Here is a 144,179-nt window from a genome sequence, read left to right on the forward strand (position 1 = left end):
TCTGCAGCAAAGTATTTAGTAGCAAAGTAATATGGAAGTAACAGTAATGGTAGCAAAAGTAATATTTTTGGGTTTTGTAGTGATTGTAACAGTAGCAACGGAAAAGTAAATAAGCGAAGAACAATATGTGAAAAGCTCGTAGGCATTGGATCGGTGATGGAGAATTATGCCGGATGTGGTTCATCATGTAACAGTCATAACATAGGGTGACACAGAACTAGCTCCAATTCATCAATGTAATGTAGGCATGTATTCCGAATATATTCATACGTGCTTATGGAAAACAACTTGCATGACATCTTTTGTCCTACCCTCCCGTGGCGGTGGGGTCCTAGCGGAAACTAAGGGATATTAAGGCCTCCTTTTAATAGAGTACCGGACCAAAGCATTAACACATAGTGAATACATGAACTCCTCAAACTATGGTCATCACCGGGAGTGGTCCCGATTATTGTCAATTCGGGGTTGCCGGATCATAACACATAGTAGATGACTATAGACTTGCAAGATAGGATCAAGAACTCACATATATTCATGAAAACATAATAGGTTCAGATCTGAAATCATGGCACTCGGGCCCTAGTGACAAGCATTAAGCATAGCAAAGTCATAGCAACATCGATCTCAGAACATAGTGGATACTAGGGATCAAACCCTAACAAATCTAACTCGATTACATGATAAATCTCATCCAACCCATCACCGTCCAGCAAGCCTACGATGGGATTACTCATGCACGGCAGTGAGCATCATGAAATTGGTGATGGAGGATGGTTGATGATGACGACGGCGACGGATTCCCCTCTCCGGAGCCCCGAACGGACTCCAGATCAGCCCTCCCGAGAGAGCTTAGGGCTTGGCGGCGGCTCCGTATCGTAAAAGACGATAAATCTTTCTCTCTGATTTTTTTCTCCCCGAACGTGAATATATAGAGTTGGAGTTGAGGTCGGTGGAGCTCCAGGGGGCCCACAAGGCAGGGGGCGCGCCCAGGGGGGCAAGCGCACCCCCCACCCTCGTGGCAAGGGTGTGGGCCCCCTGGCCTTGATTCTTTCGCCAGTATTTTTTATTATTTCCAAAAATAATCTCCGCGGAGTTTCAGGTCATTCCGAGAACTTTTGTTTCTGCACATAAATAACACCATGGCAATTCTGCTGAAAACAGCGTCAGCCCGGGTTAGTTCCATTCAAATCATGCAAGTTAGAGTCCAAAACAAGGGCAAAAGTGTTTGGAAAAGTAGATACGATGGAGACGTATCAACTCCCCCAAGCTTAAACCTTTGCTTGTCCTCAAGCAATTTAGTTGATAAACTGAAAGTGATAAAGAAAAACTTTTACAAACTCTGTTTGCTCTTGTTGTTGTAAATATGTAAAGCCAGCATTCAAGTTTTCAGCAAAGATTATGAACTAACCATATTCACAATAACATTTAGGTCTCATGTTTACTCATCTCAATGGCATAATCAACTAGCGAGCAATAATAATAAATCTTGGATGACAACACTTTCTCAAAACAATCATGATATGATATAACAGGATGGTATCTCGCTAGCCCTTTCTGAGACCGCAAAACATAAATGCAGAGCACCTTTAAAGATCAAGGACTGACTAGACATTGTAATTCATGGTAAAAGAGATCCAATCATAGTCATACCCAATCTAAATTAATAGTAATGGATACAAATGACAGCGGTGCTCTCCAGCTGGTGCTTTTTAATAAGAGGGTGATGACTCAACATAAAAGTAAATAGATAGGCCCTTCGCAGAGGGAAGCAGGGATTTGTAGAGGTGCCAGAGCTCGATTTTGAAATAGAGATAAATAATATTTTGAGCGGCATACTTTCATTGTCAACATAACAACCAAGAGATGGCGATATCTTCCATGCTACACACATTATAGGCGGTTCCCAAACAGAATGTTAAAGTTTATACTCCCCCTCCACCAACAAGCATCAATCCATGGCTTGCTCGAAACAACGAGTGCCTCCAACTAACAACAGTCCCGGGGGAGTTTTGTTTACAATTATTTTGATTTGATTTGCATAAAGCATGGGACTGGGCATCCCGGTGACCAGCCATTTTCTCGTGAGTGAGGAGCGGAGTCCACTCCTCTTGAGAATAACCCGCCTAACATGGAAGATACGGACAGCCCTAGTTGATACATGAGCTATTCGAGCATACAAAACAGAATTTCATTTGAAGGTTTAGAGTTTGGCACATACAAATTTACTTGGAACGGCAGGTAGATACCGCATATAGGAAGGTATAGTGGACTCATATGGAATAACTTTGGGGTTTAAGAGATTGGATGCACAAGCAGTATTCCCGCTTAGTACAAGTGAAGGCTAGCAAAAGACTGGGAAGCGACCAACTAGAGAGCGACAACAGTCATGAACATGCATTAAAATTAATGAACATTGAGTGCAAGCATGAGTAGGATATAATCCACCATGAACATAAATATCATGAAGGCTATGTTGATTTGTTTCAACTACATGTGTGAACATGTGCCAAGTCAAGTCACTTGAATCATTCAAAGGAGGATACCACCCCATCATACCACATCACAACCATTTTAATAACATGTTGGCACGCAAGGTAAACCATTAATAGCTCCTAGCTAATTAAGCATGGCATAAGCAACTATAATCTCTAATTGTCATTGCAAACATGTTTATTCATAATAGGCTGAATCAGGAACAATGAACTAATCATATTTACAAAAACAAGAGAGGTCGAGTTCATACCAGCTTCTCTCATCTCAGTCAGTCCATCATATATCGTCATAATTGCCTTTCACTTGCACGACCGAACGATGTGAATAATAATAATAGTGCACGTGCATTGGACTAAGCTGGAATCTACGAGCATTCAATAAACAAGAGAAGACGAGGCAATATGGGCTCTTGGTTAAATCAACAATAATGCATATAAGAGCCACTTCAACATTTTCATTATGGTCTTCTCCTATCGACCCCCAAAGAAAAGAAAAAAATAAAAACTATTTACACGGGAAAGCTCCCAACAAGCAAAAGAAGAACAGAAAATATTTTTGGGTTTTCTTTTATTTATTACTACTACAGCAAGAAAAGTAAACTAGCTAAAGCTACAACTAATTTTTTTTGTTTTTCTTAAGGTTTAACAAACACACAAGAAGAAAGCATAAAAAGGTAAATAATCTAGCATGGATATTACAGTGAAAGAGTATGAGCATCGACAACTAGCAATGAGTGTGTGAACATGAATGTAATGTTGGTGAGAAATACGTACTCCCCCAAGCTTAGGCTTTTGGCCTAAGTTGGTCTATTGCCACGACTGGCCTGGCAGATATCCAAAGTTGTAGTTGGGGTCGTACTGAGATGCAGAAGTCATTGCATCGTGGGCTGCAGCTTGGAGGCGAGCTATCTCAGCCCTCCTTTTATACTCATCCGCCTCCTCTCTGGTTATAAAATATCTCCCTTTTGCATGAAAATCAAAGAAAGTAGAAGCAGGGAGAGCGACGTGATAGGTGCGTCGTCTGTCAAAAATTAGTCGATACTGGAGGAACTGATTGTTCCTCTCAACAAAACGATGATGAACCATAGCCTCATAATCTAAATAAGCAGGAGGTAATTCAATATCATCCTCACGTATGGTTACACCAAGAAAATTAGCTAAACGGGTTGCATAAATTCCACCAAAGAAGTCTCCATTAAATCTATTATGATGCAACCTACGTGCAACAGTGGCTCCCAAATTATAATGTTTATCTCCTAACACAGCACTCCTGAGAATACTGAGGTCAGGGACACACATGTGACATGCTTCATCCTTGCCATTTATGCACCTACCTATGAAGAGAGCAAAATAATGTATAGCAGGAAAATGAATGCTCCCTATGGTAGCTTGTGCTATGTCTCTAGATTCCCCCACAGTTATACTAGCAAGAAAATCTCTAAATTCAGATTTGCGAGGTTCAGTAGTACTACCCCATTGTGGAAGTTTGCAAGCAGTGGTAACATCCTCTAAGTCCATAGTGTAAGAATTTTCATAAAGATCAAACGGGACAGTTTGAGAATTGCGTGAAGATGAAAATTCAAACCTCCTCACAAAGGAACTAGTGAGATAGTGGTACTGACGGCACTTATCTGCCTCGAAGCTCACAAGAGCAGCATTACGCATATATGCGTTAAATTCTTTCTTGATTCCTGCTTGATCCATGAAGTCCTCGGAAGGCCATTCACAAGGCCGCACTGGAGCGTCCCTTGGTGGTTCTTCATCAGCATCACGCATTGCAAGCCTGGGTCCTTACTTCCTTGAAGGACCACCCTGGTACATTTTCCTAAACATATTTCTTCCACTGAAAAATTTCTGAAATTTTTAGTAACTTCAAATAAAAGTGAACCAAGCTCAACAAAATTGATAGCAACTACTCCTACAAGTGCCTAGAGCCTATATCATGCATTAGAACTACTTGGAACCATGTAAATTTGGCATGCAAGCTCAAGAACATGGTCACCTAGGCAGCACAAATTTGCAATGGATAAAGCACTAGAACAAAAACTAATTGGACCAATGGAGGAGTCACATACCAAGGAACAATCCCCCAAAGCAGTTTTGTGAGAGGTGCTTTGAGCAAGGAGATCGAAAATCGCAGCAAAATGAGCTAGAACTCGTGCTTGAGCTGGATGGTGATTTTTTTGGGAGGAAGAAGAAGTGTGTGGGTGCAGGAATAAGTGGAGGGAAGCCACCGTGGGCCCATGAGGCAGGGGGCGCGCCCAGGGGGTGGGCGCGCCCTGGACCCTCGTGGCCAGGTGCCAGCTCCCCCTGCTGTGTTCTCAGTGCCAAATATTCTCAAATATTCCAGAAAAAATCATATTAAATTGGCAGGGCATTTGGAGAACTTTTATTTTCGGGGTATTTTTATATTGCACGGATAATTCAGAAAACAGACAGGAAAATACTATTTTTACTTTATTTCAACTAAATAACAGAAAGTAGAGAGAGAAGGTACAGAAGGTTGTGCCTTCTAACTTCATCCATCTCATGCTCATCAAAAGGAATCCACTAACAAGGTTGATCAAGTCTTGTTAACAAACTCATTCTGAATAACATGGAACCGAAGAAATTTTGAATAACACTATGTTACCTCAGCGGGGATATGCACATCCCCAATAATAAGAATATCATATTTCTTCTTGACAGTAGGTAGAGGAAACTCAAAACCTCCAATAAGAATCGACGGAATTTTTCCAATAGAATTGATACTGTGGACTTGAGGTTGTTTCCTCAGAAAGTGTACCGTGTGCTCATTACCATTAACATGAAAAGTGACATTGCCTTTGTTGCAATCAATAACAGCCTCTGCAGTATTCAAAAAGGGCCTTCCAAGAATAATAGACATACTATCGTCCTCGGGAATATCAAGAATAACAAAGTATGTTAAAATAGTAACATTTGCAACCACAGCAGGCACATCCTCACAAATACCGACAGGTATAGCAGTTGATTTATCAGCCATTTGCAGAGATATTTCAGTAGTTGTCAACTTATTCAAGTCAAGTCTACGATATAAAGAGAGAGGCATAACACTAACACCGGCTCCAAGATCACATAAAGTAGTTCTAACATAATTTCTTTTAATGGAGCATGGTATAGTGGGTACTCCTGGATCTCCTAGTTTCTTAGGTATTCCACCCTTGATAGTATAATTAACAAGCATGGTGGAAATTTCAGCTTCCGGTATCTTTCTTTTATTAGTAACAATTTCTTTCATGTACTTAGCATAAGGATTCATTTTGAGCATATCAGTCAAACGCATACGCAAGAAGATAGGTCTAATCATTTCAGCAAAGCGCTCAAAATCCTCATCATCCTTTTTCTTAGATGGCTTAGGAGGAAAGGGCATGGGTTTCTGAACCCAAGGTTCTCTTTCCTTACCGTGTTTCCTAGCAACAAAGTCTCTCTTATGATAACGTTGATTCTTTGATTGTGGGTTATCAAGATCAACAGCAGGTTCAGCTTCTACATCATTATCATTGCTAGGTTGAGCATCAACATGAACATTATCATTAGCATTATCACTAGGTTCATGTTCATTACCAGATTGTGTTTCAGCATCAGAGATAGAAATATCATCGGGATTCTCGGGTGTGTCTACAACAGGTTCACTAGAAGCATGCAAAGTCCTATCATTTTTCTTTTTCATCTTCTTAGAAGGACTAGGTGCATCAATATTATTTCTCTGAGAATCCTGCTCAATTCTCTTAGGATGGCCTTCAGGATACAGAGGTTCCTGAGTCATTTTACCAGTTTTAGTAGCCACTCTAACAGCAAAATCATTATTCTTACTATTTAATTCACTGAGCAAATCATTCTGAGCTTTAAGTACTTATTCTACTTGAGTGGTAACCATAGAAGCATGTTTACTAATGAGTTTAAGTTCACCTTTAACTCTAGACATATAATCACCCAAGTGTTCAATCATATAAGCATTGTGTTTTAATTGTCTACCAACATAAGCATTGAAGTTTTCTTGTTTGACAATAAAATTATCAAACTCATCTAAGCATTGGCTAGCAGACTTATAACGAGGAATATCACCTTCATCAAATCTATAGAGAGAATTTACCTTTACTACCTGTGTCGGGTTACCAAGACTGTGTACTTCTTCAAATAGGTAATGGATTAAAATCATGTATTTCTTCAACAGGCGGTAAATTAAGACCATGTATTTCTTCAACAGGAGGTAAATTCTTAACATCTTCAGCTTTTATACCTTTTTCTTTCATAGATTTCTTTGCCTCTTGCATATCTTCAGGACTGAGAAATAGAACACCCCTTTTCTTCGGAGTTGGCTTAGGAGTTGGTTCAAGAAGTGTCCAATTATTTTCATTTTTCAACATATTATTCAATAGAACTTCAGCTTCATCTGGTGTTCTTTCCCTAAAAACACAACCAGCACAACTATCCAGGTGGTCTCTGGAAGCATCGGTTAGTCCATTATAAAAGATATCAAGTATTTCATTTTTCTTAAGAGGATGATCAGGCAAACCATTAAGTAATTGGAGAAGCCTCCCCCAATCTTGTGGGAGACTCTCTTCTTCAATTTGCACAAAATTATATATTTCCCTTAAAGCAGCTTGTTTCTTATGAGCAGGGAAATATTTAGCAGAGAAGTAATAAATCATATCCTGGGGACTACGCACACAACCAGGATCAAGAGAATTAAACCATATCTTAGCATCACCCTTTAATGAGAATGAAAATATTTTAAGGATATAGTAATAGCGAGTTTTCTCATCATTAGTGAACAGGGTGGCTATATCATTTAATTTAGTAAGATGTGCCACAACAGTTTCAGATTCATAGCCATAGAAGGGATCAGATTCAACCAAAGTAATTATATCAGGGTCGACAGAGAATTCATAATCCTTATCAGTAACAAAGATAGGTGAAGTAGCATAAGCAGGATCATATTACATTCTAGCATTCAGAGTTTTTTGTTTCAGCTTAGCTAATAATTTCTTAAGATCACTTCTATCATTGCAAGCAAGAAAGTCTCTAGCAGTTTCTTCATCCATAACATAGCCCTCAGGCACAACAGGCAATTCATATCTAGGGGGGAATCTTCATCATCACTTTCATCAATATTATCAATTTCAATAATTTCATTCTCTCTAGCCCTAGCAAGTTGTTCATCAAGAAATTCACCAAGTGGCACAGTAGTATCAAGCATAGAAGTAGTTTCATCGTAAGTATCATGCATAGTAGAAGTGGCATCATCAATAACATGCGACATATCAGAATTAATAGCAGAAGCAGGTTTAGGTGTCGCAAGCTTACTCAAAACATAAGGTGAATCAAGTGCAGAGCTAGATGGCAGTTCCTTACCTCCCCTCGTAGTTGAGGGATAAATTTTTGTTTTTGTGTCTTTCAAGTTCTTCATAGTGACCAGCAGATATAAATCCCAAGTGACTCAAAGAATAGAGCTATGCTCCTCGGCAATGGCGCCAGAAAATAGTCTTGATAACCCACAAGTATAGGGGATCGCAACAGTTTTCGAGGGTAGAGTATTCAACCCAAATTTATTGATTCGACACAAGGGGAGCCAAAGAATATTCTCAAGTATTAGCAGTTGAGTTGTCAATTCAACCACACCTGGATAACTTAGTATCTGCAGCAAAGTATTTAGTAGCAAAGTAATATGGAAGTAACGGTAATGGTAGCAAAAGTAATATTTTTGGGTTTTGTAGTGATTGTAACAGTAGCAACGGAAAAGTAAATAAGCGAAGAACAATATGTGAAAAGCTCATAGGCATTGGATCGGTGATGGAGAATTATGCCGGATGTGGTTCATCATGTAACAGTCATAACATAGGGTGACACAGAACTAGCTCCAATTCATCAATGTAATGTAGGCATGTATTCCGAATATAGTCATACGTGCTTATGGAAAAGAACTTGCATGACATCTTTTGTCCTACCCTCCCGTGGCAGTGGGGTCCTAGCGGAAACTAAGGGATATTAAGGCCTCTTTTTAATAGAGTACCGGACCAAAGCATTAACACATAGTGAATACATGAACTCCTCAAACTATGGTCATCACCAGGAGTGGTCCCGATTATTGTCACTTCGGGGTTGCTGGATCATAACACATAGTAGGTGACTATAGACTTGCAAGATAGGATCAAGAACTCACATATATTCATGAAAACATAATAGGTTCAGATCTGAAATCATGGCACCCGGGCCCTAGTGACAAGCATTAAGCCTAGCAAAGTCATAGCAACATCGATCTCAGAACATAGTGGATACTAGGGATCAAACCCTAACAAATCTAACTCGATTACATGATAAATCTCATCCAACCCATCACCGTCCAGCAAGCCTACTATGGAATTACTCACGCACGGCGGTGAGCATCATGAAATTGGTGATGGAGGATTGTTGATGATGACGACGGCGACGGATTCCCCTCTCCGGAGCCCCGAACGGACTCCAGATCAGCCCTCCCGAGAGAGTTTAGGGCTTGGCGGCGGCTCTGTATCATAAAACGTGATGAATCTTTCTCTCTGATTTTTTTCTCCCCGAACGTGAATATATAGAGTTGGGGTTGAGGTCGGTGGAGCTCCAGGGGGCCCACGAGGCAGGGGGTGCGCCCGGGGGGGCAGGCGTGCCCCCCACCCTCGTGGAAAGGGTGTGGGCCCCCTGGCCTTGATTCTTTCGCGAGTATTTTTTATTATTTCCAAAAATAATCTCCGTGGAGTTTCAGGTCATTCCGAGAACTTTTGTTTCTGCACATAAATAACACCATGGCAATTCTGCTGAAAACAGCGTCAGTTCGGGTTAGTTCCATTCAAATCATGCAAGTTAGAGTCCAAAACAAGGGCAAAAGTGTTTGGAAAAGTAGATACAACGGAGACGTATCAAGGACCTTGAGCTCCTGCATGTGCTTGTCCATCTTGGTGTCGATGACATCGAACTTGTCGTCGTTGTTGTAGACCGGAGATGATGTGCTTTGCCTATCCATCACAAGACTCGAGCAAAGGTGAGTAGGAAATGAGATAAACAATACCAAGCTACCTTTTCCCAAAGTTGAGGATGTATCTCGTATCGCTCAATGTGAAATGAAAGAATAGTGGAATTGGTACCGTACTTGTTCACTCACACCTACAAAGTAAAGCTTATCCAGGGGCTTGGTTAGGACAAGTGGCACAAATTTCATGCAAATTGAAGTCCAAGATATTGTAAATGTTGAGATAAATCCAAAGGACTCAAAATTCAAAGCAAGTGATCACAAATATAGAGGAGGGCAATAAAGAAACACACACGGTGGGATAATGGGGCTTGTGCAACTATAGGGATGAACAATACAAAATTGCCTAATGAAGACGAAGCTCGTGTTGCACAAACACTAGGAGAGCACTAGCTTGATTGCACACTTGGGCACGATTCACCACTTGGCACCAACCTATATGTATGCAAGCTAAATGTTTCCTATTCCATGTATCCTCATGCACAAGTATCTCTTTTCATGCTCAACACTCTTTTGCTTATAAGCTTATGATCATTCTTTTCTTGCTTAAAAGCTTTTTTTTGCTCTTCTCTTCCTTTCCACTTTTCTTATTGAGCCTCAACCACAAACATGAGATAAGTATCACAAGATATGCACGGGAGCAAGCAATTGCACTATATGATATATCCAATGATGCAACAATATGATATCATATCACTATGGTGCACAAGTTTTCGCGAGCCCAGCAATACTCGGATAGCTAGTCTCAATAGGTATGAAGGTATTCGCAAAGATGGTGGGGCTACCAAGATGTAATGGCAAGGAAGGAAAAATTTATGACTGAATGGATACCTTCGTCACACTTAACCTTTCACGAAGTCGGGGGTAACCGGCCTTGCTTCCGGTTGAAGATGGTCTCGAAGGATGGATGGTCGTCGTCGATGTGCAAGCTCGTGGTGGATGTAGTCGATGGACCGATACAAGTCACCGGTGGTGGATGAAGATGTAACCATCCCTAAGTAGCCGAAACACCTTAGGAGACTCAAATCACAACTCAAACAACCACAAATACCAAAGGAACCAAAATGGGTTAGTTGCGGAAGTTTTATGTGGTGGTGCGGAAGTTATGGCATAGGGCCTATGCAAAAGATGCAAAAAAAGGAGGAAATTTGATGGGGTCAAATGGTGGTAAAACCAAGATGAGCAGCTCGGGCACGTCGCTAGCTTTTCAACGAGCCAATGAACACCCAAATCGGAGTTCGGGAGTGGAAGTTATGACCGAAAACATAAAGTACACGCGGCTGATTCTGGGAGGGCCGTGCGCAGGGGGTCAAAGGCCGTGGGCACGGGGTCCCGTGCGCACGGTACAGGTCCGTGGGCACGGGCTGTCCAGAGACTTTTCGGGGGCCCGTGGGCATGGGGTCTGGGGCCCGTGGGCACGGGGTAGGCGGAAATTTCGCGATTTTCTTGTCAAGTTCAAGGGGGAAAAGAAAAATTAGGGTATGGGGACGCAAGAGAAGTTAGATCAACTTGCTAGACACCAGATCCACGGATAAAAATCAACAAAAACTCACAAAAACTTCAAATCACAAAAAATTTGGTATGGCTCTTTTTGTGGGGAATTTTCGAAATTGGGCAAGAACAAGCAAAATTAGGCTAGAAAAACAAAGAGGGGGCTCCAATTTCATGATCAACGTGGCTCTAGATACCAAGATGTTGTAGGACGGAACCCTAAGATGGATATTTCACGAATTGGAGGGGAAATCCTCAAGAACAAGAAGACAAAGGGGAAAACACAAGAGGAACACTCAAGAACAAGTCCAATCACACATCCTCTAGACCAACAAACACACAAGATCCACAAGGTACATGATCAATCAATGGGAAACAAAATACATGGTAGAGTTCATCCCAAATCCTATGAAGGAGATGAGGGCTTGATGATTCACTTGGGGAATCCTTCTCCCTTATGAGGGCTTGATGATCCTAGGGATCCTTCTCCATTAGGAGGCCTTCTACTCCAATGGAGTCTTCTCTCTCTCAAGAGGAATCCCACAAGGGGAGATACATGAGCTAAACTCTATGATTTGTGTCTATTCTTAGCTAAGTCTAAATGGAGGAGGGAGAGGAGTATATATAGGTCCAAGGGATGAAGGGGTAAGCAGGGGCGAAATGGGGATTACTGTTGGAAATATGCCCTAGAGGCAATAATAAATGGTTATTATTATATTTCTTTGTTCATGGTAATTGTCTACTATTCATGCTATAATTGTATTGTCCGGAAATCGTAATACATGTGTGAATGCATAGACCACAACGTGTCCCTAGTAAGCCTCTAGTTGACTAGCTCGTTGATCAACAGATAGTCAAGGTTTCCTGACTATGGACATTCGATGTCATTGATAACGGGATCACATCATTAGGAGAATGATGTGATGGACAGGACCCAATCCTAAGCATAGCATAAAAGATCGTGTAGTTTCGTTTGCTAGAGCTTTTCCAATGTCAAGTATCTTTTCCTTAGACCATGAGATCGTGCAACTCCCGGATACCGTAGGAGTGCTTTGGGTGTGCCAAACGTCACAACGTAACTGGGTGACTATAAAGGTGCACTACGGGTATCTCCGAAAGTGTCTGTTGGGTTGGCACGGATCGAGACTGGGATTTGTCACTCCGTGTGACGGAGAGGTACCTCTGGGCCCACTCGGTAATGCATCATCATAATGAGCTCTATGTGACTAAGGCGTTAGTCACGGGATCATGCATTGCGGTTCGAGTAAAGAGACTTGCCGGTAACGAGATTGAACAAGGTATTGGGATACCGACGATCGAATCTCGGGCAAGTAACATACCGATTGACAAAGGGAATTGCATACGGGATTGATTGAATCCTCGACACCGTGGTTCATCCGATGAGATCATCGTGGAACATGTGGGAGCCAACATGGGTATCCAGATCCCGCTGTTGGTTATTGACCGGAGAAGCGTCTCGGTCATGTCTGCATGTCTCCCGAACCCGTAGGGTCTACACACTTAAGGTTCGGTGACGCTAGGGTTGTAGAGATATATGTATGCGGAAACCCGAAAGTTGTTCGGAGTCCCGGATGAGATCCCGGACGTCACGAGGAGTTCCGGAATGGTCCGGAGGTGAAGAATTATATATAGGAAGTCAAGTTTCGGCCACCGGGAAAGTTTCGGGGGTTACCGGTATTGCACCGGGACCACCGGAAGGGTCCCGGGGGTCCACCGGGTGGGGCCACCTATCCCGGAGGGCCCCATGGGCTGAAGTGGGAGGGTAACCAGCCCCTAGTGGGCTGGGGCGCCCCCCATGGGCCTCCCCCCTACGCCTAGGGTTGGAAACCCTAGGGTGGGGGGCGCCCCACTTGCCTTGGGGGGCAAGTTCCCCCCCTTGGCCGCCGCCCCTTGCCCTAGATGGGTTGTGGCCGGTGCCCCCCCCCCCCTCCCAGGGGGCCTATATAAAGGGGGGGAGGGAGGGCAGCAACATCTCAGCCTTGGGCGCCTCCCTCCTCCCCTGCAACACCTCTCTCTCTCGTATAAGCTCGGCGAAGCCCTGCCGACATCCCACTGCATCCACCACCACGCCGTCGTGCTGCTGGATCTCCATCAACCTCTCCTTCCCCCTTGCTGGATCAAGAAGGAGGAGACGTCGCTGCACCGTACGTGTGTTGAACGTGGAGGTGCCGTCCGTTCGGCACTCGGTCATCGGTGATTTGGATCACGGCGAGTACGACTCCGTCATCCACGTTCATTGGAACGCTTCCGCTCGCGATCTACAAGGGTATGTAGATGCACTCCTTTCCCCTCGTTGCTAGTATACTCCATAGATGCATCTTGGTGAGCGTAGGAAAATTTTAAAATTATGCTACGATTCCCAACAGTGGCGTCATGAGCCAGGCCTATGCGTAGTTACTATGCACGAGTAGAACACAAAGCAGTTGTGGGCGTTGAGTTTGCCAATTCTTCTTGCCGCTACTAGTCGTTTCTTGTTTCGGTGGCATTGTAGGATGAAGCGGCCCGGACCAACCTTACACGTACGCTTACGTGAGACAGGTTCCACCGACTGACATGCACTAGTTGCATAAGGTGGCTAGCGGGTGTCTGTCTCTCCTACTTTAGTCGGAACGGATTCGATAAGGGTCCTTATGAAGGGTAAATAGAAATTGGCAAATAACGTTGTGGTCATACGTAGGTAAGAAACGTTCTTGCTAGAAACCTACAAACCACGTAAAAAAAACTTGCAACAACAATTAGAGGACGTCTAACTTGTTTTTGCAGCAAGTGCTATGTGATGTGATATGGCCAGAAGATGTGATGAATGATATATGTGATGTATGAGATTGATCATATTCTTGTAATAGGAATCACGACTTGCATGTTGATGAGTATGACAACCGGCAGGAGCCATAGGAGTTGTCTTTATTATTTTGCATGACCTGTGTGTCATTGAATAACGCCATGTAATTTACTTTACTTTGTTGCTAAACGCGTTAGCCATAGAAGTAGAAGTAATCGTTGGCGTGACGACTTCATGAAGACACAATGATGGAGATCATGTGATGGAGATCATGGTGTCATGCCGGTGACGAAGATGATCATGGTGCCCCGAAGATGGAGATCAAAGGAGCATAATGATGTTGACCATATCATGTCACTATTTGATTGCATGTGATGTTTATCATGTTTTTGCATCTTATTTGCTTAGAACGACGGTAGTAAGTAAGATGATCCCTTATGATAATTTCAAGAAAAGTGTTCCCCCTAACTGTGCACCATTGCGAAGGTTCGTTGTTTCGAAGCACCACGTGATGATCGGGTGTGATAGATTCTAACGTTCGAATACAACGGGTGTTGACGAGCCTAGCATGTACAGACATGGCCTCGGAACACACGCAATACACTTAGGTTGACTTGACGAGCCTAGCATGTACAGACATGGCCTCGGAACACGGAGGGCCGAAAGGTCGAGCATGAGTCGTATAGAAGATACGATCAACATGGAGATGTTCACCGATCTTGACTAGTCCGTCTCACGTGATGATCGGACACGGCCTAGTTAAATTCGGATCATGTATCACTTAGATGACTAGAGGGATGTCTATCTGAGTGGGAGTTCGTTAAATAATTTGATTAGATGAACTTAATTATCATGAACTTAGTCTAAAATCTTTACACTATGTCTTGTAGATCAAATGGCCAACGTTGTCCTCAATTTCAACGCGTTCCTAGAGAAAACCAAGCTGAAAGATGATGGCAGCAACTATACGGACTGGGTCCGGAATCTGAGGATCATTCTCATAGTAGACAAGAAAGATTATGTCTTAGAAGCACCGCTAGGTGAAGCACCAATCCCTGAGAACCAAGACGTTATGAACGCTTGGCAGCAGCGTGCTGATGATTACTCCCTCGTTCAGTGCGGCATGCTTTACAGCTTAGAACCGGGTCTCCAAAAGCGTTTTGAGAAACATGGAGCATATGAGATGTTCGAGGAGCTGAAATTGGTTTTCCAAGCTCATGCCCGGGTCCAGAGATATGATGTCTCCGACAAGTTCTTCAGCTGTAAAATGGAGGAGAATAGTTCTGTTAGTGAGCACATACTCAGAATGTCTGGGTTGCACAACCGCTTGTCTCAGCTGGGAGTTAATCTCCCGGATGACGCGGTCATTGACAGAATCCTTCTGTCGCTTCCACCAAGCTACAAGAGCTTTGTGATGAACTTCAATATGCAAGGGATGGAAAAGACCATTCCTGAGGTATATTCGATGCTGAAATCAGCGGAGGTGGAGATCAAAAAAGAACATCAAGTGTTGATGGTGAATAAAACCACTAAGTTCAAGAAGGGCAAGGGTAAGAAAAACTTCAAGAAGGACGACAAGGGAGTTGCCGCGCCCGGTAAGCCAGTTGCCGGGAAGAAGTCGAAGAATGGACCCAAGCCTGAAACTGAGTGCTTTTATTGCAAGGGAAGTGGTCACTGGAAGCGGAACTGCCCCAAATACTTAGCGGAAAAGAAGGCCGGCAACACCAAAGGTATATGTGATGTACATGTAATTGACGTGTACCTTACCAGTACTCGTAGTAGCTCCTGGGTATTTGATACCGGTGCGGTTGCTCATATTTGTAACTCAAAACAGGAACTACGGAATAAACGGAGACTGGCGAAGGACGAGGTGACGATGCGCGTCGGGAATGGTTCCAAGGTCGATGTGATCGCCGTCGGCACGCTACCTCTGCATCTACCCACGGGATTAGTTTTAAACATCAATAATTGTTATTTAGTGCCAGCTTTGAGCATGAACATTGTATCTGGATCTCGTTTAATTCGAGATGGCTACTCATTTAAATCCTAGAATAATGGTTGTTCTATTTATTTGAGAGATATGTTTTATGGTCATGCCCCGCTGGTCAATGGTTTATTTTTGATGAATCTCGAACGTGATGTTACACATGTTCATAGAGTGAATACCAAAAGATGTAAAGTTGATAACGATAGTCCCACATACTTGTGGCACTGCCGCCTTGGTCACATTGGTGTCAAGCGCATGAAGAAGCTCCATGCAGATGGACTTTTGGAGTCTCTTGATTACGAATCATTTGACACATGCGAACCATGCCTCATGGGTAAGATGACCAAGACTCCGTTCTCCGGAACAATGGAGCGAGCAACCAACTTATTGGAAATCATACATACCGATGTGTGCGGTCCAATGAGTGTTGAGGCTCGCGGAGGATATCGTTATGTTCTCACTCTCACTGATGACTTAAGTAGATATGGGTATGTCTACCTAATGAAACACAAGTCTGAAACCTTTGACAAGTTCAAGGAATTTCAGAGTGAAGTTGAGAATCAACGTGACAGGAAAATAAAATTCTTACGATCAGATCATGGTGGAGAATATTTAAGTCACGAGTTTGGTGCACACTTAAGGAAATGTGGAATAGTTTCACAACTCACGCCGCCTGGAACACCTCAGAGAAACGGTGTGTCTGAACATCGTAATCGCACTCTATTAGATATGGTGCGATCTACGATGTCCCTTACCGATTTACCGCTCTCATTTTGGGGCTATGCTTTAGAGACTGCCGCATTCACTTTAAATAGGGCTCCGTCGAAATCCGTTGAGACGACACCGTATGAATTATGGTTTGGGAAGAAACCTAAGCTGTCGTTTCTAAAAGTTTGGGGATGCGATGCTTATGTCAAGAAACTTCAACCTGAAAAGCTCGAACCCAAGTCGGAAAAATGCGTCTTCATAGGATACCCTAAGGAAACTATTGGGTATACCTTCTACCTCAGATCCGAAGGCAAGATCTTCGTTGCCAAGAACGGGTCCTTTCTGGAGAAGGAGTTTCTCTCGAAAGAATTGAGTGGGAGGAAAGTGGAACTTGATGAGGTGATAGTCACCCCTTCCGAACCGGAAAGTAGCGCAGCGCGGGAAAATGTTCCTGTGGTGCCTACACCGACTGGGGAGGAAGTTAATGATGATGATCATGAAGCTTCAGATCAAGTTACTGAACTTCGTAGGTCCACAAGGACACGTTCCGCACCAGAGTGGTACGGCAACCCTGTCCTGGAAATCATGTTGTTAGACAACGGTGAACCTTCGAACTATGAAGAAGCGATGGCGGGCCCGGATTCCGACAAATGGCTAGAAGCCATGAAATCCGAGATAGGATCCATGTATGAAAACGAAGTATGGACTTTGACTGACTTGCCCGATGATCGGCGAGCCATAGAAAACAAATGGATCTTTAAGAAGAAGACGGACGCGGATGGTAATGTGACCATCTATAAGGCTCGACTTGTCGCTAAGGGTTATCGACAAGTTCAAGGGGTTGACTACGATGAGACTTTCTCACCCGTAGCGAAGCTGAAGTCCATCCGAATCATGTTAGCAATTGCCGCATACTATGATTATGAGATATGGCAGATGGACGTCAGAACGGCATTCCTTAACGGCTTCCTTAAGGAAGAGTTGTATATGATGTAGCCGGAAGGTTTTGTCGATCCTAAGAATGCTAACAAAGTATGCAAGCTCCAGCGCTCAATCTATGGGCTGGTGCAAGCATCTCGGAGTTGAAACATTCGCTTTGATGAGATGATCAAAGCGTTTGGGTTTACACAGACTTATGGAGAAGCCTGTGTTTACAAGAAAGTGAGTGGGAGCTCTGTAGCATTTCTCATATTATATGTGGATGACATATTATTGATGGGAAATGATATAGAATTCTTGGAAAGTATAAAGGCCTATTTGAATAAGTGTTTTTCAATGAAGGACCTTGGAGAAGCTGCTTATATATTAGGCATCAAGATCTATAGAGATAGATCAAGACGCCTCATTGGTCTTTCACAGAGTACATACCTTGACAAGATATTGAAGAAGTTCAATATGGATCAGTCCAAGAAGGGGTTCTTGCCTGTATTGCAAGGTGTGCAATTGAGCACGGCTCAATGCCCGACCACGACAGAAGATATAGAAAAGATGAGTGTCATCCCCTATGCCTCGGCCATAGGGTCTATTATGTATGCCATGCTGTGTACCAGACCTGATGTAAACCTTGCCGTAAGTTTGGTAGGAAGGTACCAAAGTAATCCCGGCATGGAACACTGGACAGCGGTCAAGAATATCCTGAAGTACCTGAAGAGGACTAAGGATATGTTTCTCGTTTATGGAGGTGACGAAGAGCTCGTCGTAAAGGGTTACGTCGACGCTAGCTTCGACACAGATCTAGATGACTCAAAGTCACAGACCGGATACGTGTATATTGTGAATGGAGGAGCAGTAAGCTGGTGCAGTTGCAAGCAAAGCGTCGTGGCGGGATCTACATGTGAAGCGGAGTACATGGCAGCCTCGGAGGCAGCACAGGAAGCAGTCTGGATGAAGGAGTTCATTACCGACCTAGGGGTGATTCCCAATGCGTCGGGCCCGATGACTCTCTTTTGTGACAACACTGGAGCTATTGCCCTTGCGAAGGAGCCCAGGTTTCACAGGAAGACCAGGCATATCAAGCGTCGCTTCAACTCCATTCGTGAAAGTGTTCAAAATGGAGACATAGATATTTGTAAAGTACATACGGACCTGAATGTAGCAGATCCGTTGACTAAACCTCTCCCTAGAGCAAAACATGATCAACACCGTTCGATTCATCACAATGTAACTAGATTATTGACTCTAGTGCAAGTGGGAGACTGTTGGAAATATGCCCTAGAGGCAATAATAAATGGTTATTATTATATTTCTTTGTTCATGGTAATTGTCTACTATTCATGCTATAATTGTATTGTCCGGAAATCGTAATACATGTGTGAATGCATAGACCACAACGTGTCCCTAGTAAGCCTCTAGTTGACTAGCTCGTTGATCAACAGATAGTCAAGGTTTCCTGACTATGGACATTGGATGTCATTGATAACGGGATCACATCATTAGGAGAATGATGTGATGGACAGGACCCAATCCTAAGCATAGCATAAAAGATCGTGTAGTTTCGTTTGCTAGAGCTTTTCCAATGTCAAGTATCTTTTCCTTAGACCATGAGATCGTGCAACTCCCGGATACCGTAGGAGTGCTTTGGGTGTGCCAAACGTCACAACGTAACTGGGTGACTATAAAGGTGCACTACGGGTATCTCCGAAAGTGTCTGTTGGGTTGGCACGGATCGAGACTGGGATTTGTCACTCCGTGTGACGGAGAGGTATCTCTGGGCCCACTCGGTAATGCATCATCATAATGAGCTCTATGTGACTAAGGCGTTAGTCACGGGATCATGCATTGCGGTTTGAGTAAAGAGACTTGCCGGTAACGAGATTGAACAAGGTATTGGGATACCGACGATCGAATCTCGGGCAAGTAACATACCGATTGACAAAGGGAATTGCATACGGGATTGATTGAATCCTCGACACCGTGGTTCATCCGATGAGATCATCGTGGAACATGTGGGAGCCAACATGGGTATCCAGATCCCGCTGTTGGTTATTGACCGGAGAAGCGTCTCGGTCATGTCTGCATGTCTCCCGAACCCGTAGGGTCTACACACTTAAGGTTCGGTGACGCTAGGGTTGTAGAGATATATGTATGCGGAAACCCGAAAGTTGTTCGGAGTCCCGGATGAGATCCCGGACGTCACGAGGAGTTCCGGAATGGTCCGGAGGTGAAGAATTATATATAGGAAGTCAAGTTTCGGCCACCGGGAAAGTTTCGGGGGTTACCGGTATTGTACCGGGACCACCGGAAGGGTCCCGGGGGTCCACCGGGTGGGGCCACCTATCCCGGAGGGCCCCATGGGCTGAAGTGGGAGGGTAACCAGCCCCTAGTGGGCTGGGGCGCCCCCCATGGGCCTCCCCCTGCGCCTAGGGTTGGAAACCCTAGGGTGGGGGGCGCCCCACTTGCCTTGGGGGGCAAGTTCCCCCCCTTGGCCGCCGCCCCTTGCCCTAGATGGGTTGTGGCCGGTGCCCCCCCCCCCCTCCCAGGGGGCCTATATAAAGGGGGGAGGGAGGGCAGCAACATCTCAGCCTTGGGCGCCTCCCTCCTCCCCTGCAACACCTCTCTCTCTCGTATAAGCTCGGCGAAGCCCTGCCGACATCCCACTGCATCCACCACCACGCCGTCGTGCTGCTGGATCTCCATCAACCTCTCCTTCCCCCTTGCTGGATCAAGAAGGAGGAGACGTCGCTGCACCGTACGTGTGTTGAACGTGGAGGTGCCGTCCGTTCGGCACTCGGTCATCGGTGATTTGGATCACGGCGAGTACGACTCCGTCATCCACGTTCATTGGAACGCTTCCGCTCGCGATCTACAAGGGTATGTAGATGCACTCCTTTCCCCTCGTTGCTAGTATACTCCATAGATGCATCTTGGTGAGCGTAGGAAAATTTTAAAATTATGCTACGATTCCCAACAATTACATGGGCAAAGCCCGCAGCAACATTCAGAGGGCCCCGTGTGCACGGGGTAAGTGGAGCCCGTGCGCACGGGGTATCCAGAGACCTGGCGCATGAGCCCGTGCGCATGGGGTCCGTGAGGCCCGTGGACACGGGGGTCCCGTGGGCACGGTACACGCCCGTGCGCACGGGGTCGCCTAGGAGCTGCTGCCTTCTTCTTGGCGCTTCCTTCTCCGCTTCCAGGCTTCCCTCTTGGATGGTGTAGATGTTCTCTTCTTCTTGGACTCCTCCTCGATGAATGTGTACGCTCACACCTATGTAGGCACAGGAGAGAGGGGTCAAGTAGTATACCATCCTCGAGAGGTACAAGTGGACACGTGTAAAGGAGATGATTCACCTTTGTATGTATGAAGTAGATGTCGCACGTGTCACTTGCCAAATGGACTCTTGACATGGTGATGTCCATAGGATGCTCCACATCAACCACGAGGACCTCGGTAACCACCTCTCTGCCGGTAATCTGGGCCAGATGCCCCCTCAACAAAACCTCCCGGGGGCGTAAAAAGGCTGTTATGTCGTTCCATCACTCTGCCATGCATATCCACGCCAGCCGCCCGCCGACGACGAGCCACGATGTTGGCCATCACCATAAGCATTGTAACCATCATCACCCCATTGTCCCCGAGGCGGTCCATTACCACCGCGGTTTGCCGGGAAGCGAATATGTCCCGCACCTCCATCACCCACACGCTTCGGTGGCCCACTCTGAGGCGTGGAAGGCAGCCCCGCACTCTGAGGCGTCGGTGTGTGCGTCGTCTGCACCGGCCCAGCCTGTTTCTACGGCGGCCGCGCGACGAAGTGAGGCGGCCGCGAAGCCCGAGGCTGCTGCGCACGCGCCTGCAGCTGCTGCTTCCGGGACGCCACCACGACTGTCCCGGGCGCTGAAGGCCTCGGCCCCTGCACTCCCACGCCGCGACCTGCAGAGGCTGGTGCGGGCACCACAACTGCCGGCCCCGGTGCCGGCGGCCTAGGCCCCTGCGCACCGCCGCCGCGACCCACAGCGGCCGGCACGGGCACCGGAGGCCTCGGTCCCGGCGGACCACCTCCACGCCCAGCCATGGCCGCGAGAGGGGGAATACGAGCGGCGCGACCAGGTCCACACGTAGGGAACCCGGGAATGGCGTGGCGTGGATGAACCCTAGGCGGCGGCAGCATAGGACTACGATCACGACGACAGGGCGAAACCGTGCATGCGGCTACATGATTGCCCCTAGATGAAACCGGTTTTGCCTGGGCCTCATACCTAGCTACTTCCGGTCCGATCCGCCAAGATACGTCGATCAGCGACTCACGACTCGCATGCTGGGCCACATACCCAGTCATGCATGATCCCATGTCGGCCCGCTCAGCCTCAGGCCCAGCTTGGCCCAAAAGGTGATACAAACGAGATGCCCTGGCCGCCCGGATCTCAGCCGCCGTGCTGGCCACCGGCGCCGGCGCCGCCGCCACCGCCCGAACCTTCCTCTTCTTCTTTCTAGTTACTCTAGTGCAAGAATCCGGCAAAAAGAAATCTGACAACGTAATTGGCTTGATACATACCTTGGGTATAGGACCTTTCCATGGCCGGATCGTGGAGGCCGCCGTCCTCCGGTGAAAAAACTTGATAATGTGGAGTGCTCTCACTCCCCATATCTAAAATAGATGTCGTCCCTGATCCATTCATATAACGTATCGGAACCAACAACCGGTGCAGCAGACCTAAAGCGTAAATCACATGCACACGTTTTAGAAGCCGCCATCATCATCGAACCATTGTCCCACCATCTTAAGGAGAGAGAACCGCATCATCCTTGCCAGTCCGACCATCCGTCGAGGCCACCTTGGTGCCCAACTACGCCACCGCCCTGTGCTCGTCCATCCCGACGCGGAGACTCTGAAAGATCTGTTGTGCGTAGCACCTACCGAACAGGCATGACATAGCGTAGCACCTGTCGGCTAGGCATGACTTGACATCTCCACTGAAGCTCCGTTCAAGACGAAGCCGCTCCACCTCCTGCCTCTGTCTTCCAGCACTGCTCCACAAACGATGCTCCTAAGAGAGAGACGACACCGTAGTGCCGCCATTGTCTGATCTCGAAAACCAGATCCTAGAGTTTCCCCCGGAGCAGCATGAGTGGGTCGACAGTATTTACACAACGATGTCTTCATCAAGGTAACGGCACAGAACGCCGCCATCGTCTGTCGTCGGCTCGGTTTTCACCGGCAACCATGTCTCCCCGACTCGCACTCGGGACTAGATGACGGATCTCGAGATCCAACCACCCAGCCTCAGGCTGACCACCTTCGACGGAGGAGCTGACCACCACTACCGGCTGCGCTGGCTAGAATAGATATGACCGAAGGTGCCGCCGAGCAGTCCACCAGGCCCTTCACGCCACCACCCATCCGAAGCCAAATGGCGCGCCGCCGCAGCATAGCCAGCCGTCGCTGCCGACCGCCTCGCGCCGCCACCCGGACCGGGCCAGCCGCCGCACGCCGCCACCCATGACCGGGCTGCCCGACGCGCCTGCAGCCGTCGTCGCCCGAGGCAGGACCGGCCACCGCCATCGTTGCCGCAGCCATTGTCGCCGCTCCGCGGGATTGGACGTGCCTCCACACGTGTAGGGGCCCCCGTACCACCCCCGAGACGCGGGAGAGAGGGAGTCCCTCGCCACCGTCGTCGGTCCCCTGGCATAGCCCGGCGGCGTCCCCCGGTGGTGACGGAGGGAGGGGAGGCGGGAGTGCTCGCCACCGTTCCTCTACTTCATCTACGTCCATGTCACCTTTATCATCACCATGTCCACCGCCACCGAAGCCGATCGATTCGCTGACGAGAAGGCCGCTGCTGACAAGAAGGCCGCCAAGGAGACCATTGCCGCTGCGGCTTCTGGCAGGCCTACTGGAGGGTATAACACATTTATCCCGCTCCTATTTATTTTCGTGTGGGTGCAGTACTAGCTATTTGCGTAAATGTTTCTACTATCTGCCTAGTATATGATTATCTGGTTAGAAATCAGTATGCGCTTCGTGCTGTCAGCGCTATGCTCATGATTTATACGTGGATTGATTTAATAAAAAATCCGCTCATATACTCAACACGTACAAGACGTGAGTCAGGATCAAGATATTGTGGCTCCTTGTGGGTCAGGGTCAGGATGAAGATACACCGATCACGATGTACAAGTGAGTCAGGATCAAGATATAGTGATATATACTTTCCAGAAAAATTATGCGTCAAATATATTGGCAAAATGACACTAGTTAATGTTACACGCATGCATGCATTGCACATCATATCCATGGGTGGTTGACCAATCGAATAAGGATGTTGCATGCTCAAACAAGTACTGCAGAGATAATACGGTCGTGCATTTTAATTTAAAGGAACATCATCGAGGAGGCTATGGTGCTAAAGCTGCAACTTTAGCTGGCAACGACCACCAGATTAGTTGACACGCGCGAACCAACATGTGGTTGGATGGTTAGTGGGACTGTGGTATTCCAGCCCATCAGGGTTCAAATCCTGGTGCTTGCAATTATCCTTGGATTTATTTCAAGATTTCCGGCGATGCGCATTCAGTGGGAGAAGACGTTCTTGTCAACAACGAGGCGCCTACGGTGACTTCGTAAATCTCAAGATGATATGCCGGCTCGGTCTTTCGGAGGTGCTCATAGGGGTAGGATGTGTGTGTGCGCGTTTATAGGGATGGATGTATGCGCGTGTATATGAACGTTTGTGTCTGTACTGATGTTAAAAAAAATTAGTTGACACGCAAGTGGGACAAGTTTTCAACGTGGACAAGCATGTCTCTCCTTCGCAAAAAAGAAATAAGAAAGCATGTCTCTGCACGAGATTGGATAGGGCCCGCCGGAGGAGACGTGCGACCAGTCAAATTGATAAATACTAGGACTAGGAAAAAAATGTCAAGATATAGAAGGCAAGTTTTGCAAATCAAGGAGAAAGCTTTGTTCGGTCGATTTATTAGGCATGTTTGAGTCAGCTAGCTATACTAGTATCAAACACAATATGGCCGAATGCAAGGGCACCTTCTCAATATGATCACATTGGCACAGGCGCATTGTGCGGTGCAGCGAATGGCGAGAGAGGTACATTGTGTGTGCAGTGAACATGTGTCTTTGTGCGTGTGTGTCTGCGCGCGCGTGTTTGTGTGTGTGAGCGAGAGAGAATCCACGTGTTTTGTCCTTCCTGATTGGCCAGCCCCTCGTGTTCTCCCCACGCGTATCCTCGTCTCTTTCCGCACGCCAACATAGCCGATCTCAGCGTCGGCAGATCTGGTGAGCGTCGGGAGGAGAAGAACGAGCCTGCGAGGCGACGACCGTGGGGGAATCGACCAGATCCGCCGCGTGCCCGTCTGGAGGACGGGAACACGGTGACGGGGGCTGGTTCGACGCGCACCTCCGCCACCGAGCCTTGCATCGCCGGCCACCATCCCCTCCCCTCACACGCCGCCACTGTCAAGATATATCGGTGCGCCCCTCCTCACCGTCAGGCCGCAGGTCAAGTTCTTCCGCAGAAACCCCCTCCCTGCGCTCCCTCTTTCCAGCCCGCGCCACCTCTCCGGCTCCTTCCTCCTTCCTCGCCGCCGCTCCCTCTCTTCACCTGCAGCTCTAGCTTCTCACCATAGCCGCTGCCCCCTCCCCCCTCCCGTGTCGATCTTGGTCGTACGCATCGCCGGGAAGAGCGAGGGCTTCCGCTCCTGCAACTGCTCAACCCGGAGAAGCTCGCCGTCGTAATTGCCATATGTCTTCCTCGCATCGTCCAGGCTATTCTTGTATAGCCGAAAATTGCTCTGACCCAACGATCCCCTCCCCATGCTATTTTTTGAAATCTTATTGGCCGATAATGTTCGTCTTAAGAGAGGAGCCACACCATATGTGCTCAATCAATCAAAAGAAATATTCATCCTTTCCATAAATTAGTTTCAGATGCGTAGGTGGTGTTTAGGCCAATGTTTTCATGTGATCCATTCACTCTGCTTTAACTTGAAGAACTAACTTTTGTATCAGGAGACGCGTGTGATCCTTTAGTGAAGAAACGTGCTTTGGAATGCCAAGATATGGAAATGTCTGAAGAGTCAGGTTCAGATAAACCTACCCAAGCCTGCTTATTTTTCATATGTTGTTAACTGGTCTTCCCAAGTTTTTACTCTATGTGTTCCAAAATTTTCTTTGAAGGTGCCACGAGTAAGTACAACGATGATGGCCAGATAGATGATTCACTGCAATCAATTCAGAAAATACGGGATGAAATTGTATGTTATATGTTTTTTCTCTTATTCAGGAAAAAGTATGCTTGTTTCCTATAACTATCTTCTAGAATCTGATGTGAACTCTCCTATTCTCTCTTCATTCAGCTTCGCAAGGAAAGCATACTTCAAGAACGAAGTGCTCAGTGTGATATGGACATCCAGACACTCTTGAGTGGTATTCTACCCATCTCACATTTTAAACATGCTTACATTTACAATCACGCTGTAGAACTATTACAGTTTTGCGGTCAACACTGTCGGCAAGTTTTCCTGGGAGCCATATGTTTTCAAAAGTTCTGCACTAAACTGTGGTGTATCACACTTTTCAATGTGGACAAATCGTCCACCGCACTTTGTGATGTACAAATCGTCCGTCAAAACTGTGGCCAATTTTGGCAAGATGTTTTTTTGGAAAAAAAATTAATGTTTTGGCAAGAAGTTGCTTCTATATTAGTACCGCATTTCTTGTACTCATCATGTTTTAAAACTTATGCAGAAGGAAAGATGACACCTAAAGCTGTATCAATAATAAGAAAATACAAGGAAACTTGCTCAGATATGACGGAAGCTACCAATTCATCTTGCTCTAGAGATGGTGGCCAATCGATCACTAAGAGGAAGAAATTGAAGGAGGCACTCCTCCGACAATGCAAGGTAAGAAACCTCAAGCTGAACCTATGTATTACAATTTTAAATGCCACTAGTACCCTTGACACTTGTCAATGCAGGAGCTTGATGAGATCTGTCGTGGGGCCCATTGGATACTCCCAAGATACACAGTACTACCTTCAGTGTCAGACGGTATGTACAAATGTTTACTTTTATCTCTTAGATATTCTAGATAGGCAAGTATTAGGTCCTTGGACCATGTAGGCATAACAATTAGGAATATCATATGAATGAGTCCTGTGCCACGTACTTCCTGATTCTCATTTATCGAATTCAATCCCTATAGGTCCTGGTTAGTTTTGTGCATTGAGATGATAACATACATAGTGTGCTACGCTAACCATGCTTAGGCAAAAAGAGTTTTCAAGGTGTCAGATCAATAGGCAGGGTTTGCTGCTCTCTTGATGTCAAAGTAGCAATCCAAATAAGCCGCTTGTTTATTTATCACATGTTATGCTCCGTTGAAGTGTTAGGTTTGTTAAACATTCGATCAGTGGTTATCTTAGATCAGACTGATTAGGTCCCTAGTTAGCACTAACCAGAATTGATGTTTGATTGACTATCATGTGTGTGTGTGTGTTGACTTTTGAGCACTTCTTCACCGGTCCTTTTCCTATATTTTCAGGAATGTACCATGCCAGTGTACGTTTGAGATGCCCTGATTTTGAGATGAGCCTCACTGGTGGTCTTCGTCCTACCCCACACGAGGCGAAGTGCTCGGCAGCTGCCAATATGATACTGGAGCTTCACAAGAAGGCGGAAGAGCAAGAACAGTAGGGTACCTGATGCAAAATCACCTTGTTAAACTCCTGAATCTGGGAAAGTGCGGGTGGCTGGAACCAGTTGCTTAGTCATTACAACTTTAAATAAGACTTATTGAGAAAATTAATTGTGTTGCTACCTTGTTATTAGCTATTTTACCTTCCGGAGGTTGACTCCTTGTGTTGTTGTTGCTGTTATTATGGTTGTTTATTAAGGTCGCGATAAACCCTAGACTGTTATTTTAAAACTCTATGATGCTTCAGTTGCACTGGAAAGCCCTGGTGGAAAATGATCTGTTCACTGTAAAAGCCTTAGCAAGTGTGTGGATTTAGCATGCTACTCCCTCCATTCCGAATTATAAGATGTTTTGGACATTTCAATATGGACTATATACGGACTAAAATGAGTGAACAAATACAATAAAACACGTCTATATACATCTGATTCAAAAAAAAGTTAGAACAACTTATAATAGTGAATGGATTAAGTCATGATCATTTGAGCGAAAAGGAAACCAAACATAGACTCGGGAACAAAAAGGTTGCACAAGCTTTAGAATTTATCATAAAATGATTAAAGGTAAGCAAATCGTCCCCTCTGAAATCAAACCAAAAAAATAACAATATTGCTGACTGGGATGTTGTATTCTGTCGTATGATAATGGAATCTCGGTTTAACCCTCTTCCAGAGGGGAAAAATATATATTCAGGAGTCTGGTCATAAATGGAATCACAGAAGCAAGAAATCTAAATGGCAAACACATGAGGGAGAAATGAGACAGACAGACTATCATACTATGGAGGCAATATTTTGCAGACATGGGAATGGATTAGGTTACATTAAGGCTTGACCAGAGTTGAGACCAAGGTTCCAAGTTTAAGCCATGGGAAGTGTATCTATATAAGAGAAATACCTTAGCCTGATAATTCATGTATCCTAGATTGGATCACCTCTTACCTTGTGCTGCTCAACGATGAGCGTCAGTTAACCACTCCAGCCATTTGGTATCGTTAAGGCGTCTATGTCTAACAGCTAAGAACAGTATCTACATTCGGATCCCATTGAAGTTATTTTCACCAGCTGACTGAACTGGTGCAAGGAATTTGCAGTTTGGATAACCATTGATAGTTTAACACAGTTCATCAAATAACCCCTGGTTCCGAGAAACATAAAGACTAATGTTGCAACGGATGCAGCCTGCACAGATGCAAGACAGCAAGAGTACTCCTGCTATCCGTTCTGTATGCTACTTACTACTCCCTCCGAAAAGAAATATAAAAGCGTTTAGATCACTACTTTAGTGATCTAAACGCTCTGTAGTGATCTAAACGCTCTTATATTTCTTTACAGATGGAGTACTTGCTATAAATGGTGTATAAGACGGATGCTGAAATTCGATTCATCTTTATCCTTAATTTCGGATTAATTTAACAGGCAGTGCCGTGGTGCCAATTAATGGCAGGAAAATTATTCCACAGTTCTGTTCCCCGTCTTAGGGGATTGGTGCCAATAGCACTTACAAATGACAACAGCTATGGCCATCCTTATATTGTGAAAGTTGTGTGTGGAGCTTCAACTACTGACTGCATTGGTGAGCTGGAACCTTCTCTGATGCTGGTCGTGTATGAAACCAATTGTGGGCGACATATTACATATCGCTGCGTAGATCAGACAGCACAGGCATTGGGCTCCCAGCCAAGAATGATTTGATGAGCGTAAGAGCCTGCTTGGGACGATGGAGAGGAACCTCATGACCCGCACCCCTTACAGTCACAAAGTTGAGACCCTTGTACCCTTGGGTCCAGCCACCAACCTGTTTAAACACGGAAGAGTTCAGAAGCTAGGAACAGAATGGAAGACGAATATCCTAAATAGCTAAACATACTGGAGCAAGTAGCAAAAAAAATAAAGGAGAACACAAAGGTTGCATTGTAAAGGCACATAGAACACAACTTATACTAGTTGAAAAGGGAACAAAAGTACTACGATCCATGTATATAGCAAGGTACCGTCATGGCAAGCTAGAAATCAAAATGAAAGCGTATCATGCCTGTGGCCTATGGGTATCACAGATTGCAAGACTTATCAGACTATAAGGACAGAGGTTCCACATAGACACATAACTAAGGCCAAAACATATGATAGTCTGAGGATGTACAAATTATGCACAAAAAAAACCACAAAGCTTCAGGGTACTGAACATTCATGGAATCATGGGCGTTTTGATCAAGAACAAGCCTTTACCTCGCCATCATCATCATACCAAGCATGCCACGGAGTCACTGTTGGAAGCTTGAGGGCATCAATGCTGTATCTAGTGGATGTTACTGGAATCACTGCATCTGTGTCTCCACTGGGCAAAGTAAAGAAAAGATTAAAACAGAAGATACTTATGTATCATATCATTTATACAAGCCATTCTCACATGATGTTTAAAGTACACAGAGTGGGAAAAGTAACAAAGGTTTTACCAGCATCTTATGGTAGGTCAAAATTCCACAACCATGTTAAATGTGAACAGAGACTGACAAGAACTAATTGACATCGAACTAGGTTATACACAACGATCTTATCAACTAGGTGACGATATGTTAACAGTCTTGGGGAAATAAACTAGAATCCTAAGTCATGGACTAGGTTTTACACAACCATCTTATCGAACTATTGTATGGAGCATAGTTTAGTATAGAGCCATCATTGAGTGCCTGAGTTGGTAAAGACTTCAGAGAGTAAGGAATAACCTGAACATCCATATACGAAGCCCGTATTGAATAAGTTCATGATAGATATGCAGTACAGATCTGTCACAGTCCTTCCAGTTGGTGTTAATAACTTCACTGCAAAGAATGTCAGTAGTACCAACATGTTAAAAGAGTAAACGAAAACAGGAAACATGTTGGCGGACCTGCTTATTGGGATTACATGTCACTGGCGTTCACGTTTTCCAGTTACAGTTACTAAGAATAACCTCTAGATGCCATCTCTTAGTCACATATTTTTAATTAAAATTTAATCACCGCATAAATTTAGAGACATGCGAACATTGATGGCTAAAGATAATACTGAGAGATAACTGATGGTATAACATTTTTATTGTCTTCCCTAGATGACGGGAGGGGAAGAGAATGTTGCCTTCTCAACCACTATACACGCCCTTAATACTGCAAAACATAAGCATAACAATATAATTTTAAAAAGTCTAATCATAATTTTCTAGGCTAAGAATTCAGAACAACCCTACGTTATGGAGCATGGAATTAAAATAATTACTGATCGTTTGAGTAATATTACTACAGTTGTGAAAAAACGATTTTCCCACAAACTTATGATAGCAATGCAATGGACAAACTTACGTCGTAAGGATGGTAAAATCAATTCAGCCGCTAAAAAGGTGCTCAATACATTACCTGCAGGTCTCCCATTTAGATTTGCCAATGACCGGATTAACGTGAAGTGCCTTCTGCACCTCATGCAGATTGAAATATACAATTGAATGTTGTTCAGTGCATGGATCATATTGCTCTCCCATTTTTCCAGCAGACTATCAAAACACATCATGATATGAATCAGATGTACAGAAAACATGTGAATTCGTGAGCAAGTGTGCGGTACATGGCATGAAATATGGTATAAGTATTTCTCATTCACGGTTCTGTTGATGAATTTTGTGATGAGGACCCTTATCTTTGAAAAAAAGAAAGAATTGAAATATGGTATGCACTTATATGGACAGTACAGATCAAGGCAACAGTCCCCGCTTAGTACATACAAGTCAATTTTCATGCTAAAGTACATAACTCCTAAGATTTTCTTGAAAAGTGATGCATAAAACTTAGCAACTCCTCAGATAGGAAGGCACGGTTGAGTCAATTATATAACAATTAAAGTATCAGGTAAAATGCTACACTGTTTGTTTGGCATGACTTGAGTTGCAGGAGCTTCAAAACATACCCGGAGCCTTTTCACCACTTTGTTCCTTGAGGAGGCAAAAGATGAATGACAAGTAGGTGTGAAGATGCTATATGAATCGATGTTCCCAGCTTCAGTGCTAGCAATGTCAAGAATCTTATCACACTGTGGAGATGTATGCACAAAGGACTCGAAGTCACAGAAAATGTTCAGTAGCTTGTATGTTTGATCAGAAATCAAGCCAGTGGTCCACATATATTGAAATATTCCATAGTGGTCATGGAAATCATCAGTCAGGGCATTTCCTACCTGTAAGAAATGACAATAGATACAAAAAAAAAGAGTTGAGTGAACTTATTGGTTATCTGATTGCTGTCCCTACGAATTTTATAACTCAACTAAAGAAAACATAGTAAGATACAAAAGCTTAAACAAACTAACCAAATCAAAAGGCAAGCTACAAAGTAGTTGAAGAAACGCTATTGGACTTGGTTGAGAATCTTTTCATTAAGTGTCATAGATAATTCGTAAGGACAATGGTATGCAACAAGCCGACAACAGAACACCAAAGGCATTTTAGTCTGTGGCCCGCCAGCAGAAATATAGTTCGATCTTAAACAATCAAAAGAAAATACATGATGGACTTCAATAATCAAAATGCAGAAGTGCCAAAGCCATACCATATAACCCTTGAGATTGATTGTTTTGTCTCCAGTGGCCTCGTGGTGCCTCTTTATGGCTTGAGCCAACTGAGGAACGTAGTGTCCTAACCCCAGAGTCATAAATGAGTTTCAGAAACTTTCCATAAAGGAAAAGGAAAGAAAGAAGCAGTAGACTGCATATAAAGAAACAAAAGCTTGTAAAGATTCTACAGACCAGCATAACTCTCTCCAGTTAAATAAAATTCACGCTCCTTGTATTGAGGAAATCGTTTAAGCCACTTTGTTAGGAACACCAACGAATCCTTGGCTACAATATGTTGAGAATAACAATGAGTGAAATCCAACAATAATATATCATTATTTTGGAGGATGTGGATTTTGTGTAAACCAAATGATTAAGACAGAGTGAATGGGGTTGCAGTACCAGTCCTCTCATCCCCATTGCTTAAAATATCAGCAGAGGTGTTTGAATATGAATAACCAACACCAACCGGTGAATCAACGAACAAGATATTTGCAACTGCAAATATTAAGAAACTGTTAAAGTACATATCTTCCAAACCAAGCTGGAGTACAAGGAACAGCACACTATCAGAAGTTTAGCAAGAGAAAATGGGTAGTGATATGAAACAAAAAAAAGGTTGTAAGGCTGAAAACAAAGGCTGTACTCCAATATGCGTGTAAGTAGCAGTTCAAGCATCAAATTCATCGAAATTAAAATACTACTCCCTCCGTCTGAAAATACTTGTTGGAGAAATGGGACGAAGGGAATAGAAGGTACTTGTTTTGCACAAGTGCGGTACATTCAAGCTTTGTCAAATCTAATCTGGCACTTTCCATCCACCAGTTGATCAAATTTCATGGTCAATTGCAAGCAACGATTTGTGCCAAGAAAGCTGAGCTTCCAGTTTAACAACCAATCAGCTTTCAGTACTCTAGCAAAATATGGGGCAGACTCAGCCGTCAGCTCCTTAGCTTGCAATTCTTTAGAAGAAGAAAAACATAATTTCCATGGATGAATACAACACTGTGAAACCTCAGCTTCTAATACAGGAAACATGGGAAAGCTCTTTCAGAACTCAATTGCAATGATGATACATATGGATAAAAGCAAAGCAGTTCACTTATCACAAATGCTGTGATCCATTAACAAACCTATCATTAGAGTTGGCTAGTTTAGGAACTTCTGGTCAAGATATTTCTTAAGGGTTTCTTTCCCAATAAAAGGCTTAGCAATTTCCAGCTAACATCGTTCATTGTGGAAACCAGAGATAGAAGGTTGGAATAAGAAAGTAGCAGCATTTTAAATTTGAAATTAATTAAAGTGGTGATATTCATCTTCAATAGAGTTAGTTTCTGTCTGAATGTTACCTTGGTTCCAAGAGTAAGGATTCATATGCACGCCCTTTCCATCTGCATTGACATGGAAAGGCCCCACTTCTTCCCCGACTCCAAAAGCAATTGATGAGCAACCAGGCCCTGACAAATGAAACGCAGAAAGCCACCATTATACTCTCAAGCTATTTACATTATTGTTAGAAAATGAACTTTAATGAATGAAGGAGAAGTCAATATCCCAGATAAATTTATGAATACATGAACAATTAGCTAACGCCGTAAGGCAGCACTATAATAAGTTAACTCATTCCACAATTAGTTAATGCCATAAGGCAGCAGTATATAATTTAACTGATTTCACAATTAGTTAATGCCATAACCCATAAGGCAGCAGTAAGTTGACATTTCTTTCAATGGACAAGTTTAGGAGGTCGTCTTCTAGTCCTAGATAATAATATGCTTCAGTATGTGCTAGGCCCCCAAGCATTTTCCCCAGATAAAGAACCTGAATAGGCATGTAGTGCATATGAATGTATATATTGTAGCTATTTCTACTTCTGAAGCAATACCACAATCTTGTGCAGTGGTCAGATACGAGGCCTAGTACTCTAGTTGTATCACAGACAAAAGAAACCTTTCTGACGGCAGTTTCATGTGTTTGGCCCGGACAAAGAACTGGAGATCACGATGGTCGATCCCGGCTAACGCAGCACTAGTAACTTCAGCCGTAAAATCCCAACAGATTACTAGTACGAGATTGCAGGAGCGGATAGCAGAAGGAATGGGCGCCGGCGGTAAGGGGAGTACCTCCGTTGAGCCAGAGCACGAGCGGCTTGGAGGCCGGGTCGTGCGCGGCCTCGAAGAACCAGTAGAAGAGCGCGGCGCCGCGCTCCTCGCTGACGGTGACGTAGCCCGCGTAGTGCGCGAAGCTGGCGTTGAACGCCTGCCCCGGCACCCGCGGCACCCGGTCCCGCTCCTGCTCCGCCCGCCACGACCCCTCCGCCGACGCGGAGGCGGCCGCGACGAGGCCGAGGAGCAGGAGCAGGGCGGCCAGGAGGGGCCCGGAGGCGCCCGACATGGCGGGCTGGCGGCGGCGGCGGCGCCGGAGTGAGTGCAGCTGTGCAGGCTGTGGGTCTCGCGCGGCCGGCGACGTGGGGACTGGTGGTTGGCTTGGGTCAAGAACCAAAGCAGTGGTTAATAGTAGCGAGTGGTGTGGGGTGTGGGGTCGCGGTCGCGTGCACCTCGTGCGCGCCGTGGCAGCGAAGAAGCCCAGATCTCTCAAGCAACGAATAATCGTACGGGTATATTTCCGGTAGAGACGGAGTACGTATGCAAGTCAAGTACATGGTCCGTGGGGTCAGACCTGCTTGCATGAAAGAATCCTAGCCGGTTAGAATACACAGGAAGCGTTCCCTACCCTAGCCGCCGCCATTGGCGAGGCCACTAGGGAGGCGATCTTTTCCATCGGTGAGGGCGCTGGCCCCCTCTCTCTCCGGCTGCTGCTCCGGCGGCAGGAGGGAGGGGGGACCCCGTTCCTCCGCTCTGTAGTTAGGGTTTGGATTTGTAGGTCGTGGTGCGCCGTTGGGGTGGTGGGAGCGGCGTATGGACGAATAAATCTGCCTCAACTCCACTCCCACACTGGCGGTGTCCTTCATGGCGGCGTCTCGGAGTTGGTGGCATCGTGTGTTTGTCGATCCTTTAGATCGGCGATGTTAGGGTTCATGGATGGTGTCAGCGAGGCGGCGGCGGCGACTCCATCAGGTGTGTCTCTCCTTCTGCTCTGTCCCCGTTGCCGCGGCGTTGTCTCCGACGTCATGGTGGAGCAGGGAGGTTTTGTCGTCCGGGAGTACGCGCAGACGCTTGTGTACGCAAGTGACAGCTGGAAGATGGTGCATCTGTTGGGGATCGTAGCAGAAATCAAAAAATTTCTACGCATCACCAAGATCCATCTATGGAGTTTACTAGCAACGAGAAGGAAGGAGTTCATCTACATACCCTTGTAGATCGCGAGCGGAAGCATTCAAGTGAACAGGGTTGATGGAGTCGTACTCGTCGTGATCCAAATCACCGATGACCGAGCGCCGAACGGACGGCACCTCCGCGTTCAACACACGTACGGAGCAGCGACGTCTCCTCCTTCTTGATCCAGCAAGGGGGAAGGAGAGGTTGATGGAGATCCAGCAGCACGAAGGCGTGGTGGTGGAAGTAGCGGGGATCCCAGCAGGGCTTCGCCAAGCGCAAGCGAGAGGGAGAGGTGTCACGGGAGGGAGAGGGAGGCGCCAGGGGCTAGGGTGTTGCTGCCCTCCCCCCCCCCCCACTATTTATAGGGGCCCTGGGGGGCGCCGGGCCCCTGGAGATCCCATCTGAGGGGGAGCGGCGGCCAAGGGGGTGGCTTGCCCCCCAAGCCAAGTGGGGCGCCCCCCCCACCCCCAGGGTTTCCAACCCTAGGCGCAGGGGAGGCCCAAGGGGGGCGCACCAGCCCACCAGTGGCTGGTTCCCCTCCCCACTTCAGCCCATGGGGCCCTCCGGGATAGGTGGCCCCACCCGGTGGACCCCCGGGACCCTTCCGGTGGTCCCGGTACAATGCCGATAACCCCCGAAACTTTCCCGGTGGCCGAAACTGGACTTCCTATATATAATTCTTCACCTCCGGACCATTCCGGAACTCCTCGTGACGTCCGGGATCTCATCCGGGACTCCGAACAACTTTCGGGTTTCCGCATACTAATATCTCTACAACCCTAGCGTCACCGAACCTTAAGTGTGTAGACCCTACGGGTTCGGGAGACATGCAGACATGACCGAGACGCCTCTCCGGTCAATAACCAACAGCGGGATCTGGATACCCATGTTGGCTCCCACATGTTCCACAATGATCTCATCGGATGAACCACGATGTCGAGGATTCAATCAATCCCGTATACAATTCCCTTTGTCAATCGGTACGTTACTTGCCCGAGATTCGATCGTCGGTATCCCAATACCTTGTTCAATCTCGTTACCGGCAAGTCACTTTACTCGTACCGTAATGCATGATCCCATGACCAGACACTTGGTCACATTGAGCTCATTATGATGATGCATTACCGAGTGGGCCCAGAGATACCTCTCCGTCATACGGAGTGACAAATCCCAGTCTCGATCCGTGTCAACCCAACAGACACTTTCGGAGATACCCGTAGTGCACCTTTATAGTCACCCAGTTACGTTGTGACGTTTGGTACACCCAAAGCACTCCTACGGCATCCGGGAGTTACACGATCTCATGGTCTAAGGAAATGATACTTGACATTGGAAAAGCTCTAGCAAACGAACTACATGATCTTTGTGCTATGCTTAGGATTGGGTCTTGTCCATCACATCATTCTCCTAATGATGTGATCCCGTTATCAATGACATCCAATGTCCATAGTCAGGAAACCATGACTATCTGTTGATCAACGAGCTAGTCAACTAGAGGCTTACTAGGGACATGTTGTGGTCTATGTATTCACACATGTATTACGATTTCCGGATAACACAATTATAGCATGAACAATAGACAATTTATCATGAACAAGGAAATATAATAATAACCGTTTTATTATTGCCTCTAGGGCATATTTCCAACAGTCTCCCACTTGCACTAGAGTCAATAATCTAGTTACATTGTGATGAATCGAACACCCATAGAGTTCTGGTGTTGATCATGTTTTGCTCTAGGGAGAGGTTTAGTCAACGGATCTGCTACATTCAGGTCCGTATGTACTTTACAAATATCTATGTCTCCATTTTGAACACTTTCACGAATGGAGTTGAAGCGACGCTTGATATGCCTGGTCTTCCTGTGAAACCTGGGCTCCTTCGCAAGGGCAATAGCTCCAGTGTTGTCACAGAAGAGAGTCATCGGGCCCGATGCATTGGGAATCACCCCTAGGTCGGTAATGAACTCCTTCATTCAGATTGCTTCCTGCGCTGCCTCTGAGGCCGCCATGTACTCCGCTTCACATGTAGATCCCGCCACGACGCTTTGCTTGCAACTGCACCAGCTTACTGCCCCTCCATTCAAAATATACACGTATCCGGTTTGTGACTTCGAGTCATCCAGATCTGTGTCGAAGATAGCGTCGACGTAACCCTTTACGACGAGCTCTTCGTCACCTCCATATACGAGAAACATATCCTTAGTCCTTTTCAGGTACTTAGGATATTCTTGACCGCTGTCCAGTGTTCCATGCCGGGATTACTTTGGTACCTTCCTACCAAACTTACGGCAAGGTTTACATCAGGTCTGGTACACAGCATGGCATACATAATAGACCCTATGGCCGAGGCATAGGGGATGACACTCATCTTTTCTCTATCTTCTGCCGTGGTCGGGCATTGAGCCGTGCTCAATTGCACACCTTGCAATACAGGCAAGAACCCCTTCTTGGACTGATCCATATTGAACTTCTTCAATATCTTGTCAAGGTACGTACTCTGTGAAAGACCAATGAGGCGTCTTGATCTATCTCTATAGATCTTGATGCCTAATATATAAGCAGCTTCTCCAAGGTCCTTCATTGAAAAACACTTATTCAAGTAGGCCTTTATACTTTCCAAGAATTCTATATCATTTCCCATCAATAGTATGTCATCCACATATAATATGAGAAATGCTACAGAGCTCCCACTCACTTTCTTGTAAACACAGGCTTCTCCATAAGTCTGTGTAAACCCAAACGCTTTGATCATCTCATCAAATCGAATGTTCCAACTCCGAGATGCTTGCACCAGCCCATAGATGGAGCGCTGGAGCTTGCATACCTTGTTAGCATTCTTAGGATCGACAAAACCTTCCGGCTGCATCATATACAATTCTTCCTTAAGAAAGCCGTTAAGGAATGTCGTTTTGACGTCCATTTGCCATATCTCATAATCATAGAATGCGGCAATTGCTAACATGATTCGGACGGACTTCAGCTTCGCTACGGGTGAGAAAGTCTCATCGTAGTTAACCCCTTGAACTTGTCGATAACCCTTAGCGACAAGTCGAGCCTTATAGATGATTACATTACCATCCGCGTCCGTCTTCTTCTTAAAGATCCATTTATTTTCTATGGCTCGCCGATCATCGGGCAAGTCAGTCAAAGTCCATACTTCGTTTTCATACATGGATCGTATCTCGGATTTCATGGCTTCTAGCCATTTGTCGGAATTTGGGCCCGCCATTGCTTCTTCATAGTTCGAAGGTTCACCGTTGTCTAACAACATGATTTCCAGGACAGGGTTGCCGTACCACTCTGGTGCGGAACGTGTCCTTGTGGACCTACGAAGTTCAGCAGTAACTTGATCCGAAGCTTCATGATCATCATCATTAACTTCCTCCCCAGTCGGTGTAGGCACCACAGGAACATCTTCCCGCGCTGCGCTACTCTCCGGTTCGGAAGGGGTGACTATCACCTCATCAAGTTCCACTTTCCTCCCACTCACTTCTTTCGAGAGAAACTCTTTCTCCAGAAAGGACCCATTTTTGGCAACAAAGATCTTGCCTTCGGATCTGAGGTAGAAGGTATACCCAATGGTTTCCTTGGGGTATCCTATGAAGACGCATTTCTCCGACTTGGGTTCGAGCTTTTCAGGTTGAAGTTTCTTGACATAAGCATCGCATCCCCAAACTTTTAGAAACGACAGCTTAGGTTTCTTCCCAAACCATAATTCATACGGTGTCGTCTCAACGGATTTCGACGGAGCCCTATTTAAAGTGAATGCGGCAGTCTCTAAAGCATAGCCCCAAAATGAGAGCGGTAGATCGGTAAGAGACATCATAGATCGCACCATATCCAATAGAGTGCGATTACGACGTTCGGATACACCATTTCGCTGAGGTGTTCCAGGCGGCGTGAGTTGTGAAACTATTCCACATTTCCTTAAGTGTGTGCCAAATTCGTGACTCAAATATTCTCCTCCACGATCTGATCGTAAGAACTTTATTTTCCTGTCACGTTGATTCTCAACCTCACTCTGAAATTCCTTGAACCTTTCAAAGGTCTCAGACTTGTGTTTCATTAGGTAGACATACCCATATCTACTTAAGTCATCAGTGAGAGTGAGAACATAACGATAGCCACCGCGAGCCTCAACACTCATTGGACCGCACACATCGGTATGTATGATTTCCAATAAGTTGGTTGCTCGCTTCATTGTTCCGGAGAACGGAGTCTTGGTCATCTTACCCATGAGGCATGGTTCGCACGTGTCAAATGATTCGTAATCAAGAGACTCCAAAAGTCCATCTGCATGGAGCTTCTTCATGCATTTCATACCAATGTGACCAAGGCGGCAGTGCCACAAGTATGTGGGACTATCGTTATCAACTTTACATCTTTTGGTATTCACACTATGAATATGTGTAACATCACGTTCGAGATTCATTAAGAATAAACCATTGACCAGCGGGGCATGACCATAAAACATATCTCTCATATAAATAGAACAACCATTATTCTCGGATTTAAATGAGTAGCCATCTCGAATTAAACGAGATCCTGATACAATGTTCATGCTCAAAGCTGGCACTAAATAACAATTATTGAGGTTTAAAACTAATCCCGTAGGTAAATGCAGAGGTAGCGTGCCGACGGCGATCACATCAACCTTGGAACCATTCCCGACGCGCATCGTCACCTCGTCCTTCGCCAGTCTCCGCTTATTCCGCAGCTCCTGTTTTGAGTTACAAATATGAGCAACCACACCGGTATCAAATACCCAGGAGCTACTACGAGTACTGGTAAGTTACACATCAATTACATGTATATCACATATACCTTTGGTGTTGCCGGCCTTCTTGTCCGCTAAGTATTTGGGGCAGTTCCGCTTCCAGTGACCACTTCCCTTGCAATAAAAGCACTCTGTCTCAGGCTTGGGTCCATTCCTTGGCTTCCTCCCGGCAACTGGCTTACCGGGCGCGGCAACTCCCTTGCCGTCTTTCTTGAAGTTCTTCTTACCCTTGCCTTTCTTGAACTTAGTGGTTTTATTCACCATCAACACTTGATGTTCCTTTTTGATCTCCACCTCCGCTGATTTCAGCATTGAATATACCTCAGGAATGGTCTTTTCCATCCCCTGCATATTGAAGTTCATCACAAAGCTCTTGTAGCTCGGTGGAAGCGACTGAAGGATTATGTCAATGACCGCGTCATCCGGGAGATTAACTCCCAGCTGAGACAAGCGGTTGTGTAACCCAGACATTTTGAGTATGTGCTCACTGACAGAACTATTTTCCTCCATTTTACAACTGAAGAACTTGTCGGAGACTTCATATCTCTCGACCCGGGCATGAGCTTGGAAAACCATTTTCAGCTCTTCGAACATCGCATATGCTCCGTGTTTCTCAAAACGCTTTTGGAGCCCCGGTTCTAAGCTGTAAAGGATGCCGCACTGAACAAGGGAGTAATCATCAGCACGTGATTGCCAAGCGTTCATAGTGTCTTGGTTCTCTGGGATGGGTGCTTCACCTAGCGGTGCTTCTAGGACATAATCTTTCTTGGCAGCTATGAGGATGATCCTCAGGTTCCGGACCCAGTCCGTATAGTTGCTGCCATCATCTTTCAGCTTGATTTTCTCTAGGAACGCGTTGAAGTTGAGGGCAACGTGGGCCATTTGATCTACAAGACATATTGTAAAGATTTTAGACTAATTTCATGATAATTAAGTTCGTCTAATCAAATTATTCAATGAACTCCCACTCAGATAGACATCCCTCCAGTCATCTAAGTGAAACATGATCCGACTTAACTAGGCCGTGTCCAATCATCACGTGAGACGGACTAGTCAAGATCGGTGAACATCTTCATGTTGATCGTATCTTCTATACGACTCATGTTCGACCTTTCGGTCTTCCGTGTTGCGAGGCCATGTCTGTACATGCTAGGCTCGTCAAGTCAACCTAAGTGTATTGCGTGTGTTCCGAGGCCATGTCTGTACATGCTAGGCTCGTCAACACCCGTTGTATGCGAACGTTAGAATCTATCACACCCGATCATCACGTGGTGCTTCAAAACAACGAACCTTTGCAACGGTGCACAGTTAGGGGGAACACTTTCTTGAAATTATTATAAGGGATCATCTTACTTACTACCGTCGTTCTAAGAAAATAAGATGTAAAACATGATAAACATCACATGCAATCAAATAGTGACATGATATGGCCAATATCATTTTGCTCCTTTGATCTCCATCTTCGGGGCGCCATGATCATCTTTGTCACCGGCATGACACCATGATCTCCATCATCATGATCTCCATCATCGTGTCTTCGTGAAGTTGTCACGCCATCGATTACTTCTACTTCTATGGCTAACGTGTTTAGCAATAAAGTAAAGTAATTTACATGGCGTTATTCAATGACACGCAGGTCATACAAAAAATAAAGACAACTCCTATGGCTCCTGCCGGTTGTCATACTCATCGACATGCAAGTCGTGATTCCTATTACAAGAACATGATAAATCTCATACATCACATATATCTCATTCATTACATCCTTTTGGCCATATCACATCACAAGGCACATGCTGCAAAAACAAGTTAGACGTCCTCTAATTGTTGTTGCATGTTTTTACGTGGCTTCTATAGGTTTCTAGCAAGAACGTTTCTTACCTACGTAAAACCACAACGTGATATGCCAATTTCTATTTACCCTTCATAAGGACCCTTTTCATCGAAACCGTTTCGACTAAAGTGGGAGAGACAGACACCCGCTAGCCACCTTATGCAACTAGTGCATGTCAGTCGGTGGAACCTGTCTCACGTAAGCGTACGTGTAAGGTCGGTCCGGGCCGCTTCATCCCACAATACCGCCGAAACAAGATAAGACTAGTAGTGGCAAGAAAAATTGACAACATCTACGCCCACAACTGCTTTGTGTTCTACTCGTGCATAGTAACTACGCATAGGCCTGGCTCATGATACCACAGTTGGGGATTGTAGCAGAAATCAAAAAATTTCTACGCATCACCAAGATCCATCTATGGAGTTTACTAGCAACGAGAAGGAAGGAGTGCATCTACATACCCTTGTAGATCGCGAGCGGAAGCGTTCAAGTGAACAGGGTTGATGGAGTCGTACTCGTCGTGATCCAAATCACCGATGACCGAGCGCCGAACGGACGGCACCTCCGCGTTCAACACACGTACGGAGCAGCGACGTCTCCTCCTTCTTGATCCAGTAAGGGGGAAGGAGAGGTTGATGGAGATCCAGCAGCACGACGGCGTGGTGGTGGAAGTAGCGGGGATCCCGGCAGGGCTTCGCCATGCACAAGCGGGAGGGAGAGGTGTCACGGGAGGGAGAGGGAGGCGCCAGGGGCTAGGGTGTTGCTGCCCTCCCTCCCCCCCACTATTTATAGGGGCCCTGGGGGGACGCCGGGCCCCTGGAGATCCCATCTGAGGGGGGGGCGGCGGCCAAGGGGGTGGCTTGCCCCCCAAGCCAAGTGGGGCGCCCCCCCACCCCAGGGTTTCCAACCCTAGGCGCAGGGGAGGCCCAAGGGGGGCGCACCAGCCCACCAATGGCTGGTTCCCCTCCCCACTTCAGCCCATGGGGCCCTCCGGGATAGGTGGCCCCACCCGATGGACCCCCGGGACCCTTCCGGTGGTCCCGGTGCAATGCCGATAACCCCCAAAACTTTCCCGGTGGCCGAAACTGGACTTCCTATATATAATTCTTCACCTCCGGACCATTCTGGAACTCCTCGTGACGTCCGGGATCTCATCCGAGACTCTGAACAACTTTCGGGTTTCCGCATACTAATATCTCTACAACCCTAGCGTCACCGAACCTTAAGTGTGTAGACCCTACGGGTTCGGGAGACATGCAGACATGACCGAGACGACTCTCCGGTCAATAACCAACAGCGGGATCTGGATACCCATGTTGGCTCCCACATGTTCCACGATGATCTCATCGGATGAACCACGATGTCGAGGATTCAATCAATCCCGTATACAATTCCCTTTGTCAATCGGTACGTTACTTGCCCGAGATTCGATCATCGGTATCCGAATACCTTGTTCAATCTCGTTACCGGCAAGTCACTTTACTCGTACCGTAATGCATGATCCCGTGACCAGACACTTGGTCACATTGAGCTCATTATGATGATGCATTACCGAGTGGGCCCAGAGATACCTCTCCGTCATACAGAGTGACAAATCCCAGTCTCGATCCGTGTCAACCCAACAGACACTTTCAGAGATACCTGTAGTGTACCTTTATAGTCACCCAGTTACGTTGTGACGTTTGGTACACCCAAAGCACTCCTACGGCATCCGGGAGTTACACGATCTCATGGTCTAAGGAAATGATACTTGACATTGGAAAAGCTCTAGCAAACGAACTACACGATCTTTGTGCTATGCTTAGGATTGGGTCTTGTCCATCACATCATTCTCCTAATGATGTGTTCCCGTTATCAATGACATCCAATGTCCATAGTCAGGAAACCATGACTATCTGTTGATCAACGAGCTAGTCAACTAGAGGCTTACTAGGGACATGTTGTGGTCTATGTATTCACACATGTATTACGATTTCCGGATAACACAATTATAGCATGAACGATAGACAATTTATCATGAACAAGGAAATATAATAATAACCATTTTATTATTGCCTCTAGGGCATATTTCCAATAGCATCTTGTGCTGGGTTTGTGGTTGGAGGCTAACAGTTCTGGCTTCCTCCTCCGACGTCGTAGTCATGCGGGGGTGTCAGTTCTGGAGTTTGATGGCGTGTCCGGGGACACGTTGCCCCGGTCTGGTTCTTTCAACGACAATGGTTTTGCTTCAGGCAAACTACTTTGGAGGTCCATAAAGCTGCTGATAAGCGATGGAGCCGCGTCGAGCTCGGGTGAAGAGGTGATATGTCTTCTTTCCCTTAGTGGAGAGGGCCAGGCGCTGGTTTTTTTTGCATAGGATTATCCTATCTTTTCAATCATGTAATATCGATGTTTACGTGGCCTGTAACTGAATCTTTATGTTATTAATGAGACACGTATAACTATGCAAAAAGAAAAAAGAAAGAATCCTAGCCGCCGCCACGAGAGGTCAATCTTTCAGCACCGTCATCCGGCGGCTCCCCTCCGCTGGTGACCTCAGTTGTCGATGATGAGGGGGTCGCTGGATCCACGCGGTGGATCATTTTTACTCCTTCGTAGTCTAGGTTTTTAGGTTGTTCATCGTCTTGGCTTTGGCGGCAACGATGACGGCATCGAATAAAGATTCTTCACATCATGTTTGGCAATATTTAAGAAGGGGAATGGGGGTTTAGAGGAGGGAGTTGTGTTGAGATTAGACATGGAATGAGTCGTTTTATTCCCAATCCTCTGTTTGGTGCGTGATAGGAATTATGTGTGAGAATATGAGGAGAAATTATACTCCCTTGTTTGGTTCATGGGAATTGACATGGGACTAGACAAGAGGAGTTAGGATGAAGGGTTAAGATTGACTCACTAAAGCAATTCCCATCCAACTGACGGAGCTGCGGTTCGACGGGGAGGGCCCGCTGGACGGGGACGCGCTCGAGTGGCCCTTCCAGTACGAGGAGGCGCGCCCCGCTGCTCGCCTGGATCTGCTCCTGCCTCTGCCCCTCCGACGTCCTCTCCCAGAAGCAAGAGGGTGCCCAGGTTTGCTTGAATCTCTTGACTGCATGCATTGGAAATGAAAAAGAACTGACGGAAGGCTTTACAAGGGCAATATCAGAGTCATGTTAAAGAAGCCCACCATCATTCTTGAAGCAGTTGCATCACATGATCTTTGGATTTGGCATGCTCGGGTCTCACAATGACATCAATGTGCTACAACGATCGATGTATCTATCTTCCATGGGCTACCTTTGTCAACACCATCTCAAATCCCAGTTGGCCAGAAAAAGGCTCACTTTATCCAAAGACAAGAAGCAGCTAGAAAGGATGTCAAGAGGGCATTTGAAGTTCTTCAGACCCGTTTTGAAGTTGTTCGTGGACCTGCAAAACAATAGGATCCGAAGACCTTATGGGGGTGATGACATGTGTGATGATGCACAACATGATCATCAAGGATGAGGGTGACGATGTTGTCGCGGCTCTGGAATTTGAGAACATGGGTGATCCTATCTAACTTTTGGACCAGAATCTAGCCAGCGGCCACATTTGAAGAGTTTATTCAAATGCATCAACAAATTCGGCATCGACCAACTCACGAGCAACTGAAGGAAGATCTGATTGAGCATCAATGGTCGATGAAAGGGGACAATAATGTTGGGATGTAATATTTGAACCTTTTTAGATTTGAACTAGTGCTGCATGAGGCTATTTGAACGTTTGTATCCATTACATGCGGTTATTTCATCGTGCGGACTTGAAAAAAAATGAGGAAGGTCGGATGTATGCGGCTACGGTTATATGACGTCCTCCCGTATCTGTGTCCGCGGGTCCCCCTGTTCACGGACGGATGCGATAGGAAATTTGCAGGTTTCCGTTGGAGATGCCCTTAGTAGGATAGTTGTATCTTTAATCCATCAGGGTTTAAGTTTTAGGGGCTGCTACGCGTCGGCCAGCTTTTTAAGTCGGATCTGACACACATCAAGCGGGATGAACTTCTTTTCTCTATTTTTGCAACAGAGATTTCGTTGAAACGTTTATAACAGAGATTATGCTTCGGAATTTTCGTGCAACAAGATCTTTGTTGCAATGTTTCTACAACAAGATCTTTGTTGCAAAGCATAAGAAGATCTGTCGACCGAAGCGTAGCAGGCTCCTTAAGTTTTGGACTTGATATTCGTGCTCACATTATTTATGTATTTATTTAGGCTTCTGGCGGGCGTTCAAGGGAAGGAGACGTTTCCATTAACCGTGATGCGTTTATGGTGATTTCGTAAAATCTCAAGATGCTATGCCGACTTAGTTTTTTGGAGGTGCTCATAGGGGGTAGGGTGTGGATTCGTGGGTGCGTTGATAGGGGTTAGTGTATGCTTGTGTATGTGAACGACTTTGACTATTAAAAAAATAGAGACGTACATATGCAAGTCAAGTACGACCCAATAACTAGTTGGGCCTGTATGGACCTCGGTCCGGCCCAACTATCTGGGCCTTCAACATAATAGCTCGAGAAAGAATTGGGAGGGACGCGCCGGCTGGCAGGCAGATCTCACCATTTTTGTTGTTGTTTCGAACGCACTCCACTCCTCCTCTACCGGCTACCACTTCCGGCCGCGGCCATCCCCACCAACACTGTGGGACCGCGCAACCGAGCCTCCGGCGAGCACAGGCGCCCGGAAGGGAGGAAGCAAGTATGAGTAGGGCGGCGCTGACGGAGCTGGGGTTCGGCGGGGAGGACCCGCTGGATGTGGACACGCTCGAGTGGCCCTTCCAGTACAAGGAGGCGCGCCCACTGCTCGCCTGGATTTGCTCCTACCTCCGCCCCGCCAATGTCCTCCCCCAGAAGCAATAGGGTGGCTAGGTTTGCTTGAATCTCTTGACTGCATGCATTGGAAATGAAAAGAACTGTCCGAAGGCTTTACAAGGGCAATATCAGAGTCATGTTAAGAAGTCCACCATCATTCTTGAAGCAGGTGAATCACAGGATCTTTGGATTTGGCATGCTCGGGTCTCACAACGACATCAATGTGCTACAACGATCGACGTATCTATCTTCCATGGGCTACCTTTGTCAACATCATCTCAAATCCCAGTTGGCCAGAAAAAGGCTCACTTTGCCCAAAGACAAGAAGCAGCTAGAAAGGATGTCAAGAGGGCATTTGAAGATCTTCAGGCCCGTTTTGCAGTTGTTCGTGGACCTGCAAAACAATAGGATCCGAAGACATCATGGGAGGTGATGACATGTGTGACAATGTTGCCACGACTCTGAAATTTGAGAACATGGGTGATCCTATCTAACTTCCGGACCAGAATCCGGCCAACGGTTACATTTGAAGAGTTTACCCAAATGCATCAACAGATTCGACATCGGCCAACTCACGAGCAGCTGAAGGAAGATCTGATTGAGCATCAGTGGTCGATGAAAGGGGACAACAATGTTGGGATGTAATATTTGAACCTTTTTAGATTTGAACTAATGTTGCATGCGGCTATTTGAACGTCTGTATCCTTTGCATGCGGCTATTTCATTGTGCAGACTTGAAAAAAATGAGGAAGGCCGGATGTGTGTGGCTATGGTTAGATGACGTCCTCCCGTATCCGTATTCGTGGGTCCCCCTGTTCGCGGACGGATGCAGGAGGAGTTTTGCAGGTTGCCGTTGGAGATGCCCTTAGGAGGATAGTTGTATCTTTAATCCATCAGGGTTTAAGTCCTGGGGGTTGCTACGCGTCGGCCAGCTTTTTAAGTCGGATTTGACACAGACCTAGCGGGGTGAACTTCTTTTCTCTATTTTGCAACAGAGATTTTGTTGAAACATTTGTAATAGAGATTGTGCTGCAGAATTTTTATGCAACAAGATCTTTGTTACAATGTTTCTACAACAAGATCTTTGTTGCAAAGCATAAGAAGATCCGTCGACTGACGCGTAGCATGCTCCTTAAGTTTTAGACTTGATATTGGTGCTCGCAATTTTTTCTGTATTTATTTTAGACTTCTGGCGGGCGTTTAGTGGAAGGAGACGTTTCCATTAACTGTGAGGCGTTTATGGTGATTTCGTAAAATCTTAAGATGCTATGCCGACTTATGTTGGGAATCGTAGCATAATTTTAAAATTTTCCTATGCTCACCAAGATGCATCTATGGAGTATACTAGCAACGAGGGGAAAGGAGTGCATCTACATACCCTTGTAGATCGCGAGCGGAAGCGTTCCAATGAACGTGGATGACGGAGTCGTACTCGCCGTGATCCAAATCACCGATGACCGAGTGCCGAACGGACGGCACCTCCGCGTTCAACACACGTACGGTGCAGCGACGTCTCCTCCTTCTTGATCCAGCAAGGGGGAAGGAGAGGTTGATGGAGATCCAGCAGCACGACGGCGTGGTGGTGGATGTAGCGGGTCTCGGCAGGGCTTCGCCGAGCTTCTGCGAGAGGGGGAGGTGTAGCAGGGGAGGAGGGAGGCGCCCAAGGCTGTTGTATTGGTGCCCTCCCTCCCCCCCTTTATATAGGCCCACTGGGAGGGGGGGCGCCGGCCAAACCCCATCTAGATGGGGGGGCGTTGGCCAAGGGGGTGCCTTGCCCCCCAAGGCAAGTGGGGTGCCCCCCACCCTAGGGTTTCCAACCCTAGGCGTAGGGGGGAGGCCCATGGGGGGCGCCCCAGCCCACTAAGGGTTGGTTGCCCTCCCACTTCAGCCCATGGGGCCCTCCGGGATAGGTGGCCCCACCCGATGGACCCCCCGGACCCTTCCTATATATAATTCTTCACCTCCGGACCATTCCGGAACTCCTCGTGACGTCCGGGATCTCATCCGGGACTCCGAACAACTTTTGGGTTTCCGCATACACATATCTCTACAACCCTAGCGTCACCGAACCTTAAGTGTGTAGACCCTACGGGTTCGGGAGACATGCAGACATGACCGAGACGCCTCTCCGGTCAATAACCAACAGCGGGATCTGGATACCCATGTTGGCTCCCACATGTTCCACGATGATCTCATCGGATGAACCACGATGTCGAGGATTCAATCAATCCCGTATACAATTCCCTTTGTTAATCGGTATGTTACTTGCCCGAGATTCGATCGTCGATACCCAATACCTTGTTCAATCTCGTTACCGGCAAGTCTCTTTACTCGTACCGCAATGCATGATCCCGTGACTAACGCCTTAGCCACATTGAGCTCATTATGATGATGCATTACCGAGTGGGCCCAGAGATACCTCTCCGTCACACGGAGTGACAAATCCCAGTCTCGATCCGTGCCAACCCAACAGACACTTTCGGAGATACCCGTAGTGCACCTTTATAGTCACCCAGTTACGTTGTGACGTTTGGTGCACCCAAAGCACTCCTACGGTATCCGGGAGTTGCACAATCTCATGGTCTAAGGAAAAGATACTTGACATTGGAAAAGCTCTAGCAAACGAAACTACACGATCTTTTAAGCTATGCTTAGGATTGGGTCTTGTCCATCACATCATTCTCCTAATGATGTGATCCCGTTATCAATGACATCCAATGCCCATAGTCAGGAAACCATGACTATCTGTTGATCAACGAGCTAGTCAACTAGAGGCTTACTAGGGACACGTTGTGGTCTATGTATTCACACATCTATTACGATTTCCGGATAACACAATTATAGCATGAACAATAGACAATTACCATGAACAAAGAAATATAATAATAACCATTTATTATTGCCTCTAGGGCATATTTCCAACAGTCTCCCACTTGCACTAGAGTCAATAATCTAGTTACATTATGATGAATCGTACACCCATTGCGTCCTGGTGTTGATCATGTTTTGCCCTAGGGAGAGGTTTAGTCAACGGATCTGCTACATTCAGGTCCGTATGTACTTTACAAATATCTATGTCTCCATTTTGAACACTTCCACGAATGGAGTTGAAGCGACGGTTGATATGCCTGGTCTTCCTGTGAAATCTGGGCTCCTTCGCAAGGGCAATAGCTCCAGTGTTGTCACAGAAGAGAGTCATCGGGCCCGACGCATTGGGAATCACCCCTAGGTCGGTAATGAACTCCTTCATCCAGACTGCTTCCTGTGCTGCCTCCGAGGCTGCCATGTACTCCGCTTCACATGTAGATCCCGCCACGACGCTTTGCTTGCAACTGCACCAGCTTACTGCTCCTCCATTCAAAATATACACGTATCCGGTTTGTGACTTCGAGTCATCCAGATCTGTGTCGAAGCTAGCGTCGACGTAACCCTTTACGACGAGCTCTTCGTCACCTCCATAAACGAGAAACATATCCTTAGTCCTTTTCAGGTACTTTAGGATATTCTTGACCGTTGTCCAGTGTTCCATGCCGGGATTACTTTGGTACCTTCCTACCAAACTTACGGCAAGGTTTACATCAGGTCTGGTACACAGCATGGCATACATAATAGACCCTATGGCCGAGGCATAGGGGATGACACTCATCTTTTCTCTATCTTCTGCCGTGGTCGGGCATTGAGCCGTGCTCAATTGCACACCTTGCAATACAGGCAAGAACCCCTTCTTGGACTGATCCATATTGAACTTCTTCAATATCTTGTCAAGGTATGTACTCTGTGAAAGACCAATGAGGCGTCTTGATCTATCTCTATAGATTTTGATGCCTAATATATAAGCAGCTTCTCCAAGGTCCTTCATTGAAAAACACTTATTCGAATAGGCCTTTATACTTTCCAAGAATTCTATATCATTTCCCATCAAAAGTATGTCATCCACATATAATATGAGAAATGCTATAGAGCACCCACTCACTTTCTTGTAAACACAGGCTTCTCCACAAGTCTGTGTAAACCCAAACGCTTTGATCATCTCATCAAAGCGAATGTTCCAACTCCGAGATGCTTGCACCAACCCATAGATTGAGCGCTGGAGCTTGCATACTTTGTTAGCATTCTTAGGATCGACAAAACCTTCCGGCTGCATCATATACAACTCTTCCTTAAGGAAGCCGTTAAGGAATGCCGTTTTGACGTCCATCTGCCATATCTCATAATCATAGTATGCGGCAATTGCTAACATGATTCGGACGGACTTCAGCTTCGCTACGGGTGAGAAAGTCTCATTGTAGTCAACCCCTTGAACTTGTCGATAACCCTTAGCGACAAGTCGAGCTTTGTAGATGGTCACATTACCATCCGCGCCCGTCTTCTTCTTAAAGATCCATTTGTTTTCTATGGCTCGCCGATCATCGGGCAAGTCAGTCAAAGTCCAGACTTTGTTTTTATACATGGATCCTATCTCGGATTTCATGGCTTCTAGCCTTTTGTCGGAATCCGGGCCCGCCATCGCTTCTTCATAGTTCGAAGGTTCACCGTTGTCTAACAACATGATTTCCAGGACAGGGTTGCCGTACCACTCTGGTGCAGAACGTGTCCTTGTGGACCTACGAAGTTCAGTAGTAACTTGATCTGAAGCTTCATGATCATCATCATTAACTTCCTCCCCAGTCGGTGTAGGCACCACAGGAACATCTTCCCGCGCTGCGCTACTTTCCGGTTCGGAAGGGGTGACTATCACCTCATCAAGTTCCACTTTCCTCCCACTCAATTCTTTCGAGAGAAACTCCTTCTCCAGAAAAGACCCGTTCTTGGCAACGAAGATCTTGCCTTCGGATCTGAGGTAGAAGGTATACCCAATAGTTTCCTTAGGGTATCCTATGAAGACGCATTTTTCTGACTTGGGTTCGAGCTTTTCAGGTTGAAGTTTCTTGACATAAGCATCGCATCCCCAAACTTTTAGAAACGACAGCTTAGGTTTCTTCCCAAACCATAATTCATACGGTGTCGTCTCAACGGATTTCGACGGAGCCCTATTTAAAGTGAATGCAGCAGTCTCTAAAGCATAGCCCCAAAATGAGAGCGGTAAATCGGTAAAAGACATCATAGATCGCACCATATCCAATAGAGTGCGATTACGACGTTCGGACACACCGTTTCGCTGAGGTGTTCCAGGCGGCGTGAGTTGTGAAACTATTCCACATTTCCTTAAATGTGCACCAAATTCGTGACTTAAATATTCTCCACCACGATCTGATCGTAAGAATTTTATTCTCCTGTCACGTTGATTCTCAACCTCACTCTGAAATTCCTTGAACTTTTCAAAGGTTTCAGACTTGTGCTTCATTAGGTAGACATACCCATATCTACTTAAATCATCAGTGAGAGTGAGAACATAACGATATCCTCCGCGAGCCTCAACACTCATTGGACCGCACACATCGGTATGTATGATTTCCAATAAGTTGGTTGCTCGCTCCATTGTTCCGGAGAACGGAGTCTTGGTCATCTTACCCATGAGGCATGGTTCGCACGTGTCAAATGATTCGTAATCAAGAGACTCCAAAAGTCCATCTGCATGGAGCTTCTTCATGCGCTTGACACCAATGTGACCAAGGCGGCAGTGCCACAGATATGTGGGACTATCGTTATCAACTTTACATCTTTTGGTATTCACACTATGAATATGTGTAACATCACGTTCGAGATTCATCAAGAATAAACCATTGACCAGCGGGGCATGACCATAAAACACATCTCTCAAATAAATAGAACAACCATTATTCTCGGATTTAAATGAGTAGCCATCTCGAATTAAAAGAGATCCAGATACAATGTTCATGCTCAAAGCTGGCACTAAATAACAATTATTGAGGTTTAAAACTAATCCCGTGGGTAGATGCAGAGGTAGCGTGCCGACGGCGATCACATCGATCTTGGAACCATTCCCGACGCGCATCGTCACCTCGTCCTTCGCCAGTCTCCGTTTATTCCGTAGTTCCTGTTTTGAGTTACAAATATGAGCAACCGCACCGGTATCAAATACCCAGGAGCTACTACGAGTACTGGTAAGGTACACATCAATTACATGTATATCACATATACCTTTGGTGTTGCCGGCCTTCTTGTCCGCTAAGTATTTGGGGCAGTTCCGCTTCCAGTGACCACTTCCCTTGCAATAAAAACACTCAGTTTCAGGCTTGGGTCCATTCTTTGACTTCTTCCTAGTAACTTTACCGGGCGCGGCAACTCCCTTGTCGTCCTTCTTGAAGTTCTTCTTACCCTTGCCCTTCTTGAACTTAGTGGTTTTATTCACCATCAACACTTGATGTTCTTTTCTGATCTCCACCTCCGCTGATTTCAGCATTGAATATATCTCAGGAATGGTCTTTTCCACCCCCTGCATATTGAAGTTCATCACAAAGCTCTTGTAGCTTGGTGGAAGCGACTGAAGGATTCTGTCAATGACCGCGTCATCCGGGAGATTAACTCCCAGCTGAGTCAAGCGGTTGTGCAACCCAGACATTCTGAGTATGTGCTCACTTACAGAACTATTTTCCTCCATTTTACAGCTGAAGAACTTGTCGGGGACTTCATATCTCTCGACCCGGGCATGAGCTTGGAAAACCAATTTCAGCTCCTCGAACATCTCATATGCTCCATGTTTCTCAAAACGCTTTTGGAGACCCGGTTCTAAGCTGTAAAGCATGCCGCACTGGACGAGGGAGTAATCATCAGCACGTGATTGCCAAGCGTTCATAACGTCTTGGTTCTCTGGGATTGGTGCTTCACCTAGCGGTGCTTCTAAGACATAATCTTTCTTGGCTACTATGAGGATGATCCTCAGGTTCCGGACCCAGTCTGTATAGTTGCTGCCATCATCTTTCAGCTTGGTTTTCTCTAGGAACGCGTTGAAATTGAGGACAACGTTGGCCATTTGATCTACAAGACATAGTGTAAAGATTTTAGACTAAGTTCATGATAATTAAGTTCATCTAATTTAATTATTTAATGAACTCCCACTCAGATAGACATCCCTCTAGTCATCTAAGTGAAACATGATCCGAGTTAACTAGGCCGTGTCCGATCATCACGTGAGACGGACTAGTCAAGATCGGTGAACATCTCCATGTTGATCGTATCTTCTATACGACTCATGCTCGACCTTTCGGTCCTCCGTGTTCCGAGGCCATGTCTGTACATGCTAGGCTCGTCAAGTCAACTTAAGTGTATTGCGTGTGTTCCGAGGCCATGTCTGTACATGCTAGGCGCATCAACACCCGTTGTATTCGAACGTTAGAATCTATCACACCCGATCATCACGTGGTGCTTCGAAACAACGAACCTTCGCAACGGTGCACAGTTAGGGGGAACACTTTTCTTGAAATTATCATAAGGGATCATCTTACTTACTACCGTCGTTCTAAGCAAATAAGATGCAAAAACATGATAAACATCACATGCAATCATCTAGTGACATGATATGGCCAATATCATTATGCTCCTTTGATCTCCATCTTCGGGGCACCATGATCATCTTCGTCACCGGCATGACACCATGATCTCCATCATCATGATCTCCATCATTGTGTCTTCATGAAGTCGTCACGCCAACGATTACTTCTACTTCTATGGCTAACGCGTTTAGCAACAAAGTAAAGTAATTTACATGGCGTTATTCAATGACACGCAGGTCATACAAAATAATAAAGACAACTCCTATGGCTCCTGCCGGTTGTCATACTCATCGACATGCAAGTCGTGATTCCTATTACAAGAATATGATCAATCTCATACATCACATATATCATTCATCACATCTTCTGGCCATATCACATCACATAGCACTTGCTGCAAAAACAAGTTAGACGTCCTCTAATTGTTGTTGCAAGTTTTTACGTGGCTTGTATAGGTTTCTAGCAAGAACGTTTCTTACCTACGTAAAACCACAACGTGATTTGCCAATTTCTATTTACCCTTCATAAGGACCCTTTTCATCGAATCCGTTCCGACTAAAGTAGGAGAGACAGACACCCGCTAGCCACCTTATGCAACTAGTGCATGTCAGTCGGTGGAACCTGTCTCACGTAAGCGTACGTGTAAGGTCGGTCCGGGCCGCTTCATCCTACAATACCGCCGAAACAAGATACGACTAGTAGCGGCAAGAAGAATTGGCAACATCAACGCCCACAACATTTTGTGTTCTACTCGTGCATAGTAACTACGCATAAGCCTGGCTCATGATGCCACTGTTGGGAATCGTAGCATAATTTTAAAATTTTCCTATGCTCACCAAGATGCATCTATGGAGTATACTAGCAACGAGGGGAAAGGAGTGCATCTACATACCCTTGTAGATCGCGAGCGGAAGCGTTCCAATGAACGTGGATGACGGAGTCGTACTCGCCGTGATCCAAATCACCGATGACCGAGTGCCGAACGGACGGCACCTCCGCGTTCAACACACGTACGGTGCAGCGACGTCTCCTCCTTCTTGATCCAGCAAGGGGGAAGGAGAGGTTGATGGAGATCCAGCAGCACGACGGCGTGGTGGTGGATGTAGCGGGTCTCGGCAGGGCTTCGCCGAGCTTCTACGAGAGGGAGAGGTGTAGCAGGGGAGGAGGGAGGCGCCCAAGGTTGTTGTATTGCTGCCCTCCCTCCCCCCCTTTATATAGGCCCCCTGGGAGGGGGGCGCCGGCCAAACCCCATCTAGATGGGGGGGCGGCGGCCAAGGGGGTGCCTTGCCCCCCAAGGCAAGTGGGGCGCCCCCCACCCTAGGGTTTCCAACCCTAGGCGCAGGGGGGAGGCCCATGGGGGGCGCCCCAGCCCACTAAGGGCTGGTTGCCCTCCCACTTCAGCCCATGGGGCCCTCCGGGATAGGTGGCCCCACCCGGTGGACCCCCGGGACCCTTTCTATATATAATTCTTCACCTCCGGACCATTCCGGAACTCCTCGTGACGTCCGGGATCTCATCCGGGACTCCGAACAACTTTCGGGTTTCCGCATACACATATCTCTACAACCCTAGCTTCACCGAACCTTAAGTGTGTAGACCCTACGGGTTCGGGAGACATGCAGACATGTCCGAGACGCCTCTCCGGTCAATAACCAACAGCGGGATCTGGATACCCATGTTGGCTCCCACATGTTCCACGATGATCTCATCGGATAAACCACGATGTCGAGGATTCAATCAATCCCGTATACAATTCCCTTCGGTATGTTACTTGCCCGAGATTCGATCGTCGGTATCCCAATACCTTGTTCAATCTCGTTACCGGCAAGTCTCTTTACTCGTACCGCAATGCATGATCCCGTGACTAACGCCTTAGCCACATTGAGCTCATTATGATGATGCATTACCGAGTGGGCCCAGAGATACCTAACCCTCACACGGAGTGACAAATCCCAGTCTCGATCCGTGCCAACCCAACAGACACTTTCGGAGGTACCCGTAGTGCACCTTTATAGTCACCCAGTTACGTTGTGACGTTTGGTGCACCCAAAGCACTCCTACGGTATCCGGGAGTTGCACGATCTCATGGTCTAAGGAAAAGATACTTGACATTGGAAAAGCTCTAGCAAACGAAACTACACGATCTTTTAAGCTATGCTTAGGATTGGGTCTTGTCCATCACATCATTCTCCTAATGATGTGATCCCGTTATCAATGACATCCAATGCCCATAGTCAGGAAACCATGACTATCTGTTGATCAATGAGCTAGTCAACTAGAGGCTTACTAGGGACACGTTGTGGTCTATGCATTCACACATGTATTACGATTTCCGGACAATACAATTATAGCATGAACGATAGACAATTTATCATGAACAAAGGAATATAATAATAACCATTTATTATTGCCTCTAGGGCATATTTCCAACAACATAGTCTTTTGGAGATGGCGTGCGTGCGTTGATAGGGGTTAGTTTATGCTTATGTATGTGAACGACTTTGACTGTTAAAAAAATAGAGACGTACATATGAAAGTCAAGTACGGCCCAGTAACTAGTTGGGCCTGTATGGACCTCGGTCCGGCCCAACTATCTGGGCCTTCAACGGCAGCTCGAGAGAATTGGGAGGGACGCGCCGGCCGGCAGGCAGATCTCACCATTTGGTTGTTGTTTCGAACGCACTCCACTCCTCCTCTACCGGCTTCCGCTGCCGGCCGCGGCCGTCCCCACCCACCACCACCACCACCACCGCGACCGCAACCAGCACTGCGGGACAGCGCAGCCTCGGGGCCTCCGGCGAGCCCAGGCGCCCGGAGTGTGAGGAAGCGAGGATGAGCGGGGCGGCGCTGTGCGCGGCGCTGACGGAGCTGGGGTTCGACGGGGAGGACCCGCTGGACGCGGACGCGCTCGAGTGGCCCTTCCAGTACGAGGAGGCCCGCCCGCTGCTCGCCTGGATCTGCTCCTGCCTCCGCCCCTCCAACGTCCTCTCCCCCTCCCACCTCTCCCAGTGAGCCCCAAATCCCCCCACCCCCTCTCCTCCCCCCAGCCTGCCTCTTTCCTCTCTCTACTACCGCAACGACTTTCTTGGTTTCATTTGGTTTCTGCTGCTGGCGAGGGCGATTGCGCTGCTGACGCCAGAGCGTGCTTGCTCGGATTGTGGTTCTGCCAGTCGACCTGCGGTTCCATGCTTGGGATTCGAGAGGCATGGTGGACTCGGCGCCCGTGAGATTCGGGGAGCCTGGGTGCTGATTTTCACCGGAATTTCTGCGGTTTGCTCGGGGAGCTACGGTGCATTAGGGTTCTAGTGGCGGGTTTCTGTATCTGTCAGGGGAAATTTTGGAGATTAGCTGGAAATGCCAGAATTTTCTGATCCCCGCGAGGGACTGCTCTGCAGTTCTGGCCGCAATTTGACTAGGCATGGGTCATGTATCCTAGGCTTCTTGTGGTTTGACTTTTGAACCACTCAGCAGTGGAGTTCTTACAAATTAATTAAGGAAAGTTGTGTTAACTATATGCCGGTCTCCTGTAAAAAAACTTGGTTTTTTGCTGTATCATACTTGGGGAATTTTGGTGCTTCAAAATTTCTGAATTTGTTCGCACTTTGTGGTTATAAATGACCGGATGTGTTTATAATGTTCAGTTACCAAATAGATTGCAGTTGCATTGATGGATTTTTGGCCTTGCCCTCGCCTGAATTTTATGTGCATGACAACATTTTTAATGACTGACAGGTATGAGCAACTCGTGGAAGAGGGAAGACTGCTAGAGGTACGTCGACCCACTGTGACATTTTTGTGCTGTCTAGTTTTAGTATTTCTGTAATCTCTAAGAATATAGGATGTGCTGCGACCTTAGGAGTGAGTTCAAGATGCCAGATGGCACAGTATAACGAGTCTTTAATCAAATAAAGTAGTAAAAGAACTTGTACTATTTCTTGGAAATAAACTAGGCATTGGTCAATTCTCAGTGCTTGTTGGAAAATACAAACCATCGATGAATTTATCCCATCCAAGATCTGAAACCCTGCTCACAAGCATTTGAGTTGAAAACATTAATTAAACTCTTGCAAATCTTTGGAGTTTGCACCCATATATCATGTAAGTGAGTCGTTAGCAGTCTCCTGAAATATTGTCTAAACGCAACAGCTCTTCTATGCATTATAAACACCTATTTCTCCATTGGTCAAACCTTTAACTCTTGCAATGCCCTGTATTATTTGCTCAGGGTGAGGATTTGGACTCTGCTTTTGATAGTATTTCAGCCTTTTCAAGCAAGAAAGACAATCAAGAGGCTGTCTTTGAAGCAGAAGAAACTATTCTTGACATTCGGTATGCTCCAACTTTCACTTTGTATAAACTAATAGTGATTAGTGAAAGCCATGCCATGCTTGAATTGTTGCTGCATTTATTTTGATGCGCTTATACTTGTAGGAATGTTTCACACCAAATTCTAGTGGGAAACTGGCTCCTGAGAATCTAGGCCAGGACTACGAGATGGTGATGAGTGGATCACTAACATATACTATTAAACATGAAGCTTAATAGGATACTTGGATTGGGTGGGGTGAGGACCTAGGGTAGTGCACAAGCCCTTGACTTAACGACCATGCTGCTTGCTTAGGCTTCTGATGCCTGATTGAAAAAGAGGCAACGATACTATTTATTCTATTCAAAGCTTAATCTTTCTATCTGCCTGCTGTCCTGGTACACAAAGAACACAAGGGACACATCCTTGTAAAGGACTAACCAAACAACTCAAAGAACTAAGAAATGTTTTTATCCCTAACAATTAGGACTGCCCAAACCTTTAATGACTGAAAGGGCAAGTAATCGCTGCCTTCCTAATGCCGAAGGGCGCTGACTGCCATATGTGTCTGCTGCATTTAGATTTTAGGCCTTCAGCCATAAGCCCATAACATCTGGTTATAACCACATCAGAACATCAGTCCTATCTGCTTTTGAACCTTCCTCTGCTGTGTCAAGTTGCTGTCAAATACTCCCTCCGTCCGGACTTACTTGACGCTCAAACGGATGTATATAGCACTAAAATACGTCTAGATACAACCGTTTGAGCGTCAAGTAATTCCGGACGGAGGAAGTACTAGTTCGGTGGAACTACCAACTGCAGAATACAATATTTCTTCCTATTCTTATGTGCTTTTACTGACAGGATTATTTCGTTTGCTTGCTTGCAGAGAAGCAAAACTAGCATATAGAGCTGAAGTTTTTGAGTTGCAGAGGCAGCTTGCACGGCAGCAAGCACAATTTGATATGCTTGCAGGGCAAGCATCTTCGCTTATTCAAGGCAGACGAGCACGTGTATCAGCTATGTCTGCAGTTAGCGTGCAACTTATATCACTAGATGAGATACTTTCATCCAGAAACTTGGAGGTAATTTTCATTGTCTTGCATCCTTAACAATTTTATTCATGTTTTTACTTTTGATTGAATTGGTATGCAACAACAGGATAAAAGGCATGTTGTCTTCTTCCTTGTTATTTACTCTTGGTCATGCTTCTTTCACCTTGGCTTCTGGTGTAGAACTTCTTTTTAATTCTGATGGTAGGAACTTCGTTTCATTGTTATGTTTGTACAACAACACCCTTCCAAGTGGACACCGAGAGGATAAACACCCAAAACACACCACACCTTCAAAACTGAGTGTTATTCCATGATAAGGCTTAACTAATAACATGCACACATAGCATGTCTCCTAAAGTGCCATGAAAATGTATCTCCTCTTTCTAAAAACACAATGATTAATCTCGTACACCTTCCGTAGCGTAAGGAGAATCTGTTTCAAAAGATCTGTCCGTTGAAGAAATCAAGAGTGTGGTTATAGTTCTATTTCCAATGTGTGCCCTTGCCTAAATGTTTTGAAACGGGCTAGGTAGTTGCTGTGTGCACTTTATTTGGTACATATAAATAACTTTAATTAGCTGCTGTGGATCTCTATCCTGTTATATAATTTTTCAACAATTTTGATTTGATGTTTTTGCTAACTTTCAGATGAATGCAGTTCTTGGAAGAATTACTGCTACAACCCAAGAATTGGCACATTATCATTCAGGAGATGGTATACACTCAAACTTGTGCATATAATTATACATAACATTGTATCGAGTAGTTCTTTATAGTTTGATTAATATTCGTGATATGCATATGCAGAGGACAGTATATACTTGGCATATTCAGACTTCCATCCGTATGTTATTGGGGATTTGGCTTGTACAAAGGAGCTAAACCGGTGGTTCTCGAAGCAATTTGAGAAGGTAAATTATTTGTGGTTGTCATTGTTTGCAACAAATGAGATAACTTCTGTTTGTTCCCGAGTGGGCAAGCAGTGAACCATGTTCATCACTAATTATCTCACTTTCAAACTCCTACTATCTTGCTGCCTCTTGCAAATCCAACATAGGTAAATAATACAAGATAGTTAAAAAAAATCTGGTGTACACTTTTACCTATACTCAATTTTATTTAGTATTTTACTTGGTACTATCTTTTATTTTAGCCTTTTAGGTGCAAAAATATCATATTCATTATAAAAAAATACAGCATGTGCCTGTGAAGTTGGATATTTCCCTGTTTTCAATGTTGTGAAGCTTTTTATGCTGAATAATATGTTTGCACTCCTTATGCATAATTTTCACCACCAGATTTGGGGGACTTATCTATTATCTTCTTATGCATAATTGTGCATCTCTGTTGCAGCCATACCTTATGTCTTGCTTTAGTACCACGTAACCACTTCAAACTGTTTAGTTGTTTAGTTTTGTTCTGTCATGTTGCCAGGGGCCATTTCGACTTGTTGCCGAGGAGGGAAAATCGAAATGTTCCTGGGTGAGTCTTGATGACATCACAAATGGCCTGACAAGAGGTAAGAACCTTCTGCAGTAAATTGTTTGTAGTTGATCTCCCATAAAGGCATTACTCGAACTTCTGTAAAGGTCATAGATACTGTAATACTGTAACAACATGATTGTGCTTAGAGATGAACAGGTTATAACAGCCATGTTCTTGTATGCAGGAGATTCTGAAAAATCTCATCATCACCAACGTGTGACTGAGTTGCAACGACTTCGTTCGATGTAGGTGTCTTTTGCTTCATAACTTTTCTTAATCTTTCTGTTAGCACCCTGATATCAAGTGAAAACTCATGTTTAGGGGGGAAAATCTCTATCTTGATGTATGATACCTATAATCACATGATGTATCAAGTGAAAACTTTTGTTTAGGTGCAAACATGTGTGCTTTCATGTGTATTGTTATATGAGCGAAGGATTGGGAGGATCCATGAAATTTTGTGGTCATATTGATGTGAAATTTGTGAATGACCCGTGGAAACGTTTACCAGAGCTCACCACCTCATGGTCCACTAAATCTCTTATATCCATCATTTATCCAATGGTGCATGTAATTGCTTTCACGTTTGCACCTGATACCTCCCCTTTAGGCCAAATGTACAAAACTGGTGTGGGAAAACAATTGCTGATAACCGTATTGAAGTTTAAAATTTTAATTTTCTTTGGTAACTACTCCGAGCTATTCTTCTGTTATCTAGAATCTCTCTACTGAAAAGCAGGTACCCAAACAAGGTAACATTCATTGGTGTCTCTACCAGACCAGATTTCATGACCAATTGCAATGGGTAGGCATTAGTCGTATCACATTGAGATCCAACAAATAAACAGCTGCAATTCCTCCATTTGTATGCTGCATTTTGTATTTGCTATCGGTTTGCTGGTATATGTGTGTTTGTGGAATTGCATTGCCATTGTGTGTTCTTCAGTGTTAAGCTTGTCAATGCTTAAAAGTGTCCATTTCGGGCTTTGATTTATTTTCAGCAGTCATTTGATGTGGCCTGTGGGCTTACTCTAATTTATCGACAGATTTGCTACAAGTGAAAGACAATGGATTGAAGCACAAGTTGAGAATGCTAAACAACAGGCCATACTCCAAATTTTAAAATCTCAAGTATCCTCCGACGAGGCTCACATACATAGGGATATACATTCTCTTAGGTATATGTTATGCTACTCATCTTGATTGTGATTCTCTCTGTTTTTCAGATGTGTTCCTTTTATTTAACTGTGACATAATATCTGAAGAATAAGAAGGATCTTTCTGATCTCGGTTACCTCTTATCATCGCCTTTCTTCTTCAGGAGAAAAAGTTCTGAGCTTGCTGGAGAACTCTCAACACTTACTCAAAAGGTGCAGCCTTTCATATCTGAGGTATGTGAACAAACACAGTTCCATCTTTAGAAATGTATTTTGTTACTAAGTTAAGTTTAAGTCTTGATCTGATAAACTGAAGTTCTAAACCTTTAATGCTACACCCATGCAGAATATTTTGTTCCTTAGAGGAATAGCACAAATTTAACAGCAGAATGTATAGGTTTGTTTGTTGAATATCAACATGTATTGGAGTTCAACGGAGTGTTCGACAACAGACTGGTTTTGCAGTGATTTCAAACCCAGATTGACAACTGGTGGTATCTTTGCAATTTTCCCAAATCCATGTACAGAGTTGAGTTACCTCTTGCAGGACTAGAAACTACAAAATGTATTCTAACTTCCATTTCAAAGACGTATGGTGGTATTGTGAAATTGACTATTCCCTTGGAGTAATCTATGTGCTCATTTTTGGAGCTACCTACTGTTGTTTAGGAAATATGTTGGAGTGTGAATGTGCGATTAGTTCTTATCCAGAGCACCATCCCACCAAAATACATTTTTAGCATTTTAGAGGGCATTGATGCCAATAAGAATTCTTACTGCAGTGCATCGACCTGCCCCAATTCTTCTCTTAGCATATGATAAATCTTTCATGGCATAAGCCTGTTTTGATCTATCTACTTCTCTCCTCCAGACCATACCATGCCTTTGTTCGGAACTTGCTCAACTTCAAGGCACATATATTTTGCAAGGTTTGCACAAAGTATTTCTATTTTTATCGTTGTTCTGTATGATTTTTTTTTCTCTAACATGCTTCTGAACACCCAAATATTTAGGTGATTACGATTTAAAGGTCATGCGCCAGGAATACTATATCAACAGGCAGAAAACTGTAAGCACATCCTCACAATATATGCCATTTCTACAATCTTCGATGTGTCCTGTTTTTGTGTGTTCTTATTGGTGGTATACCCTCTAGTGTCATGAAACTAAGATGTGACTTAGTTTTTTATTCAGGAGTATGATTTCACTCAAGCTGTGTAAAAATTATTTTGCTTTTGGTTATAAACTCTGGAGCGATTCGAAAGCAATTGCATGAAATAAAACGATGGAGCGGCAATTACGCAGCATTTTGGTGCTTTCTTTTAGATTTAATTGGTGGTGTGCGTTAGAAAAACTGGTTTTGTACTACTGTTGGGTTTTTCATTGCATGCAGAAGGTGGTCTACTGATCAATGAAATGCCAGTGTGTTTGATTGTTTGGTGCTGTGCACCGATAGGTGCCAATCACCTTCAGCAGATGGTGTTTTACAGCCAGTAGAAGTAGTGATGTTTACTTGTTTACTGAATTTTGGTCTTCAACAAACTATTTTTTGTACGTTCTTGTGCTGGCTATGGCTAGACTTCCTATTACATTTATACGCTCCCACACTTCTCTTCTGATAGTCTTATTTATTTTACAGTTCATCAACCACTTGGTTAATCAGCTTGCTAGACACCAATTTCTGAAGATTGCTTGCCAACTTGAAAGGAAGCACATAGCCAGTGCCCACGCATTGCTTAGAGTCATAGAATCTGAGCTACATAGCTACTTATCGGCAGTCAACGCCCGTCTGGTAAGTAATCTCTGATGTTGCTGACTTCTGTGTAATCGCTTCTTCAGTGTTTATTCATGTCTTCACTTATTTTGTGTGTATTCATGTCCTCACTTCTTTAGTGTTTCTTCATTCTTATTGTCTTCATAGAGAATTCTGATTTTTTTTTCGTGTTTACTTTATCTTTTAGGGCCATTGCAATTCATTAATTCAAGCTGCGTCTGAGGTACGTGAACAAGGAGCAATTGATGATCGTGACACTTTCCTCCATGCAGTGCGAGATCTACTATGTATTCACTCAAGTAAGCAGATAACTCCAATCAGTATGCAGATTCATTTTTTTTATTCTCCTAGCCTTCATGTTGCGTACTGTTTTCTACAGATTCCCAAGCAGCAGTACCAACATACATGTCAGCACATGCTTTAGTTCAGCAGATATCGGCACTTCAATCTGACTTGCTTTCTCTTCAGTCTGAACTTGAAACTACTCTTCCAGCTGACAGGAAAAGATGTATCAATGAGCTGTAAGTTGCCACAAAGGCACTGCCTTATTTCATGTCTGAAATATGATTGCTTTTAGTGCTCCTTGTATGAACCGACACATTCTTAATTTAGTGTATCCTGTATAGTAAACAATAAGGCTGACCTCCAAAAAGATCCAACAAACCACTGGCTTGGATGCTATTTTCCTTGCATGAAGCCAAGCTGGCAATGAGCATGGTTCTTGGTGTGCCAGCTTGACTTATTTTATGCAAGATTTGTGATATGCAAAGTTATTCAATCTGTTGTATCCTGCATATTCACTTTTTAGTGTGCCAATACGTATCCAATTGGAATTGGAGTCATTTCACACGTCTCAATTCTGCAGATGCACTCTGATTCAAACAGTTGAACAACTTCTATTTGCATCGTCAACAACTGCAGAACCAGTATTGACGCCCTGGGTACACTCTTTGAGCCATCAGATTGTGTTATTTATTGTGTATCCTGTATTTCATCACATCCGTTTTCTTGCTGCAGCCACTGATGCGAGCACTTGATGATATGGAAAATGCCAATGCTCAAGTTGAAGTTGCTGTTGAAGAAGTAACCAAGGCTCGCACTCAAAAGATAAAGGTAGTAGACTTGCTATCATCCTTAAGATTGTTGGAATCAACATGTGTTGCTTGTTATATATTGGAATCGTTTTGTGTGTTGTTATCTTCTGTAAATCTTGAAGCTTCTTCAAGTTGGGTAAGACAAAATGGGGAAATTCTCTATTTTCATCCAGTATTACTTTGGCAGAAGTGAGGACTTAAAAAACACTAGTATAAAGAGCTTTGAATAATAGTATTATTTGTCTCTCCTGTGCATATGTACCTCTAGACCTCATGTTACAAACAAATTTGCAGATCTTTGAAAATCGCGCACATGAGGTGGGGAGGGAAAGGCAGGTGTTTGTTGATTTCTTCAGCAACCACGAGCGTCTCAAGAATCAAGTCAGAGAGCTGACCTCCCGCGTGAAAGCTCTCCAGGAATGAAGCCGTTTTCTCCCAGATGGTAAGCACAGGATACTTAACTTATCTTCCCCACAACTTACTTCCGATCACATTGCTTCTCAGAACTGCTCTCTCAGTTCTAGCTTCTCGTGCCAGGTCTTAAGAAAATCGAAAGCAATGGCCGAAAGCTCACATCTCCTATGTGGCAATTCTATTTCTTGTAGAGAGCTCCAGCGCAAAATTGGGCACGTGAGTGGTGCCGGTATGCAACATCGAGTGATTTTAGATGGATATTCAGGACATATATGCCAGTGGCCACCTGAATGGTTGGCGTCATTGTTGTATTATGCTTCTTTGTATGTTGTAAAATATGCTAGGGATCACGAGCAAGCTTGGACTAGGTTGTGGGGGTGGTGTGTAAAATACAATTGATTTAGTTTGTATTAGGTGGTTGATTTAGGTTTTTTTTTAGTTTGGTGGCTGATTTAGTTGAGCCAACATCTCATGTGTCAAATGTTGAAAGTTACTTCAGTTCAGAATCACTATAAACCTAACTGCGGCTGAAACTACTCCGATCAGCTCAAAATTACCAGCGTGTCTTCCTACCTCAGCCCTATTAAAATGTAAGGCACTACATTTATGTACACAACAACTCATCTAAGGCACTACATTCATGTACACAACATCTCTCCATTGGGGGAAAACATGACCATCCGGGGAAGCACAATTGCGAACATGATCTTTGCATTGTGTGTGAATAAATATACTTGGGGAGGGGGGGGCAAGATGCCCTGGCCACGAGGGCAACATCTTTCCATTGGGGGAAAACATGACCATCCGGGGAAGCACAACTGTGAACATGATCTTTGCATTGTGTGTGAATAAATATACTTGAATTGTATTCCCACCTTGATGCATAATAAAGCAACATCGTTATGAGCAATTTTGCACACTACCATATTAACCAGAAACATATACGACATGACTCCAAGGAGCCATATGGAATTGATGATACTACATGATGCCTTGTATGTTATCACATGTTTGGTTTTACTGGATGTGTCCGTGGATAGAAAAATGTTATAATAACATGCTTTGATGTTTCAACCGCCAACCTAGCCTAAGTGACATCAAAATTCGGCACATATGAAATCACATGTATGTTCGGAGATGTTGTCAAGCCTTTGCTAGCCCTTATATATTGCATGCACCATGAAAAAATGGTACATATTGTTGGTGAGACAATAAAGTCGAAAGCATTACATCCATGTATACAACAACCCAAATACACATGTTTGATGTAAAAAGAAACATCAACTCACATGCGCTATCTTTATCTTGGAGAAGAACAACATATGAGATGAAGAAAATTAATTATGAAGTCGAATGGCATCAGACACAACAAAGGTTGTCTAGAAATAGGATGCGTCAAGAAATCAAGTTCTTGGGTTCGAGGGAAAAGTGGCCTCCACCTCGACTCCTACACCTTCAGACCCCATTGTAGCTACGAAATGTAGAGCAATACCAAACTGATTGGGACGAAGTCGACTCTAGTTTTAATTTAAAAAAGGACTTTTGGTGAATAGACCAAAACATTCGTGTTTTGGTTGCTGTGTGTTTGCCTTTAGTTGCTATTGAACCAAACATTAAAAACGGAACACGTTGGCCTCTTGAGCAAGCACTAGGAATGCTTTGAACTCGCCAATTCATCAATCACATCACCAAAAGCGCCGATTGGTACCAGTTTTGATATTGAATGTTGCTCTTACTTACATGGATTGCTAGATATATATCATAGTCATCAACATTTAGCTGTTAGTGCCACAACTCTGGAAAAATGGCACATACAGGAATAATTTGTGCATCCAGAACTCTAAAAGAAAATACAAGGAAGGAACTCATGCAACACTAGAAAAAAATAACAATGCATTCTTCACAGTTTAGGGTTTTACAGAGAAGACTTTTCATAGCCATGTGAGAAAGCATAAATGTGAATATGTCTATTTAATTTGCGTGCCAATAAGAAAACTTGAATTGCTTCAATTTGATGCATTGTAAAGCAACATTGTTAGCAAATTATACATGTTTCCATATTAACCAGAAGTATAGGCTGCATGATTGCAAGGAGGCATATGGAATTGATGATAGCACATGTTGCCTTCTATGTTGCCATATGCTTGATCTCGACGGAGTTAGAGAAAAGTCCATATTACAACCTTGAACTCTTTCATTTGTCTAATATTCAATCATGAACTCTAGAACTGTCTAAGAATCAACCCTGGACTATCAAAATTGGCTAGGAATCAACCCTGTTCTCCCCTGAATTCGGTTTTTGCTGAGTAGACCCAGTTTTGACCCATTGACCGGCCAGTTAGCAGACATGTAACCGCAGTCACTTAACTGTTTATTGTCAAATTTTGTCAAAAAAATCTAAGTGTCTGGAAAAAACTGAAACAAATCTATAAAATCAACACCAATATAGTGATCGTTCTAAGGAAGTTTCACATAATTCCTCCGAACAAATTTAAAAATACCCTAAAATTACCATTTCATTCCATTCTGGACAAATTTTGTCAAAAATTGGATGTTTCCAGATTTTTAAAAAATTTATCAACACTAATATACTGATCATCCGGAGAAAGTTTCACGCTCTTTGGTGGATCATATTGAAAAATAATCTAGAATTACAATTTCAGCACATTTTTTGTTAAATATTGTCCAAAAATGAAATTGTTCAGAAAAGTTTGAAAAAATTATGTACAATTAAAAGTATTGTAATGATCACTCTGGGAAAGTTACACACAATTTGACCTAATAAATTTTAATGTATTATTGTGAAATATTATTTAAAATTTGTCAAAAAATGGGTTGTCAAAAATTTCTGGACATTTTTAGTTTTTCGACAAAATGGGTTAAGTGACTAGGTTGGTGTGGCTACTGACTGGGATGTTGACTTGCTGGTCACGGGTCAAAACCGGGTGTACTCAGCGATAACCGGTTTTCAAGGGAGTGGAGGGTTTATTCCTAGCCGGTTTTGATTGTTTAGGGTGGATTCTTAGACACCTTGAGATTTCAAGGTTGAATCTTAACAAATGGAATGGTTTGGCACTGTAAAATGGACTTCTCTCATAGAGTTATAATGGTCATGTCAGGATAGACAAACAATTATAGCAAAACAAGTTGAACGGACAATAATCTGTAGATATAAATAAGAACATTCACACGTCACACGAGCCTGCTAAAGTAAGGACAACTACAACATGTATAAAATCCTATACATATGTTAGACTACGGAATCACATGTATGTTCAGAGATGTTATGAAGACTTTGTTAGCTCTTATATATGTTATGTTGGTTGCTTGGGCTATAAAATAATTGTATGCTGGTTGGTTGCTTGAGCATAGGCCACTTGACTCATCTAAACCCCAACTTACTTCCGACCACATCGCTTCTAACAACCGTATTCTCAGTTCTAGCTTTCTATCTCCGAACATACATGAAATATGAATACTTAGCGATCACATGGGTTTGATGTCCAGAACGCTAATATAGCCTTGTAAAGTGAGGTCAAAATATGGTACATATGAAATCACATGTATGTTTGGAGATCCCATCAAGAATATAGCTATGAATGCAAACATTCACACATCATTCCCATGTATGGGTTAGGACTACGAAATCACATGTATGTTCACAAGTGTTGTCAAGCCTTTGCTAGCTCTTATATACGTTGATTGCTCATGCGATAAAATAATTGTACAATTTGTTGGTGAGACAATAAAGTCTAAGGAACTCCAACCATGTATACAACAACCCATCTATAAATACATCACTTTAGTGCAACAAAGCCACCGATTCACATACACTATTTATCTGCGAGAAGAACAACATAGGAGATTACGGATGGTTAACTACAAAGTCGAATGAAATCAAATACAACAAGACCAGGGGCGGAGCTACGTTGGGGCAAAACCCGGCCGTGGCCCGCCCAGGGTAGCACCAAATAGTGAAGATTGAGGGGCCCTTAATAGGAAAGTAATTAAGGTCAGCTTTAATCTAGCCTGTTTGGCCCGCCCAAGGATGTTACCGTAGCTCTGCCATTGAACAAGACCATCTAGGAATAGGATGCACCGAGGAAACAAATTCTAGACTTTGAGGCAAGGGCAGTGTCCACCTCAAATCCCCTTCGCCTTCGATTTCCAGTATGGCTCCAAAATGTAGAGCAATACCAAACAAAATGGGACAAAGTCGGCTCCATTTTCAATTTAGAAAGGACTTTCAATGAATAGATCAACATATCCTTCAATATTTCTGTTGTGTGTTTGGCTTTAGTTGCAACTGAATCAAACTTTGAAACGAAACAACTGGCCTCTTGAGCAAGCACTAGGAATTCCTTGAACTCGCCAATTATTCTATCAACCACATCTTCAGGAATGTGCCCTAAAAATGGTAGAAGTAATTCAATTGGCCTACGAAAGAAATACAGGAAAGGAATCGTGCAACTCTGAAAAACCAGTTCGTTCTTCATAGAATGTGATTTTAGGTAGAAGACTTGTCTTAGCCATGAGAGACAGCCTAACTGCGAACATGGCTATTTTATTTGTGTGTGAATAAGAAAACTTGAACCACATCGCCAATTTGATGCATAATAAAACAACATTGTTACAAAATTTTGCATGTTTTTCATATTAACCAGAAGTATATACATGGTTACAAGGAGACATATGGAATTGACGATATCACAAGTTGCATTGTATGTCATCGCATATGTTTTATCTCAACAGAGTAATCTTTTTCATGTTCGTGGATGTACATATATTTAATAGCAACAAAAGTTGAATGGACAAGAATATGTAAATAGAAATACAAACATTAATATGTCACACATGTTTGATGTTTGAATAGCTAATCTAGCTTGCCAAAGTGAGGCCAAATACAAGATATATGAAATATGATGCATATGTTAGACTACAAAAAACAATGATGTTTAGACCTGTTGTGAAGCCTTTCTAGCTCTTTTATATGTTTATTGCTCGCATGGTAAAATAATTGCATGAATGGTTGGTGAGACAATAAAATCTTAAGGCACCTCATCCATGTACACAATAACCTATCTATAAATATAAGACTTCGGTGTAACAAACCCACCAACTCATATACACTATCTATTATCCATGACAACAACAACACATGGAATTGAACACGATTACAAAGTCGAATGCCATGACACACTCAGTGAACAACGAAGATGATATCGTTTAGGAATAGGATGCATCAAGAAATCAGATTCTATCTGTTAGACAGGGTGTCGCGCATGCAGTATGTTTAATCCAACTTGATTAGAATGTTATCCTTCACGCCTAGTCAAACAACAACGCCGAGCATCGTGCAAGAATCGAGTACTGATTTCAGCATGTACGGCCGGAATCTTGGAGTCATGCCGATACCAACCACGACGTGCATCACACACTGATAATCTTACGATATATCTGTGGATATCTCCCTTCTAAATTCTATGTAGTGCTCCCACATCTGTTTGTACTACTTGCGGTATCTGAAAAACACATCTCTGAAGCGGCTGCACTTAATTTTGGGAATACTCCATTTGTTTTGGACACACGGTGAGTCGTTAATAGGGTTTTGGCTGCAAAATTTAGACGATGGTCGGGAGCGAAGGTTTTTGCCCTTCCCACCCCATCCACGCTCAAAACACACCGCCGACGGCAGGATCTCGAACCTAGGGTTTCCGCGCCACCACCGCCCACCGGCCAAGGCGAGCGGTGGCACCCCCGCATCGACCTCTGGCGGCGGTGGCGGTGGCGCTGGCACCAAGACCGTGTCTGCCTCGCTGTGGTGGGACCCATTCGTCACCCTCTGTGACGACCTCGACCGCGCCGCCGCCTCCCCCTCCACCGCCGTCTCCGACACCCTCGTAAGCCCCCCGTCGCCATTTCCCCAGTCCCCGACCCGCAAATCCCCGCGGTCGTAACTAACTCGCCGGCTCCCACCCGTGCTGCAGGCGGAGCGGATCAAGGGCCACCACGCATGGCTCCGCGGGGCGGTCTCGATGTTCGGGAAGCCCAATGGCGCCTCGAGGGCCGCGCTGGACGCCGGCCAGGTCGCCGTCGGGGAGCACCGCCTGGCCGTCAAGCCCGACCTCAAGGAGGCCAGGCTCCGCGCGAGCAAGTCCCTCAACCTGGACGAGGTGCAATCGTACATCCTGGTGAAACGGTCTTCAGAGAGCGCCCCAACGACCCGTGATGCTGACCCGCAGGAGCTCCTTCGGCGGGTGTCTCTGCAATACTACCTTGAGTGTCAGTGCCTGCTCAAGTGCATTCGGAGAATCTTTGTTCATGACACATGCACAGATGATGACTCTGATTCATCCGACGCCATAAAACAAGAGGCCTCACTGTTAGGCAGTTACGAGATGGAACAGAATATGATTTTAGGTAGGAGGCTTGTCTTAGCCATGGGAGAAAGCATAACTGCGAACACGGCTCTTTCTATTTGTGTGTGAATAAGAAAACTTGACCCGCATCGCCAATTTGATGCATAATAAAACAACATTGTTACAAAATTTTGCATGTTTTCGTATTAACCAAAAGTATATACATGGTTACAAGGAGACATATGGAATTGACGATAGCACAAGTTGCATTGTATGTTATCATATATGTTTTATCTCAACAGAGTAATATTGTTCATGTTCGTGGATATACATATATTTTATAGCAACAAAAGTTGAATGGACAAGAATATGAAAATAGAAATACAAACATTGATACGTCACACATGTTTGATGTTTGAATAGCTAATCTAGCTTGCCAAAGTGAGGCCAGATACAACATATATGAAATATGATACATATGTTAGACTACAAAAAAAAAGTACGTTTGGACATGTTTTGAAGTCTTTCTAGCTCTTGTATATGTTTATTTCTCGCATGGTAAAATAATTGTATGGATGGTTGGTGAGACAATAAAATCTTAAGACACCTCATCCATGCACACAATGACCTATCTATAAATATACGGCTATGGTGTAACAAAACCACCAACTCACACATACTATCTATTATCCATGACAACAACAACACATAGAATTGAAGACGATTACAAAGTCAAATGCCATGACGCACTCAATGAACAACGAAGATAGGAATAGGATACATCAAGAAATCAGATTCTATCTGTTATACAGGGTGTCGCGCATGGAGTATGTTTAATCCAACATGATTGGAATGTTATCCTTCACACCTAGTCAAATAACAACGCCGAGCACCGTGCAAGAATCGAATACTGATTTCAACATGTACAGCCGCAATCTCGAAGTCATGGGGATGCCAACCGTGATGTCCATCACACACTTGTAATTTTACTATGTATTTCTGGACAACTCTCTCTTAAGTTCTACTGCTACTCCTACATCTGATTTGTACTACTACTTGTGTACCTAGTATCGGAAAAAACTCTCTCTGAAGCGTCTGCACTTAATTTTCGCAATACTCCATTTGTTTAGGACACACAGTGAGTTGTTAAGAGGGTTTTGGGTTGCAAAATTCAGACAGTGGTAGCATCGAGGGTTTTTACCCTTCCCACCCCATCCACGCTCAAAACACACCGGCGATGGCGGGATCTCGAACCTAGGGTTTCCGTGCCACCACCGCCCATCGGCTATGGCGATCGGCGGTGCCCCCGTCTCGACCTCCGATGGCGGCGGCGGCGACGCTGGCACCAAGACCGTGTCCGCCTCGCTGTGGTGGGACCCCTTCGTCGCCCTCTGTGACGACCTCGGCCGCGCCGCTGCCTCCCCCTCCGCTGCTGTCTCCGACGCCCTTGTAAGCCCCCCGTCACCATTTCCCCCAGTCCCGCCCCGCAAACACTCGTGACCATAACTAACTCACTGGCTCCCATCCGTGTTGTAGGCAGAGCGTATCAAGGGCCACCACGCGTGGCTCTGCGGGGCGGTCTCGGTGTTTGGGAAGTCAAACGGTGCCTCGAGGGCCGTGCTGGACGCGGGCCAGGTCGCCATGGGGGAGCACCGCCTGGCCATCAAGCCCGACCTCAAGGAGGCCACGCTTCACGCAAGCAAGTCCCTCGACCTAGACGAGGTACAGTCGTACATCCTCGTGAAACGATCTTCAGAGAGCACCCCAACGACCCGTGATGCTGACCCAAAGAAGCTCCTTCACCTTCATTTTCCACTATGGTTCCAAAATGTAGAGCAATACCAAACTGCACGGGACAAAGTCGGCTCCATTTTCAATTTAGAAGGGACCTTCGATGAATAGGCCAACATATCCTTTTATATTCTTGTTGTGTGTTTGGCTTTAGTTGCAACTGAATCAAACTTTAAAACAAAACAACTGGCCTCTTGAGCAAGCACTAGGAATTCCTTGAACTCACCAATTATTCCATCAACCATATCTTCAGGAATGTGCCATAAAAATGGTAGAAGTAATTCGATTGGCCTGAACTTTGAAATAAATACAGGAAGGAATTCACGCAACTCTGAAAAATTAGTTCGTTCTTCATAGAATACTAGATGACCCGTTGCGCCAATGGCACAAAGGCTGAGAGTAATGCAAGTATTGAAAGAGTGTACATAAATATATTTAGGGACTGATTGGAACACATGGATTATTCATGATACATAGTGTTGTAAGAAGCTTACGCAGATTATTTACAATGCTATTAGGAAGGAAGGTAGATAGGCAGAGATACATCTTGTGTTCACTAATTTAGTCTCAGAAGAGTAAAGTAAATGAATGTATGTTCATAGAGAAAGTACTAAAAGGAAGAACCACAGTGGACAAAAGCAAAAATGCAACATAGATAAATAACATTGTCTCAACGCATCAACATGGATTTCATACTTATACATGACCATATCGCAGTTCAAAAAGGAAAAAAAATCTAAGGCAAAGCTATAAACAAAGAGCTTCACATCTTATTCAGCCAACATAGGAGAATAAACACAACAGCCACAGAACCAAGTCGTAATGGTGAAGCTATACATATACAGCTTCACATGGCATCAGACAGCTTAGCAGGCTGAATAGGATGCTCATGGGGATCGGACATAGTGAGCGTAGTCGTCGTCCATGTCCTGATGACAATCGTCAGCTGAATCTTCATCAGAATGCCCACTATAGAATGGATCAGACACTACATCATGGATCTCCATGAGAGCCTGCTTCAGATTAGAAACAGACATTGAGGCAGCAGGGTCCGAGGCTAATGCCAGCAAGGCCATGAATTTTGTTTGATGTGGCACACACTTCTTCCACATAGTTGTATGCTTCTTTAGTTATCTTGTAGCTTATTTACATTGTTTTTAACAAGCAAGACACATAGGTAGAGATGCATCATATAGACACCTTTGAATTTGCTATATATAATTGGTAGTGTCATGACGAATATGTAGTAATACCAATACAACTGAGGGGATACATCAATATTAGTAAGTCCTTGATTACATTTAGTATACGCGGCAACGAAAGGATGCGTATAACATAGATGCTTACTATAGTCTAAGGCCTATGCATGTCTTAATCTTCAGAGCAAGAACAAAAGGGTTAAGAAATCACTAAAACTAAATCTGGACTACGCTGCAGATGAAACAATGGTATTTGCTTTAGTGGTCACATAGGCATGGCAATTAGGTTAGATGCAGCAAAGGTAATTAGAAACAATCTTTCATTCTTTCTAGGCGTTGTTCTACTTACCATAAACAAAAAGGTTAGAAATATAGATTGATTACATAGGCAAGCAGTGAGCTGGCGCTGACGGGTACCCTCCTTAGCTACAGCTGCAATGACCACAAAGTGGGGCTTCATGAGGGCAAATGTTCTCCTTAAAACCCGGTACCAAAGGTCTAAGGAAGACTGCTTTGCACCCCTGTCAGCACCATCTGAGGTGGTGGATCTGTAAGAGAATCAACAATATGACAGGAAATGCTATCAATTGCAAGATCAACATATGTCTTAATTTGCTTACGATCTAATAGAATAATCAAATAAAATCTCAGGTAACCACCTCGTACAGAAAACAAAGGGCATTTAAATCCTGAAACCTGAAGATATTAGATATACATGGTGTTCTGCCACATATACCATGAAGGAAAATAATAGCACAGAAGTAGTAGTTATATTCTAATGCAATACATGCACTTTATGTATCCTGGAAATATAAACAGAAAAACAACATGACTGAGAAATATACACCGTGCACGTTCAGATATTCATGCTTAAAGGAAGTGCAAGGTATACTGTGGAATCACACAGCCTAAATCCATCTTCGTCTAGAAGACTGCACCATAACCATACATCAAGAAATTAATGGAAAAGGGGGTTTGCCCGGACGACAAAAAATTGTGTGACAGGCGGCATGGAGTTTTTATATTTCCAAGCCAAAATATATTACAAACAAAAACATTAGAGACAATCGCCATGAAGAACTAAGCATCTATATGGAGTGGGGTGAGAGATGGACCCTTCAACATTTCATTGCCCACAGTTATCCCTGAATGACATGCATTCATTCTTCATCCTGGAAGCACCGCTGCTGCACCAAGTTGTCAAACGTCAATGATAAATCAAATACATATTTATAAATAAGACTGTTTAGATATGTTGATCCGGCAAAATAATTAAATGGGTGGTCATTATTAGGAATGCTTCTTGGGGCCTGCTAATGAATGGAAAGCTATAGTACATAGGAGTCTAAACGCTACAAAAGATTCTTTCTCTGGGAAATATCAGATTGCCACAAATGTATACTTTTTTCCTTCAGCCTGCTTATGTTCTGGTATTCATGACAAGCAAGTGACCTGCATTTTCACCCCTAGTGTGGTACCATTTTTTATCAGCTATATTAAAAATGAACTGTGTGGTTAGGCTCATGATTGCCAAGAACAATTACTACCTTGCTAGTGTGACTATCGACCTATGACAGACCAAACTATACTTTAGTTGTTTCTGTTTATCTAGGAACTTTAGGTATTGCATTTGCGACAGACAGGTATTAATAACCACATAAGATTGACAAACAAATATAATATCTTGGCTGCATCATACATTTTAAAGGTTAGGTACCTAGCAACATTCTAGTGGGGAGTGCTGATTTTGATCCATTATCAGGTGATTCAAGAGATTCCTAAAGAGCCAAGACCATACAGTTTGAGACCAACAAAGCAGTACAAAAGAACAAACAGAAGGTACCTCTTGTGGTAATGTCTTGGTATGCCGTCGATTGGTGGCACTGGAGTTCGAACAATTCCATCTCTCTGCATAATTGAATACATCCTTTCAGCTGAACTGAGCATGTTTCAGAAGCCCAGGATGCTGTCACCAAGAGCATCCTTTTGCAGTTCACGTCATCGACGAAATATCAATATTCCTTTCTCTTTTAATGTATCGTCAGGTAACCTATCTTATTTCCCCAAACTAAGATTGTCTGACTGCCTTGCTATCGCCTACTAATGGCACTGTTATGTGGATTTAAACGAACTGCCTGCAGTACATAAAAGTTATATCAACTCACATACAAAAAAGGTTAAATATCTATTTCATGAATACATTAATATTCCCCTGAAGTAAAAAACCTAAATAACCAGTTCTAAGTTTAGCTGAAACTTCGACTGAGTTACTGAGTCACTCATTGTTCTGTTCATAGCTTTTAAACCGCTTAACCGATCTCAGCAAATAAACTATTTTAAGATACCCACAGAGAATTTCCTACAACTTTATTTAAGGTGATTGGGACTGAAACTGTCTCTAACTTGGTTGAACATAGGTAAATAGATCTTCTCACAGCCTCGCTATTACTAAACAGTAGCACCTTTTCTGGCCTAACTCCTAAACTACCAATCAAATTTCAGTGAAACCAGCACCATTGGAAACATAAAAACAAGAGCTACAACTGTTGTTTTAGGAGTACATTGAAATTCCGCACAGATTATGCCCATAATTTGAAAGAAACTTAGTGCTAAAATATACTACCTAGTGGCTACGAATCTGAATATAATTCTGCCTTATCTCAGCACCTGCTTGTGTTTGCTACAGGAGAAAAGAAACAAAATACGGACATCATCTGCAGCTTGTTGTGAGCAGATGCCAACTCCAACGGGGCTGAACCCGGGCTTCGTCTTCCTCCTTGCTGGTCTGTGATGCAAGCTTACATAGGCAAGCATCTAAGTGTTACAAATATACTTGTGTATTTCTACAGGGAGGCAGACCTAAAGGTTGTGTAGACATGCACATAATTAAGGGAGGTTTATGGCTGATTCAGTTCAAGCAAGTCGCCTTTTTCCATACTTGTTTAGAAGTGTAAATACTTGTTTAAACGTTACTACAATCCTCAGGGGAAATTAGCTATGCAGACCAAAAAGATGACAAATTTAGAAGTTTGTAGTTATTACGAAAGCAATCACCAGAAAGATCAATTTGTATGTACTGACAAATTTAGAAGTGTGTAGTTATCCTTACTCGGATGTACTGACAAGAACAACTGAAAGGCATCGCTATCCCGTGAGAACCAATCAGTGTGCTTTGTATGATAAAAATGAAAGACTGCAACTTTCATGACTAATGTCTGATATGACAAAAACCAGTCTGGAATTTGGTTGTTAGTGGGCTCCCCTGTTTTTTTGTCGACCTCAGCCACAGATCAGTCCCCACGATACACCCCATGGCACAGAGATGATACCTGCATATGGCAAAGCGAACGAATCAGCACATGGCATAGGCTAGTAGCTGCAAAAGCCAATTGCTAAAGGAACCCACATTGGGCTCCCCTGATGTGCAGCTTCACTACCTGGTGCAGTCCATTACTGATGTTTGCCGCATTTCTTATAAAAGCATCTTGTGAAAAATCCACTGGTTGGAGCGCATCTACAAAGGGAAACACAATAATAAAATAACCATGAGTGGATGGTGTGGGGTAGTTCTAGTTTCTTGATCAAACTAAGATAACGGTGATGGAATCATACCTCTTATTCTGCTATGATAACATATACGCTAGATCAGTTGTTAGAATCCACACGTAAAACAGCATGGAAGTTTCTTCAATATGCAAGTAGTTGGTTTGGCCTGGTACAGAAAAGTCTTTCGATTTGTGTCGTGCTCCTGAGAAAAGACAGAATATGATTAAGCATATAACAAAGTCCTATATATTCTTTTTTTTGTGGACAAGTACTCTATTTATTCACTGACTCGAAAAATAGGACAGTATGCTTCTTGACATTTCCTTGTGTAAAGCAAAACTAACCAAATCCTCTTTTTACTTCCTTAATTGACTACAAATTCAAATGGTACATTTAAAATGTTGTTGAACCATTTCCTTTTGGCAGGCGTATGCTTAAAAAAAGTATTTGAATGTATATTTTTTGTGCACACTAATCACCACTCCGAGAATATGTTAAAAAGGCCCATATAAATTAGGGAAATTGGGACATGGTACACCAAGTAACTGCCCAGTTCTTGCTGCTTGACCTCACTCACAGGTCATACAATAAGGGAAATAATTAGATACAGTCAAACACTACTCCTTAACCACCATATTTCACTTTGCTTAAGATTTATAATTAAGTAGAATAAACTTACAACAAAGCAACATATCAGTGAAGCTAATTAGAGCCACTTCTTGGTAGTGACCCATAGTCACTCATGGCATTATCATGTGATCATGTCTACGGAAACCCACATCCGAATAGAACAAAAAAAATCCTCCACCACCAGAGGAACCAAACCTATGAATGTATTAACAAAGAATAGGTACACATCAGATTGACCTCAAACTTTATCTCAATGCAAACACCACATAAAACGCAATAAAACATGGAGGCATCGTCCAATGGTCACTCATGGCATGATCACGTCTACAGAATTCCACATCCGAACAGCAGAAAAAAAAACATCCACATCCAGAAAGCCCAAATCTATGAATGAAGTCACACTGAATTATAGATCAGATCAACCTCAAACTTTGTCTCACAGCCTAAAGCACATTAAAACATGGATGCATCATCCAGGCAAGCCATCTGATGGAACATGGGAAGACCTCCACATCCAATAGAGTAATTAGCTATGAGGAAAGGGGATTGAGCTGACCTGGGTCATGGGTGCAGAGGGACTGACACTAGTAGAAAACAGGGCTTAGGTCACAGGGCAGTTTTCACATTAGCCCCGGTTCGTGCGGCCAGGGGCCTGCCGGGCCTCGTGGGGGCATTGGTCCCGGTTCGTCCGGACCCTTTGGTCCCGGTTGGTGGGACAAACCGGGACCAATGGGCCACGCTCCTGGCCCACCACCCTTTAGTCCCGGTTCATACCACAAACCGGGACTAAAGGGCTGGTCCTAGTTGCGGCCAGTGTTTAGTCCCACCTCGCCAACCGAAGGGCGCTCACACCAGTTTATAAGCCCGTCCCTCTATGCCTTGTTGAGCTTCTCTTAAAGTGAAAATAGATGCCCTTATACAGGGAATTTCACCTAAATTCACAGTAAATTGAAATTTACTGTGAATTTAGGTTTAATTTTCTCTATAAGCGCATCTATGTTCTTTTTTTATATTTATAAAATAAATAAACCTTAATAAAATAAATAAAACTAAATAAACCTTAATAAAATAAAATAAAATAAACTATAGTAACTACAATAAATAAACCTTAATAAATTAAGTAAAAATAGCAGCAGTAAAATAAATAAAAATAGCAGCAGTAAAATAAATAAAATAAAATAATTAAAGTAAAATACATAAGTAATTAGAAATAAAATAAATAAGTTTTTTGTTGTAAGTAGAAACAAAACAAAACAAATAAAGCAAAAGAGAAAAAAAACACGAGCCATCAACTCCATAACCGCCATATCTGGGATAGAGAAGGGCGTCCTCCCTTGAAGGCGCCACCAGGGCCATGGACGCCTCATACACCGCCGACGACGTGTTGTAATGATGAGGTATCGTGCAGGATCTGACACAGGATCACCTTCAGGCAAGATGAATAGGTCTTCAGGGGCACGACGGCCGGCCACAGCAGGCCCCTGCCATGGATGGCGCCGCCCGAGCCACAGCCGCTCGCCAGCTCGCCTCTGGAGCAGTCCAAGCTTATCCGCGAGCTCGTCCACTAGTGCCCGTCGCCGCCACGACGTCCTGCAGGCTAGAGAACGGCGGTTCGCCGTTCTTATCCACGGCCGCCGTTGGAACCGACTCCGGCCGCCTATATAAGGAGCCCCCGAGTCCGTCCAGTCCCTCAGGCGACCTCAAGCCACCCCACCTAGCACCCCCATAGCAGGCAATCGACCAGGGAGGGTCTTCTTCCCCATCTCCGGCCAGTACAGCCGCCGCCGCCCTCCGGTCCATCCAGTCGCAACCAGAGCCCCCCCCCCCCCGTCCGTATAGCACCACCATCCTCCTCCCCTCGACCGTGCGGAGCCTCCCAAACCCTCAGCTGCATCGGGGAACCACCGTAGGCCAAAGCCCCAAACCTCCCGAAGCTGCCGTCCGCCGCGGAGCTCGCCGCCGGCGACTCCCTCCATCCCCGCCACCTCCTCGACCACCGGGAGGACCACCCCGGCCTGGCGGATCCATCCCTGCCCTCAGGACCCCGCAAGGAGCCGCCGTTCGACGGCGTTGATCGCCGGAGCCCCGCCTCTGTTCGGCCAGAGGAGGAAGGAGGCGGGGGCGACTGGTCAAACCTGACCAATGGGCCCAAGGGACCCACTGTCAGTGACCCACGAGCCAGTCCACGCGGGTTAAGTGGAGGATCTGACACAGGATCACCTTCAGGCAAGATGAATAGGTCTTCAGGGGCACGACGGCAGTGGCGGGGCCATGGCCGGGACTGGTGACGACGGCGGCGGCGAGCGAGCGGGAGGGTGGCGGCGGCTGCGTGCGAGTGGGAGGCCGGAGGATCACCACTCATTGTGCTCGACATATCACTACAAGAAACCTGTTAATCCATGACGGATTTCTAATGACATTTTTGGAAACTCTCATCGATGACCTGGTAAAACCCCACAAGCCCGGTGAAAGCCCGCTAAAGCCCGTCTAACCGTTCCCGTATAAAAACTTAACCCTAAATTCCCTCCTCGGCCCCTGCATCGTGTCCCACAGCACGTCGCCACCCCTCGTCCCTCCCACAGCTCGTAAACCTTAATAAAATAAAATAAAATAAACTATAGTAACTACAATAAATAAACCTTAATAAATTAAGTAAAAATAGCAGCAGTAAAATAAATAAAAATAGCAGCAGTAAAATAAATAAAAATAAAATAATTAAAGTAAAATACATAAGTAATTAGAAATAAAATAAATAAGTTTTTTGTTGTAAGTAGAAACAAAACAAAACAAATAAAGCAAAAGAGAAAAAAAACAGAGGGAAAAAATTATGCCACCTACTGGGCCACCACGGCCTGAATACGACTAGAAACCCATCCATGGGCTAGGATTCAGGCCCGCAGAAGGCCTAGTAGGCCCACAGGCAAATAGTGACAGAATAGGCCCGTAAGCCTGCATTTGAGAGGAGCTCGAAGTGGTCAGCGCAGCTGCGCTTATAAACCACTGTCGAAGCCTCTCGGCTAGCGAGGTGGGACTAAACATCCCACCGCACCGCGCCAGTTCCAGCACAAGGCCTTTGGTCCCGGTTGGTGCCACCAACCGGGACTAAAGGGAGCATTGGTCCCGGTTGGTGGCACCAACCGGGACCAAAGGCCTTTAGTCCCGGTTGGTGCCACCAACCGGGACCAATGAGTTCCCTATATATACCCCATCGCCACAGCAGAGCACTCCAGAGTGCTCTGTTTTTTCTGGCCGGCGAGGGGAGGGCATTTGGGTGCTTTAGCTCACCTCCTATGCACATGAGGTGTTCGATGAAATGTCTGAGCCACACTAGTTAATCTTTGTCCTCTCGAAACTCGACCTCCGAGCTCCATTTTCCCCGAGATTTGTCTAGGTTTAGCGGTCCGTCACGTCCCGTCCCCGTCTTCACCGCCGTCGATCGCCCGCGCCGATCTCGTCGCCAGCACCACCGTGGTGAGCCTCTTGTTCTTATCTTCTTTCTGAAAGGAAAAAAATTCTTACTTTAGATAGTTACTTATCTAATTTTGTTACTTTTATTATTCCTTCTTATTACATAGTGCGATGGTTTTGGTATCCGCCCCCGTCGGCCCTCGTCCTGTCTATGATTCGGATGTGGTATATATTATCTTTTATAACTATTTGGTTCATTTATTGTTTATGACAAATATACCGACCAACGTGACATAGATTTTATTTATCTAGGAGGTGGTTGAACCGGAAATTCTAACCGACCCTATTGTCGAGAGGTTAAATTTAGTTGAAGAAGAAAACAATTACTTGAAGGAAAAAATAAAAAAATTGAGGAGGAGAAGATGATATTGGAGTTGCATGTTGCGGATGTCGTCGATGATCACAAGATCAAGATGGATGCAATGCGCTTGAAGATTAGAAAGATTAGAAAATATGCCGTTCATACCGAGGCTTGGTATCATTATGCCGTTGGATCAATTGTTACCTTGGTTGCGATTATGATCGCATTTGTTTTCGCATTGAAATGTTTTACATAGTTTCAATGTATGGTTTAATTAATTAGATGCTCTGGAGAGCTATATATATGTTGTTAGATGAGAACTATGTATGTACTTTGGTTCTAATGTGATGATGAACTTCTATTAATTTGGTCACTTAATTATCTATTCATGATGTTCTGTAATGGTTTTTGACACACTTAATTATATATAATGCACACAGATGAACCGGCAATGGATGTACGGTGACAGACACACCTTCGAGTACATTAAGGGCGTGCATGAATTTCTCGAAGTGGCTGAGGCAAACAAGCAGAATGGTTTTATGTGTTGTCCATGCCCTATATGTGGGAATACGAAGTCTTACTCTGACCGGAAAATCCTTCACACCCACCTACTTTACAAGGGTTTCATGCCACACTATAATGTTTGGATGAGGCATGGAGAAATAGGGGTTATGATGAAAGACGGCGAAGAAGAAGAGGACGATGACAACTATGTGCCCCCTAAATACGGTGATGCTGCAACGGGGGAAGCTGCTGAAGATCAAGAGGAACCAGACGATGTGCCCAATGATGCTGCAAGGGGGAAGCTGCTGAAGATCAGGAGGAACCAGTGCCCGATGATGATGATCTCCGCCGGGTCATAGTCGATGCAAGGACGCAATGCGAAAGTCAAAAGGAGAAGCTGAAGTTCGATCGCATGTTAGAGGATCACAAAAAAGGGTTGTACCCCAATTGCGAAGATGGCAACACAAAGCTCGGTACCGTACTGGAATTGCTGCAGTGGAAGGCAGAGAATGCTGTGCCTAACAAAGGATTTGAGAAGCTATTGAAAATATTGAAGAAGAAGCTTCCAAAGTATAACGAATTGCCCGACAGTACATACGCAGCAAAGAAGGTCGTATGCCCTCTAGGATTGGAGGTGCAGAAGATACATGCATGCCCTAATGACTGCATCCTCTACCGCGGTGCGTACAAGGATCTGAACGCATGCCGGGTATGCGGTGCATTGCGGTATAAGATCAGACGAGATGACCCTGGTGATGTTGACGGCGAGCCCCCCAGGAAGAGGGTTCCTGCGAAGGTGATGTGGTATGCTCCTATAATACCACGGTTGAAACGTCTATTCAGAAACGAAGAGCATGCCAAGTTGATGCGATGGCACAGTGAGGACCGTAAGAAAGACGGGAAGTTGAGAGCACCCGCTGACGGGTCGCAGTGGAGAAAAATCGAGAGAAAGTACTGGGTTGAGTTTGCAGCTGACCCAAGGAACGTATGGTTTGGTGTAAGCGCGGATGGCATTAATCCTTTCGGGGAGCAGAGCAGCAATCACAGCACCTGGCCCGTGACTCTATGTATGTATAACCTTCCTCCTTGGATGTGCATGAACGGAAGTTCATTATGATGCCAGTTCTCATCCAAGGCCCTAAGCAACCCGGCAACGACATTGATGTGTACCTAAGGCCATTAGTTGAAGAACTTTTACAGCTGTGGAATGGAAACGGTGTACGTACGTGGGATGAGCACAAACAGGAGGAATTTAACCTGCACGCGTTGCTGTTTGTAACCATCAACGATTGGCCCGCTCTCAGTAACCTTTCAGGACAGACAAACAAGGGATACCACGCATGCACGCACTGTTTAGATGACACTGAAAGTATATACCTGGACAAAAGCAGGAAGAATGTGTACCTGGGCCATCGTCGATTTCTTCCGACCAACCATCAATGTCGAAAGAAAGGCAAGCATTTCAAAGGCGAGGCAGATCACCGGAAGAAGCCCGCCATGCGTACCGGTGATCACGTACTTGCTATGGTCAATGATTTACACGTAATCTTTGGAAAGGGTCCCGGCGGACTAGCTGTTCTGAATGACGCTGAGGGACACGCACCCATGTGGAAGAAGAAATCTATATTTTGGGACCTACCCTATTGGAAAGAGCTAGAGGTCCGCTCTTCAATCGACGTGATGCACGTGATGAAGAACCTTTGCGTGAACCTGCTAGGCTTCTTGGGCGTGTATGGGAAGACAAAAGATACACCTGAGGCACGGGAGGACCTGCAACGTTTGCACGAAAAAGACGGCATGCCTCCGAAGCAGTATGAAGGTCCTGCCAGCTATGCTCTTACGAAAGAAGAGAAAGAAATCTTCTTTGAATGCCTGCTCAGTATGAAGGTCCCGACTGGCTTCTCGTCGAATATAAAGGGAATAATAAATATGCCAGAGAAAAAGTTCCAGAACCTAAAGTCTCATGACTGCCACGTGATTATGACGCAACTGCTTCCGGTTGCATTGAGGGGGCTTCTACCGGAAAACGTCCGATTAGCCATTGTGAAGCTATGTGCATTCCTCAATGCAATCTCTCAGAAGGTGATCGATCCAGAAATCATACCAAGGCTAAGGAGTGATGTGGCGCAATGTCTTGTCAGTTTCGAGCTGGTGTTCCCACCATCCTTCTTCAATATCATGACGCACGTCCTAGTTCATCTAGTCGACGAGATTGTCATTCTGGGGCCCGTATTTCTACACAATATGTTCCCCTTTGAGAGGTTCATGGGAGTCCTAAAGAATTATCATAAAGTAAAATAAATAAGTAATTAGAAACAAAATAAAATAAAATAAATAAATTTTTTGTTGTAAGTAGAAACAAAACAAAATAAATATAGCAAAAAAGAAAACAAAAAAACTAAATACAGCAAAAAGAATTTTCATAAAGAACTAATGGCACTAATAGAAAGTGTATATTTTTTCTAAAACTAATGGCACTAACAGACAGTTTATAATTTTGCTGACCTAAAAGCAAAAAGAATTAAAAAATAAAGCAAAAAACAAAAGAAAAATAAATAATGCAAAAAACAGAACCAAAAACTGGAATTTTTTTTTAAAAAACTGCCACCTATTGGGCCGCCACGGCCTGAATACGACTAGAAACCCAACCTGGCCAGGATTCAGGCCCGCAGAAGGCCCAATAGGCCCACAGACAGCACAGTGTGACATTAGGCCCGTAAGCCTGCATTTGAGAGGAGCTCGAGAGGGCAGCCGCAGTGGGGCTTATAAACCACTCTGAGCCCCTCTCAACTAGCGAGGTGGGACTAAACTTTTGGCCGCGGGCAGCGCAAGGCCTTTGGTCCCGGTTGGTGGCACCAACCGGGACCTATGCCCCCCTTTAGTCCCGGTTGGTGCCACCAACCGAGACCAAAGGCCGCCGCTTCCCGCCCTTTGCGCTGCTGAAAAGGGACCTTTGGTCCCGGTTGGTGGCACCAACCGGGACTAAAGGGTGGCATTGGTCCCGGTTGGTGCCACCAACCGGGACCAAAGGTGTGCCTATATAAGCCAACACTTGGGAAATTTTCAGATCCCTCGCCAGTTGCCCCCGACGCAGCCAGGCTGCCCGTGCTCGCCGTCGCCGCCCGCTCCTCGTCGCCGTCGCCCCGCGCCCTTGCCTCGACGGGTCGCCGCCCGGTGCTCGTCGCCGTCGCCCTGCCCCCACGCGCCGCCCCGCCTCGTGCTCCCCTGCTCGCGCGCGCTGCCTCGGCGCCCCGAGCCCCCTGCCCGGCCCGCGCGTGCTCGCCGGCGCCCTCGCCGCCCCCGCCCCGTCCCGCCCCCGCGCGCCGGCGCCCTCGCCGCCCCCGCCGTCGCCATCGTCCTAGCCGCCCCCGCTGTGAGAGCCGCCGCCCCGGCTCTGTTTTTTTATTAGTTTAATTGTTTTTTGATCATATATATATATAATGTATATGTGTATGTATGTGGCTATATGTTTTTGTTCATATGTGGCTATATGTTTTTTTATTTTTATTAGTTTAATTTTTTTGTTCATATGTGATGTATATGTGTATGTGGCTATAATGTATATGTGAACAATTTTTTTTGTATGTATGTAGATGTTCAAAATGTATGAATATATATGACAAAAATGTTTGTTTGTTCATAGAAAGTTTTTTGTTCATATATAGAAAGTTTTTATATATGACAATGGATATATATTCGATATATATGAGAAATGATGATCCATGCAAAAGTTTTATATATGCAAAAGTTACAATTTTAGAAAAGTTTTATATATCTAGCTAGGAAGGGAAGAAGAAGAAAAAGAAGGATAGGAAAGAAGAAAATAAGAAGAGGAAAGAAAGAAGAGGAGAGGAAGAAGAGGAGAAATAAATAAGAAGAGGAAAAAAGAAGAAAAAGAAGAGGAGAAGAAGAAAGGAATAGAGGAGAAGAAGAAAAAATAGAATAGGGGTCGATATACCCCCTCCCCGATAACATTATTTTCCCGTGTATGTATGTCGTCGTTGTCGATATATATAACTCCCTCCCAGATAACTTCGACATGATGGACGGTCAATATGTATACCCCCTCTCGACCGTGATAACTTATACCACGGGAGCACCCCCCGGCCCTCTCGCTCGACCAAAACTCTCGAGGACACCCAAACCCTAGAAAAAAACGATGTCGGTCTCCTACCCCCTCCCGCCGCGCCCCTACCCTTGAAGCGTTGCCTAGGCCACCCCAAACCCGGAATAAGCTAGGTCTACGTTTGCACTAATATATCCACCTGCTGTCATGTTTGTGTAATAATTGCCATGTTGTAATATTTGCAGAAACAATGGAGCACGGACTAGATGAGCAAGCAGAAGAGGTGTTGGGGGACATAATCTTAGCCGGAGGTGATATCTTGTCGTATCTTAACGACAATGATGGTCTGGAAGAACAGGGTGAAGAAGCAGGCTACGATGATCGAAGAGTGGAGGAGGAAAGACATGATTATGATGGCTCCGGTGACCCAATGCTGGTGCAAGAAGGAGCCCATGGTGACGGCTCCGATGACCGAACAGAGTCCGGCCAGGTAAATATATTAGTTAAGCCTGTTCTGACTAGCTAATTGATGCATTCATTGTTTTGGTATGTACACATATTAATTAACACTCGTCTTTCTTCTTTTTTCTAGCCCTCCGGATCGAGCACAACTTCGGTAAAGAGACGAGGCCCGAAGAGAAAGTTGCGCTCGGATGAAAGGTTTGAGATCACAGCAATCGCGCGTGACGGCCAACCGATTGAACCCCTCCGGACAAAGGATGCTTTTGCTGCTCAGTGCGGGGTTCTAGTTAGGGACAAGATCCCGATCAGCATCCACCAATGGTATAAGCCTAAGAAGGAAGACCCTGAGGTGTCTTATGTCAATGATATGCAGAAAGATGATCTTTGGACTGAGCTGAAGGCAAATTTCACCCTACCTCCAGAGGAGGATCCGGAGAAGCCAGTTATAGAGCAATTAATCAAGTCTCATGCTCTTAAGAAGATGGCAGACCTATTCAGGAGGTGGAAGAATGAGATGAAAATGTTTGTCGACAAAGAAGAGACACCAGAATTCATCGGCCGGTATGAGAAGATCAGAGATCACTGGCCCGCATTTGTGGCCCACAAGACATCGGAAAAGAGTAAGAAGATGTCAGCGACAAACAAGAAGAATGCTGCGAAGAAGAAGCTTCACCATCGCACGGGGTCAGGTGGCTACCTCAAAGCCCGGCCTAAGTGGGCCAAGTCTGAGAGGGATCTGCTTGATAAAGGGATCGAACCAGAGACAATGAACTGGCCAGACCGTTGCCGGACTTGGTTCTTCGGGGCTGGCGGAACCTTGGACCCTGTATCAGGGAGGTGTCGTTGGACGGATGAGCAACTTGCAATACCCGTCAAGAAGCTTAAGCACTATATCGATGCAGCGCAGCAAGGGACGTTCGTTCCAAACAGAGAGAACGACGAGCTCACAATGGCCCTCGGGAATCCTGAGCACCCTGGACGGACACGAGGCACGCCAGGCTCCGTTCCGTGGAAGGCTGGTTTTCCGGACGCGGGCGGTTACAAAACCCAGGAGAGGAGGAAAAAAGTGGAGCAGATCCAAATTCAGAAGCTGCACGAAAGGGTTCAAGCGCTAGAGGAACGAGACGGCAATCGAGATGCCGAAACTGCCCCCGAAGCTACACCGCCATCTCAGCGGAGAAGCAGCGTGGCTTCCACCGAGCAGCTTCAGCTGGAGCATGCGGCTCTTGCTAGCTACCCCGTGGATGCTATCACGGAGTCTCAACATTGCCACCTTATGGCGGAATGGCAGAACTTCAAAGTCAAGGCGGCTGTTGGCTCTGTTTTACCTCCTGAACCCGGCGCAACCTACCACTGCCGGCCGATTCCAGAAGGATATGCTAGGGTGATGGTGGATGAAATAATGGAGGGATTTGAGGACCTCCAGCTTGACCACCCTACCGGTGAAGGGGAGACTCGGCTGGGTTTAGCTCTGAAGACTCCATGCCTATGGCGGAAGGAGCTCATCAAGCTTTCGAACTGGACGGCTCCGGCGAGTAAGGGCACTCCGCCTCCTCCTCCGCCTCCTCCTCCGGCGAGTGATCAGGGCACTCAGCCTCCTTCTCCGGCGCGTGGCGGCACTCCGCCTCCTTCTCCGCCAGCGCCGGGGCGCCAGAGCAGCCAGCCTCCTCCTTCTCCGCCTCGTCAGCAAGGGCGGAAGAGACCCGCCGCCGCTGCGGCTGCTCCGGCGCGTCGTAGTCCTTCTCCTCCGCCTCGTAAGCAAGGAAAGAAGACAGCCGCAACCACTCCGTCTGCTCTGCCGGCGTCTAGCAGTACAGCTGCCAAAGGCGGGAGGCAATACAGATTCGGTCCTTCTCTGAAGATTCCAGAGAAGTTACCATACGAGAGGACCGAGGAGGAGAACGCGAAGATCGTGCGAGCCGAAGTGAAGAACTTCTTTGAAGGGGTGAAAGCAAAGAAACATCCACCTCCGGAGGAGAAGGTAGATCCGGTGAAAGCAAAGCGCACTCTGGCTGCCCTGAGAAAACCACCAAAGTCTCCGCCGAGAGGCAACTATGAGCGCGTTCTTGCAAAGACATATGCCGAAGCGGAGCGGTCGGGAAGTACTGTCAGTGATAAAAGGATGAAAGAACGACGAGCTGGGAAAAAAACTGCCCAGCTCGGCGAACAAGCGAACCAATCGTGCCCCCCGCTCAAGGTGTCAAAAGACATCGTCGCTAATGATCCGAGTATGGTGCCCGGTTATAGCAATCTTGGAGATTACCTGCCCGACGATGTACATTATGAAATCATGGAGGTGGACGAACACAAATACCATTACAGGAAGCCTCTCGTCAAAGATGAAAGATCTCTAAGCACGATGATGCGAAGACTACATGATTGGTACATGAAAACCTGTAGAGAGTCTGATGGGATGGATACTTTGACGCTGAGAGTTAAACCGGAGCATGACCTCGTTGGAATTGATCTGCTGAGTGTTCCATTTGAGGATTTCTTCCAGTTTTACAATCAAAAGGCCCTCGATAAAACAACGATCACTTGCTATTGTCTGTAAGTAGTACTACTTCTGTCATTAAGTCTCTCTATATAGGTCAGCTCTTTCATTGCATGTATTTATACTTATCCTCACTATATTATGCAGATTGAAGATCGCCGAATTGAAGAAAAGACAAATCGGTGATATTGGGTTCATTAACACAAATCTCATAGATGCATATACGGTTGAAAAACATCCCAAAGAAGCCGAGGCCAACTTGCTACAATCGTTGGTATTAAATTAAAACAAAGATATAATACTCTTTCCTTACAACTTCAAGTGAGTGTTACTGTCTTGTGCATATTCGGTTTCCCTTATTAGTTCAGGTTATGGTAATGTAATTGATGACTTATGCATGCATGCGCAGTTTCCACTATATTCTCCTAGAGATTAAGCTTGAGCAGGGAGTAGTAACCGTCTTAGACTCGAGACGAAAAGATCCCCAGGACTATGCGAACATGACTCAAATGCTCGAGAAGTAAGTTAAATCGATCATTATCCACCATATCAACAACTTTGTTCATTTCCTGATATCAAGTAATTGTTTTCTTTGTCTGGCAGGGTTTGGAGAAAATTCACCTCAAAAGCTCCGGGACTGCTGAAGAAGCTGCAATTTAATCACCCGAAAGTAAGTACTATAGTAACATGTTCCGCGCATCTCCTAGTGATTCAAGCGCTAGTTTCATCAATACCATTTAGCATGCTTGCTTATCAGTTTGATTGACCTCTATTTATTGTAAAGTGGTTGTGGCAGGAACCCGGGAATAATTACTGTGGATACTACGTTTGCGAGTCCATCCGGTACACGACCTGTGAGCGGGGCTACACTGAAGAACAATATGAAGTGCGTAAACAATAATATTCACAATTTTATTTTATTACCATCATTTGTGTTGAGTTTCATTTATTCATATATATATGTATTGACCCCCTTTTTCAAATTAGATGTTTCGGAAGCGGGATGAACTCCTAGCAGAAGATCGTATGCGAGGAATTCAAGAGGAATTGGCGGCATTCTTCCTTGACCACGTGATCGCTGAAAACGGAGAATACTATGTGGACCCTGTGTTCCTACAATTTAATTAGGAGATTGTATATATTGTAAGAGATAATTATTGTATATATGTAGCCGGTAGTGTCGGATAGATATACGAGAATTTGTTTTTCGACCAATATCTCGGAGAAGGAGAGGTGGTCGATATCACTTCTCTCTGTATGCATATGTTCATGACGATCCTCTGTTTCCTTCATTTGATTACTAGCTAGCGTGTCTACTCATCTCCATACGTATATAGTACGTAGCGTCGACCAAGCACGGAGATAAGAGAGGACACTTCTCTTTATTAATTAGCTAGCTAACACAATATGTGAAACACCTAAATTAACCCCCCAAAACCCCTAAACCACCCCCTTTCAAAAAAAAAACAAAACCTCAGCTCCTGCCAGCTGCTGACGCGTGAATGCCTATTGGTTCCGGTTGGTGACACCAACCGGGACAAAAGGCCCTGTCTATTGGTCCCGGTTGGTGGCACCAACCGGGACCAAAGGCCCTCCTGCCTGGGCTCCCCGCACCGGCCACGTGGACGACCTTTAGTCCCGGTTCGTGTAAGAACCGGGACTAAAAGCCCTTATGAGCCGGGGTAAAAGCCCCTTTTCCTACTAGTGTGAGAAGGTGCCGATAACCTGTTGATCCTGCAAGATGTGTGGGAATCCCACAAGAATCAAATGCCTCAGGGATCTCCTCCCGCTGGATCCAGTGCCAGCAAATCCCTGAGATGATGAACACCATAGGGATAGTAGGCAAAGGGAAATACATAACAGATTAAGCGGCCGGTGTTACATGTTTACAAACAGATTGAAGAACAGGGAAATACAACAATGGCGCTATATCTCAGCAGCGCGTGACGTAGTAGTGTCGCCGCCGGCGACGGCCTCCCATGTTTCCATCAGGTCGTCGATAAGCCTGCGCAGATCACAGGACGACGACCCGCCTTCCAACACGGCCGCGCGAGCCTTCACTGGGAGCTCCTGCGCTCGGCCCCTCGCCGTCTCCCCCGTTCCGCCTGGTTCCAAGAACCTCGTCACCGCCCATGCCACCGCCTCGTCGACACCATCTCCTTCTCCTCCTTCGTGCTCCGCGCCCCGCCCCACACCTTCTCGCCGATCTTGAGAACGTCTGTGACCAGCCTCTCCTCGATGAACTGGTCGAACACCAGCGGCCATGTCTGCATCGGCGCGTCGGCCGCCGCCTCAGCAGCGAGCTCGACCCACGGTGCGCCAAGAACACCCCCACTGCCAGATGAGCTAGGATCGCGGTCTTCGGGGCCCACGCTCCTCCCACCCTGCCGGTGGGAATAAAGCAATACACTACTACAAAAATAGCTATAGCCAATATGAACACTAATGGCGCACTGTACATGTGGTGCGCCATTACTAAATACTAATGGCGCACCATGTGTTGGTGCGCCATTAGTGTGAAAATACTAATGGCGCACCACATCCACGGTGCGCCATTAGTAATTTTTTTTTAATTTTTTCAAAACTACTAATGTCGCACCGTGGCATGGTGCGCCATTAGTAGTTCAACTAGTAATGGCGCACCATCCCACGGTGCGCCATTAGTAATTATGTTTCAATTTTTTTTCAATTTTTTTTATTTTTATTTTTGAAACTACTAATGGCGCACCACTCCCACGGTGCGCCATTACTACTTGGCGCACCGCTCACAGGTGCGCCATTAGTAATTTTGTTACAACTTTTGTTTTAATTTTTTTTTAAAAAAAACTAATAATGGCGCACGGTTGTGTGGTGCGCCATTAGTAGTTGACCCCCACGGTGCGCCATTAGTAACTTGGCCCATTCCACCGAATGCACACACACCCCCCCTGGACCGCCTTTTCAGTTTTAAAAAAATAAAATAAAATGATGGAAATGTCAAAAAAATAAAATAAAACAAGTTTCCCATGTGATATGTGGTCAGTTGTTGAGAAAATTAACAAATATGAATTTCGACTTTATTTGCAAAATCTCTCTGGAATTTCTTAAAATGGGCATAACTTTTGCATACGAACTCGGATGAAAAAGTTTTTTATATGAAAAATCATCTACTCGAAAAGTTACATCCGAATTTAACAGGGGGAATCCCGTTAAACATTTTCAAAATCCTCAAAAACCTAACAGAAAAAATATACGGGGCTTTTAAGATCTGGAAAGGCAAAAAAATTCAAAAAAAATCAAACTTACTAATGGTGCACCTGCCCATGGTGCGCCATTACTATCTTCCCGCCTTCAAAATTCAAAATAAATTAAAAAAATAAAAAAAGTTACTAATGGCGCACCTGCCCATGGTGCGCCATTACTATCTTCCCGCCTTCAAAATTCAAAATAAATCAAAAAAATAAAAAAAGTTACTAATGGCGCACCTGCCCATGGTGCGCCATTAGTATCTTCCCGCCTTCAAAATTCAAAATAAATAAAAAAATAAAAAAAATAGTAATGGTGCACCTGCCCACGGTGCGCCATTACTATGCCGTATATATGGCTGGGCGTGTCCTCTCCTCCTTACCTCTTCATTCTTCTCCTCCACTCCACCTCTCCTCCACTTCATCTCCTCCTCCCTCCTCTCCGGTGAGCTCCTCCTCCCTCCTCTCCGGTGAGCTCCTCCTCCCTCCTCTCCGGTGAGCTCCTCCTCCCTCCTCTCCGGTGAGCTCCTCCTCCCTCCTCTCCTCCCATCCCCTCATGGTTTCTCCTTCCTCCTCTCCGATGCTCCGGTGAACTCCTCTCCGGCGACCTCCTCCTCCTCTCCGGCGATGTAGGCGAGCACCTCTTCGGCGACCTCCTCCTCCTCCTCTCCGGCGAACTCCTCTCCGGCAAAAGAACACGGCAAAAGAATGTACAAGATCCAAAAACAGGAACAAAATTTGAAATAATATCGTGCAAAAAAATGAGCAAAAAAAAACGAGCAAAAAATGGGCAAAAAAATCGCGATCCAGATCCAAATTCAAAATTCAAAATTCAAAAATAGCAATGGCGCACGGTGGGGGTTAGATGGTGCGCCACTACTATTTTCCCGCCTTCAAAATTCAAAAATACTAATGGCGCACCGTGGCCTATACTAATGGCGCACCAGTGGCCTATACTAATGGCGCACCATGGCATATACTAATGGCACACCACTGGTGCGCCATTAGTATACCAGATACTAATGGCGCACCATTGGTGCGCCATTAGTAAAAAATACTAGTGGCGTGATGCTAGTGGCGCACCAGTGGTGCGCCATTAGTAGGCAAAACTGGTGCGCCACTAGTAAGCCTTTTTCTAGTAGTGAATAGGAGGGGGGAGTGGACGTAGGCGGGGACCGAACGGTGCAGATCCAGTGGCTGCAGATGCGTCGAGGACTTGGCGCTTGGATGGATGACGAGGATGCCGATGACGGACGATCTCAAGGCCAGCCAAGGGCTCTGGCGTCCGCCATGGCAGCCCGGACACCGAGGACAAGGGCGCCCTCTTCCCCCACCACCACTTTTCATCGGCGGCCAGATCCAGAATCACGGCACGCGGCGGCGCGTGGCGCGTGATGCCGGCGACCGGCGCCCGACCCGGCTGGATCGAGAACGTAGTGGCGCCCCGCGACTGCACCTCGAGCGCCGGGGAGAGAAGGCGGCGGTGCGAGAGCAGGGGAGACGAGACGGCGTGGAGAGAGAAGAAGAAGGGCTCGAGGACGGAGAGGATTGGCAGTGCGCTGGATTTCGGGAAGAGGATTGGTCTGGCTCTCGTCTCAGGATTGGTCCTGGCTTTCCACCCCACGTCCCACGATTGCTGCATCCCACCTCTCTTTTCCAGCCTAACACTCGCACACACGCACACAGTGACTGAAACGCCGGGCCCGTGATGCATATTGGCCCACACGTCATCAACATTAACACGAACCAGCAGCCCACAACCGATGTCGTGTGAGCGACAAGCGCTCCAGTCCATCCCTCCTTTTACCACAGAAGACGGTTTGTATTTCTCACACGGACAACGCACGCACGGCACACTGCGCCGCTGGTCCCACTCATTTGCCTGGCCCATGCGTCATCCACCAAAACCCAAATCCATGGCGTGAGGTAAAACCAATGGCAGGATCTTTGACAGACAGCTGAAAAGTACTGATAACTTTACACGGACGCGCATTGGATGAACCAGATTGAACGCGCGAAGCAATTGCTCTGGTTAGGCGGGTACTCTAGGAGGGTTTATATGTTCAATGATTTTAGATAGAATACTTGTCCTAGTCATGGGAGAAAGCATAAGTGCGAACATGGCTCTTTTCATTTGTGTGTGAATAAGAAAACTTGAACCGCATCGTCATTTTGATGCATAATAAAACAACATTGTTACAAAATTTTGCATGTTTTCATCTTAACCAGAAGTATATACATGGTTACAAGGAGACATATGGAATCGACGATAGCACAAGTTGCATTGTATGTCATCATATATCTTTTGTCTCAACAAAGTAATCTTGTTCTTATTCATGGATATACATATATTTTATAGCAACAAAAGTTGAATGGACAAGAATATGTAAATAGAAATACAAACATTCATATGTCACATGTGTTTGATGTTTGAATAGCTAACCTAGCTTGCCAAAGTGAGGCCAAATACAACATATATGAAATATGACGCATACGTTAGACTACAAACAACAATGTATATTTCAACATGTTGTGAAGTCTTTCTAGCCCTTATATATGTTTATCGCTCGCATGGTAAAATAATTGTATGGATGGTTGGTGAGACAATAAAATCTTAAAGCACCTCATCCATGTACACAATAACCTATCTATAAGTATAAGACTTCGGTGTAACAAACCCACCAACTCACATACACTATCTATTATCCATGACAACAACAAAACATGGAATTGAACACGATTACAAAGTCGTCGAATGCCATGAGACACTCAGTGAACAACAAAGATGATATCGTCTAGGAATAGGATGCATCAAGAAATCATATTCTAGCTGTTAAACAGGGGGTTGCTCTTGAAGTATGTCTAATCCAACATATACGGGATGTCTACCTTCATGCCTAGTCAAACAACGACAGCGAGCATCGTGCAAGAACCGAGTACCAATTTCAGCATGTACGGCAGAAGTCTCGAAATCATGGGGATGCAAACCACGATGTCTATCATACACTTGTAATCTTACAGGGCACTTGGGGGTAGCTTTTTTTCTAAATTCCATGTACTGCTCGTGCATCTGTTTGTACTACTCGTGTATACAATATCTGAACAAAAAACCTCTCTGAAGCGGCTGCACTTAATTTTCGTAATATGCTCCATTTGTTTTGGACACACGGTGAGTCGTTAATAGGGTTTTGGGTTTTTGCTCTTCCCACTCAAAACGCACTGGCGAGGTCGGGATCTCGAACCTAGGGTTTCCGCGCCACCACCGCCCACCGGCCATGGCGAGCGGCGGCGCCCCCGCATCGACCTCCGGCGCCGGGGGCGGCGCTGGCACCAAGACCGTGTCCGCCTCGCTGTGGTGGGACCCCTTCGTCGCCCTCTGCGACGACCTCGACCGCGCCGCCGCCTCCCCCTCCGCCGCCGTCTCCGACGCCCTCGTAAGCCCCCCGTACCCATTTCCCCCGTCCCCTTCCCCCCATCCTCCTCGCCCCGCAAACACTCGCGGTCGCGACTAACTCGCTGGCTCCCACCCGTGCTGCAGGCGGAGCGGATTAAGGGCCACCACGAGTGGCTCCGCGGGGCGGTCTCGATGTTCGGGAAGCCGAACGGCGCCTCGAGGGCCGCGCTCGACGCCGGCCAGGTCGCCGTCGGGGAGCACCGCCTGGCCGTCAAGCCCGACCTCAAGGAGGCCGCGCTCCGCGCGAGCAAGTCCCTCGACCTGGACGAGGTGCAGTCGTACATCCTGGTGAAACGGTCTTCAGAGAGCGCCCCAACGACCCGTGACGCTGACCCTCAGGAGCTCCTTCGGCGGGTGTCTCTGCAATACTACCTTGAGCGTCAGTGCCTGCTCAAGTGCATTCGGAGAATCTTTGTTCATGCCACATGCACAGATGATGATTCTGATTCATCCGACGCCATAAAGCAAGAGGCCTCGCTGTTAGGCAGTGACGAGATGGAGCGGAGATTGCTGTCCATCATTAAAGATTCCCTTGCGGCTGCATTTTCGGTGAAATCAGCAGCTGATTTGACGGTTTCTTGGCTGGAAGAAAGCTTGATTGAGATTAACCTGATCCTGGACATTCTGTTTCTTGCTATCTGTGATAACTTCTCAAGGTGCAATGGTGGGCTGTGGATAGCTCTGTGCTCGCTGTTTAGGGATATGCTCTCTGGCTCTTATGATGTTGGAAAATTTGCTGTGTCTGCTGAAGCAAAGAGATCATTTCATTATGCTAAAGCTCAGCTACTCCTTATTCTCATCGAGACTTTGGACCTCGAAAATCTCCTCCGAATGGTTCATGACGAAGTCTCTTTCAGTGGAGGGTATTCCCAGTATTCTGTTGCTGAAATTCTTGAGATGGATATTGAAGTATCAAGATTGCCTGAATTTGAAGTGGAATCAGGACCACTACTTCTTGCTTGGGCAGTTTTTCACTGCCTGCTCCTGTCTCTTCCAGGAAATAATGCCAACTTGGAAATTGATCATGCATCTTATGCCCAGCGGGCTTTTGAGCTTGCACCCTTCAATTATTTACTTGGAGTTCTTTGCTCAAGCATCTTCAGGGAGTCAGATGGTCCTGTTTCTGGTTTTCGTGCTGTACTGAGATCTTTCATTTCAGCTTTCATTGCTTCATATGAGATATCTTATCAGACAGAAGACAGTTCTCTTGGTGTGATACTGAATATTATATGCGAAGTTTATGGTGGAGAGGAATCACTATGTATGCAATTCTGGGACAAAGATAGTTGTGTTGATGGTCCAATCAGATCTGTTCTTCAAATGGTGGAGAAAGAGTATCCTTTCCAAATAACAGATCTGCTTCGCTTCTTATCAGCTGTTTCTTATGGGACATGGCCTGCTCAATGTGTATATAATTACCTGGAGAGGATGAATGGGCTAACAACACTGTATGCAACCCCTGGCAGTGTCCCTGATAGTCTGAACTACTGTGATCAAATTGAAATTCATCATCCAATCAGCATTCCTGGTATGGAAGGCATTACATTACCCCGTGGAACACGTGGTTACATTTTGAGAAGTCTTGAAGACAATGCTGCATTAGTCCGTTGGGAGTTCCCACATTCAGGCGTTTTCATTTTGCTCCTCACTTTAGCACAAGATCTATATTCATGCAATTATGTGGAAGCCTGCGATATAATGGACTTACTGTATCAGATGGTATCATCAAATCAGGATCTGTGCTCTGCTTTGCTGCATGCTGACAAGTCACTTGCTGTTCAAAAATCAAAGAGTTTGGGCCAAATTGGAGAATATATCAGGATTGATGTTGTTAAAATCCTTTGCTCATCAATTTTCAAATATGAGCAAGATGGTAATAATGCCAGCATAATGTCAAAAACCTTCAGCATGTTATCAGAATTTCTGAAGTGTGTTCCATACCGTGTGTTCGACGTGGCGTTAGAATGCGGCATCTTCAGCTCACGATTAAATGACCCCTCAAGTGATTGGCTACTTTCTGGTGCACTAGCTAGAATGCTTTTTGCCGCCTCTGAGGAAAATGGAGACTGTTCATCACTTACCACTTCATTGCTTGATTTTGCCATTCAGGTTTTGCGGAAAGGAGCCGCCGCTGATGACATGATATCACCGTTCATTGTTTTTTCAATTCAATACATCATGGTCAATCATATGAACTGGAAACACAAGAAGTATAGTCGCTGGAAGACAACCTTGAAGGTGTTTGAATTGGTGAAGAGCTGTATTCAAGTCAAACCATTCTTGTCAAAGCTTGGTGGCATCATTTGGCAAATGCTACTATATGATTCTTCTATTCACAGTGTTCTTTGGCATGCTGTGTGCACGTCCATGCAATTATTGGAATCGCGTGGCAGCTTCAGTAATGGTGTTGAAGATATTGAAGATATACAACTTGTTCTTTGCTGTGGACTTGATATTATATTTTTCATGCTGTCCAACTTACCAGAGGACTTGATGCCAGTTGCACCTTTTGTTACTTTGGTTTTGTCATCTTCATTGAAGCCCTTACCTTTCATCACAGCTACAATATTGTCTATGTCCTTTCAGAATTCTGCTTTACAAGTTAGTGCAGCTAGAGCATTATCAGTATTGTGCTTCACTGCCCACAGAGTCCAACCTCAACTCATGGAAAATGGTAGCTTTCTTGTTGATGGTTCAGAGATATGTAGATTGCAAGCAAGTATTTCCCAAATTCTTAACAAGGAAGATGATACTAATAATTGTTTGATCGTGGCTATATTCAGCCTTCTGACTTCTGTTGCTCGCTATCAGCCTGCTCTTTTTGTTTCACTGACAGAGGAGAATGCAATGATACAAGCTGATCATAGTAATTCTGCAAATTCTCAGACCAATGGTTCTTCTACCCTCAACAGTTCAAGAAGTAATTCGAGACTTGTTGAGCAAATGTTGGGATACATTGAAAATTCGACCGAGTTTATGAATAGTTCTCCTTCTCTGTTACTTAGCATCCTTGACCTACTCGAGGCATTATGGGAAAGTGGTGTGCAATTCATATGCATATTAGATAAGCTGCGAAGCTCTAGAACGTTCTGGGAGAGCTTGTCACGTTGTATTCGTGGCACCTTTGATCATTGCCCTGTTGACACTGTTGATGAGAAAGTTTCTTCGAGGTATAATTGCCAGGCTAAAATTTTCAAGATCATGTCACATGAGTTGTTCTTGAAAGGGAGATTACTTGTGGAAGCAAAAACTTCTAATCCTGTAGCAGATGGTACAACGGGGCAAAAAGAACCTTCTGCATCTTCTCCAAGCAACGCAGTTTGCAAATGGTTTGATAGTGCTCTCTTGGAAGATTTTATCAATCATTTGTCAAGCAACGGATACCAGAAGGAGCTTTTTCATCGTGCCAAGGTAGCTTCATGCGTTTGCATCATCCGTCTGATAACGAAGTTGTCCACTGGTGATACTGCCAGCTTGTCTTTGTCGGCAGTGAAGAAGATTCAGCTAATCTCTAGCAAATTATTACAACACCGTGCATTCATAGCTCTGCTATCACAGTATGCCCTGCATGGCTACAGTGGTGAGCAAGAACTTACCAGTTTGGTAATCAATGATCTTTACTATCATATACATGGAGAACTCGAGGGTCGTCAGATTACTCCTGGTCCCTTTCAGGAGCTCTTGTGTTTCCTTCTGGAGTTTAAGTTTTTTGAATGCAATGCTACAGAGCAACCACATAGCGCCTTCCCAGCAGTCAGTGGCAATGTTTTGTTTGATGTTGCACACACTCGTGATGATCTTGGAGTTAAACTTTGGAATCATTCAGATTGGAAACCCTGCAAAGAAGTAGCTGAAAAAATGCTGGATATTATGCATAAAGCAAATCTGATGAAGCGTCATGCTGATGCAAAGCTTTGTACATTAAGGTCCTTCATAACATTTCTATCTGTCTACACTGGAACAAGTTCCAGTAATGAACTCACCTTACCTGATGGAGGGATTTCTGCAACAGCTATGGAATCAGCAATTAGATGTGCATGCAAATATTTGCAGTCAACTGTTGATTCTCTATTTCCTGAAGTTGATACGAATGAGGTTTTGTTTCCCCTATTGTCTGGGCAAGTGGACTTACTGCTTACACTTACCAGGTTCTTATTTCACCAAGCTAAGCAAACCAAGAGCTATGTTCATCTCTATCCAGTTATTGTACTTCTTATGAGAACCTCAGGTGCCAGCACATCATTTTTAGTTGATCTCGTGCCATCAAGTCCTGCTCTTAAGAAACCAGTGAAGTCCCTCCTTGTTCTGATTCTGTCTTTATTTGAATTCATTTATGGTAAGGATGACATGAAAGATGGATCAGGTGATGCTAATCTGTTTGGTGAATCATCCATTATAAGTATGAGGTTGTTACCTGTACTCTGCAAATTGGCTGAGAATAGGGAATATTCTGATCTTGCTGTTGGATCAATGGACTTACTATTGAAGGGCTTTATACCCCCCAATGTATGGTTGCCAATTCTACAAAAGCATTTCCGTCTCCAGGCTATACTGCATAAATGTCAGAATGGTGCAATATTGTCTACTCAAGTAATTTTGAATTTCCTCTTGACCTTGGGGCGGACAAAGGAAGGTGCTAAAATGCTTCAGTCTGCAAATATTTTTGCTTTCTTGAAGGTACTTCTAAGTAAGTTATCTCTGGATGACTCCTGTTTCAGAAATTCTTTGAGCAGCCAAGCGAAGGATGTGCATATGTGGAGTTTGGCTCTTGCTATAGTCGCCTCTCTCAACCATTGTATGGATGATGATGTTTCTCGTAGCAGTGTTGCGAACGGGACTGTCAGCTTCCTTGCAGGACAAGTTCCGCTGATGTCCTCTTATCTATCTGCGCAAAGTGTTAATACACATCAGAACAAGAAAAGGGCGGTGTTGCAACAGTCGCAGACATCACTTTCAGCTCTGAGTTTAACTGAGAATATCCTCTCACTTCTATGTGTTTTAGCAAAATATCATTTTCCACGGGACACTGGTATGATGCAAGTAGATTCAGAATTAAGAGAGATTATTATCCACCTGCTTGCTTTTATTAGCAGAGGAAGTGCAAGGACTGGCGATTCACCAAACTGGAACCCATCATTTTGTTGTCCTCCTATTGCTAAGGAAGAAGTGGTGCTTCATGAAGATCCACCACTCATCAGGAGCAAACATGGATGGTTCAGATTTGCTGCAAGCAGTTCTCTTTCCACTGCAGCTATTTCTGCTCCTTCCAATGCAGCATTATCTCTGGTGATCAGAGACAAAAATAGTGGAGATTCTGGTTCTGTGAAACAGACTCGTTTTACCGAGATGGTAGCTGTGCAGATTTACAGAATAGCTTTCCTTATTATGAAATTCCTGTGCAGTCAAGCCAAAGAGGCAGTAAAAAGGGCAGGAGAATTAGAATTTGTTGATCTTGCACATTTTCCTGAACTTCCCATGCCAGATATTCTTCATGGTCTGCAGGTAACTATTGATATTGCTCTAGGCCCTTACTGTTCGAATTAAAACTATTGTGTATATTTGTTGCATGCATGTTTTTGTTAGCGTATAGTTGTATAAGATACATCTAGACCCTGAAGGAAAAAAAAGCTGTATAAGATATACATCTAAACTTGGTATCATGAAATCTGGTGATAACCTTATTCCACTATTCTAGCTTAGCCCTTTAAGTCTTTCTAAGTTGCTATGTGTGGTGCCTCATGTCAGTAAATTTCATTGCAAATTCACGAAACCTTCCTCAGTGCCAAGGCTTAGAAAGATTTGTAGAAGTTGCAGGGAATGATTAATGGGGTATACTTCATTTATAAACAAGTAGCTAATGCATTTCATATAGCTTGGTGCAGTATTGACTTGACTTCAATCTTATTAATTTGAGGTGTAGACATTATAATTTTGGGGAATGGAAGAGTCAAAGTTAATTTGAGAACTAATTGTTGCTCTAGTCTTAGCTTCCAATGGCATCGAATAAGGTGTTATTAAAACCACTAACCAGTTCAGTTAAACAAATTTAGTGCTGAGTGATAAAGCAAACTTTAAACGACAAGGTATTGCTCTGGAGTATGGGAAAACTAGGAAGTAATGCATTTTTGGTAATAATTATAGAATCCACTACTTGGAACTCAATCCCAAAGGTGCAATCCTGCCAGACATCTCTGGGTCTGATGACAAACATTGATGGATGGAACATCATCACTGCTTAAAATCTAGCTCAGATACGAGTGGTATAAAATTCTACGTGCCATGATCAAATATACACAAGGAATGTGAAAACCTTTTCTTTTTGCGTGAGTGCACCTTTTCCTGATCACAGTTTCCGTTACTCTTTCCAGGATCAAGTGGTTTCTATCGTTACCGAAGTACTGGGGGCAAATGGATCGAGCGCCCTCAGCGGGGAGACCGATAGGGTATGCCGTCTTCTGTTGGTGACCCTCGAGGCATCACTCTACATGGAACTGTGCGTGTCCCAGTCATGCGGCATCAGGCCAGTGCTGGGCCGGTTTGAAGATTTCTCCAAGGGAATTAAGGCGATGCTTCACGGTAACGCTTCTTGTACTATTTTAAGATGTGGTTTCCAGCAGCAACCATCCTTAGTGGCCCACTTAATTTATTTATTCAACAGTGCTTATGCAGTTCGTCTCATCTTCTCTCTTGTTTTCTTGGTTGGCAGCTTTGGAGAAACATTCCAGTTTGAAACCATTGGTCAGGTCACTTGCTCAGATTACGACACTCCTGTATCCTGGGCTTGCTCAAAGCAACTTCCTCACCATGTAATCAGTGTGTAGATTGTATCTCTGTGGCTGGTAAAGTCTTTTGCTATGGTTCATATAGTGGCAACAGGTTCAGTAAAATCGACCCGTTTACAGTGGAGACGGTCGCCCTGAGTTTAATCTGCTGCTATGGTTCATAAATGAAATCGTTTAGTCAGCTAACATGTCACGTACCGTTCATGCATGTATATTTATGTATGCTTGCATGCATGTACTCTATCAAGGGTTTCCACCCTTCTGAACATGGTCCAACCTCGCGCACATAAATAGGGCAAGATTCTGATATTTGGGAACATATCTTGTATCAAATCTGGCACGACTTTTCCTTTGAAACGCATTCGATCTGATTCTGATATTTGGAGGGCACATGGCATCTGTATCTTCTTGTATACCACGTCGCCCAGGGAAGCAGCAGCTGAGTGCTACTCCCTCCGTCCGCACTAGTGTCAAAAACGCTCTTATATTATGGGACGGAGGGAGTACATGTTAATCTCCACGCTTCTGAGCTTTGTCGTGTAACCTATATTGGGCAGCTGCTGCTTGAAGAATTCCACAAATACATCTTTGAATCCCCTGACCAAATCATTCTCTATATCTTAGGGTGATCAGGGATGGTGCCATCAGTGATGGTCATGTCACTCTGGCAAGCGAGAGAAACCAGTGTTACCAACTTAGGAAAGAACAAGCGATAATATGGTGAGCGCGTATTATTATTCGCGCTTGCTATGGTCTGAATTTACTGTTTCCAAGCTTGCATTCAGACCTGTTGTTAGAAGACACTCCGTCTGGTCTCAAAACCATTCACCTATGTGTAGTTTTGGTTGTGGTAATTATTGCCCATGTGTTTATCATTTTTTACACAATGGCCACACGAACTAAGATAACTGAGTAAGTGTCATCCAACTGTTGGGGTAAATTATATAAATCAGATAAGAGCAACTCTACTACTCTAGCAGCCTCTTTTAAAAGGGTTGTAACACCTAAAAACTGCCAATCTAGGGGAAAACACCACTAGCAAATTCTGTGTAGCACTCCAAAAATACCCACACTTATCTCCATATTTGGGGACTACTAAGAGCAAGTATAATAGCAAGCTTATAACCCTCTCACATGGTACTTTTACCTATGTGAAGAAAAGAGACATGAAAAAGTAAGAGAAGTGAGCTCTCGTGAAACAGTTTGCCTCTACACGTGCTCCTAGAAAAATACAATAAATATATGAAGAAAGAGAAAGAAAAAAGTGTTAAAAAACACTAATCTTATAGACAACCCTATAGTCAACCTTATTATACGAGTGATTATAAGTGATAGCTTTACATGACATGGTAACTTGCTATACTATTAGCCATGCTCTAACTCTTGCCCTAAAACTTTCATCTCTCACAGGAAGGATGTTTCCCAACCCCCACTAGTCAAAGCCGACGCGACATCACACCTCCCCCCACCCATGCCGCCTCCTTCACCTCTCATTTGTGCTGGCTCGGTCGTCCCGCGCCTTTGCTCCTCCCCATTGCCATTGCCGGGACTAATCATTTTTTATAAGTATATATATATATATATATATATATATATATATATATATATATATATATATATATAGTAAATATAGTATCACATGGTAATATATGAGATATGTGGGTGGTAGTTACCCCACATATCTCATATACTACCATGTGATACTATATTTACTATTTTATTATTTTAAATATGTTCATGTATTATATCTAAGATATTTCAAAGCAAGTTACATGAGAAAATTGCATATGAACCCATAGTTTTTGTTATATTTGTGAAATACGTACATATTTGTACGTAAAAAAGAGCATACTCAAAACATGGTATATACTACCTAAAAATTAGTATATATACTACCTAATCATTGTTATATACTACATACTACACGTACATACTCTCGGTTTTGACAAATACTATATACAACATACAAAACGAAAGTGGTGGTAACTATCATTGCTTGTAGGAAACATTTGTATGCGTAGTATGTACTCTCTCCGTAAACTAATATAAGAGCGTTTAGATCACTAAAATAGTATATTTGTTTACAGAGGGAGTAGTATATAACAATATTTAGATAGTATATATACTACTTTTTAGGTAGTATGTACCATATTTTGAATATACTTTTTTTACGTACAAATATATACGTATTTCGTGAATATAACAAAACTATGAGCTCATATGATTTTTTTCCATGAAACTTGCTTTGAAATATTTTAAATATATTATATGAACATATTTAGAATGATAAAGTAATATATATAATACTTCATGATAGTATATGAAACATGTGGGGTAACTACCGCCGGGTGGTAGGATGGATTTTCCCTATATATATATTATATATATATATATATATATATATATATAAAGTTTTAGTCCCCGTGAAACAATGTGTGTGGATTATGGGATTATGGACTGATGAAATGGATATGATTTAAGAAAGAAGAAACAAATGGACCCTGCACTATTAAAAGGGAATCAATAGGGTCAGTAAAAGATTTAGTCAAGCTCATGATTTCCTTGCAAATATTCCACCATCCATTTACCTAGATAGACAAATATGCCACTCCTAATATTCACCAAAATACCCCTTGCCATATATGCCACAACTTACATTTTATCATGCCAAGTCATCTCACATATTCTGCCCCTGGCCGGATGTCCGAGCCAACGTCCATGCTCCGGATGTGGGGACCCTTGCCAGAAAATCCTGCAATGCGTCCAGTAGCATTCTAGCAATTTCCCCAGATGTCTGGCCTCCTGTCGAACGTTCGGGACCGTCTATTCAAAGTACCAACAAATACCGGATGTCTGGCATTCCATCGGATGCCCGACCCATCCTTCCTATGCCGGATGTCTGGCCTGGCGTTGTCACATACGGAAGAACGACTAGTTTTGGGCCACTCTACATATACCCCTCTACCACTCCGGTAGAGTGTTGACCACTTCACTTCAAATCGCCCCCAAGAACACAAGTGCCCCCTCTCTATCCCTCTTTCACCAAATCTTAGACCCCGAAGAGATTTGTGAGAGTTCTTGAGAGATTTTCTACCAAGTCTAGATCTACCCCCCCCCCCCCCCCCCCCCTCTTGACCAAAGGAATTCATGATTTGAGCAAGTCTTGAACTTTTCCCCATTGATATTGTTTCTCTTGGAGGTTGGAGACCCCTAGGTGATGGGAGTGCACCGGTGAGGAATCGGTTGTTGTGATTCTCCCCGAAAACTTTGTGAAGGTTTGGAGGCTGCCTCAGTGTCTACCATTAGTGGTTGAGAATCACATTCGTTGTGATAACTCAAGGAGAATAGGGTGAGCCTTTGTGGTGTTGGCGTGCCTTAGTGGTAACACTCATCCCTCCAACAGTGACTAGCTTCCTTCCAAGGAAGTGAACATGGGACACATCCTAGTACGGAATATCCCTAACCCTAACTCCTTGTGGTTAATTGTGCTTCGTCTTACTTGTTATGTCATATTGTGGTTGCTTACCTTGATACTAGTTGTTTGATTAGCTAACACTAGAATCACTTTTGCAATTGTTAGGCTCACTTTCATATTCTGAAAATTGCCTAAAATTTCTAAGTAATAATTAAAATTTATAATCGTACCTATTCACCCCCTCTCATCTAGGTCCATCTCGACCCTTTCAATATCACAACACAGACAATGAAATAATCAACAAGTATAACAACATATATACAACAACTCATACAACAAGGATGTTCCGACCTAGATATACAACAGAAGCGAATAAACCTTAGATAGGTAAGAATCCAAATTGCCTAATTAAGAAGGCTCAGAGTAAAGAATATGACGTCCATAACCTTGCCCAAACCACTGCTGTCGATGTAGTAAACTTCAGGTGTTTACTCCCCTGTCTACGCACAGACGGTTGCAGCCTCCCCTGTCGGGAAGGACTTGGCGGGCATGGATTTATCCCAAGGCACTAAAGGCTTGGTAGATAAAACCATGAAGAAGACCTCCAGGCAGGCCATCGAGAAGTACTAACAAAGTACTGAAGATCAAGATCCATGTTGCCGGCGAGCACCAAGCTAGCAAGCTCAAGGCCGGCAAACATGGGACCAGCAAGCTCCCTCCACCGGTCCACCTCGACAGCCTATCAGGATCTTGCCAATAGGTGGCGGGCGCGCAGGAAGGTGAAGCTTGTCGGGCACGTGTCAGTTCGCCACCTGAAGATCGACTTCATTGACACCTGTCCAGAAGGCGTGTCGCGATAATAAAAGGTAGATGGGCCGACGGTACAGGTGAAGCGGTACTCCCTTGCCGGTATTCACCTCAGCTTGACACCTAACAATGCATTTAATACTTTTGTCCTATATCATCAGGCTTAGGTATGATAGCACTGTAGCCACTATTCACCCCCTGTAATTACCATTTTTCCACGGTGCTAACTCCTTTCGCCTATAAAAGGAGGGCCATGACAACCTTTACAAAGGACGAGACCCTGTCCATTTACAATAGCTTAGCTGCACCTCCCGAGCACTCGCCAGCAAGGTTGCGCTCTTGTAAACACAGGCTCGAACTCCATATCAATCCACCAAAAGCAGGAGTAGGGTTTTACGCTTCACAGCGGCCCGAACCTGGGTAAATGCTGGAGTGCTTTCACGGTTGTTGTTGCTCTTTGTGTGCTGCGAGCCCTCGCCGAACGTAGAAGGGGCTCTCTGGCCCCATAGATTGTCGTACGCCAACAACTGTCTGTGGGATAATTGGCAAACGTCGTCCATCACCATACTTGTAAGTGTTTGCTACAACAAGGTGAGTACATGGTGTACTCCGCAAATCGCATTACGAAGGGTACTAGCACTATCAATAGAATAGGCATGAAAGGGATAAGTGGTGAAGCTGAAAGCATCTAAGCAAAACACTAGAACTTACGTCTAATAGAATAAGATGAGCGACCCAATTGAAGAGGTAACTCATTAACTATAAACATCCAATTCACCTACCTACGCAAACATAACACTACCTTGTCACCCCCTTCACAAAACCCCACGAATAAGAGATAGTCAAGGCACTCACACATTGATAAGTTTTAATTATTAGGTTGAACTTATTCTATGAACTGTTACAAAGCTCCAAGTCGTTCATAACTGCAGACACGACTTTTCAAAAAGATTTAACCCTGCAGAAATGCATCAACATACCCATTGTAGGCTCCATATACAGGCCCATCAAAACCAGCTGTTAGACCATTATAGACACGCCCAATGAAGGACATGGCAGCTGTAGATGACGATGGCGGCGGCTGCGTCCGATGTAGACTCGGCTTGATGGCACTCCTGTAGACGTACTCCTCGATGCGCGCTCCCCAGAACACTTCACTGTCGTCGACTCCTGCTCCATGCTGCTCCTGGCCGTCACTCCCGTGACGAGCTCGGCCTCGGCATCCTACACACCGACCATTGCCCAAGATCCATCACATGGTAAGCTCCTCTATCCTCTCTCATGTCCAAATACTAGATGCACACTCTGCGTGAAGCATGTTGAGTAGAAGCTTGCACGATATCAGCTAAAGCATGATTGATGTATGCAGTATGCAGGCCTGATGCATTGTATGAGCCAGATTGATGTACGCATGATGAAGATGAACATAACTAATGTATGAATTTATGCATTAATATTTCTATATAAGTAGCTCAATGATGTAGAACTACAAATGCATTTATCTATGCAACAACATCTAGTTTTTTATTGTTCTTTTATTCCTTTAGTTATGAAGTACGAACTGCATAGAGTATATTGATTTGGCTTCTACAAATGTTGTTAACTTGCCATATGCATGCTTATATGTGTTTGTTCTTCGCATTATGACTTGCTAGCTGGTTGCTACTATAGTATACTGTTATGAACTTCTATTGATTTCAATTGTTAAGTATATGTTAAACTGATGCCTGATTGTATGTTTATTTTTATTTTTATTGATTTAAGTTGAATCGCTAAATGTGGCTAAGGTTTTGGCTTTCGGTTTATGATTTTCTCCGGCTCTCACCGAGATGGGTGAAATTCAGCTATTTCAATTTTTTTTGGGAAAATCTCGGACAAAATTGTAAAACCAAAAATTGAATTTTAAATATGATGGCCAAGATTTAACAAAAAAATGAGTAAAAATTGAAATCAAGCGAAACAAAAGGTAACAGATCAACATAACCCTCGGGAGTACAAATATAATGTTTAGCAGACTAGTACTAGGATTGAAAAATTGTAGAAACAAAATTTGAATTTTAATAAAAGATGGACGAAAGTTAACAAAAAATGACCAAAAATTTAAATCACGTGAAACAAAAGTTAACAGTCCAACATAACCCTCAGAGTACATGTATAGTGTTTAGCAAACTAGCAATGGGATTGAAAATCAACATCATAAGTATAACAGTCCAGAAAATTCAAATTGGGCCAAAACTATTTGGCCGACAAAGTCATATATTGGGTCGAGGCGAGATGGCCGAATTTTAGCTGAAATCGAATTTTGTTGGCCAAAATTCAAAACACACTATCACTACTAGGGAAAACCTTAGACACGGAATCTTAGCAGTAGCGCTGGACAAGAAGGGGCGCTATGCTAATTAGCAGTAGCGCGGGCCATAAATAGGCGCTACTGCTACCAACTTAGCAGTAGTGCAGCTCGGCAGAACCACGCTACTACTAAAATTGACCGACCATTCCTGCCACGCTAGGTTTAACAGTAGCGCACCCACGTTAACCGCGATACTGCTAATGTAATAGTAGTAGCGCGCTTTTTTGCAGGCCGCTACTGCTAATTTTGAACCTAGCCACATGGCGGGCCCCACTTAGCAGTAGCGCCTGTGCCAGAAGTGCGCTACTGCTATCTTATTAGCAGCAGCGCGTTTTACGCCCAACGCTACTGCTAAACCGCAACCATACCACCTTTTTCCTCCCCCTCCCCCCTCCCCCATCCTCTCTTCCTTCACTTTCCCCTAGCTCCCACCTCCTCCCTCCCTGATTTTGCTTCTTCCTCACTACTTCTCCCCCCATTACTCTCATTCTTCTACGTATCTTTCTCTCTCTTTATTACTCCTAGTTAACTACACCACCTCCATTAATGCATCTCCTTTCTCTTTTTCCTTTCCCCTCCACTAGTTGAACTTGTCTCCTCCCAGACTAGTTAGCTAGGTAGATCTAGCATTTAGTGAAGTGACCTATGTACCTCCCTAACTAGATCTAGCCTTGTCAAGAAGAGCTTTGTCCACTTTTGATCATTCCATAGGTGTGTGGCGACACCTATCGACATCATCATCACCGTGCTCGATCTCGAGATAGGTGATTAAAAATTTATGCTTTTGCAAGAATGAAAATATGTGTATGTGTGCGATATGACATAATCGGGCGATATGATGGAAATTGTGTGTGTGGCATGAGTTGTCGCCGAATTGTGCTTCTGAGTTGCCTATGTTTTGTCGAAATGTCGATTTATTTCTGTTTCGGCGAATTCCGTGCAAACTCTATATGTCCTATTTTTAGGGAAGGTCATGCCGAATTTTTGTATGACTTTGATGCATGCATGCATTTTTATAATCAATTTGTTTATTATTAACGTGCAGGCGTTCATGATGGTCAGTGGAACGATGGTGGACAGATGGTTGCGGTCGGCGGTGCAGGACATGAAAGAAAATAACCTAACAGAGATTTTATGTCCATGTCAAAGATGCAAAGGATGAGTTTGCCTCGACCCCTATGACGATGGTCGTGTGATGGCGCACCTGCTCATGACTGGTTTCATGGATGGCTATACTCGGTGGATAATTCAAGATGATGATGATGATGTTGAGGACGCCGACGGGGCAGGCAATAACGACACGAGGCAAGACGAAGAGATGATCGATAATGGCGGCGGAGAAGGGCCCGGACATGGCGGCGGGGAAGAGGCTGGACATGGCGGCGGAGAAGGGGCCGGACATGGCGGCGGAGAAAACGTGGACTCCACGCCGCAGACTTCGTCGGTACTAAGTTCAATCGTGCGGGACCCTCATGTTCAAGCGCTGCTTCGCAAGGAGACGAGTACTGACAGAGCTGCTTCTAGAGAGGAGGCCAAGCTGCAGCAACTGGTGGTAGACTCGAACACTCCATTGTATCATGGTTGCGATCCCGAGGTGACCCGCTTAAGTTTCACGCTCGAACTCCTGAAGACGAAGGCTAAAAACAAATGGACCGACACTAGCCTCGATGAGCTTCTCAAGTACCTAAAGGATGTTCTTCCCGCGGGGAATCTTTGTCCTACTACTGTGGATGAGGCCAAGAAGATCGTGTGCCCTCTTGATCTGCCGGACGTTAGATACCATGCATGCACCAACGATTGCATAATTTATCGGAAGGAGCATGCGGAGAAAACCAGCTGTCCGGTGTGCACTGCTTATCGATACAAGAAGGCCGGGAAGAAATCTCCCCAGAAAGTTGCATGGTACTTACCGATCACTCCCCGGCTGCAACGTTATTTTGTAGATCCCAAGGAAGCAAAGCTCATGCGTTGGCACGCGGAGAGGACAAAGCCCGACGATGTAGATGATCCAAACCTGAGACACCTCGTGGATGGAAGCCAGTGGAGAGCGTTCAAGGGTGAATATTGGTATTTTGCATGTGATGCAAGGAACATCGTGCTCGGCGCGTGTACCGATGGCATGAATCCGTTTGGCAACCAGAACACCAACCATAGCACATGGCCCGTGTTTGTATGGATGTACAACCTCCCCCCTGGTTGTGCATGAAGTCAAAGTACATACACATGAGCATGCTGATTCAAGGGCCGAAACAACCGGGAAATAATATTAATCTGTATCTGGGGCTACTTCAAGAGGAGTTAGACACGTTATGGAAAACACCGACCAAGACATGGGACGCCAGCAAAAGCGAGTATTTCTATATGAGAGCCGCAGCCTCGGGCAGTGAGGAGGTCCGACGGGAGTCGCGGCTCCCCGTCCGGCGCTGGGACGAGACGAAGGAGGTCGGCGGCGGCTGGATCGATAGGATGGATCAGACAGGAGCGGGCTGCAGTGCTGATTGGGTGGCGCTGAAAACAAGGGGAAGATGGCGGCGGTGCTAGGGGATTGGGTCGATGGGGAAAACGAGGAGGAGACCAGGGGAGGCGCTGGTTGGTTCGCAGGTGATCCCGAGGGGAACCAGAGAGAGTGGCGGCGGGGAGGAGGATCCCTAGAAAATAGGGTTTGGTCCAAAATGGACTAGGTGTAGACTATATATATATATATATATATATATATATATATGTGGGAAAAGAGAAGAGTTGGATCATCCGATCAAAATCCGACGGTCGAGAAAAGATAGGCTAGGAAAGTCTAAATAAGAAACGGAGATGTTTTAGAGATGTTTGGGAATGATTCGAATCCAAAGGTGACGACTGGGTCGGGTTCGGGTAAGTTTCGGACACGCACGCAAAGGGGGTCTGGGAGAGGTCGACAAAGACAAAGGGGCCTGACAAAGGTGAACGGAAAGGAAGCGAGAAGCGGCAACTACAAACGACTACGATGCAAGTTTTTTTTAAAACAATGACGGCAACGAGTGCCGATGCAACGCAAGTGATGACATGATGAATGTAACAAACAAATAAAACACACGGCGACAACGAAAAACATGGGAGGCGTCTGGAGCGTCAGTCTCAGGGCGTTACACAAAGGAACACGGGGAAGCATTGCCTCAGAAGCTGTGGCTACCTTGGCAAAAGGCCCATATGGGATAAGGAGGACGCGAAACGTGAAGCCGCGGGTCTCCCAGACCCATTCGCAAGGTTCACCAACCCCTTGGAGCGTGGCTTCATCAGGGCCCGCTACAAGTGGGACAAGGAAAAAAAGGTTTTTTACACGGACCCGATCACGAGGAAATTGATTAGAATACTGGTAATTATTCTTTTACCACCTTACATTTAGCTTCTGATCAAGTCGACTACACATTCGTAAACGGTTCACGTTCCTTCTGCAGGAGAAGCAACACCAGCTTGCAGCCGAAAGCCCTACTTCGTCGATGAGGCCCAAGTGGGACACCCCTCTCAACCGGGCCTTGAACGAACTTAAGGGACTCCCTTTGGGCCAGCGGCCGCAATATGGATCCGGCGCCACGTGGAAGGTCTTTTACAACGAGGGCCCGGAGGCCAAGACGTAGAAAAAGAAGTTTAGTCAGGCGGACATCGACGAGAAGGTGAAGCTTGCGTTCGAGAAAAAAACAGCTGAGGACGCGAAAAAAGCAGCTGAGGAGAAAAATGAGTTGCTACAGCAGGCAGTCGATGCAGCTGTACATGCATGCAGAAATGATTTTGCTACTAACTTGATCTCGGCTATCATCAACTGGACGAAGGAAAGTCCAGACAAGACGGTAGATGATTTCCCCATGCCCAGTTTCGTCGGGAGCAACTCGGTGAACAACACCACCACACCATCACCTGCTCACACAACCGCGCCTGCTCCCGCACCGGCACCGGCACCCGCTCATAGCAGCCCGTCCTCAGTCTCTGGCGCGCTAGGAAGGCCTTCGTCTTTGGCTGAGCTCGACGCCCTCACGGTAATTACATGACGCACCAACATATATCTAGAATATTCCATTTTCTTTGCCTTTCGGATGTTTTACGCCGCAGACATGTGTTTGCAGGCCGACGAAACCCCGTGCACCGTACTCTACTTGATCAAAGACCAGAAGGTGGATGTGGGAAAGGCGGTGATAACGAAGCCCTTGGAACTCATGTCCCACGGCCAGCCAATGCCCGGTGGGCACTTCAGGGTTACCTTGTCGAGTGTGAAATCGGGGCACGAGGATTTGCCTCCTCCAGTACGGCTAGGAGGAGAGGCTGACAAGACCCCGCCACGGATTGGAAACTGCAAGGGTTGGGTGCTGCTATGGTCAAAGAATCTTCTTCGTCTGGAGCCGACGAAGAGCACACCAATAACCACACATCAACAAGCAGGTACGAACACCACCATCCCGCCTATGTAATTACCAGTGCCTGTAGTGCCGGGTGAGAGCGGCGGACGACGTGATGAAGGGGGGTCCAATAGTGGCTGATGTAATCGCCCCCATAGAACAAATTATGCATGATGAGATGGAGGAGGACCCTCTTCGGTTCCTCAATACAGGTGCCTATGACAGTGACTTAGATATGATGAGTCAGCCATATGATGACTCGGGCTATCAGCATGCTGATGAGGATATGGATGATCTGCCCGGGCAGGAACGTCCTAGCAGGGATTGCAAGAAGTCTCTCTTCATGCAATCCTCACAGGACACGCCTGAAGATGCCGCCTCAACACAGGCTCAACTAGCCGGGGGTCGTACAGTGCTTACCCCGACAACACTGGGGCAGGGGTTAAGGAAGGGTCTGGAAGGTCAACCCAAGAAAAAGGAGAGGAAGAGACCGGGGAAGAGAGGCTCTGCTGCCTACAAACAAGCCCGAGCACATAGCAGCCAGACGACAGATTATTCCGTTTGGACTCCGTTTGATATGGGGTTTCTGCGAAACATAAAACATGCAACAAATAGGAACTGGCACTGGGGACTGGATCAATATGTTAGTCCCAAAATAGTATAAAAAGTTGCCAAAAGTATATGAAAGTTGTAGAATATTGGAATGGAACAATAAAAATTTATAGATACGACGGAGACGTATCAGCATCCTCAAGCTTAATTCCTGCTCATCCTCGAGTAGGTAAATGATAAAAAAGATAATTTTTGATGTGGAATGCTACCTAGCATAATCTTGATCATGTATCTAATCATGGCATGAATATTAAGACACGAGTGATTCAAGGCAATAGTCTATTATTTGACATAAAAACAATAATACTTCAAGCCTACTAATAAAGCAATCATGTTTTTTCAAAATAACAAGGCCAAATAAAGTTATCCCTACAAAATCATATAGTCTGGCTATGCTCCATCTTCACCACACAAAATATTCACATCATGCACAACCCCGATGACAAGCCAAGCAATTGTTTCATACTTTTGACGTTCTCAAACCTTTTCAACTTTCACGCAATACATGAGCGTGAGCCATGGATATAGCACTATAGGTGGAATAGAATATGATGGTGGAGGTTGTGTGGAGAAGACAAAAAGGAGAAAGTCTCACATCGACGCGGCTAATCAACGGGCTATGGGGATGCCCATCAATTGATGTCAATGCAAGGAGTAGGGATTGCCATGCAACGGATGCACTAAGAGCTATAAGTATATGAAAGCTCAAGCTGAAACTAAGTGGGTGTGCATCCAACTTGCTTGCTCATGAAGACCTCGGGCATTTGAGGAAGCCCATCATTGGAATATACAAGCCAAGTTCTATAATGAAAATTCCCACTAGTATATGAAAGTGATAACTCAAGAGACTCTCTATATGAAGAACATGGTGCTACTCTGAAGCACAAGTGTGGTAAAAAGATAGTAACATTGCCCCTTCTCTCTTTTTCTCTCATTTTTTTATTTTCTCCTTTTTTTATATATTTTTATTTTTTGGTGGGCTTCTTTGGCCTCTTTTTTTATTTGAGCTTCTTTGGCCTCTTTTATTTTGATAACCTCACATGGGACAATGTTCTAATAATGATGATCATCACACTTTTATTTACTTACAACTCAATATTACAACTCGATATCTAGAACAAAGATATGACTATATGAATGCCTCCGGCGGTGTACCGGGATGTGCAATGATCTAGCGTAGCAATGACATCAATAAACGGACAAGCGATGAAAATATCATGCTAGCTATCTTACGATCATGCAAAGCAATATGACAATAAATGCTCAAGTCATGTATATGATGATGATGGAAGTTGCATGGCAATATATCTCGGAATGGCTATGGAAATGCCATAATAGGTAGGTATGGTGGCTGTTTTGAGGAAGATATAAGGAGGCTTATGTGTGACAGAGCGTATCATGTCACGGGGTTTGGATGCACCGGCGAAGTTTGCACCAACTCTCGAGGTGAGAAAGGGCAATGCACGGTACCGAAGAGGCTAGCAATGATGGAAGGGTGAGAGTGTGTATAATCCATGGACTCAACATTAGTCATAAAGAACTCACATACTTATTGTAAAAATCTATTAGTCATCGAAACAAAGTACTACGTGCATGCTCCTAGGGGGATAGATTGGTAGGAAAAGACCATCGCTCGTCCCCGACCGCCACTCATAAGGAAGACAATCAATAAATAAATCATGCCCCGACTTCATCACATAACGGTACGTGCATGCTACGGGAATCACAAACTTCAACACAAGTATTTCTACAATCCACAACTACCCACTAGCATGACTCCAATATCACCATCTTTATATTGCAAAACTATTGCAAGGAATCAAACATATCATATTCAGTGATCTACAAGTTTTATGTAGGACTTTATGACTAACCATGTGAATGACCAATTCCTGTCATCTCTCTAAATAGATATAAGTGAAGCAAGAGAGTTTAATTCTTTCTACAAAAGATATGCCCATGCTCTAACAAATATAAGTGAAGCAAAAGAGCATTCTACAAATGGCGGTTTTCTATGTAAAGAGAAACAGGCAATCCAAGCTTCAAATGATATAAGTGAAGCACATAAAGCCTTCTATAAAGCCATACTCAGAAAATATAAGTGAAGTGCAAAGAGCATTCTATAAATCAATCAAGTACTATCTCATACCAGCATGGTGCATAAAAGAAAGATGAAAACTAAATGCAAAAGACGCTCCAAGATTTGCACATATCGCATGAACGAAACGAATCCGAAAACATACCGATACTTGTTGAAGAAAGAGGGGATGCCTTCCGGGGCATCCCCAAGCTTAGACGCTCGAGTCTCCTTGAATATTTACTTGGGGTGCCTTGGGCATCCCCAATCTTGAGCTCTTGCCTCTCCTTCTTCTCCTCACATCGAGACCTTCTCGATCATCGGACACTTCATCCACACAAAACTTCAACAGAAAACTCGGTAAGATCCGTTAGTATAATAAAGCAAATCACTACTCTAAGTACTGTTGCAAGCCAATTCATATTTTGTTTTTGCATTGTTTCTACTGTAGTATAACTTTTTCATGGCTTAATCCACTGATATAAATCGATAGTTTCATCAAAACAAGCAAACTATGCATCAAAAACAGAACAGTCTGTAATAATCTGAACATTCACCATACTTCTAATACTTGAAAAATTCTGCAAAAATTAGGAAAAATACAAAATTTGTACAGAAAAACAGTACAAAAAGAATCAGAACCGTTTGACGTTCCAGTAAAAAACTAAAAATCGCGCACTACAGCCAAAGTTTCTGTCCTGCACCGCACAAACCAACAAGCATTGTAAACATCCTAAAGGCAAACCTTGGCACATTATTTTTATAATACAATGGAATTGTACAAGGGGATAATTATTTTTGTTGAAAAGTTTCTGTAATTAAGATTCACAAAGTTTCCATGGGCATGAACAAAGTTCAAGGACGTCCCCTACTTCAACAATGCTCGTCTATCTCACTTTCACTTTTCTTTTTGAAAAGTTTTGGGTTCCCCTCTTTAATTTTTTTGTTTTTAAACTATAAAAAAGCACACAACAGAAATAAATGACTCTCTAAAACTTCCGGGTTATCTCCCTGGCAGCGCTTTCTTTAAAGCCATTAAGCTAGGCATATAGTGCTCAAGTAATGGATCCACCCGGATCCCAAGGTATATCAAAGCCAATTTTAATTAACAATGATTTGGCATTTAGTAGTGAGCAGAAAGCAACATATATCAAGCAATGACGAAGTCTAACTCTCTTCCTATGCATCGGCATGTCATAAAAGAACAATTCATGCACACATAGTAAAGGCCAATGCATAGTATAAACAGTTTCTTGCAATTTTTTCGTGTTGGAAACATGGAGAGGCGGAGATGCAGTTCCTCTCACATAATAATTGCAAGTAGGAGCAGCAAGCACATGCATATTATATTCATCAAAACCATCATGTGCAACGGTAAAAGGCAACCCATCAATATAATCCTTAATAAAGGCAAACTTCTCCGATATAGTGTAGTCGGGAGAATTCAAAAAGATAATAGGACTATCATGCGTGGGTACAATAGCAACAATTTCATGTTTAACATGAGGAACTATAGCAAGTTCATCTCCATAAGCATAATTCATATTGGCATCTTGGCCACAAGCATAGCAAGCATCATCAAAAAGGGATATTTCAAGAGAATCAACGGGATCATAACAATCATCATAGCAATCATCCTTCGGTAAGCACGAAGGGAAATTAAACAATGTATGAGTTGAAGAGTTACTCTCATTAGAAGGTGGGCACGGGTAGCTAATCTGCTCTTCCTCCTTTTGTTCTTCGCTCTCCTCATCATCTTTTTCATCCAATGAGCTCACAGTTTCATCAATTTCTTCTTCCATAGACTCCTGCAAAATATTAGTCTCTTCTTGGACAGCGGAGGAGACCTCGATATATGGTTTAACATAGGCATTAGAAGCATAATTCTCATAACAATATTCAAGTCTGGCAAAATTTTCAGATTTGTAAAGAGTAGCATCATACGTTTCAATCAAAGAAGCAATTTCATAAGCACCCTTAAAAGCAAGAAATTCTTCAATTTGTTGAACATCATAGTAATTATAAACACCCTTAGCATAAGAAGATACAATTCCATTATCACTAAACAAACATTGGTAGGGAAGGTGTTTCTTAGGGTCTTCAGAACAACAAGTAATATCATATATTTCGCATAAATTCCAAGCATAGCATTGCAAACGATGAATTTGATCCAGTAAACGTTTCCCTTTTTCAGATATGTGGTGTCGCACATAACAAGCATGCTCATCTAAAGATTTGCCCTCAACTAAGCTAGTTGGGGTTTCAGCACGAGCACATAGGGATCGAAGATGATCCAAGTAATAAGCTTCAGGAGTGTGATAGATTTTGAGTGGTTCTTCAACCATTGGTTCTGTAGGTACAACTATTTTTTGGGTATTTTGCGTTTCGTATCCATAACTAAAGATAGAAAACAACTAACAACAACAAATAAAAATTACTTAGTGATAAAGCAAACAAGCACACACGAGAATATTCACCCCACTCTATGACTCCCCGGCAACGGCGCCAGAAAAAGGTCTTGATAACCCACAAGTATAGGGGATCAATTATAGCCTCTTTCGATAAGTAAGAGTGTCGAACCCAACGAGGAGCTAAATGTAGAACAAATATTCCCTCAAGTTCTATCGACCACCGATACAACTCTACGCAAGCTTGGCGTTCGCTTTACCTAGAACAAGTATGAAACTAGAAGTACTTTGTAGGTGTTGTTGTTGGATAGGTTTGCAAGAATATAAAGAGCACGTAAATAAAAACTAGGGGCTGTTTAGATAAAGACACAATAAAGTAAATATAGCGAGTGTGGAAAAGTGGTGGTAGGAGTTGCGAAATTGTCCTTAAGCAATTGACTACTTTACTAGACCGATAGCAAGTTTTATGTGGGAGAGGCCACTGCTAGCATGTCATCCCTGACTTGGAATTCTATGAACTTATGATTGGAACTATTAGCAAGCATCCGCAACTACTAACGTTCATTAAGGTAAAACCCAACCATAGCATTAAGATATATTGGTCCCCCTTCAATCCCGTATGCATCAATTTCTATGCTAGGTTGAAGCTTCTGTCACTCTTGCCCTCCAATACATAGTCCTATCAACATACAACTAGCCCTATGGTGTGATCCACGCGCGTGCTCATATGATGGGCACCAAAGGACAACAACATAACCACAAGAAAATTAAACCAATCATAGCAATTCACCAATTACCGATAGACAACGAAAATCTACTCAGACATCATAGGATGGCAACACATCATTGGATAATAATATGAAGCATAAAGCACCATGTTCAAGTAGAGGGTACAACGGGTTGCGGGAGAGTGGACCGCTGTAGATAGAGGGGGGAAGGTGATGGAGATGTTGGTGAAGATGGCGTAGGTGTTGGTGAAGATCGCGGTGATGATGATGGCCCCGGCGGTGTTCCGGCGCCACCGGAAGCGAGGGGGAGAGAGCCCCCCTCCTTCTTATTCCTTGACCTTCTCCCTAGATGGGAGAAGGGTTTCCCCTCTGGATAATGGTATCCATGGCGTCGGAGGGGCGAGAGCCCCTCTGATATTGGATTTGTCTCTCTGTCTCTCTCTGTTTATGCGTTCTGGTATTCTGCCGTTTCACCGTTTCGTATATATATGGAGATTCGTAACTCCGATTGGATTGAAACCTTCGCCTAGATTTTTCTCCGAAAATTAGCTTTCTTGAGGCCAAAGGAGAGCAGCAACCGCCTTACGGGTGGCCCATGAGGGTCAGGGGCGCGCCTAGGGGGGCAGATGCGCCCCCTTCCTCGTGGCCACCTCGGACACCGTCTCGCGTTGATTCTTCTTCCCATATTCTCCAAATATTCCAAAAATATTCTCCGTCCGTTTTTATTCGTTTGGATTCCGTTTGATATGGGGTTTCTACGAAACATAAAACATGCAACAAACAGGAACTGGCACTGGGCACTGGATCAATATGTTAGTCCCAAAAATAGTATAAAAAGTTGCCAAAAGTATATGAAAGTTGTAGAATATTGGCATGGAACAATCAAAAATTATAGATACGAGGGAGACGTATCACTCGACCAACATTATGTTCAAGTTGAGTTGTCATCAGGTTTAACTTGAAATAAAAGAGCTCGAGCCATAGTATGCCATGTACATGCAACTATATGACATGCAACAATCTCCACATATCACTGAAATGAAGCGGATCAACATCATAGAATCATTATGCATGCACTACTAATCATTTAGAAACACTGGTTTTTACTCAATCATTTTTAGTTATGACATTAGCATGGTGAAAAATGATAAACCATTATATGCGAATAATACCGATCATTACCAAACCATAGACGTGCTCTCAAAGTAATTCTATTGCATCAAGCTAGTCCATGCACTCAAGTACCACAGCAAGCTGGGCAATTCAAGCATAACAAATGAAATAACATAAACAATATTTATTTAAATGATTTAATGCATGAAATAAGTCATATTCAAGTTGGAAAATCATAGTTATTGAAATGACACCATGCAAATATTTGTGGTGGCTTGCCTTAGCACAGAGGAGGGTCACACTCCTCCTGGTTCTCCTCAAGGCAAGTTTCTCCTTCTAATAAATAAATAAAAACAGCAAAAGAAAATATAAGGAACCATTCTGAAATTCACCAGAAATTCTAGACAGCAAGGAAAAATCTCAAATTTGGTGTGCTGGTAGAGTATTTCAATACAAAACCAATGCAAAAAGAATCAACTCATTTGGACTTGTAGATTAGGAGTTAGAGCTGGTCAAAGTTGCTGGCCAAATTAAATGAAATTTGAATAAATAGAAAAACCAGGGGGTGACGTCGAAAGCGTATTCAGCGAATACGCCTCCACTCGTACCGCTTCGGGCGTGAGTGGAGAGGCTAACAGCGGGCCCCGCCCATCAGGTTTTCAGAGAGAGGGGGAGAGAAACAGAGGAGGGGCGACAATCGCCGGTGGGCACGCCGGCGAGGAGGGCTCGGTGGCCGATCTGAGAGGGAGGGATGGAAAGAGGAGACTCAGGCGCACCTGCTCGTACCCGTAGCAAGGCAGGAGGTGGTCGGAGTCGCTCGGAAACAATGTCTCTAGCGGCGACTGGGGGTGAGGTTCATCGGAGACGAAGAAGACGGCGAGAGCTGGCGGCTCCAGGGGCTCCAGAGGGGTCGGCTAGCACTAGTGAGTCACTAGGAAGTCGCCGGAGAAGAGAGTCAAGCTCGAGGGGCACTAGAGAGGTGGATGGCCGTGGGAGGGGATCGCCGGCGAGCTCGGAAGGGGAACGGAGGCCAGAGGCCTGCCCTGCCGGGCTGCGGCTATCTACGGTGTTGTGGAGGTTGAGCGAGTGTGGTGGAATGCTCGGAAGGGCGAGGGAGGGGCTCCATATATAGGCGGAGGGGATGGGGGTCTCGGGCTCTGCCGGAGAGCTCTGGAAGCGGCGCACAGCGACGAGGGGCATCAGTGAGAGGGGGAGAAGGCTCCAGCGCTCACACGACAACTGTTGGAGGACGGGGACGAGAACAGGGCACACGGGAGGGCCCTGACTCAAGCACGGGGGCACTTTGCTCCTTTGGCGCGGGGTGCGCGTGATTGCTGCAGCGGCTCCGGCGTCGGCGAGTGGCAGCAAGGGGTCAAGGGTGATGAGGCGAGGCTGGTGGCGCGGTGCGGCAGGCTAGGCGCGGTGCTCAGACGAGCACGAGCGAAACAGAGGCTCGGGCGCAGCGCAGAGCACGTCGAACGCGCGCTAGGGCCGGTGTCCACACGCGGTCACCGCGTACACTGTGCCAACGCGGTGCCCAGGTGATGCCAAACCGTGTCTGGGCTGTCGATCGTGTAGTGTTTAGTCTAGGAAAGTTGAGAACACACTACCAGGATGAGTAGAGTGCTGAAGGCAGTGACTGCAAGTTTCTGGACAGAATCTTGTGCACTGTGTTTGGAGAGGTTCTAGAAGGAGTTTAGGGCTGATCTCTTGGGGTTAAGGTTTACTTAGGAATGTAATGAAGCTCAAGAAAAATCAGCTTCATTGGATCAAGGAAAAATACACTTCCTTTGTAAAGTGCATTTTCAGGGCAGAATGCAAATGATTTTCCCTAGCAAAATTAGGTCACATGACCATATGATATTTTTACGTAGGGTGGTGAGGCACTATCCAAAGGGTGTGTGGGAATTTTCTCAGATTTTTAGAGGCAAGAAACATAGGGGTTGCTTTGGCAGGAAAGTGAAAATATTCCATTTTCAGGGTGAAAATGAATATTTTCCTTAGAAGAAAAATATCCCAAAGCAATATGATGATGAATGAGAGGTCAAGAGGGGTGGTGGGAGGTGAGGGGAGTCACTTGGGTGAAAATCAAAACAATGCCCAAGTGTTATGTCCAAATGAATTAACTCAAAACCCATTTTAAAAGCAAAAGGCGAATGAAAGGCATGATGGCAAAAACCAGGGTGTCACAAACCTCCCCCACTTAGGATGAATCTCGTCCTCGAGATTCGAATAGGACGCTCTCAAAAAGTCTTCTCTTTCCCAGGTTGCTTCTTCCTCGGTGTGATGCTCCCACTGTACCTTTTAAAATTTAATCACCTTACTGCGAGTGACTCTTTCCATTTCTTCCAATATTCGAAACAGTTTCTGCTCATAGGTTAAATCCTTAGCAAGGTCTATCTCTGCCATATCAGTCCTTTTCTCGGGTGGCAAGATACACCTTCTCAACTGTGTGACATGGAACACATCGTGCACTTCTGACAATTCCGGTGGTAGTTCCAACTGGTAAGCCACTGTACCAACTCTGGACATAACTGGGAATGGGCCAATATATCTGGGTGCAAGCTTTCCTCGGGTCTGGAACCTCTTGACTCCTTTCATGGGTGTGACTCGGAGGTAAACATACTCTCCGGGTTCGAAACTGATCTGTCGGTGCTTGGAGTCATAGTAGCTCTTTTGTCGGGACTTTGCTACTTGTAGCTCGGATCTCTTTCACTTGTTTTTCAGCCTCCATCATTAAGTTGGTTCCGAAAATGCGGCTATCTCTAGTTTGAGACCAGTTTAGCGGAGTGCGGCACTTACGGCCATATAGAGCTTCATAGGGTGACATCTTGAGGCTGGTCTGGGAACTGTTGTTGTAGGAGAACTCTGCATAAGGCAGACAATCTTCCCACTTGGGTCCTTAGGCCAAAGCACATGAGCATATCTTCAAGTATTTGATTTACTCACTCAGTTTGTCTGTCTGTCTGAGGGTGATAAGCGGGAAGATATCTGGTGCTCCGGGAGCACCTAAACTTAGGTGCTCCGGGAGCTTCTCAGCCGTTGGATCTAAAATCCAAAGGCCAAGGAGAGAGCTCGCGCATTTATTCAAAAAAACACCCCTAGAAGTCTGTTATTACAACCAGATCCAGCGCATCCCTAGATGACCGTTAGATTATAGATCCAACGGCTGAGGAGCTCCGGGAGCACCTAAACTTAGGTGCTCCTGTAGCACCTGATATTTTCCCGGTGATAAGCGGTGTTGTACTTTAGTGCGGTCCCCAAAGCTTGATGGAGACATGACCAGAATGCTGAGGTAAAGAGAGAACCTCGGTCGGAAGTGATAGTTCTTGGCACTCCGTGTAGACTAACGATTCTAGGCACATATAGCTATGCGAGTTGATCAGCTCGGTAGGTGGTCCGGATATGAAGTGAGCTACCTTAGCATGTCCACCACAACCCATATTGCATCATTGCCTCGGTGAGTCTTTGGCAGGCCTGTGATGAAATCCATGCAGACATCGTACCACTTCCATTGGGGAACGGGTAGAGGTTGGAGAAGTCCGGCGGGTTTCTAATGTTCCGCCTTCACCTTGTTACATATGTCGCAACAAGCGACAAAATAGGCAATGTCCTTCTTCATTCCATCCCACCAAAAATCTATCGAAGGTCTTCGTACATTTTGGTACCTCCTGGGTGAATCGAGTACGAAGATTCATGCGCTTCTGCCAAGATCTTCCTTCTTAGGTCTGCTTGTTCCGGTACGCAAATCCGACCTCGAAACCTTAGGGTACCTTGCTCATCCCTTGAGAAATCCTGGGTCTTGCCTTCTTGCATATGGTCGACATGGTGTTGCAGGACTGAGTCATCTAGCTGGGCCATGCAGATTTCTTCTTCGAGGGTAGAGGTGACTTCCAACATATTGGCGAGGTCAGCCTCAACAATAACCAGGTTAAACTGAGCGATCTCTTCCTGGAGTTCGGGAGGCAAGGACTCCATTAAGGCGTTTTGGTTGGCAGGCTTTCTACTGAGGGCATCGGCAACCACATTGGCCTTGTCGGGATGGTAGTTTATTCCAAGATCATAATCCTTGACCAATTCGAGCCATCTTCGCTATCGGAGATTCAAGTCCGGTTGGGTGAATATATACTTGAGACTCTTGTGGTCGGTAAATATCTGACATCTTTTGCCAATGAGGTAGTGCCTCCAAATCTTCAACGGTTGCACAACTGCGGCCAATTCCAAATCACGCGTTGGGTAGTTCCCTTCATGGGGTCATAGCTGTCTAGATGCGTAGGCTACAACCTTGCCATCTTGCATGAGCACATCCAATACCTCTCCTGGATGCGTCACAGTATACATCAAAGCTGCGATAGATGTCTGGGAGGCTCAACACAGGTGCTGACGTCAATCGGGTCTTCAACTCATTGAAACTCTTCTCACAGTCCTCAGACCATACAAACTTCTGATCCTTCTTGAGGAGTTCTGTCATGGGCTTGGCAATCTTAGAGAAGCCTTCAATGAACCGACGGTAATATCCGGCTAATCCAAGAAAACTTCGGATCTCAGTCACTACCGTGGGTGCTGGCCACTTAAGCACGTCTTTCACTTTGCTTGGATCCACGGCTATACCTTCTGCTGAAAGAACATGCCCCAAAAATCCGACTTGCTTGAGCCAAAATTCACATTTGCTGAATTTTGCATATAACTGATGGTCACGGAGTCTTTGCAAGACTGCTCTGTGATGTCCCTTGTGCTCTTCTTCATCTTTCGAGTATATGAGGATGTCATCAATGAAGACCACCACAAATTTATCCAAGAAGTCCATGAAAACTTTATTCATCATGTGCATGAAGAAAGCAGGGGCATTGGTGAGGCCGAAAGACATGACTGTATATTCATAAACACCATATCGAGTGGTGAATGCGGTCTTAGGAATACCCTCCTTCTTGATTTTGAGCTGGTGATATCCAGTTCTCAAATCAATCTTGGAGAATACCTGTGCCCCACTGAGTTGGTCAAACAAATCATCAATCCTCGGAAACGGGTATTTGTTCTTGATAGTGACATCATTCAAGTGACGGTAATCCACACACATCCGAAGACTGCCGTATTTCTTGTCCACGAAGATTGCGGGTGATCCCCATGGTGAAGAACTTGGACGAATGTATCCTTTCTGAAGCATCTCATCAAGCTGTTTCTTTAACTCCACTAACTCGGATGAGGGCATCCTATAATATTTCTTGTAAATAGGTGCTGTCCCGGGCACAAGATCAATTGCAAACTCAAGCTCACGATCTGGAGGCATTCCTGGTAGTTCCTCAGGAAATACATCTGGAAACTCACAGACCACAAGAATTAGATCCAATTCTTCAGCTAGAGCTGCGAAGACCATTTCTTTCTTGGGCATGCTTCTTCGAGCAAAGAATTTTGTAGTTTGGCCTTCCTGGCTTGTCAATGTGACTTCTCTGGTCGCACAGTTGATGCATACTTGATGTTTGATTAACCAGTTCATTCCCAAAATAATATCCAACTTGGCAGACTCGATGACTATCAAAGAGGCTGGGAACATGACTCCCTGGATGTCAATCTCCAAATTGCGGCAGGCCAAATTGCTTTTGAGCAAGGATCCCGGGGATTGTCCCATCATGCTCTTTTCTAGAATCGAGCAAGAAAACTTGTTTTGGGCAACAAAACTCCGCGAAATAAAAGAGTGGGAAGCCCCAGAGTCAAACAAAATTATTGCAGGTATGCGATTAACAGAAAACATACCAATGACGACTTCTGGGTTCTCTTGGGCTTCTTCTGCGGACAGGTGATGAACTTTCCCTTGGATGGTCTTCTGGCCAGGGTATGGCCCCATGTGGTTAACTTGCGGCTTGAATGGAGTATATGACTTGCCGTTATTGGGGCACTCTCTGGTGTAGTGTCCGGTTTGCCCACAAGAAAAACATGCATTTCTACGTTGACAATCTTCGCGTACCGGGCTGGTCACGATATTCTTGACTTGGGTAGTGGCCTTGTTAACATTCTGCTGCCAATTGGGCTTATACTCAACCTGTGTCTGTTGCCAGGTACGAGCCATTTGGACTATGGGTCCTTCCTTCTTAGGCTCAAACTTCCTCTTGCGGTCATCAGGAGCGGGTCTACTATCCTGAATAAGCTTGTGTTCCCTTTCTGCAATCAGGGCTTTGTTTACCAGAGTCTGGAAATCCGGAAAATCAAGCATACTGAGAGTGTGCATCTGAGGTGTTGATTCAGTCCTCCAAGGAATCTGCCGATCTTTCTCTCTTCGGTGGCCACATCATACAAGGAATAGCGAGCCAAATGGTTGAACTTGTTCAAATACTCGGTGACGGATAAGTTACCTTGCGTGATGGCTAGCAACTCACGCTGCTTGACTTTCATGATACCTGTGGGGATGTGATACTTGCGGAACTGATCCTTGAACTTATCCCATGTGATTTCTTCACCTGCTAGCCACATAGCTTTAGTGTTGTCCCACCAAACAGCTGCGGCTCCTACCGGATAGTGGGTCGCAAATGGAACCTTATCACCTTCTTCGGTGCGAGCAATGTCCAATTTCTTTTCAATGGTCCTTAACCAGTCGTCGGCTTCCATAGGGTCAGCAACTTGATTAAAACTGGGTGGCTTAGTCCTTTGAAAATCCGAGAGCTTGGAGTGATTGCCGTACGAATTGCCATTATTTCCCACCATTGGCTGCACACTTTTCAATAGCTCAAGCAGATCATTGTTTCTTCTTTCTTAGAACATGCGCATGATCTATTCAATGGTTGGTGGATGTGGCGGTGGAGGTGGTGGTTGTGGATACGGCTCAGGGGAATGCCCTACCTGTCTTGCTGAGCGGCGAACAGGGACATCCTCACCGGCGTGACTACTGCTGCCTCCTCTCGTCATACTATTTGTTTGTTTTTCCCAATATGAAGCAATCGAGATGAGCAACATCCAAAAATGAGGAAGAAAGTCGAACGACAAATCCAAAGAAAAAGCGATAAAAACCAGGGCGAATAGAGAAAGTTCCAACATAATTATACATAGACTCATACATGCAAGGAAACATCATGACAAGTACGACTACACCCAACATCAAGACAACCTTGTCTACGAACTATGGCTCCACTGCTGCAGAAGAGTCCTCCTCAGGCCCGGATCCTGAACTGATGACGTTAACGGAGACCTCCGGGTTAAAGGAAATACGGCGACGCTGCCTCGAGGATTCTCCCACTCAGCGAAGCATAGAAGCTGCGGGAGTAGAGAGAAGCGAAGCCCACTCGGCAGGAGACTCACGAGGGGTCACTGTCAAGGTGGCCGAGGTACTCTGAGGGGTAACCGGAGTAGTAGGGGGAACAGAGTCTGGGGAAACAAACGTGGTAAATCCGATAGTAGGTGGGGTGGATCTATTTCAAGTGGCAGCAAGAGCTATACGGGCTCGAGTCAATTCTCGGGCCAACTCAAAGATCATGAGATAACTGGCGGTGATATAGCGAGAAAGGTGGCTGGAAGAACGATCGCATGCTGGATCAATAAAAGGGAAGCGGATACGCCCGTTCTCGTGTAGAGACGGGTAGAAGTAGAAACCTGGATGGGTCTGCATGCGAACCTCGTTGTAGCGCAAGTCTACAAGAGCCTCGAATGCGGCAAACTGGATGGCCTGAGATGGCGTGGAAGCAAAACCACCTTTAGTGGAACGAGTGTAAGCGACGGAAGGGGAGCTGTGATGCATAGTGACCTTCGCGTAGTACTCGTACACTGAGTCCGCCAGATGCTCTCGGTACACCTGGTACACTGGATCATCACCATCGGGGTAGAGTCGACGCCACACGTTCTGAAGTAGATGCGGCGAGGTGTAGGGTGCTGGCTTAGACTGGTACGAGTACGGAACTGGAGCCATCTACACTCACAACTATTAGTCGGTTAGCAATAACAATAAATCAAATGCATGCAATGCAGCAACCAGATTCAAACACTACCGGCACTCAAAACTAAACTAGCTACCATTCAATTAACGCATAGGCGGTCTAGCGTGTCCTACAGTCTGCGCGGCTCTGATACCAAGCGTTGTGGCACCCCGGCTCAGAGCAACTGGTTTACCTTGCATTGCCAGCCCAGAGATCTAGTCTTCTGGCAACACACAACAACTTGGTACAGAAAACAACCGCTTTATTGATGCTAGCGGAAACATAGGTTCGATATTACATCAGGTAGCGAGGCCAAGCGGCACACATGGTGCGGCTGAACAGTATGTACATTATTTAATGAACATGAAGGGGCCTCGATCACGACAACTATGCGGCAGGGGAACGATGATGAAGCGGAACCCCATAGCACAGGGACACCGATGTGGACACGGCCTAGACATGGGAAGCACTCCGATCCGGTAAGACTTTCCTGAAAGTTGGCATGACACGCCAGGTCAGTACATTGAATGTACTTACAAGCTCACAACAAGTAAAAGCATAATGACAAACAATAACATGGCAATTAAGCAGGTTAAGTGCAAGGCTATAACAGACTACTCATGAAGTGAACATACTTGTGCACCGAGTCCATCGGACTCCCTTACCATACGGGTTACCTTGTAACCAACATCATCAATACGGTGATCACTCCCAGATCACAAAGGAAACCAACTCTTTGGTTCCAACAACAACCATCTTCATGGTTTCAACAATCTCATCACATAACCAGTGCCACATGTATAACTTTAGTGTGCAAGATTAACTTATTTATGTTGGTCCATGGTGTGACCTACTACGACTGTGTCCGTAACCGAGGACGCGGCTATCGATAGATTTAATACACACTCTGCAGAGGATAGCACACTGTACCCACACCACGGAATCCATGGCCTCGCGCTCCCATTCGGGTGGACCAACGGCATTCCGACAGAACCAACCCATTGCCATGACACTCTCCCGGCCACTCCGACCAACTCCCCTTTGGGCTAAGTCCTAGGTGGCCTCGATGTCAACTCGTGACATCCAACGGCCACCGTCATGGCAAAACATAAACGGTCCCAAACAGGGACATGGTACCAAAACAACAACGGGCATACAAGGTTATGTCTGCTTACCGGGCCAGGGTACCGCACGCCCATAACCTTCCCTCTTTGGAGGCACCGAACAGAGGCATGACAACGGACCGAATAAGGGCCTTCCCATAAAGGCAGATGTGGTTGCACTGGGAAGCTCGATTCGGTGGCACCATAACTCGATCAACATTATGTTCAAGTTGAGTTATCATCAGTTTTAACTTGAAATAAAAGAGCTCGAGCCATAGTATGCCATGAACATGCAACTATCTCCACATATCACTGAAATGAAACAGATCAACATCATAGAATCATTATGCATGCACTACTAATCATTTAGAGACACTGGTTTTTACTCAATCATTTTTAGTTATGACATTAGCATGGTGAAAATGATAGACCATTATATGCAAATAATACCGATCATTACCAAACCATAGACGTGCTCTCAAAGTAATTCTACTGCATCAAACTAGTCCATGCACTCAAGTACCACAACAAGCTAGGAAATTCAAGCATAACAAATGAAATAACATAAACAATATTTATTTAAATGATTTAATGCATGAAATAAGTCATATTCAAGTTGGAAAATCATAGTTATTGAAATGACACCATGCAAATATTTGTGGTGGCTTGCCTTAGCACAGAGGAGGGTCACACTCCTCCTGGTTCTCCTCAAGGCAAGTTTCTCCTATTAAAAAATAAATAGAAACAGCAAAAGAAAATATCAAGAACCATTCTGAAATTCACCAGAAATTCTAGACAGCAAGGAAAAATCTCAAATTTGGTGTGCTGCTAGAGTATTTCAATACAAAACCAATGCAAAAAGAATCAACTCATTTGGACTTGTTGATTAGGAGTTAGAGCTAGTCAAAGTTGCTGGTCTTAAATGAAATTTGAATAAATAGAAAAACCAGGGGGGTGACGTCGAAAGCGTATTCAGTGAATACGCCTCCACTCGTACCGCTTCGGGCGCGAGTGGAGAGGCTGACAGCGGGCCTCGCCCGTCAGGTTTTCAGAGAGGGGAAGAGAAACAGAGGAGGGGCAACGGTCGCCGGTGGGCACGCCGGCGAGGAGGGCTCGACGGCCGATCTGAGAGGGAGGGATGGAAAGAGGAGACTCAGGCGCACCTGCTCGTACCCGTAGCAAGGCAGGAGGTGGTCGGAGTCGCTCGGAAACAATGTCTCTAGCGGCGGCTGCGGGTGAGGTTCGTCGGAGACGAAGAAGACGGTGAGAGCTAGCGGCTCCAGGGGCTCCAGAGGGTCGGCTAGCACCAGTGAGTCACCAGGAGTCGCCAGAGAAGAGAGTCGAGCTCGAGGGGCACTGGAGAGGTGGATGGCCGAGGGAGGGGATCGCCGGCGAGCTCGGAAGGGGAACGGCGGCCAGAGGCCTGCCCTGCCGGGCTGCGGCTATCTACGGTGTTGTGGAGGTTGAGCGAGTGTGCTGGGATGCTAGGAAGGGCGAGGGAGGGGCTCTATATATAGGCGGAGGGGATGGGGGTCTCGGGCTCCGCCGGAGAGCTCTAGAAGCGGCGCACGGTGACGAGGGGCGTCAGTGAGAGGGGAGAAAGCTCCAGCGCTCACGCAGGAACTGTTGGAGGACAGGGACGAGCACATGGCACACGGGAGGGCCCTGACTCAAGCACAGGGGCACTGTGCTCCTCTGGCGCGGGGTGCACGTGATCGCTGGGGCGGCTCCGGCGTCGACGAGCGGTAGCGAGGGGTCAAGGGTGATGAGGCGAGGCTGGTGGCGCGGTGCGGCAGGCTGGGCGCCGTGCTGAGACGAGCACGAGCGAAACAGAGGCTCGGGCGCAGCGCAGAGCGCGTCGAACGCGCGCCAGGGCCGGTGTCCACACGCGGTCACCGCGTGCATTGTGCCAACGCGGTGCCCAGGCGATGCCAAACCGTGTCTGGGCTGTCGACCGTGCAGTGTTTAGTCTAGGAAAGTTCAGAACACACTGCCAGGATGAGTAGATTGCTCAAGGCAGTGACTACAAGTTTCTGGACATAATCTTGTGCACTGTGTTTGGAGAGGTTCTAGAAGGAGTTTAGGGCTGATCTCTTGGGGTTAAGGTTTACTTAGGAGGGTAATGAAGCTCAAGAAAAATCAGCTTCATTGGATCAAGGAAAAATACACTTCCTTTGTAAAGTGCATTTTCAGGGCATAATGCAAATGATTTTCCCTAGCAAAATTGGGTCACATGACCATATGATATTTTTGCATAGGGTGGCGAGGCACTGTCCAAAGGATGTGTGGGAATTTTTTCAGATTTTTAGAGGCAAGAAACAGAGAGGTTGCTTTGGAAGGAAAGTGAAAATATTCCATTTTCAGGGTGAAAATGAATATTTTCCTTAGAAGAAAAATAACCCAAAGCAATATGATGATGAATGAGAGGTCAAGAGAGGTGGTGGGAGGTGAGGGGAGTCACTTGGGTGAAAATCAAAACAATGCCCAAGTGCTAAGTCCAAATGAATTAACTCAAAACCCATTTTAAAAGCAAAAGGCAAATGAAAGGCATGATGGCAAAAACTAGGGTGTCACAAACTTCTAGTGATTTACGATGCCGATGATGATGATATGTGACGGATGAACTTGTATAGTTTCTGTAGCGATGAAACTTTGTGATGTCCACGTCCCTGCCGAACTTGCGTAACGCTACTTTGTTAGTTTGGGTACGATGACCTGCGTACCTCTAATTAATTAGTTTGCGTACGATGAAACTGCGTTAATTATTTGTATGTTTACTATATGTTGCATCTAGTTGCCAACCCTTTCTTTTTCGTGTTGCTCAAGTATATTTTGTTGCATATGATTGTACATTCTCTTGATGAAGATGCATCTCTAACAGGTACCTAGATTCTTGATGGCAAAGAAGCAGTGCTATGTCGTATACAAAGGGAAGGTTCCGGGAGTGTACGATGAATGGCCTGAGTGTCAGGCGCAAGTGGAGGGGGTCTCGGGCGCCAGCCATAAAGGCTTCAAAAGTAGACAAGAAGCAGAAGCTAGTTACTTGAGGTTCACGCTAGTGCGAGAGGACTCATAACCGCCGCTTCATGTACTTCATAGTTCCGCTCTCACTCATAGTAATAGCTCTTCTCGCGTATATCATTGTTTAGATGGATGACCATGTAGTTGATATTCGAGATTTGTATCGCTATTTTTGAGATGATGACGAGAGACCAATTTGTGTTGGATTATGATTATGATGATGACATGATTTGCTAAGACTATTTGTACGTATATGCTATGATTACATTTGTATGTGTATGATATGCTAAATATTATTGTATAAAGCCTGTTCAAATACAAAACAAATATGCAGAAAAAAACAGAAACTAATAAAACTAGCAGTAGCGTGGGGAATAAGTTAGCAGCAGCGCGCTCTTACGAGTAGCGCGGCTTAATTAAAAGCGTTGCAGCCATTAGCAGTAGGGCGTTGCCCCAAAGCTCGCTACTACAACCTCACTAGTGACACCAACATACCGACCTACAAAATACCCACCGGATTACAAAAGGGCTAGAGAAAGAAAAGGGGATGTAGAGTGACTTCGCTCGAAACAAGCGTCATTGCATCTAGTACCGAGCTCCCTAGGTATAGAGATCTAGGAGAGCTGTAAAGTCCCCCCCCCCCCCCCCCCCCCCCCCACCCAAAGTGCCCCACGCCTGTAAGGGTCTAGCTAGGTCGTGGGTCGTGCATGGCCGTTTTGGAACAAACATTCTATTAAAACACTTTTTAAAAAAATTAAAAACATTTAGGATTTTTGAATTTCCCAAAATGTTCGCAAATTGTAAAAAAATCACAAACTTAAAAATTGTTCATAAATTGAAATATTTATGAATTTTTAAAAATGTTCATGAGTTTTAAAATTGTTCATTACTTTTAAAATTCCATGAATTTTAAATAATATTCATTTTCTATTTTTAAAAAATATTCATGGATATGAAAAAACCTCCATGGATTTAGAAAATGTTCAGAATTTTGAAGAATATATTATGAATTTGAAAAAATCTGCAGGAATTTAGATTATGTTCCTGGATTAAAAAATATGCATAAATTTGAAAACATTAAAGAATTTTAAAATAAACAGATATAAAACAAATAGAAAAATAAAATATGAAAAACATCCAGTAGAGAAAAAGAAAAAAACTAAACCTTCCCAAACCAGAAAGACGCCTACATGGTGTGGGGTTTCGCGTTGCTCAACCGCTTCCGTGGTTTGCATGGAATGCGAAGCCTTGAAAGAACGATGAAATTAATTCCAAAATTGAAGAACGGCAAAGCCCATGTCACCCTCTAGTCCACATGGTGGTTACAACCTACAAACTCAACGAGAAATGTTTAGGTGCTAGAAGCACATCTACAACCATGCTACCAATGCACGATAACAACCCTATTTTTTGTTTTTTGTTAAAAAAGTTGAGCGCATTTACAGATAATAAGTCTACAAACTCACAAAATTTTAGATTCAAATTCAACCTACATATAGAAAAACAGACGGAAGTCAAAACCTTGTGAATACTTTGTACTTTTGTCGTTTTAACACTTGCATGGAGTTTCCGAGGGAGACTTTTGTTTAACGGAGTACTGTAGTTTTTTCTTGACATCAAAATACTTTTTATGGCAAGGCGATCCATATTACTCCCTCCGTTCCTAAATATAAGTCTTTGGAGAGATTTCAGTATGGACTACATACAGAGCAAAATGAGTGAATCATACTTTAAAATGCATCTATATACATCCGTATGTGGTCAATAATGGAATCTCTATAAAGACTTATATTTAGGAATAGAGGGAGTATCTTTTACAAGAGTATCAACAATCTCTACAGATGATCTGCCATCCACCCTGCACAAACCTTACTTCTAGCTAGTTTGGCTAAATCATGGGCAACACAATTAGTCTCTCTAGAAGCATGCTAAAAAATAATACACGGGAAATCACACACAAGGTGATATATAGACTGTAGTTGCCAAATTAAGAACAAACCGTAGGGCCAGTGCCTCGGCCATAAGCACATCTCCACACCAATCAATTTCCTCGTTTTCTGCTGCGGCGAATCTGCCATTCGAGTCTCTGATGACAGTGTCATACGAACCCTTGAGTAAGTCTAGGTCAAAAGCCCCATCCACAAAAACATAGTACCTTGAAATTGAGTAAGAGAAATCTGTCTATTACAAAAGAACAGGAGAGGTGCATCGGAATTGGAAGCACGACCTTCGAAAGTAAAATTACATTGGAATAAAACTGCATGAAGTCTAATCTTGCTAATGATAGCTCCGTAGTTGCCTCGTCTGCCATTGTTGATATCATCAATCACTTTTTTTGTGTCTGATGCGATGACAAATTTTGGATTTTTTTTAGATAATCACGCGAAGCTTTATTTAACCCGACCCAATATTCACAGGTACAAAGGAGAGATCATCAGGGTGTCCTAACCAAACATGGCGGACTACCCCTAACTTTAAAACATGTTTCGCTAGATTGTGACCCTTGAAATTCGAGCTCCTAAACTCATGAACAAAACTACACCTACTAAGAGAACTACTTTGGTCTATTATTTCAGGTAAGATTGCCCCGTAGCTCGCCGGGTTCTTCTCCTTGATATCATCTATCACGGTCTTGCACTCTGATGCAACATGAATACTCTGTATATTTAGGTCCTCAACAAGTGCTAGTGCTTCCCGAACAGCAAGTAGCCAGGTAGCGGCAGGCCATGGGCCTCGGCAACACGATTAATGGGCCCATTCACTTGAGTATAAGCGTTTATTGGGATTGACGATCCGCCTCCCCCGGTTCTGCTGAACCCGTGCCTCTTCCTTCTACAACTCTGCTGGCTTCAGAGGAGGTGGCAACGGCTTGGCAGCTCAGCTGTTTCTTCATCAATAGTTGCTCAGCTTCCAAGGCCTTGATCTGAGCCCGCATCTGATCGCAAATGCTGGCGATCTCTGACTCCAACATTCTCTGGTAGTGTGCCGCCACTGATGGGCAATAAGCCACGGCGACTACGTCCAGAGCGTGTGCGTGCGCGAGCTGGGTGTGTTGAGTGTAGTCTGTGGCCGCGTGAGTCATAGACCGGGCATAGTCTGACCATTGTATGGCCATGGTCCGACTTGTGTATAGTCTGGCCATGGTCTGGGGCGTGTCTGACTAGTGTCCAGGTTGTGTGCGTGTGTCCGTTGGCGAAGAACCAGGGGGTGAGCACGTCGCTAGCACCGGTAGTGGCCGCGTCGTCCGCGTCCGAGCGCGGCGGGTGCGGGGCGTGGGTAGTGGATGAGTGGGCGCGGCGTATGAGCGCGCCTATAAGTCTCCCCGAACCACTGTGTATCGCTGTGTGGGTTGAGTTCGAGCTCAAAGAAAAAACACCGTTGTTGCGGCAGGCGTTCGTGCGCCAGGAAAACCACCGCGTCCACTGCTGCTTCTTCTTCCTTCTTTCTTCTTTAGTGTGTGCTAGAGAGAGAAGTGTTCAGAGAGAGAGAGAGAGAGAGAGAGAGAGAGAGAGGAGTAGAGCTAGGGCCAGCTAGGGCAAGGGCTCGGCTCCAACAATTGGTATCAGAGCTTCGGTTCGAGAGGTCGCCGGCGGCCATGGCGCTTGTTCCGCACGGCGGTGGTGGTGGCAGTTTCTCGCTGCCGGTCCCGCCATTGACGACGACGAACTACATCTCCTGGGCGATCAAGGTGGAGGCGCTCCTTGATGCCCAGGGGCTGTGGTGTGCGGTGGCTCCGGCGGATGGCACGGTAGACGGTGAGGGAATTGCTGCTCGGAGCGCTGTCGGAGGAGGTGTTGCTGCCGGTGTCGACGAAGACCACCGCGAAGGAGGTATGGGACTCCCTCAAGGTGCGCTTCGTCGGCGCCGATCGGGTGCGGGCGGCCCGGCTCGCGTCGCTCCGCGGCGAGTTTGATCGGCTGCGGATGGCGGACGGTGAGGACTTGGACAGCTTCGCTGGGAAGCTCGGCGCCATGACGACACGATACGCAGGCCTGGGGGAGGTGCTCGACGACGCCGCACTTGTGAAGAAGCTGCTGGACTCGGTCCCTGACCGCTTGTACCCCGCCGTCGCCGGAATAAAGCAATTCTGCGACGTGGATGACATGGCGTTCGAGGAGGCCTTGGGGTGGCTCAAGGCGTTCGACGAACGGACCCGGCGTCGCGGGCAGGACGGCGGCAGGCGCGATGGCGAGGAGCTGCTGTACACTGCGGCACAATGGGCAGCGCGGCAGCGCAAGCAGGGTGGTGGCGGCTTCAACGACCACGACGACGACGACACGGCGAGCACGGCGTCTGGTGGTGGCGGGAAGAGGCGAGGCCGTTGCTACAACTGCGGGCAGCGCGTCCATTTCAAGCGGGACTGCACAAGGCCGAGGAAGGCGGCGGCGGAGCGGGCTCTTCTGGCGGACATCGACGTCGAGGGGACGGCACTCCTCTGAGCCGCGGCTTAGGAGGTGAATGATGGGCAATAAGCCACGGCGACTACGTCCAGAGCGTGTGCGTGCGCGAGCTGGGTGTGTTGAGTGTAGTCTGTGGTCGCGTGAGTCATAGACCGGGCATAATCTGACCATTGTATGGCCATGGTGATGAGGAACACTAGATGAGAAGAAAGAAAACACATGCCAGATCTGTTTGGCTACTTCTAGATGCTTCCACTCTAGTGTAGTATTTCTTTCCTTTTCTTTTCTATCCTACCTACTGTTTTCTAGAGTCTTCTAGTTGTGAGTAGCTATGAGTAGAATGGTGAAACTTATATAATGTTTTCTAGAGTATTCCAGCTATAAGTAGAAGTATGTGAAGGCTTCCCAAAGCCCTATAAATAGAGGTCCTCGCCTCTACTTTGGAGGCAGACTATGTACCCCTACCTATAATAGAACTTGTTGTTCTTATCTAAGACCTTGGAGTAGATCTTGTGCCCTAGGAGTTCTGGATTGAACTCTTGCTGCCCTATCAACCTACATTCGCCTCTAGAGCGATATCTAGCGCAGCACGTTGAAGCTGTTCCTTCAACACTTGTGCTGTACACATTGTAGCAGCAAGGTGGAGTTGCTCCTCCATAAACTTTGTGCTGCTTCAGGTGGTATCAGAGCCTCATTGACCCATACTAGTTCTTGATGTCCTCTTCGAGAGTAAGTTGCAGCAAGCAATGGAGCAATTGGAGAAGAGGATGGATGCTGCTGAACAACAAATCAAAGAGCTGCGTGAAGATTTTAATAGGAGATTTGACCAGCTGGTTGAGATGATAAGAAAGGGTGTCCCCCCTGCTACCAATGAAGGAGATTCATCTAAAGAAGAGGAAGATGTTCATCAAGGAAGGAGAGGTAATCTTGGAGCAAGACCGCCACGACAACATGTTGTTCAACGTGCTTCAAGAAGGCCAATTTATGTTGAGGCTTCTGAAGGTGAAGAATATGATGATGCCCTTGAAGAGCCAAATCTCTACGCATATCGGAGAGCACCCAACCCTACATATGCAAGAGATACATACATGGTGAAAGCTGAGATCCCAAGTTTTAATGGAAATGTTGACATTGACGGGTGCCTGGATTGGTTATATGAAGTGGAGACTTTCTTTGAGGTCATGGAGGTTCCGGAAGATCGTAGAGTTCCTTTGGTCGCATACAAACTGAAAGGAGGAGCCGGTGCATGGTGGCATCACGTTCAAGAGGAGCGCAGGCTCAGAGGAGAACCTCGTGTTAGAACTTGGCGACAAATGAAAGGCCTCTTGAAAGGGAGATTTTTGCCCGCTGATTATGACCAGATCCTATTTATCCAATTTCAAAATTGTGCTCAAGGAGATAGGACCGTTTCAGATTACACGGAGGAGTTTCTAAGGCTACAAGTGAGGTGCAACCTTGCTGAAACTGAAGAGCAACAAGTTGCACGGTACATCAATGGTCTCAATGATGCTATTCAAGATCGATTGATGATGCAACAAATCTGGTCCGTTGATCAAGCACAAGCTCTAGCCTTAAAGGCCGAGAGGTTTGTGAGGATGAGAAAGACAACTAAGGCTCCATATCCTCCGTATCCTCATACCGAAGGCTCATCTAGGAGCCAACCTAATAGAGTGGAAGAAAAGACCACTCCACCAAAGACAAAACAGCCCATCCCGAAGCAAACTAGAGGCAAGGGTAAGGCAAATGAAGGCCCAAAGTGCTATAAATGTGGTAAAGAGGGACACATATCCAGCGGCTGCCCACTAAGGAAATTTGTTAACACGACTATCCATGATGGTGAAAGCGATGATAATCTGAAGATGTAGACGGACAAGAGGTTTGTCAAGAAGAAGGTGAAGAGGTGGTATGTGTGATCCAGCGTGTCCTATGTTCCACACCACAACTCGATGACACACAACGGAAGAAAATATTTGAGAGCAAATGCACGGTGAATGGCAAGGTATGCAAACTAGTGATTGATAGTTGCAGCTGCGAGAATCTTATCTCCCAGAAGTTGGTGGACCATTTAAAGCTTGAAACCCATGATCATCCAAATCCCTACACTATTGGATGGATCAAGAAAGGAGTGAATATGAGGATCACCAAACAATGCAACCTGCAACTTTCTTTGGGTAAGCATTATCGCTCAAATGTGTTGTGTGATGTGGTTGACATGGATGCCAGCCATGTTCTTCTTGGGAGGCCTTGGCAATTTGATGTGGATACTATACACAAGGGCAAGGAAAATTCTTACTCTTTCATTTGGAACAAGAGAAGGATCATTATCTTACCAAACAAACCCGAAGGTAATACCTCTAAGGAGGAGGGGAAAACTATGTTAACTATCTCCCATACCTCTCATGAGTTTATGGAAGACTTGAAGGAGGCAGATTTGTGTGCTGCACTTGTTGTAAAGGGAGAAGAGCACCTGACTGTTGAAATTCCAGCAAAGGTACGTGGTTTATTGGCAGAATTTCAGAACATACTTGGGGAGCCACATGGCTTGCCACCGACGAGAGGAATTCAACATAGAATTGACTTAATTCCGGGAGCAAGTCTTCCTAATCTTCCACACTATCGAATGAGCCCAAAGGAGCATGGTATATTGAAGGAGAAAGTGGAGGAATTGTTGCAAAAGGGGCACATTCGAGAAAGTATTAGCCCATGTGCTGTACCAGCCCTACTCGCGCCAAAGAAAGATGGATCTTGGCGCATGTGTACGGACAGTAGAGCCGTTAACAAGATCACCGTAAGGTATAAATTCCCTATTCCCCGTCTGGATGATATGTTGGATCAGCTTAGTGGAGCAAGAGCGTTCACAAAGCTAGATTTAAGAAGTGGATATCATCAAATCCGTATAAGACCCGGGGATGGATGGAAGACCGCCTTCAAGACAAAGGAAGGGTTGTTTGAATGGCTAGTCATGCCATTTGGACTCTCAAATGCACCAAGTACCTTTATGCACTTAATGAATCAAGTCCTTAGACCCTTCTTATCCCACTTTGTTGTGGTCTATTTCGATGACATCTTGATCTATAGCAAGGATGAGGATGAACACTTTGATCACATTCGGAAGGTGCTAGAAGTACTAAGGGAAAATGAGCTCTACGTCAACTTGAAGAAATGTGTTTTCCTGCAAACACAACTTCTTTTCCTAGGATTCGTCATAACATGTGACGGCATTCGTGTTGATGATTCTAAGGTTGAAGCAATCCGAGAATGGCCAACTCCTAAGACCATTTCTGAGGTAAGAAGCTTTCATGGCCTTGCAACTTTCTATAGGCGATTTGTTAAGAATTTCAGCACTATCATGGCACCAATTACCGAGTGTTTGAAGAAAGGAAAGTTCCAATGGGCAGAAGCAGCTGAAGCTAGCTTCAATGAGATTAAACAAAAGCTATCACAAGCTCCTGTCTTGGTACTACCTGATTTCAACAAGACTTTTGAGTTGGAGTGTGATGCAAGTGGAGTAGGCATTGGAGCTGTCCTATCTCAAGAAAGGAAGCCCATTGCTTTCTTTAGTGAGAAGTTAAGTGAAGCTAGACAGAAATGGAGTACCTATCAGCAAGAATTATACGCCGTTTTCAGAGCGTTGAAAACTTGGGAAGTCTATTTGCTGCCTAAAGAGTTCATTGTTTATAGCGACCATCAATCCTTGAAGCATTTTAGAAATCAAAAGCATGTTGACCGCATGCTAGCAAGATGGGCAACATATCTTGAGAGGTTTAACTATCTCATCGTGCATAAATCTGGAATAACTAACAGAGTGGCCGATGCTTTGAGTCGCCGTGCATGCCTCTTGACTTCTTTTGAAGCTGAACTTCCGGGCATGGGTCAAATATAGGAGTTGTATGAGGGTGACGAAGACTTTGGCCATGTTTGGGTGAAGCACGCAAGGGGCCAACCATTAGGTGATGACTATTTGATGCAAGATGGATATCTCTTCAAAAATGATCGTTTGTGCATTCCAAGAAGTTCTCTACGTGACAAGCTGGTTAGAGAGCTCCATTCAAGTGATCTTAGTGGCCATGTTGGACGGGACAAGACTATCGCTAACCTGGAAGCTCGCTACTTTTGGCCACAACTAAAGAGAGATGCTGGAAAGTTCGTTCAACGGTGCCCCGTATGTCAGACCTGCAAAGGCCAAGTCCAGAACACAGGGTTATACATGCCTTTGCCTGTTCCTGTTGCTCCATGGGAGGACATTTCTATGGACTTTGTCTTGGGCTTGCCAAGAACAAGACGAGGAAGTGATGCTGTATTTGTGGTCGTGGATAGATTCTCTAAGATGGCTCATTTCATCCCATGCCGCAAGACAACGGATGCTCATCATGTGGCAAACCTATTCTTTCGAGAAGTGGTCAGACTTCATGGAGTTCCAAGGTCCATTGTCTCAGACCGTGATAGCAAGTTTCTTGCTGCATTTTGGCTCACTTTGTGGAAGCAATTCAACACTGAATTGAAATTTTCTAGCACTGCTCATCCACAAACAGATGGACAAACGGAAGTGGTGAACAAGTTTTTGGGTAATCTGATCCGTTGCATTTGTGGAGAAAGAAAGGGGCAATGGGATTTGGCTTTATCTCTTGCAAAGTTCTCCTACAATAACTCCAAGCATAGATCCACAGGAAGGAGCCCTTTTTCCATTGTCTACACTAAAGTTCCAACACATGTGGTGGACCTGGTGAAGCTTCCATCAAGGGGAAACTCAAAATCAGCATTGTCCTTTGCTGATAATTACACCGAGTTATTTGAAGAGATTCGCGGCGCTTTGGAAGCACAAAATCAGAAATATAAACAACTTGTTGATTGCAAAAAGAGGCCAAAATCATTCCAAGTCGGTGATAAGGTGATGGTCTACCTCCGAAAAGAGAGGCTGCCTTTAGGTGTTAAAGGGAAACTTAGGCAGCGAAGGTATGGGCCCTTCTCTATCATGAGGAAGATAAATGATAATGCTTATGTGATAGATCTTCCAAGTGACATGGGTATCTCCAACACTTTCAATGTTGCGGACTTGACTATCTACCATCCAGAAGAAGCGCTCTATAAAAACTCGAGGGCGAGTTCCAAACAACCAGGGGAGAATGATGAGGAACACTAGATGAGAAGAAAGAAAACACATGCCAGATCTGTTTGGCTACTTCTAGATGCTTCCACTCTAGTGTAGTATTTCTTTCCTTTTCTTTTCTATCCTACCTACTGTTTTCTAGAGTCTTCTAGTTGTGAGTAGCTATGAGTAGAATGGTGAAACTTACATAATGTTTTCTAGAGTATTCCAGCTATAAGTAGAAGTATGTGAAGGCTTCCCAAAGCCCTATAAATAGGGGTCCTCGCCTCTACTTTGGAGGCAGACTATGTACCCCTACCTATAATAGAACTTGTTGTTCTTATCTAAGATCTTGGAGTAGATCTTGTGCCCTAGGAGTTCTGGATTGAACTCTTGCTGCCCTATCAACCTACATTCGCCTCTAGAGCGATATCTAGCGCAGCACGTTGAAGCTGTTCCTTCAACACTTGTGCTGTACACATTGTAGCAGCAAGGTGGAGTTGCTCCTCCACAAACTTTGTGCTGCTTCACATGGTCCGACTTGTGTATAGTCTGGCCATGGTCTGGGGCGTGTCTGACTAGTGTCCAGGTTGTGTGCGTGAGTGCGTGTGTCCGTTGGCGAAGAACCAGGAGGTGAGCACGTCGCTAGCACCGGTAGTGGCCACGTCGTCCGCGTCCGAGCACGGCGGGTGCGTGAGCCAGTGGGTGCGGGGCGTGGGTAGTGGATGAGTGGGCGCGGCGTATGAGCGCGCGTATAAGTGTCCCCGAACCCCTGTGTATCGCTGTGTGGGTTGAGTTCGAGATCAAAGAAAAAACACCGTTGTTGCGGCAGGCGTTCGTGCGCCAGGAAAACCACCGCGTCCACTGCTGCTTCTTCTTCCTTCTTTCTTGTTTAGTGTGTGCTAAAGAGAGAAGTGTTCAGAGAGAGAGAGAGGAGTAGAGCTAGGGCCAGCTAGGGCAAGGGCTCAGCTCCAACAGCCACCGCAGCCATCGCCTTACTAACATAAACTTTAACTTCCTGCAAATTCGAAAATTAAGTTTGATAGCGGTGAAATTCCAAGTATATAAGCAAACCATGTGCTTCATGTTTAATTTGGAAATACAATTCGCGACAGTTTTACACCCTGATAACCGGGATGCACTATGAACAATCGAGCGGTAGGCTTGTTCAACAAGCATACGATACTGATCGCAAAGGCCACCGTGAGAAACTGGTTCATCTGATAGTTCTTATTACCCCCTATTAAATGTAAGACGGCTAGTTTAGCTTAAAGAACTTCTTATCTTCTTATATTTTGGTACGGAGGTAGTATAAATTAGTTTTATCATGAGAAAAT

The 144,179-nt window shown here is 45.1% G+C and overlaps 6 protein-coding genes across 7 annotated transcripts; 5 read left to right on the forward strand and 1 right to left on the reverse strand.

The window, feature by feature from the left end:
- The first annotated feature begins 24,691 nt into the window (after positions 1 to 24,691).
- LOC109753354 (uncharacterized) lies at positions 24,692 to 27,440 on the forward strand. Its single transcript, XM_020312258.3, has 7 exons — positions 24,692 to 24,949; positions 25,460 to 25,531; positions 25,628 to 25,704; positions 25,807 to 25,876; positions 26,198 to 26,355; positions 26,430 to 26,502; positions 26,996 to 27,440. Exons 2-7 carry the CDS (start codon positions 25,510 to 25,512, stop codon positions 27,145 to 27,147), a joined length of 552 nt encoding a protein of 183 aa, XP_020167847.3. The 5' UTR covers positions 24,692 to 24,949; positions 25,460 to 25,509; the 3' UTR covers positions 27,148 to 27,440.
- A 1,075-nt stretch (positions 27,441 to 28,515) lies between these two features.
- Positions 28,516 to 34,335, reverse strand: LOC109753330 (serine carboxypeptidase II-2). The gene is made up of 10 exons (XM_020312231.4): positions 33,849 to 34,335; positions 33,075 to 33,182; positions 32,128 to 32,223; positions 31,918 to 32,010; positions 31,722 to 31,807; positions 31,084 to 31,350; positions 30,540 to 30,673; positions 29,874 to 29,969; positions 29,377 to 29,485; positions 28,516 to 28,945 (listed from the first exon to the last, which is right to left on the reverse strand). Exons 1-10 carry the CDS (start codon positions 34,117 to 34,119, stop codon positions 28,781 to 28,783), a joined length of 1,425 nt encoding a protein of 474 aa, XP_020167820.1. The 5' UTR covers positions 34,120 to 34,335; the 3' UTR covers positions 28,516 to 28,780.
- A 22,196-nt stretch (positions 34,336 to 56,531) lies between these two features.
- LOC109753350 (AUGMIN subunit 3) lies at positions 56,532 to 65,698 on the forward strand. 2 transcript variants are annotated; one of them, XM_020312253.4, is made up of 19 exons: positions 56,532 to 56,900; positions 57,625 to 57,661; positions 58,118 to 58,221; positions 59,088 to 59,283; positions 59,902 to 59,968; positions 60,061 to 60,164; positions 60,688 to 60,772; positions 60,923 to 60,983; positions 61,785 to 61,916; positions 62,060 to 62,129; positions 62,767 to 62,824; positions 62,909 to 62,964; positions 63,535 to 63,687; positions 63,857 to 63,968; positions 64,049 to 64,190; positions 64,535 to 64,610; positions 64,687 to 64,782; positions 65,058 to 65,205; positions 65,369 to 65,698. In XM_020312253.4, exons 1-18 carry the CDS (start codon positions 56,725 to 56,727, stop codon positions 65,184 to 65,186), a joined length of 1,854 nt encoding a protein of 617 aa, XP_020167842.1. In that variant the 5' UTR covers positions 56,532 to 56,724; the 3' UTR covers positions 65,187 to 65,205; positions 65,369 to 65,698. The 2 variants fall into 2 exon arrangements, with proteins under 2 accessions (XP_020167842.1, XP_020167841.1); XM_020312252.4 differs by having other exon boundaries at positions 56,545 to 56,900; positions 65,301 to 65,698.
- Positions 65,699 to 70,805: 5,107 nt separating this feature from the next.
- Positions 70,806 to 71,665, forward strand: LOC109753343 (uncharacterized). The gene is made up of 3 exons (XM_020312245.1): positions 70,806 to 70,821; positions 70,887 to 71,077; positions 71,165 to 71,665. The coding sequence occupies exons 1-3, from the start codon at positions 70,806 to 70,808 to the stop codon at positions 71,663 to 71,665; spliced, it is 708 nt and encodes a 235-aa protein (XP_020167834.1).
- A 1,158-nt stretch (positions 71,666 to 72,823) lies between these two features.
- LOC109753342 (uncharacterized) lies at positions 72,824 to 73,438 on the forward strand. The gene is made up of 2 exons (XM_020312244.1): positions 72,824 to 72,985; positions 73,073 to 73,438. The coding sequence occupies exons 1-2, from the start codon at positions 72,824 to 72,826 to the stop codon at positions 73,436 to 73,438; spliced, it is 528 nt and encodes a 175-aa protein (XP_020167833.1).
- Positions 73,439 to 96,389: 22,951 nt separating this feature from the next.
- LOC109753358 (uncharacterized) lies at positions 96,390 to 103,779 on the forward strand. The gene is made up of 4 exons (XM_020312262.4): positions 96,390 to 96,658; positions 96,763 to 102,180; positions 103,047 to 103,254; positions 103,385 to 103,779. Exons 1-4 carry the CDS (start codon positions 96,500 to 96,502, stop codon positions 103,486 to 103,488), a joined length of 5,889 nt encoding a protein of 1,962 aa, XP_020167851.3. The 5' UTR covers positions 96,390 to 96,499; the 3' UTR covers positions 103,489 to 103,779.
- Positions 103,780 to 144,179: the final 40,400 nt, after the last annotated feature.

The sequence above is a fragment of the Aegilops tauschii genome, chromosome 7, assembly GCF_002575655.3.
Source record: "Aegilops tauschii subsp. strangulata cultivar AL8/78 chromosome 7, Aet v6.0, whole genome shotgun sequence".
In the NCBI taxonomy this organism is placed as follows: domain Eukaryota; kingdom Viridiplantae; phylum Streptophyta; class Magnoliopsida; order Poales; family Poaceae; genus Aegilops; species Aegilops tauschii.

Excerpts from the sequence above, each read along its gene's own strand:
- LOC109753358 (XM_020312262.4), top strand. The coding sequence starts at position 96,500 with ATGGCGAGCGGCGGCGCCCCCGCATCGACCTCCGGCGCCGGGGGCGGC. Across the intron at positions 102,181-103,046 it reads ATATTCTTCATGGTCTGCAG|GATCAAGTGGTTTCTATCGT; the intron begins GTAACTATTGAT and ends TACTCTTTCCAG. Across the intron at positions 103,255-103,384 it reads AATTAAGGCGATGCTTCACG|CTTTGGAGAAACATTCCAGT; the intron begins GTAACGCTTCTT and ends CTTGGTTGGCAG.
- LOC109753330 (XM_020312231.4), bottom strand. The coding sequence starts at position 34,119 with ATGTCGGGCGCCTCCGGGCCCCTCCTGGCCGCCCTGCTCCTGCTCCTC. Across the intron at positions 32,011-32,127 it reads CAATGGGGATGAGAGGACTG|CCAAGGATTCGTTGGTGTTC; the intron begins GTACTGCAACCC and ends AACATATTGTAG. Across the intron at positions 31,808-31,917 it reads AACTGGAGAGAGTTATGCTG|GACACTACGTTCCTCAGTTG; the intron begins GTCTGTAGAATC and ends CTCTGGGGTTAG.
- LOC109753342 (XM_020312244.1), top strand. The coding sequence starts at position 72,824 with ATGGCGATCGGCGGTGCCCCCGTCTCGACCTCCGATGGCGGCGGCGGC. Across the intron at positions 72,986-73,072 it reads CTGCTGTCTCCGACGCCCTT|GCAGAGCGTATCAAGGGCCA; the intron begins GTAAGCCCCCCG and ends TCCGTGTTGTAG.
- LOC109753343 (XM_020312245.1), top strand. Across the intron at positions 71,078-71,164 it reads CCGCCGTCTCCGACACCCTC|GCGGAGCGGATCAAGGGCCA; the intron begins GTAAGCCCCCCG and ends CCCGTGCTGCAG.
- LOC109753354 (XM_020312258.3), top strand. The coding sequence starts at position 25,510 with ATGGAAATGTCTGAAGAGTCAG. Across the intron at positions 25,532-25,627 it reads GGAAATGTCTGAAGAGTCAG|GTGCCACGAGTAAGTACAAC; the intron begins GTTCAGATAAAC and ends TTTTCTTTGAAG. Across the intron at positions 26,503-26,995 it reads ACTACCTTCAGTGTCAGACG|GAATGTACCATGCCAGTGTA; the intron begins GTATGTACAAAT and ends CTATATTTTCAG.
- LOC109753350 (XM_020312253.4), top strand. The coding sequence starts at position 56,725 with ATGAGCGGGGCGGCGCTGTGCGCGGCGCTGACGGAGCTGGGGTTCGAC. Across the intron at positions 59,969-60,060 it reads ACATTATCATTCAGGAGATG|AGGACAGTATATACTTGGCA; the intron begins GTATACACTCAA and ends ATGCATATGCAG. Across the intron at positions 62,965-63,534 it reads ATATCAACAGGCAGAAAACT|TTCATCAACCACTTGGTTAA; the intron begins GTAAGCACATCC and ends TTTATTTTACAG.